The following is a 144,179-nucleotide window of genomic DNA, read 5'->3' as shown; positions in this document are numbered from 1 at the left end:
TTCCCTTGCCTGAAACCCCCCCTCCCTATTCTTGTTGTCTGTCTGTGTTTGTAAGTTGGACGCAGGTTGTGTCCCACTTGAAATGAATCTCCTTCTATGCACTTATTTAATCATTAAAATTCTGCCCGACTGGACAAAGAGCATATAGTCTATCTAGCATATGTTTATTGTTTGCTTCAATTTTGTAACTGTCTAGGGACCAGTATCTTTAAAAATATATTTATGTGCAAGTCCAAATAACACATTTGGTAAATGCAACAGTTAAATATATGAATGTGAATAAAATGCACAAGCAGATAATATTGGACGTCCTGCAAGAAATCAGAAAGACATATAAACTAAATACATCAAATGATTACTTTGGATGTGCACTCTGACTTACTCACACATCACAAAGAAAACACCTCAAATGACCATAGCCAACGGAAACTGAATATGCACGCTCAAACCGCCACCCATCACAATGGCACTAGTCAGAAACAAATCACCTCACCTGACCATTCACTCGACATCCATGCCAACTCAAGCCGGAGAAGCCGGTTGATAGCTAGGCATGGACTTGTGATTAGGACTCAAATCCAGATTCTTCTTGTGATAGTACGTCTATTCCACAAGTGAGCTCCCAAGTACCCGGTCAAGGTTCTCCACCTTTATAGTCTCAAAACATACTAGAAGGGTTGACAGTATTTCCTTCTGCGCCAAGAAAACGTACTGAAATTAGCTACCTTTCTTGCAAGCGTTCCAGGGCAAAAGGAGTTCCCACGTTCCCTCTACATTCTCACATGTTCCAGCCTTCTTGTGCGCACAAAAGAGCTCAAGCAAGACAGAGTCAGAATTCAGAATGACATGAGGCCATGTCAAAGCCAATAGTAAGAACTTCATAATACTTCCCAAGTGTAGTGCTAGATGCACTCTTGTGGTCTGACACCCTGTGACGACCTTTGACTACCATTATTTTAATTGACTTTAGTGTGTTATATTATCCTAGCCTTCTCTTAAAAGTGAAATTCTTGTAATCTTGCTGTCTTTCAGTGGGAGCTGTCACAGAGTAGGACAGCCTTGACAAGAACAGAACATGTGGGATGAGCATTTGAAAGCATCAGAGGGAGAGAGAAGTGTGGAATGTGTTTTGGTCTCAAAGTGCAGTGTTGTGAGTAATGTTCCCTCTAATTTGTTTCCTCTGTGTGCGGCAGTGGAGGGTCTCCGTGTGCTGCAACCATGGCTATGTGCGCCAGGAACCAAACCGCGCGTGTCTGCGGCGCCAAATGGCACTCAAAACGTTTACTTTAAAAAGTGAAAAGATGGTGCATTTTCACACATACAGCTCCACAATAAGGGTTTTAAGGGCAGTTTGCACATTGGATAAGCAGCCCTGACATGAATTGGTTACACTGACAAGTACACTTCAAGTTTAGAAAAGCACAAGACTTCAATGGTGGTACCATCATAAGATGTTAATAAATATTCTTAACTGGAGCACAGTTCATTGGGTGGGGAAATGTTGCGAGCCTATACAATATCACATATAGAGAATAAGGGAGAGGGCTGTTCAGACACGTCAAGTGGCATCACTAGATGAGTGACAGGATTGCTTCTCACAGCGATCCTTGCCATTTTTCCAGTGCTGATAAACTCGGTCTAGGTCAACTTTCCCATTCAGGAGGAAGGCCTTTGTCCTCATCAGCATATCCAAATGCTTCTGCTCTAGTCTATTCCTCAATTTACTCTTGATAGTATTCATAAGGCTGAATCCTCGTTCACAATCTGCACTAGATGCTTGAAACTTTGTACAGGCATCAACAAGCTGAGACACCACACTATACTGAGCAGCATTGCGTACAGTGAATTCACCATGTCTTGAAAGGTGGTAAATAACCCACCCTTTAAATGTTCTGCCACCACATAGTTATAGTCTCTGTATTGTCGAACAACATCTTCTGGTGTTTCACAATCACCCAGGGCCAAGACATTTTTATACTTTTCAACAAGTCTTTGAATATTCTCAGTCCCAAAATCAAAATGTGATTGTGTTGCTATTGCCTGGATTTCAAAACTTGCCCATTCTTTCAGCTCATCTGCAGGGAACCTTTTTTTGCATGTGATCACAAATAAGGGAAACAAAAGACAAAATAGGCCCACTGTCAAACTCTTGCCTTTCCTTGTACAATACCATCAGATCTCTTACATTGCTGCTCCAAAAGACAGTGTCCCCCAAATAATGTTGCTTAATTTGGCCAATCTTTGCTCTTGCATACTGTACAGCTTCAACAGTAGTCAAATATTTTTTGGGGAATAGTTTGCAAGATGCAAATTCACCCAGAATGTCATTAAGTACTGCAAGGGAAATATGGTAGTTGGATCCCGATAGCTTTTTATAACAATATTTAGCAATTGGATCATTCTCCTCAACTTTCTCCTGCTCAAAGTACTTAAGAACAGTCTCGTAATTACGAATTAGTGCACCAACAGCAAAATGCCCTGAAAGCCACCGGACTTCATTCAGTGGTCCAAAAGAGACAACTTCACATTCAGTGACCGAAACAATTTCATCCAGCTTGGACTTCCTTGCAGGAGATCTGGAGAACACAGTGTAGACAGTCATCAATAATGTCTCCATCTCTTTAATCATTGGAACCCTCATCCAGGCATCATCAACTCCCAAATCTTCTGGATGGGCGACACAATGCTGCTCAACTAGATGAGGAATGGATTGTTTAAGGTGAGTAGCAACACCATTATTCTTACCCAGCATCACAGACGCACCATCGGATGTGAACATGACCATTTTCATGAGGTCTAGTTCATTGGCAGTGTAGAATTCTTTCACGGCAGTAGTGATAGCCTCAGCATTACAACTAGTCAGCTTCACTATGCCCCCAAACTGCGTTTTGTGCTCTGTTGATGTTACAGGTCGGAACTTGAAGTACAGCATGAGCATTTTTGTAGCAGAAATATCTGTGCTCTCATCAATTATCAAGGTGTGATACAAAGCTTGCCAAATTTCTGCCATAGCTTCACAGTGTATCACGCTGTTGATGGCCTCAAGGAATTCAAAGACATAGTTCTTGCTCCTCCAGCTGTCTGCTATCTTCACATACAAAGCTAGGTGGTCATGGATGTCTTGTACAGATAACATTGAAGTATTCATCTTGACTGCAAGCAACACATTGTTGATGAGAATCTTTATCTCCTCAGGCATAGATCTTTGGCGTTCAACTACTTCCATTCTACTTGCTTTGTCAGTGGCAGTTTTTGTCAGGATTGCCCGCACTCCAAAACCAAACCTGGCAGCCGCACTTCTGTTTCTCAATATCACCATGGCAGACTTGTGTACTTTGCTAAGTGGATGGCGTTTCATGTAGTCCAGTTTCCACCCATCACTCCATTTCTTCCCTGTGGGAAAGTCCCCAACAATCTTGGCTTCGGCACATGCTTTGCAAATCAATCCCATGTCTGGACTTTATTGAAATAGTTCCCTGAGTTGCATGCGAACCTTGCTTCGTGACTTCTGTGTCTCAGCCTCCACAATTTCCTTCATCCACTCTTCCTTGAATACAAGGCAACATTTCTTCCTTTGTGGTGAAGCACTGCACTCTCCCAAAGTTACAGCTTTGCGCTCGAACATTTCCGTGCCCGCCGGTTTGAACCTGCTTTGCCACAAAGCCTGCAAAATAAGGGAACATGGCTTACGTTGACGCCTAGCTTATGAATGCAATCTGTTATACTACAATGTACAAGATGCAGCACAGTTTAACTCTACCAAATAATTACCTCTTCTGCTTGAACTCACGTACGCCTGTTTAAATGTATGGGGTTCTGGCTGCGAAACCTGCAACAGAAGAAAACATGGGTAAGTATATTATACTACAATGTTCAAGATGCACCACAGTTTAACTCAACCAAACAAATACCTCTTCTGCTTGAACTCACGTACGCCTTTTTAAATGTATGGGGTTCTGGGTGCGAAACCTGCAACAGAAGAAAACATGGGTAAGTATATTATACTACAATGTTCAAGCACCACAGTTTGACGCAACCAAACAATTACCTCTTCTGCGTGTACTCACGTACGCCTGCTTAAATGTGTGGGGTACTGTCTGTGAAACCTGCAACAGAAGATGCACTAATTTTACTCAACCAAACAATAACCTGTTTGTTCTGCCTGTACTCACGTCTGCCTGTGCAATTGTATTCGTAGTATGGTCTCATGAACCAGCAAAAGAAAAAGGGGTGCAGATTGTGAATCTATTTACCCAGCAACCCCCAACCCAACAAGGAACGTAAACAGAATTACCTTGTCTTTGTGGGTAGTTGGGTACTCGCACCGGACCACTCAGATCCAAATACCTTACAAACTGGAAACCTACAATTGAAGACAAGTAAGTCAGAAAACACTCGAAGAATTACAAACTATGCATTGGATCGATCTAGAGGCCCCAATAGGAAAAATGACCAAATAATTACTTGGGATTCCAGCCTAGTACAAACAGGTGTGTGCCCATGTGTTCCATTATTAGCATCAATATCTTAAAGTGGTCTGTAAATCTGAATCCCAGGGAAAATCTGCATCACAGAAGGTGTAACACAAAATACAAACTCTACAAATGGTTGAGGTGTGTGAACAAGGTAATCCACAGGAAAACTGAGAAGCACACAATCCATCAAAAGATCCCATCTGAAGATGATGCAGTGGCGTGCAAAAAAGATGATAACTACGTTCATGCAATTTTCAGGCAACCATAAATATGTCAAGATAACTGAAGAATGATGGACCTGCTGTAGAGAGATCTAAGTTTTGTCTACTGGAAGTTGACTAATTAAGTAGCCGAGGAGGTTAAAATGCCTGATGAAAAGCTGGTGAACCATGAAGATCACAACTTACATGCAATGTAAATAGGTCAGTGCTTTACTGCTTCTGTCAGAAAGCTCATTTTGTTACTTGCAGTTTATAAGTTTAAATCCTAATGTAGAACAGTGAGCTATTAACTACCAAACAGCTGTAACCCAACCCAACATTTTTTAACCACCTACACACATCTACACCACTCACTTCCTTCCCTAGGGCCCTCACACCCCTGGCACCATACGGCAGGAACAAAAGATCTCCAACTCAGCCAGTTCCTTCCGTATGGGAGGATTAGAGAATACATATACGGTGTTGGAATGTATCCTCCGATTAATGTCCTGCTTCATGTGCTACCCACCATGGGGCACTGTCATAGACTAATAATCTGACTTTATAGAGCATTTCGAGAGCATGCGAACATACCTCTGCAGTCCCTGAGGGAGACATGGGAAGTCATCTCAGGGAAGACATTACATGACAAAGAACGACAGAGGGCCTTGGAATATCCCGAAGGGTCACCCGCAATGTGAGATTTCACTCCATACACTTAAATATTTTACATAAGGCCTATCTTGCGCCGACGAAAATAGGTTACCTCTTTCTGGGGGCGCGCACTGACTGCGCTCACAGCCACCATTCCCCAGTGGACTTTCTGCATGCCATGTGAGACTGCCCCATGCTGAGGTAATCTTGGGATACAGTCCAGAGCACAATAACTGGGGGTTACAGAAAAAACACAATTTACAACTTTTGAGGCATGTCTGATAGGCACCTCCCTGAGACCCGCCAGAACTAAGGTAACAATGAGGTTCTCCGACCTCCTGTTTCTCCTGGCTAAGTGGTGCATCACCTTGAGATGGAAATCAGCATACTCACCATTGAGCATGACCTGGCACATGAAAGCCCAGTATTGAAGCCGTGGCTAGAGCATTTTGCAAGAAGGAGAACAGGAGTCTATGGCGTCACCTCATGGCTGATCAAGGAGACGTGCTAGTGTAAGAACTTAAAAAATATGGGGAAGGGAATGGAAGACCTTCACCATCTGTATAATATGGAGAAATGTCACAAGAAAGGAGCTAAGACTGCCCTCACACCCAGCTTTGTACAGTAGAGGAAGACAATTGCCTCATACAAAACTGTCTCACTACTGCGGCAACGCCCTCTGCCCAGGCGCACTCCCCTTACCCCCCACATACAAAGCATGATACATGGACTGGGGGAGGAGTAACTCAGGACATCACAGCATCTTCTTCCAGTTGATTGCTCTAAGTGGTTGGGAGAGGGAGGGAGCGGAGAGTTCTATCGGCTATATCCGTATATACTTGCCAGAGTTATTTGGGTAAACACTGTGCAAATGTAACCTCTAGTCAATGTAAGGCTGGAAGACAATTTATCCTCCTCTCTCATAACATGTATATTATATTTGTGTATAGATCATACATGGAGTTTGTTGATAAAACCAAATAAAGTTTGTTTAGAATTATAGTCTAACATGTTTCTTCAACACGGGATGTTCTTTCTAAGACTGCTAATTGCCAACACAAAGTTACCCAATGATTATTAAGCACTTCTAATAACAAAAACAGACCTTTGGCTTTGCTAATGCTTGTTTTGATTGACACCGAAACATTTTGTTTGGGGAAATGTTAATAATCGGCAAAGCGTATTTGGCTAAGAGTCATACTCTAGGTTAGCATCACACTTTACGCATAAGAATGGTGAGGAAATTGGTAGCCTCAGTTGTAATGCCATTACACTCCTGCACTTTAGGCTGACAATATGCTGTTAGTTGTGTCTTCTCCCCTTAACTCGAGGAACATCCTCCATCTGAAGCCAACATTTAGTTACAAAGTATGAGTTTGTACTACCAAGTGCTGAAAAAGCAAGACAGATTTCCATAGGTAAAACAAATACAGCATGGGAAGACAAGGTAGGCATTGCTCGCTGGGACACCAGCATCCCGAAGACATCATGGTACACAGACACAGGCAGCATTATAAGGGAGAGGTGCAAGGCAAATTATTTCTTGAAGGGTTCAGGCTTGTGGAAGGGCATCAGAGTTTGTGGAGGAGACACATAGGGGTATAGTTACAAGCCCCTATCGCCCCCACATCATCACTTTTAGTGACGTTATGGTGGCGATAGGCGCTTCACCTTATTTACACATATGGCCATGTCTGAACTGGGGTGGCTTGGTGAGCAAAAAAACAATGGATTTAGGCCCGGATCTCTGTACTGGGGTGAATGTATGACATTGTTCTGCATTCTGTCCATCAACTATTGTTTTTGCATTTGTCACCTTATTTACACGGCAGCGTTAATCCATTTCTACCGCAACACCCATTGATTTTGATGCTGCCACCTATTTTTTTATTTTTTATTTATTGATTTTATTAAATAATCCACACCAGTGTAAATAATACAATGCCAACCATGTTATAACAAGGTGAAGCATCATGCAATGTACAGATATAAATGAAAACAAACTAGACATGAATGAAAAGGAAAGGAAAAATCCTTTGTAATGCGGGGGAAACGTCTCAACAAGTAAAAAAAACCTTATCGCCGTGAGTGTAACACAGCTAACATTAATCCAATTATAAAATGAAAAAAGGAGAAGAGGATTTACACCCTCAATGAGCCTATTTACAAGGGAGGCAGAAATAGGAGGCAGCACCAAAATTAAAATCAAGGAAAAGCTGGTCTTAAACAGGCGAAAAAAGGAGAAATGCTTTATTTCTCCTCGTTTTTGCTGTTTCTATGTGTGCTGCATTAAGTAGCACACATAAAAGTTACAAAACACCATTTAAATATTGTTTATGTTTCTTCTAACTCCACCAAGATAGCGGGAGTGGGGATTTTAGTGGCGCAGCGATTCAAGGGAGAGGTATTGCATAAAAGTGCGGAACTTAAGGGGAGACTGCTGACATATCGATTTGCCCTGGGAGGTCTCACGTTTACCATTGGGTTCCTCTACACCCCGAATGACGGACAGGAAAAGTTCCTGCAATCAGCTCTCACTGAGGCCACAGCCACACCAGACAGACGGATGTATGACGTTACAACGCATACTTTTACAACGCCTACCTTTACAACGCATTTTTTACACCGCAACATCCATTACAACGCACACCATTACAACGCATACCATTACAACGAATTCTTTGAAACTACCTTTACAACGCATTCCACTACAATGCATACTACATTTACAACGTATACCATTACAACGCATTACATTACATTGCATGTAAGATAAGTGTTGGATAGTGTAGGGGTAAACATTACTATTCTAACTCTAGGGGGTGCAACAGTAGGGTAAGTGTTGGATAGTGTAGGGGTAAAAATTACTATTCTAACTCCAGGGGGTGCAACAGTAGGGTAAGTGTTGGATGGTAAGTTATGTGTTGTAATGGTATGTGTTGTAATGACTGAGTTGTAATGGCATGCGTTGTAGTGGTGTGCGTTGTAGTGTCATGCGTTGTAATGACTGCGTTGTAAAAACATGCGTTGTAATGGATGTTGCGTTGTAAAAGTTTAGTTGTAATGGTAGTGCGTTGTAAAAGTTGCGTTGTAAAGGTTGTTTCCCCAGACGGACACATTATCTTGGGGGGTGATCTAAACCTAGTGTTAGATAATGTCTTGGATAGATCCATTCAGCGCACCCATCAGGCAGGCGCACTTTCAACTGGCAGCCTAGAACGATAGCGGGACATAGACCTACATGATCTCTGGCGTAGGCTCCATCCTCAGGATAAAGAATATTCCTACTACTCTAACGCACACAAAACATACGCGAGATTATATTATCTCTTAGCCTCGGGCCCGGTCTGCTTGCTCACGACCACAACTGATATAGGGGTTACATCACTATCAGATCACGCACCATTCACTGCCACACTCACTCTCCCGCCTACAGCTTACCCCCCAGAGTATGGCGCCTTAGAGACGCACTAGTGCACAGGGCGGACATTGTGAAGCACAATTAAGACAGAATTAGCGACTACCTTTCTTATAACGCCAACCCAGATACTACACTTACGACACAGTGGGCGGCACTGAAGGCAGTAATTCAAGGGGAGTTTATAGCCCTCTCAACAGCGGACAATAAAGAGCGGCAACACACATGTGAAGAGCTCACGCAACGCGTTCGTGAATTAGAGCAAATGCACCAGAGAACGGGGGCCCCAAGAGTGTGGAGACAACTTAAAGCCATGCAGCACCAATTAACGGCATTGGATCTGTGGATCTGGACGGCACTGAATTTGCGGCACTACGGCTGCGGCATGCTTATTATACTGGGGGGGACAGGTGCGGCCGTCTGTTGGCTAACAGGTTACGGGAAACACGTCAGCAACAGAAGGTCAAGGAGATTGTCCGGCCCGACGGGACTTGTGTCTCGGAGGATGCTGAGATTGCGGAGGCTTTCCGAAACTTTTAAGCCACCCTCTATGCTGGCAGCCAGCTGAATGGCTCGGAGGCCAACTCTTTCTTAAACTCAGTCTTGCTACCATCCTTGACTACTTCTCAAGCGGAATATCTTGGGAGGGACATTGAAAAGGAAGAAGTCATTGCCGCCATTTCCAGGCTTAAATTGGGGAAGGCACCGGGAACGGATGGCTTCCCCGCCATTTTTTATAAGAAATTTCGCACTGAACTCACCCCGATCCTTACACGCCTGTTCAATACGTTTGTAGCACAAGGAGCAATACCGCCTGCCCTTCTACGGGCTTCAATAACAGTCATTCCGAAGCCCGGGAAGGATAGGACAAAATGCAGAGCCTACCGACCAATATCCTTATTAAACGTGGATTTTAAATTGTACACTGGGATCTTGGCATCCCGACTGGCCCCTCACCTACCTGGACTTATAGAAACAGACCAAGCAGGTTTTATCCCCGAACGCCACACAGTAGATAACACCAAACGAATTATTCACCTAATAGAGAAAGCCACCCAAATGCCTGGGGAGAGAATGATGTTAGCAATAGACGCCGAAAAGGCTTTTGACCGTGTCCATTGGCCCTACCTAGAGCAGGTTATGGAGTGAGTGGGGATTGGAAAGAAATTCCGTACCTTTATTTTTAACTGTTATAAATTTCCCACGGAGGTAGTGCGGGTGAATGGCTACAGCTCTGCTGGTTTCCCCATCGAGAGGGGCACGAGGCAAGGGTGCCCACTCTCGCCCCTTTTATTCGCCTTATACATGGAACCGTTAGCCCAGAAAATACGACAAAACCGGACAGTCACAGGGATCAAGTTTGGCGGCTACACCCACACGATCAGTCTCTACGCCGACGATATAATGATCTCACTAGACACCCCAAGGACTGCCTTGCCAGCCTGTTTAGCCAATCTGGACGCCTTCGCTAAGGTGGCCAGGTTCAAAATGAACACAGATAAATCCATAGCCTAAGATCTTTCACTGTCCCCTCCCACAAGATCTCACCTACAAAACCTCTTCCCCATTCAATGGGCATCGGACACGGTCCCGTACCTGGGGATCCAATTGGCCTACTCACTCCCTGCCATGGTCGCAGCCAACTACAATCTACTCTGCGGGAAGATTCGGGGAGAGATAAACCGGTGGAGACACTACCCACTCTCCTGGCTGGGTAGGATTGCAGCGGTCAAGATCACCATCTTGCCCCATATCCTCTATCTTTTTCGGGCTCTTCCGTTACGACCACCCGCTGGATGGATCCGGCAGACACAAGCCGACTTGCCCAATTTATCTGGCAGGGCCAGAAACCTAGAATGCGGAGAACATTGGCCACGCTTGCCCCAGAGATTGGAGGATTGTGGATACCCGACCTCCACAAATACTACCAGGCGGCGCAATTGCGCTACCTGGTGGAATGGAGTAATTGGGAGTCGGAGAAACACTGGCTCTTTCAAGATCAAGCCATGGCCAGTCGTCCACTGCAAGAAATCCCCTTCCTACGCAAGTACCACCGACCCCCTAATCTCTACGCCTCGATCATAACACAAGTTCCTCTGGAAGTGTGGGACGCCACTAACATTGCCCATGACTTTACAACCTTCCCCTCTCCCCTCACCCCGTTGGTGGCCAATCCAGACTTCGGCCCAGGCACAGTAGGGACGACTTTTGCCCATTGGCGTTCTGCAGGATGAAGATTCTTATATCACATCTATGGAGCAGAGGGCATCATTCCTTTCCCCCAATCCAAACAAGAACATGGCTTCCAAGAGATAGAACGGTTACGCTAACTACAAGTGAGACACTGGGCAATGCAACCACAAGTACGTGCAAGCGCAGACAGACGGCTTCTCCCGAATGAACGGTGGCTCATCTCTCGCACATCAGACACTAAACTCATATCTGATATTTATAAGATGCTGCAGGCCACACAGACACATATACACTAAGTATGGGCAAAATTCGCGAATTCGCGTTCCGCGAATTTGCGCAAAATCAAATTCGCAATCCGCAAAATCCGCAAATTTGTGCGAATTTGCAGATTTTTGTTTTTTTGCGTGTTCGCGGGGATTTTTGCGTGTTCGCGGGGCTTTTTGCGTGTTCGCGGGCCGCTTGCACGGCAAAGTTACCCATGCAGTCGTGTATGGGCACAGCACCCTCTGGTTCACCACTGCCATCCTCTGGTTCAGTACTGTCACCCTCTGGTTCACCACTGCCACTCTCTGGTTCACCACTGCCACCCTCTGGTTCACCACTGCCACCCTCTGGTTCATCACTGACACCCTCTGGTTCATCACTGCCACCCTCTGGTTCATCACAGCACCCTCTGGTTCACCACTGCCACCCTCTGGTTCACCCCTGCCACCCTCTGGTTCAGCACTGTCATCCTCTGGTTCAGCACTTTCACCCTCTGGTTCAGCACTGTCACCCTCTGGTTCACCCCTGTCACCCTCTGGTTCACCACTGCCACCCTCTGGTTCACCACTGCCATCCTCAGATTCACCACTGCCACCCTCTGGTTCATCACTGCCACCCTCTGGTTCATCACAGCACCCTCTGGTTCACCACTGCCATCCTCTGGTGTACCCCTGCCACCCCCTAGTTCAGCACTGTCCCCCACTGGTTTACCACTGCCACCCTCTGGTTCACCACTGCCATCCTCTGGTTTACCCCTGCCACCCTCTGGTTCAGCACTGTCACCCACTGGTTTACCACTGCCACCCTCTGGTTCAGCACTGCCACCCTCTGGTTCACCACTGCCACCCTCTGGTTCACCACTGTCACCATCTGGTTCATCACAGCACCCTCTGGTTCAGCAGTGCCACCCTCTGGTTCACCACTGCCACCCTCTGGTTCACCCATGCCACCCTCTGGTTCACCACTGCCACCCTCTGGATCAGCACTGTCACCCTCTGGTTCAGCACTGTCACCCTCTGGTTCACCCCTGTCACCCTCTGGTTCAGCACTGTCACCCTCTGGTTCACCACTGCCACCCTCTGGTACACCACTGCCACTCTCTGGTTCACCACTGCCACCCCCTGGATCATCACTGCCACCCTCTGGTTCACCACTGCCACCCTCTGGTTTACCCCTGCCACCCTCTGGTTCAGCACTGTCACCCTCTGGTTTACCACTGCCACCCTCTGGTTCACCACTGCCACTCTCTGGTTCACCACTGTCACCCTCTGGTTCATCACAGCACCCTCTGGTTCAGCACTGACACCCTCTGGTTCACCACTGCCACCCTCTGGTTTACCACTGCCACTCTCTGGTTCATCACAGCACCCTCTGGTTCACCACTGCCACCCTCTGGTTCAGCACTGTCACCCTCTGGTTCAGCACTGTCACCCTCTGGTTCACCACTGCCACAATCTGGTTCATCACAGCACCCTCTGGTTCACCACTGCCACCCTCTGGTTCAGCACTGTCACCCTCTGGTTCACCACTGCCACTCTCTGGTTCACCACTGTCACCCTCTGGTTCATCACAGCACCCTCTGGTTCAGCACTGACACCCTCTGGTTCACCACTGCCACCCTCTGGTTCATCACAGCACCCTCTGGTTCACCACTGTCACCCTCTGGTTCAGCACTGTCACCCTCTGGTTCAGCACTGTCACCCTCTGGTTCACCACTGCCACAATCTGGTTCATCACAGCACCCTCTGGTTCACCACTGCCACCCTCTGGTTCAGCACTGTCACCCTCTAGTTCAGCACTGTCACCCTCTGGTTCACCCCTGTCACCCTCTGGTTCAGCACTGTCACCCTCTGGTTCACCACTTCCACGCTCTGGTTCACCACTGCCACTCTCTGGTTCACCACTGCCACCCTCTGGTTCATCACATCACCCTCTGGTTCACCACTGCCACCCTCTGGTTCATCACTGCCACCCTGTGGTTCATCACTGCCACCCTCTGGTTCAGCACTGCCACCCTCTAGTTCATCACAGCACACTCTGGCTCACCACTGTAGATTATGGGGGGAAAGCAAGCATACCTGCCCAGCCTCAACTGAGATGAAATAATTTGGGGCTGGTTAATGTGTCACTGAATTTGAGCTTCAAGTCTGGCACCTGCTTCCTTAGCTGTAAGTGCTTCCTGTTGCAGTTTAATTTTTTTTACAGGAGCATTGTGCCATACTTGTAACTATTCTCTGACCCTGCTTTGAGGGTCAGAGCAGGGTCAGAGAATAGTTGCAAGTAGGCAACTGAACTCTGGAGGGGCCCCTCAGGAAGCACTACAGGGAATGGTTACAAATTAGCTTGAATATTTGCACCTGCTAAGTGCTTTCAGTTTTGCAAAATTAGTTTTTCTGTGATTTTGCGAGATTCGCGGGGCGCGAATTCGCTCGAAATCGAACTTGCAATCCGTGAATTCGTGTGAATTTTTTCTTTTTTCGCGGACCGCTTGCAGCGCACCGACCGCAAGGTTGCCCATGCGGTCGTACATGGGCGCGGCCATCTTGTGCGCGTTGCGTATTTCCGTTTCCGGGCGCTATTGGCAATGTCGCGTTGTGTGCGGCGCGCTATTAAGAGTTTGCGCGTGTTTTTGCATACCCGCGGGGGAAAAATTGCGCGAACTTACCCACGCGGTTCTCAATGGGCGCGGCCATCTTGTTTTTTATTCATTGCTATGGTTCTGTGCATGCTTTCTAATCCTCCTTTCATCTGTGCAATCCTTTGTTTCTTTGGACTTTTTTTAATCTTTTCTACTCTATATCTATCCCTCTTTTTTTCTAGATCTATATTTTGTGTTTTTTTCAACTTTTCGTTACTTTTAAAGCTACTTTTTAAAAAAAATGTACTTTACTTTTTCCCTATTCTTTCCTTTTTTTTTCTTTCTGCTGTACAGGACCATGGCAAAGGGAGCCGGGAAGGAGAAGGGGAAGGGCCCCGCACCCCGTACCCGGCTCCCATGCGGGCGATTGCGGGGGGAGCACGTCACAGTCCGGGAGATCTTCAGCGCGGAGGAGGTGGCCGCACTGGTTTACTATGTGCAGCGCTGCCTCCCCAAGACCCTTGCGGCAGGCGGCAGGATCGCTAGCGGGTACGGGCTCCGGGAGCATCGGAAGCTGTGGGAGAAGGTGTGCCGGGCCATGTACAAACACTCTCCGGTCCGGCTCACCTACAACCAGGCCACGCACCGGTGGTCTGACCTCCTGGACCGTGAACACGACCTGCTCGACCTGCTAGGCGTCGAGATCCCCGGGCTTGGTGAGTAGTAGTAGCTATTTAATCACTACTCTGTTTTCTCCTGCTCTATGTGTTATCATAGTGCAATTTTTTTTTCCGAAGAGCAATAATGCTGCCGATTACATTGTAGGTAAATTATGTTTCAAAATGTTCTGTGATTGCATTTCAGGTGCACTGCTCTCCTGCTCAGTGGCGGTGCTACTATGCCTATTTGTTTTCGATTTTTGGTGCTCATTTCATTGGCTGAGTAATTATGTATGAGTGTACTTTACAGAACTGCATAATGCTAGACACTAAGGGGCAGATTTACAATTACTGGCGCATCCCTGCAAATTAGCAGGGATGCGCCAGTAATTGTGCGCCACGCCTCCACCACCCATGGTGCGCCGCATTTACAATGTGGCACACCATGGGGCGAAAACGACACAGAAGCGTCACGCATCTGTGCCCTAAAGGCAGCGCATTGCTGGAGTTGCGACGCAACCACAACGCAGCTCCAGCAATGCTCTGGGGTGCCTTATCTCCCCAAAGCAGCGTCAAGCCGTACGTCTGCTTCAAGCAGCCGCAGGGTTTTGAGTGACGCAGCATTGGCCTAAAAGTGACTGAGTGAAATCCTGTAGATTTCACTCAGCCACTTTTAGGATGCGTTCCTGCGCAGGAACGCCCTCCCTTGCGCCGGAACGCCCCCTGATGGCGCAGGGCTTCACAACGTGATGCATCTCCTAGATGCGTCACGTTGTTAATACACCCCGCACCATGGCGCCTCTTTTGCGCTGGCGCTGCGTCACAAAAGTCACGCAACGACAGAGCAAAAGAGCCGCAAGGGACTTGTAAATCTGCCCCTAGAGACTCGAGTCCAGTCCTTCCTCTGTACACCTGCCACTAAGAAGAGATAGTGGTGGTGGATTGATAGTTTGAGTATTGACTGGTTATGTAGTAGGAAACTTACTTTTTAGTGTTCTCACTGGTCTGCAATCACAATGGACTTTGTCTGTCACTTCGCGTGCTGCAGAGTGCTGCCTGCCAGTCCTAGTCGAACCTTTTTGTAGTTGGTTTAGTGAGTTACATAACTTTCCAAGTCGACGGTCCGTGAATCCAGCAATACTAATATCCTAGTAGACCACAGCACATAGGTCAATAAATGTAGTGCAATTGTTGTCTATTTGCTATTTCCCCGAAATAATTTGTCATTGTTCTTTTGAAATGTTTGATTTGGTTGACAACAATCATCCATGTTTGGGTCTTTCTTTCATGTTGTACATCAGCTCCCCCCAGGGGCAAGAGGACAGAGGAGGAGGTACAGGCACCGGCGGAGGAGGAACAGGAAGGCCAGGATCGGTCCGGCGAGGGCTCCTCTGCTGGCCCCAGTAAGTTTTCATGTTAATATTAATAATTATACTTCCCTATCTTTTAGAGTACCTATTTTTTACTAACGTTCCTCATTTGATTTTTTCTAAATCATCTTTGATCTTCTTGTAGACTGTTTCTAAATTCTTATCCTGCCTCTACTATGTCTCCCTGTAGTACTACTAGATTATTATTATTAGTCTGTCTGTGTAGCTAACTAAGCTTGTACAGTTGACAAAAGGTGTTAAACGAAACTCCCATTCTATTCAGCAATAGCTCTATGCACTGAGTGTAGTCCTCTGGGTTGTGCATAATGTCTTTTGAAGTCTTCTAAATGTTTATGCATTGACAATTCCCAACAAAAAACTGTCAAGGACCACCAAGAAAGAATAAGATACTAGTTTACTTTTTGATTGGATAGGGGGACAATCCATACTACTATTGTTGCAGGGACAATTCTGCACAAACAGAACTATGGACACTAAATAGTGCATTGTTTATCAATTATAATATGCGCAGTTAGACCTTCCACATACCTCAGTCATAACAGAATTTGAACCCCCAATCTCCTTACTGACTAGCTAGTGTGACAGAGTCATTTAGCTCCCTAATTCATCGATGATTGATCCCCAATGATGATTATCCAACGCAGGACATAAGACTACGGAGTCAGAGTCCAGAACTGTCAGAGCCACGGGCTCATGCTTGCAAATTGCAAACCCTTTCGCTCACTCACTCATGACTAAAAACCAAAGAGTCTATGTAGGTTTTAAAGCTTTATTAAAAGTAAAAACATTTATTAAAATCAAGTTCATCATACAACATAAACGGTGGATTGCAAATGGAAAAGTGCTTAGTGATTTCACACATTAATTGTGGGCGAGCCCTCACCTTGTTGGAACTTCAAATCTTCTTTGTGGTGCTGAATCGTTGCTGACTCCGTCCTAGTGATGATGATCTGATCTTGCTCTTGTTCTTAGAAGGGAAGCTTCTGTCTGTTATGAGAAAAACAGTGCGTGTTAAAAAGCAAGCATTCATCAGTTGTGTCAAAAAGTGTAGCAAGACAACACCCTCCCCTGAAAAAAGTGAAATTTTTAGTATTGACTAGACAGTCACAAATTATTAAATTTGTTTGTGTAGTCATAGTGAAATTTTTTCATTCCTAGACAAAATACTAGGGAGTGGTGTATATGGCATCTAAGAATCTGAAATTTATTTTCGAGGCGGAACATCGGCACAACCATCCACCGGTGCCGGGGCCAGCGCGGAGGTGGACACTCCTGAGGCGGTGCAACAGCCAGCGGAAGCTGCTGTGGGGGATGCCATGGTAGTGGCGGACAGTGGTAAGCTATTATATTTCTTACTTATTGAGATTGCATGCAGACTGCAGAGTGTGCTCTCTGCATGGGTGCATATGTTGTACAGTACAAGTATACTATACTGTTAAGAAGACTTACAAATTTAGAACTCAGTTTTTATCAACCAGGTAGTAGCCTCCTCTAAATTGACTTCAACTCAGCTGTGAAAGTTTTTTCGAGAATCCAAGTCAGATCAGAGATGAACTTAATGGATGGGATGAACGAAAAGGGAAAGATGGGTTTAAGTAAGTGTGGAAGGACGAGCGAATTAAAAGTAATGATGACTGACAAAGAATGATACGTGTTTTTGAATGCTGCCCGAGGTGGCTGGGAATATAATGCATGGCCGGTTGAAGGATGAAGCAAGGATGGGTGGAAGGAGAAAGGGAAGAGGACTGCCTGGGTGGGTGAAACAGAAACTGTATGTGTGCGCAATATATCCTTTGGTTGAAATTCAAATGCAAGTCAAGCACGGATGCATGGCTTGCAGTTTCCAAAATAAAATGAAAATGTTGTTTTCCCGTGAGAAAAAGTAAGGTTTGTCCAGTTGAGACATTAAGAAGAATGATTGACATTTACTTTGAATGGATGGATGCCTGGATCATGGTACTATCTGACTCATAGATAGTATATGTGTATGTAGGGAGAGTAGACGGTCACTGGATTAACTAAGTGTTACTTTGAAGAGCATGTAACACCGCACCCGCACTTCCGTTCCAGTGTATGAAAGCCAAGGAAAAGAAGTTGAAATTTTTCCGAATACTAACCACGAATAGTAGCAGTAGTTTGTATTGCAAGCACAGCATATATCCAGCGATTACGGGGGCCACTCACTACCTCTGTTAATAATTTTAGTACAATTCTGTCATTCATGTGTGGCCTATCAGTGTTCACTCAATAAAAAAACAAAGCACCTAAAGTCATCCCATATGTAATCAAATACATATCCTGTGAAGGGATAGATAATCATATTATTTATCTTCTTCATTTTCCTTTTCTAGTAGTCATTGGCACTGTAGGGTGAAAGTTAAATTAATTAAGCAGTAGCCCTTGTAACAGAGTATTCTCAGTGCCACCTATAATAGAAAAGTAAGAGATTCACCACCTGCATGTACTGGACTGGTACAGTAACGCAAGCCTGTGTCATCATGGTGTGCGTCTGTTTTTCTCGGGTGCAAGTTGACTGCGCTGGCATTATGCCTGCTTCCAGAAGTTTACGTACCAATTTCGCTAAACAAGAGAGCAGAAGAAGAATAAGACTGGTGTACTGTCATAGTCGACTCTAATGTAGTGAGTCCATAGTGCTTGTAGAATTGATTCCTGAAACTCCCACTAATGTTGGAGCAAGGCTGAAGAAGTGGGAGGTTAGATAGATACAGGCCACAAATGTTATGTACTGTGCTTGCAAGTTGCTAGTTCTACTGTGACACAACTTTCTGCTGAATTATTTTGTGTTAATCTTAAAGAGCATTGGTTACTGGAGGCAACTGTCACCGAATATCGGCGGCTGGTGGCCCAGGAGGACGACGACACTCAGTCGCAGACCACCACAACATCCACAGCGACAGCTGCATCCTCCTCCGCGCTCCCTGGGTCAGCCAGTCAGCGCAGGCCTCCAGCGGTACGGAGCCACCCGCCACCGCCAAGCAGCCAAAAAATCAGCTGCCCCCCACAGCAGGTGCAAGGCACGCGTGCGCCGCCTAACCCTCAGGTTGTCCTACCTTGAGCAGGAGCAGAAGAAAATGAGAATCCTGCTCAAGAACCTCCGCAAGGAGCATGACCACCTGGCCCGAAAAGTACACCGCCGGCGGCATTAGAGGAGGAGAGACTGTCCCTTGCCCCTTTTTTAAAGACTTTTGGGGGTGGGAACTGGGAGTTGGGTTTTTTGGACTTTGGGGACTTTTTATTTCACGGACATTCTTTAGTGTTAGGTAGGGGGGTGGGTCGGGTGTTGCTGGATAGTTTATTTTTGTTAGGGATATAAATAATTATTACTTTCAACTTAAACATAGCATACGTGTTTTTTACTGCAGTTGAGGCTGGAGGGGGGTTAACTGTAAGCTTGTTTCCTGAAACTTAAGTGGCTTCTTGATTCAAATTGTGTAAGTAATTGCCCAAATGTTTACAAAAGTAAGTGCCTCTCACAGAGTTAGTGAATTCAATTGTCCTAGGACTTTACTAGTACTACCGCCAGTCTCTCGTCTCTCCTACTACTCCATTATTCTTCCTCCCCCCAAATGCTTATCTTACCTGTAATTCGTGTTTGAAAATAGGGCTAGGCACAGGGCTGGCTGCATGGCAAATGGCGATTAAGGTTGGCCATCCTGAGCGGTTAAAATTGCATCATTGTGGTGGTTCTAGTGGTGGTACACAGTGGCAGTTGCAGCATATGAAAAAAAAGAAATTGAAACATTGATTGGCCTGAGCGGAGCATTAGAACGGTACGATAGATACTATAGCATGTGACAGTACACTAGAACAGTGTCATAATGTAGCCTTACAAATGCTAAAGTATTGAAAGTATAACTACCACTTGCGTGGAATTCGACATTGGCTACTACTACAAGAAATACTAATGTAGGTGAAGGACACAGCAGCGTAATCATTTGCCACGTGTAGGAGGAGGATGTTCTTCATGATCAATCCAGTTGATGGCGCCCATGAAAATCTGCTTTGATTTGCCAATAGTCATGGGTCTGTGTCAAGCTGAGTAAGAATATATCCTCAGATTCCTTCACCAGCCTTGAAATGTAATACATTTTCAGTTGCTATGACCTTATCCTCCCCAGCAAGTGTGTGGAATTATTGCTGTCATTTACTCACACATCAATGAAAACCACACAGCCCGGGGGAAGAGGGTTAGGGTTTGGAAATGGGATGGGAATGGTTTTTTTTGGGAAAGTTTTGTTGAGAGAGGAAAAAAAACACAGCATGGACGAACAACAAATGAAGATAAACAAATCTTTGGATACGAAGATAACCATAAATATTTTAAGGGACATAAAGGAAGTGCATGCCCTACTGCAGGCATGAAGTTGATTGCTAAATGGATGGTTAGGTTACTTAAACTAAGTAGTACTTTCTAATGAATGAAAGAATGCGACAGTACAGGGCTGCAGTAATTATGCGTTTTCACTTGCCTATCTCTGCACTCAGAGAAACACTTTGTTCATTAAATTAGTTTGAAAAATAGCAAAGTAAAACTATACAATGCTGGAGGGATGAATTTAGAAGCAGAGAGCAAAGAAATGCAGAGTCACACTCATAGAAGTTCACAGCAATAACATTACTTAAAAGATAAGTAGAAATGGATGGATACTGTTACTGTATGTTGTTGTACTTGTCCTGTTGAATTTGGGAAGTTGCATGCATCCAGCCATTCCTCTTATTGGCGGTACTCCTCCGTTCCATCTGACGCTCCGTCGATCAATGTTGGTGACCAAAAGACACCCTGTCCACTGCCTGCCTGGCGGATGCGGAATTGCGGGTCGCTAATGTGAAGCCTGACTTCATCCTTTTTTCCATTGCACAGGGTGAAAGCCACCCAGTAAATGTTGATGGAAAAACAGGAAGTGATATTAAAACACCACTGAGAAAAAATATAAGGTACGTTCGCTGTGTAGTGCAAAAAGTCACACTTTCAGTTTCAGAATCAACAGTACTATAGTTTCTAAAGGGCGTACTCTATGTCTCCTTTTGAAGGATAAATAAGTATGGGCGAATTTTGCGGATCTTTCCCCTCAAGCTAGGTGTACTGTAAACCACGATTTTAGAACAAAATTAGACCTTCCCAGCAGTGCTCCCAGACCCTTCAACACAGACGCTAAAATGACCCCAAAAAACATGCGATACTGCTACCTGTCTGAGGCCTGGTGGACAATGGTGACAAAACGTACTTTGAAAGTAAAGTAGAACCAAATCCCCCCTTTCCCACCATGGATTTTCTTCAAACTACTTGCAACCAAAATTAGACATTTCTCGACAAGAGTAGACCCCAGACCTCCGTTGCCAAAATCTCAAACACCCCCAAACACATGCAATACTGCTAAACCTAACGAGCCCTAATTTAAAAATAGTGTCAAACGCTTTCTTCAACTAGGCCCTAACTCCCCTTTGCCACCGTGTATTTTCTCCAAACCACTTGCAATCAAAAGTATCCATATCCAGCGTTGCTCCAAAACTCCCCAAACACCAGGAACCCCCCAAGCAGCCCCCCCGAAAACGCTAAGGTGAGCGAAATGTCTGAAAAGTGAAAAACGTTTTCACCATGGATTTTCTCCAAAACACTTTTATCCAGTATTAGACCTTCCTAGCAATGCCCCCAGACCCGTCAACCCAGGCGGAAACAAGTTTAACACCCCCAAACAGCCAAAAAGCGAAACCGCAAAAAGTGAGACAGAATTATTTAGCCCTCAATCCCAAATCACTCCGTGTGCGCTCTGCACCTAGGCCCTAACTCGCCTTTGCCACCATGGATTTTCTCCAAACCACTTGCAATCAAAAGTATCCATACCCAGCGTGCTCCAAGACCCCAAAACCCCCCCACAAACACCAGTAACCCCCCAAACAGCCCCTCGAAAATGCTAAAGTGAGCGAAATGCCTGAAAATTGAAAACCTTTTTCACCTCCGATTTTCTCCAAACCACTTTTATCCGGTATTAGACCGTCCCAGCAATGCCCCCAGACCCGTCAACCCAGGCGGAAACAAGTTTAACACCCCCAAACAGCCAAAAAGCAAAACCGCAAAAAGTGAGACAGAATTATTTAGCCCTCAATCCCAAATCACTCCGTGTGCGCTCTGCACCTAGGCCCTAACTCGCCTTTGCCACCATGGATTTTCTCCAAACCACTTGCAATCAAAAGTATCCATACCCAGCGTTGCTCCAAGACCCCAAACCCCCCCAAACACCAGTAACCCCCCCAAACAGCCCCCCGAAAACGGTAAAGTGAGCGAAATGCCTGAAAATGGAAAAACCTTTTCACCTCCGATTTTCTCCAAACCACTTTTATCCGGTATTAGACCTTCCCAGCAATGCCCCCAGACCCGTCAACCCGGCCGAAAACAAGTTTAACACCCTCAAACAGCCAAAAAGCAAAACCGCAAAAAGTGAGACAGCAAATGTTGGGCCTAGCTGGAATTCAGTCCAAATGCGCTGTGCAGCTAGGCCCTAACTCCCCTTTTCCACCATGGATTTCCTAAAAAACAAATGCAATCAACATTAGACTCTGCCAGCAGTGCTCCCATACCCCAAAACCCACCCCCAATAACCTAGAAGCCCCCCAAACAGCACCCCAAAAACAGGCAAGTGAGCAAAAACGGAAAAACTTTTTCACCATGGATTTGGTCCAAAACACTTGATTCCGATATTAGACCTTCCGAGCTATGCCCCAGACCCCTGCACTCACCCGCCAAAAAGCAGAACACCCCCAAACAGGCAAAAAGCAAAAATGGGCCTACCTTCAATTCAGTCCAAATATGCTGTGCAGCTAGGCCATAACTCCCCTTTTCCACCATGGATTTTCTGAACAAAAAAATGCAATCAAAATTAGACTGTGCCAGCAGTGTTCCCAGACCCCAAACCCACCTCCAATAACCTAGAAGCTCCCCAAACAGCACCCCAAAAACAGGCAAGTGAGCAAAAACGGAAAAACTTTTTCACCATGGATTTGGTCCAAAACACTTGATTCCGATATTAGACCTTCCGAGCTATGCCCCCAGACCCCTGCAGCCACCCGCCAAAAAGCAGAACACCCCCAAACAGGCAAAAAGCAAAAATGGGCCTACCTTCAATTCAGTCCAAATACGCTGTGCAGCTAGGCCCTAACTCCCCTTTTCCACTATGGATTTTCTGAAAAAAAAATGCAATCAAAATTAGACTGTGCCAGCAGTGCTCCCAGACCCCAAACCCCACCCCCAATAACCTAAAAGCCCCCCAAAAAGCACTCTAAAAACAGGCAAGTGAACAAAATCTGAAAAACTTTTTCACCATGGATTTGGTCCAAAACACTTGATTCCGATATTAGACCTTCCGAGCTATGCCCCCAGACCCCTGCAGCCACCCGCCAAAAAGCAGAACACCCCCAAACAGGCAAAAAGTAAAAATGCAAAAACTCAAGCTTAGAACATTTCCAGCCAACCAGTCAACATCGGTCCAAACGCCCTCTGCAGCTAGGCCCTAACTCCTCTTTCCCACCATGGATTTTTTTTAAATCACTTCCAATCAAAATTATGCTATCCCAGCAGTGCTCCCAGACCCCCACACCCTCCCCCACAAATCTAGAACACCCCCAAACAGCCCCCCAAAAACATGCAATACTGGTATATTCAAAACATGGCAAATTGCGCTGTTCACAAAACATTGCTGTTTTCAGCACTTCCACTCCTTCGATCCTCTTGAAACTTACCTGGACAGTCACTTGTTCCAGCGATTCACAAGAATATTCGCAAGGCAGAACAAAATCGAACCACTGCGCTCTTTGAAGAAGAAGAAGAAGAAGGTCTACGACTAGTTTTCACTTAGTTTTCACCCAAACACACGCGCCCGCAAACACCCAAAAAGGCCAAAATTCTGCCAGTTCCGGACCAAAGAACACCAAACCCCCATAAAACATTGCCAACATCATTATGAACGAGCCTGCATTGGGCCCTGAGTCCTCGAATCAGCGTGAACCATACCAACTTAAACTCAAAAACCCTAGTAAATCGCACTGAACCCTAAACCGTAGATATGGTTTGTCTGTCTGTGTCAAAGAGCCTAGGTATGCTACATCAGGAGGATGCTTCAATCAGTGGTGCCTGTCTTGACCGTCTGCATTGCCCTGCCGCAAGAATGGGCCAAAAATCCGTTCCGCTCAAGATTTTGCGATTTTTCGGTACGTTTGCGAGATTTGCGAAATACCGAAAAACAGCAACTTTTGCAAACATAACGTATGTTTGGCCCAAGCTTGAGGCAGTGCCATGCAGAGGGTCAAGGCAGGCACCAGTGAGTGAAGCAACCTGATGTAGCATACCTAGGCTCTTTGTCAGACAGACAAAGCATATCTAATTGTATGCAGCAAGCCACATAGCCCCAATTTAGTGGCCCCTGAATTTGAAGTACAATTTTAATTAAACAAGGTAAAAAAAAACAGAGTTACAATTACTGTGTTAAAGATTAAATAATAATTAAGACAAGACATATGAATCATCATTTCATGCACAAAAAACAAACAGCATTTGGTTTCATCAGAGCTAGACAGCCATTGCTGTCCACTGCATGCCATCTTCTCAATTATTCATTACCTGTTCTACTTTTTGTCCGCATCTTCTTCGGAAAGTGAGGACCTACAGGTCAGCCTCTCCTGTCAATATCAGAAGTAACTCTGTCAGCAATCAGCAAGCATGTAGTCAGTCAGTAATTTCAGTCCCACTTGAAGGGACTCGTCGTAATCCATCCATCTGCCTTGAGGGAAATGGATAGGAGGAGTCTGGAGGAGGAGTATAAAGGTGCATGTTTGAGTTGTGAACTTGTGAACCTCAGGAATGCAGACTGCGGCACCTTCAAATCAATAAGGAATATAAGATGAAGACAGTGCTGCTGATGGACTTGTTGTGATTAAGTGATTAGAGTTTTGTTGTGGTAAAAGTTGCAAAACAAAGAAAGACACACAGGAATAAAAGTAAATAAGGACAAAAAAAAGGAAGTCATTTTCAGGGCTCGGTGTCAGGGAAGTAGAGCTTGTCCTCAAACTCCATCAATTGAGACGGAAATAGGTCAGTAACAGGGAAGAACTTCCGTCACCTAAGTCGGTGTCCTCTTCTTCCTGCGTGCATTCACATACTTTGCAATCGGGTGCTATCAAGTGCTGATTCATCTTGATCAGTGTTAACCTCTCCACATTTTTGGCCGAGAGGCGGGTCCTTTTTGAAGTTACAATGGCACCAGCAGCACTGAAAACACGTTCAGAAGACACGCTTGCGAGTCGGCAAGACAAATAATTTATAGCCAGGTTGGTGATCAGTGGCCATAGAGCCATTTTCCTGTAACAATACGGCAATGGGTTCGTATTAACAAAGACCTCTGTTGGGTCATCCAGATAGGCCTGCACCATCAACTCAAGGTTCTCCACGGTTGCTCCACTTGCGTACTGTCTGTGGCCTTCGCAGCACTGGAACGAGCAAACCCTTGCTGAGTTAGCCAATCCACTTCTGACAATATTATGGCTGGGCCTGGTGCAGGTGAGGATGATGATACGGTTGCTGCTGGTGTCGTTAACGGCTGTGAGGGAAAGTGACTCCCTTCGCCCACAGATTCAGAAGTGGAACTTGACGCTGGATGGCCTGGTAATTCAGTTGGACTTCTGCCACCTCCTTGAATTTTCTGCCGCTCTTTTTGGAACCGACTGGCTGACACAGCTAGCTAATGTTTGTACTTTGAAACATCTGCTTCATCAAAAGGAATGAACGCTTTGCTGGCCACTGCCTTTTTGTACCGTGGATCCAGAATAGTGGCACAAATGCAATGTTGTTCTGTATGTATGTTTTTAAGCCTTTCATTGGCAACTAGGCGGCTTAAAAAGCTCTCCACCAACTGATACGCGTCTTGCTTTTTTTCACCAGCATCTCTGAACGTTGAAGACACCGCCTTCAGTTGGTGCTCTAGCATCACCAACAATGGGATAGCTTTGCCCAAAGAACAGTTCTACCTACTGACTTCACGCGTGAAGACCTCAAAAGGACGAAGCATGTCTATCAGGCTTTTAACTAGCTTCCATTCCTCCAACTCTAGCCTCTTGTTTTTATGATCAGAACCTAGTTGAAAGACATAGTCATTGATTACCATGCACTGCTCAGACAGACGCTCAAGCATGTAAAAGGTTGAGTTCCAACGTGTTGCCACCTCCTTTGACTGGCACTTTACGTTCATGTTGAATGCTCCTCAGCTCCTTCCGGGCCTTAAAAGAATGGCTGAAATGTTTGCAGATTCTTCGGCAGGTGGTCAGTAACTTCTTGGCTGTGTTTTCAGTTTTCAAGAAATCTTGCACAACAAGGTTTATACAGTGTGCCAAACACGGCACTCTGAAATATTCACCTTGACGCATGGCCTTAACTATATTACTGCCATTATCCGTGGAAACATAACCAACTATGCGATTTCTTGGTTGCAGCCATTCAGAGACCTTACTGTTAAACTCCTCCAAAATGTTTTTTGCAGTATGAGTTTTCTCCATGGCAAACATGGTTAATGTTGCATGTTTCCGAGTAGCTTGAAAAACTGTGTCCAGGTCAACAACTGCACTTGACTTGTCTCTAACCCCTGCAAAAGAGACCCAGTGTGCAGTGATGCACATGTAATCAAGGGCTTGGCAACTGGTCCACATGTCTGTTGTCAAGTGGATAGTGTGAACAGCACTCTTCTGCAAAGCTGCCCCAATCACCTCCAGCACATCTTGATGTAGTGCTGGAACCGCAACTCTGGCAAAATAGGACCGGCTAGGAACCTTCCATTTAGGGCAGACTGTTGCCACTAATTCTAGAAACCCCACCCCTTCCACGAAATAAAAAGGGAGAAGGTCTAGTGCTAGCATTTTAGCCAGCTTTGCGTTATACAGACGTACCGTTGGGTGGTTGCGTTCAAATGGCGCCTCCGACCAAAACATTCAGCGAATGGTGGGATTGATCATTTTACGTGATGATGATGATGACGTCTTCAAACCAGTTAGAGCCAGTGATGTAGTTTTTTGCATTGGTGTCTCTCCCACACTCTTAGTGTGCCTCATAGATGTTGCACGGGTAGAGAGTGTGGGCGATACCACTGCACTGCTGGTGCCAGCAGAACTGGGTGTACCAGAAAAAATGTCTGTCGCTTCTTCACTTACCCCCTGCACGATCAGCCTCTCGTCATCATCAGATGCAATATCTAGGGATACATTTGGATTTGTTTTTCATTTTCCTTCCTCGATCTTCCTCATGTGTGCTTCCCAAATGATAGTGTGGTGCAGCTTGAGATGACCTCTCTGGCCTCCGGTACCATAGTTGGTACCAAGCTTACCCCGACTAACTAATGTTTTACAAATCAAACAAACAACCATGTTTTACGCCCTTTGGCTAACAGTAAAGAAGTCCCAAACTGGGGACTGGTGATGTCTGCTGAAGGTGGAGGTGCCACTTTGACTTTCAATGCCAGATGAAGTGGAGGATGGGCGTGGCTGAATTCATTTCTGTTGTTCACTTACAGCACCACTACTTGAGGTCGAGCTGGATGGAGGTCCATGCCGGCCCTTCTGACTAAAAAAGATGGAAGCTGTAGGTCGTGTCGGTGTTGTAGTTAACGGTGGTGGTACCAGTGCCACGCCGCCCATATCCTGCTCAGCAGCCATTCGGGATAGGGTCAAAACGTGTGTCTGCTGCATGCCCGCTGGGGCTGGAGTGACGACTGTGATGACTGGGTCGTCATCAGACTGTTCATCAGCAGCAGAAGACACCACTTCTTGTTCGTCGTCATCATCCATAGGTCGAAGCTTTGCGGGAGCCTTCCTTTTAGGATTAGCTACCTTTGTTGGCTCATGGCGTGACTCACTCTCAGACTGCATGGCTGGGTTCCAATCACGATCAAGGTCATCAGAATGAAGGGGGCTTGAAGAAGAACTTGTAGTAGTAGTAGTATCCCTCCTTGACCTTTTTCTTGCTGGGGATCTGGAAGACAATGGATAATCATCATCAGGAGGACTTGCTTCCTCGGATGATTCCTCCTCTTGAATATCAATTTCCTGATGTGCCCCTACTTCTGGAGGAACAAGCGTTGTAGGCAGTTGTGCCGCTCCATGAACCTCTAGTTGCACCTCTCCATGCACTGTCCATGCGCCTCTCCTTGCGCCTCTACTTGCGCCTCTGCTTGCGGCTCTACTTGCGCCTCTCCTTGCGGCTCTACTTGCGCCTCTCCTTGTGGCTCTACTTGCGCCTCTCCTTGCGGCTCTACTTGCGCCTCTCCTTGCGCCTCTCCATGCCCATGTACTTGCGCTTGTACTAGTTGCACGTGTGGTTGCCGTTGCGGCTGTGGTTGTTGAACACTCGTCAGCTGAGTTACACCTGGCGTTAATTGGATGGTACTTTCTTGTGATGAGCCAACATTACTGGTCGATGGTGATTGAACAACCAAAGTGGCTGCCGCAGCAGCACTCATGGTCTTGGACCTAACTTGGCGTGGTGGCACTGAGCCCAATGAAGCGGAGGTGCTGCTTCCAGCTTGGTCCCCGGCGGACACCGCTGCTGTTGCAGGCGTAGTTTTTTTTCCCCAAAAAGGTGTCCGTGGGCCCACCAGTCTCCTTGGTAGGTGGTGCCACTTGCTTCTTCTGCTACTTCTTACTGGCAGTGGCACTGGCAACTTTTTTTGCTGAGGCGCTATGGCCACCTTTCTTTGGGCCCATCTTCTTCAGATGTCAGAACAGCAGGCCGCAGTTGCACGAGTTGCAGAGTTGTCTTGTCTGTGGCCACACGTGACGTCGCGTGACGTTGTGCTGCACAGTGATTCTCTTGTGCACCTAAAAGCAATGGAAGCCAGAGGAACATCAGTTAAACACCCCAAAAAGTCGAAAAACACTCAAAAATCACCACAATCCCATGCCATCCATGCCCTGAATGATGTTTAAATTCAAGACACCCCACAGAAAGACTAGGCCCATGCACTACTGAGTACCCCTGGGCAAAATGGTTGAAAGCAAGGGAAACTGGGTGCAGGCCTGAGCACACTGCTGGCTTCAAAATGGCCCCTTGACCCCCCACCACATGGCCAGGCCCTGCTTGTACCAGGGCTCAAAATGGCCCCCACCCATATGGTCAGGCCCCAACAACACCCCAAAAAGTCAAAAAACACTCAAATATCACCAGAATCCCATGCCATCCATGACCTCAATGATGTTTAAATTCAAGACACCCCACAGAAAGACTAGGCCCATGCACCACTGAGTACCCCTGGGCATAATGGTTGAAAGCAAGGCAAACTGGGTGCAGGCCTGAGCACACTGCCTGGCTTCAAAATGGACCCTTGACCCCCACCATATGGCCAGGCCCTGCCTGTACCAGGGCTCAAAATGGCCCCCACCCACTTGGCCAGGCCCCAACAACACCCCAAAAAGTCATAAAACACATACAAATCACCACAATCGAATGCCATCCATGTCCTCAATGATGTTTAAATTCAAGACACCCCACAGAAAGACTTGGTCCATGCACCACTGAGTACACCTGGGCATAATGGATGAAAGCAAGGCAAAATGGGTGCAGACCTGAGCACAGTGTCTGGCTTCAAAATGGGCCCTTGGCCCCCACCCACATGGACAGGCCCCAACAGCACCCAAAAAGTCGAAAAACACACAACAATCACCACAATCCAATGCCATCCAAGCCCTCAATGATATTTAAATTCAAGACACCCCACAGAAAGACTTGGTCCATGCACCACTGAGTACCCCTGGGCACAATGGATGAAAGCAAGGCAAACTGGGTGTAGGCCTGAGCACACTCCCTGCCTTCAAAATGGCCCCTTGACCCCCACCACATGGCCAGGCCCTGCCTGTACCAGGGCTCAAAATGGCCCCCACCCACATGGCCAGGCCCCATCAACACCCCAAAAAGTCGAAACACACTTATAAATGACCACAATCCAATGCCATCCATGCCCTCAATGATGTTTAAATTCAAGACACCCCACAGAAAGGCTTGGTCCATGCACCACTGAGTACCCCTGGTCATAATGGATGAAAGCAAGGCAAAATGGGTGCAGGCCTGAGCACACTGCCCGGCTTCAAAATGAGCCCTTGACCCCCAGCCACATGGCCAGGCCCTGCCTGGACCAGCCCTCAAAATGGCCCCCACCCACATGGCCAGGCCCCAACAGCACCCAAAAAGTCAAAAACACACACAAATCACCACAATCCAATGCAATCCATGCCCTCAATGATGTTTAAATTCAAGATACCCCACAGAAAGACTTGGTCCATGCACTACTGAGTACCCTTGGGCACAATGGATGAAAGCAATGCAAAATGGGTGCAGGCCTGAGCACACTGCCGGGCTTCAAAATGAGCCCTTGACCCCCAGCCACATGGCCAGGCCCTGCCTGGACCAGCCCTCAAAATGGCCCCCACCCACATGGCCAGGCCCCAACAGCACCCAAAAAGTCGAAAAACACACAGAAATCACCACAATCCAATGCCATCCATGCCCTCAATGATGTTTAAATTCAAGACACCCCACAGAAAGACTTGGTCCATACACCACTGAGTACCCCTGGGCATAATGGATGAAAGCAAGGCAAAATGGGTGCAGGCCTGAGCACACTGCCTGGCTTCAAAATGGCCCCTTGACCCCCACCACATGGCCAGGCCCTGCCTGTACCAGGCCTCAAAATGGCCCCCACCCACATGGACAGGCCCCAACAACACCCCAAAAAGTCAAAAACCACTCAAAAATCACCACAATCCCATGCCATCCATGCCCTCAATGTTTAAATTCAAGACACCCCACAGAAAGACTTGGTCCATGCACCAGGCTTTACAGGCACCCTGAAGTTAAAAAAAAAATCAACATATAACAGTGAGCTAAAATTCCATGACATAAATGAGAATTAAGTTAAAAAAAATCACAGAAACAGTTGTATCATGCACCCATGACTAACCCTGGGCCTACTGGATACTGTGGCTACGCACCACAATATATATTTTGTTAAAGTTGTGAAAAAAGTTTTAGAACTGGAGTTGCCTCAACTGCAATGCCCCAAACAACTTACTTGTAAAATCTCAAGTCCAAAAGTGATCCAAACTCCAAAGTCCAAAAAGTCCTCAAATACAAATATCCAGCAGCAGCCACAAAAATTAATCCTTCCAGCTCCACAGCCAAATGAAAAGTGACCAGTACATGGACAAAGCACTGGGAGGAGCCTGCTGGACAGGAACAGGAAGTTGGAGACTCTGGGGCACTTCCTTCCTCCAACCCCACCCCAAAAAATTGACTCCTGCACCAAAAAGTGCAGCCATCATTTTCACAAGATTTATGCTTCCTGCGGTGGATTTCTTGTGCAGAATTGCAATTTTTGCAATTTCGGGAACGCGAGCTGTTCAAATCTCACGCCGGAAGTCAGCTGCGCGCCGCATCTACGTGTTCGGCATTGTTTACTCCCGCAATGCGTGATCGCAGGCCTGTATGACGTACTCGTGTTGTCAAACTCTCGCTGTGCAAGATGGAAAGCCGCGATAACGTAATTGCGTTCGAAAAACTCTCGCGCGATCAAGCAGCAAGATCGAAAATGGGGCAGCACACGCAAAACTCGGAGAAAAACAACTCGGCGGACTCAGAGTCATCGCTGTGCGCGCGATATTGTATTTTTCAAGCTCGACCAAGCAAAATAATTTGTAGCTTGCGAATTTGCGGATTATTGGGCACATTTGAGCGATTCACGGATTGCGAAATCGTCAAAAATCCGCAAATTCGCCCGCGAAATGGATTTTACGCCCACGATTAATATACACAACCCAGCCAGAGAGCGATGGGAAAGAGAGCTGGGTAGGGTCCTTAGTCATAAGGAATGGCAGAAGATGCTGCACTGTATTTACTAGAATACGGTGCAGTCTTGCTTTTTCACCAGTGCTGGTGCTAATTTAGCTGCCTAGCGTCAATGCAGGCACTCTTGCACCATTGTGCAATGGTGCCTGCATTGAGGAGAATGATTGTTTATGTGTAGGAAGTTGTCTCTTCCTGCACATAAACAATCTGAAATGGCGCTTTGAAACTTCAATGTGTGCTGCTTAATGCAGCACGCATAGAAGTTGCAAAAAGTCATGTTTTAATGATTGTTTATGTGCAAGAATGGACACCTTCCGGCACATAAACAATCAATCGTGTTTGCTATTTCTCTATGTGCTGCCCAACGCAGCACGACCGGAAACAGCAAAAACAAGGAGAAATTAAACATTTCTCCTTGTTACCACAGGGTGAGACCAGGTTCTCCATGGTCATAATTTTGGCACTGCCCCACATTTACGCTACACTTGTAAATATGGGGTAGCGTCAAAATCAATGGGTGGTGCGGTAGAACACCCACCACAACTCCCACTGCCTTACCCCTTTCAAACTAAGTATAGCGTGAAAGGATGCCTTATTCACAAGGCGGTGTTGAGCCACTTTAAGTGGCTTAACACCACCTTGTGATTAAGGCAAAGCCCCGGTCGCCACCAAAACTTTGTGAAAAGTGATGTTGTAGTGGCAATAGGGGCTTATAAATAAGCACCTTCGTATTTTAATTTATGTGAGAGTATGAGAGTAATGCAAATATTCCACCCAACACTTTAGTCCCCTTTGTGCAATACACTTAATGGGATGGGTATGTCCAGACATTAGTCCTTTGCTCATAGAACCAAAACAATCAAGCTGCATTCTACTGAGAAGGGACAAATAGTCCTAAACTGGTCTGTAATTGCTTCTTTTTCCTATTGCAGGGGACCTGGTCTGGCAGTTTAGGGGCCGATTTTTATATGGAGGGTTCCTGTGTGAGGTAGCATGGTGGGCAAAAAAATAATGGGTTGGGATGAGACCCCCATTAATTACCAGTGACTATGATTTTTTTTTTCTGCAGTCCAGATTTCACAAAAAACAACATTGTTGTAAGAACCAACAATACACGAGATACACAAATATCTATAATAAGGATTATAGCAGGATTACGTTTATTAAAAAATAAATTTTTCATTCTTTGGAAACAACGAAATGGCTGAAAACAACACAGATCATGCCATTTAGTTGTCAGCAGTATTTTGAAATTATACAAACATTCCTTTGTATTGTTGATTTCCACCAAATATAGAAAGGCAATAGTATTTTCCTAAACATATGTCTGTGTGTCTCCTTGGAATTAATGTATTGTTTCCCTGGAAGGCTAACAAAGACGCAAAGATTTCCTTCAAGTATCTCTTTTTACACTTTATCAAGACTCAGTTGTGTCAACTTCTTGTTGAATTAAGTTTTCTCTGTGGATGCTTGTAGTTTTCCAAATGCCATGGTAGGGAAAACAATCACAAGTAGAAGTTCTATTTTCCATTTACCAGGTTCTTGTATCTGATCCCAAAAGTGAGTGTGGTCAAAACATTTATGCCTGACTGATCCACACAAATTCTTACCTGATCGAAAAAGCAAGGGGCATATAACAATGCTAGTGGGACTACCACCGGCAGGCCGTTGGTGGTGGTTCCACTGACAGCCAGTCTTTCGGCCAACCGCTGCATTACAATGCAGGCAGTCTGAACCTTGACTGTGGGGGAATGGACAACCACCTCTGACAAAGTCTACTGATCCGATTAGGGGCAGCGGTCAAAATCGTGATCTTAAATCGACACCGCCATCAGGATCACAATGTCTCTTTCCGACTGCCTGTTCATGGTGGTCCCACCGCCATGGAAAGGCAGCATAAAAGGGATTTTGGGGTCCCCAAACAGGCCCCTTGTCCTCCTTGGTACTGCTAAGTGGACAGGGGGGCACATATGGTGGCCCCCTCACATGGTGCCTGGCACACAGTGCATGGATGTTTGGGAAATGTATTTTTCTTCTGCGGCTTGTGCTGCAGACCTTTTGCAGGCCGCAGCACAAGCTGCAGTAGAAAAAGGCAGTTTGCAACTGCCTACATGACAGTCTTATCAAAATATTGTGGGTGGGACAGCCAACTCTGTGTTGAGTGTTCTAAATCCCATTACAATGGCGGTCAGGCGCTCATCTGACTGCCATCGTAATGAGCAGCACCTGTTGGGCATGCATTTGCTATTTGGCCACCTATTTTTGACCCGGTTTTTGTTGGTTTTAGGACACTGGGCAGTTCACTACTGCTATTCAGTGGTAAAGTGCATGTGGTCTCCATGTAAATTGTGTTTATGGATTGGTGCTTGCTTAATTGGATTATATGATTTACTGCTAAGTACCTAGTACAGTGCACTGTGTGTGCCCAGGTACTGCTAGTGGACCTGCAGTACTGATTGTGCCACCCACAGAAGGATTCTCAGACCTGCCACTGCAGTGTCTACGCACATTTTTTTACAGAGTTTTATATAGCACAAACTTGACCCAAATCGGGTATCAGAGCGCTTTACATAGCACCAGTTGCATTACAGGAGGACACATTCATTTTTGTTAGGCACGGGGTGATTAAGTTATTTGCCCAGAATCACAGGATGTTCATAGTCATTGCCGAGACGCTAACCCAGTACCCCAGATTCAAGGTTGACAGCCCTAGCCGTTTGGACAACTCCTCTCCCCAAACTGCTATGTTAGCCTAGTAGGAGCATCCACTTGCTAGGCCCTACTCTTCCCTTTTCTTATGTGTAAGACACCCCTCAGGTAGACCCAAGGTACCACCATGGGCTGGGTACAGTGTATGTGAAAGGTAGGACATGCACTGGTGTGTGTGACATGTCTTGATAGTGAAATACAATGTGTTTTGTTTTCACTATTGAAAGGATATCTGTCCCACAGGATAGAATGGGCGAAATATCATAACAGCTTACAAGTATAACTTCCCATTGGGACAAGATGGAGAAATGGAGTTTGGGCTCTCTGAACTTAGAATTTAATCACACATCTTTTACAAAAGATGTTTTTTAGATTGTGTTTGAAAATGCCATTTTAGAAGGTAGGCATTTTCTTACCTAACCATCATGTGTGTCTGTGCTGGGTTGTGGATTGACTGGATTTTGGAGTGAAAGGGGATGAGGATGTGTATTCACTGTGAACAGCCACTGGGGGTGTCCTGTTTCTCTTGGAAGAGACATGGCTCGGCTGACTAGACCTTAGCTGCATTTAGAGTTGTGGGAGGAGATTTCCTTGTACCTCAAAAAGCCCTGTCTGTCTTACACAATGCTGTCACCACCTCCTGCCAGTAAACTGGGCCAGAGAAGACAGAACTGGTGTGGACTGAGCCAAGAGACTCTGTGCCACAGGAGAACAAAGGAAAATGTGGTATAAATATTGGGGCTCAGACCCTAGAACTTTTGATTACTTCTGGACTCAAGAGGAATATCTGACAAGGAGAAGAACTGGGAAAACTGAAGGAGAAGTAAGGCCCCTTGCTATGTTCTGTGTGGGATTGGCCCGCAGTGGCTGTTTCTGCCAAGGAGAGGACCAAGACTTTGCTGTGTTTTGTGTATCCTGCTTGAAGAAGATATTCAAGGGCTTGGTGTAGAGCTTGCCTCCTGTTCTGCAGTCACAGGGACACAAAGCCTTAATTTCCTCTGTCCTTCTGCACCTGGAACAGCTGTTTCAGCTGCCACCGAGGGAAATAACAACACCAGCCAGTGATGGCATCATGTACAATGAAGCCGTGGGCACTGCTTGTGAAGTGCACAATGCACTGCCCGACGTACACTGCAGCCTGATGCCTGCCAGCACTGCACTGTACTGACTCTGACGCCAGTACCAAGGCTGCAGCGTGCACCGGAGCCGAGGGCACTGCTCATGATGCTCATGACGCACCACTCTGACTCACTCCACAGCCCTGAAGTCAGTGCTCCATCATTGTGAAGCTGATACCTGATGTGGGTGACCTCCCGAAACCATCAACAGCGTATCAGCGTAAGGAACTAACGCCTCAACTCCACCACAATGTGACCTCACCAGAAACAGTAAGGAATCAATGCCTCACCTCCCCAGCATCGCAGGAAGGAACCAATGCCTCACCTCCCCTGTGGTTGTAAGGAACCAACGTCACCCGGTGCCAATGAAACATCACCTCCCCAACACAGTGCACCGTCTTTATTTTTAATATTTGCCAAGGTACTGTCCATGTGCATCTGGGCCCGACACCGCGCATGTCGAGGTCGGTAGCGTACTTTGGGATTTTCTGCTGTTACGACGTCGTAATAGCCCCAGGTTGAGCTATTTGTTGCTACAAGGTTCATTTTGTGAATACCTTATTTTTGGTGATATCTTGATATATCGCTAATGGACTTTGGTTGTGATGGTCTTCTTTTCTTTAGATAAAGATTTCCTATTGCTCTAAACTGGTGAGGTGTCCATTTGTTGTGTTTTCACTGTGTTACTGTATGTGTGCACAAATGATTTACATGCTGTGTCTGAGATAAGCCTGTCTGCTAGTTCCAAGCTACCAAGGGGGTGAGTAGGGGATGTCTAAGGATGAAAGTCCCGTACCCTGACTAGAAGCAAGCATCCCTACTTCGAAAAAGGTGCAAACACTTGCCAACTAGAAACCTTAATTTCTAACAGCAACATAGTAAGTATATCCATAGATTTACTAACCATTACAACAATAAAAATGCAATTTTTTACTATAATATGAGGTGATAAGTAATGTGGAAATATACCACTATAGAAAAATAATAAAAATATATGCGGTAGTACCTTAAAACATTAGCAATTCATAATTTTTCCATTTTTTGTGAATAATAAGAAGGAGAGAAGAAAGAAGGAAAAGAACAGGAAACTGAGTAATAGGGTAGAAAGAAAGAGAGCAAAAGGAAGAGGTAAGGATTATTAAAATTGTGTACAACTACTTGGAACTAAGTATTACATGGCTATCAAATAAATAATTCTAATGTATATTGACACATTTCTGAATAAAGTAACTCAGGGAGGTTTAAATGTGATAGCCGTGTCCAATGTCTGGCAAGTGTATTGTACCAAATATGTGGTGAGAGGTAACCAGAATAAATCCTTTCTAATGAGTCATTGCATGGAGGCAGCATATCCTCTATCAAGTCTGTGATGATGACATCTTAAGTTCCACCGTGTAGTAAAAGTTACCGCTGTAGCATCTTTCATGTTGAATATAATCATTTTTAAAGCAATGGCTATAAGCTAGTCCGCAAACCTAGCTTGCGATTGCCAACCTAAATGTGAGAAGAACTACCCAATAAAATGATGAATTTCCAAAGGAGAACAAATAGACAACCTATTTTTGAAAATGTATTCCAAACTTCACCCTAAAAAGTAGTAATGGGAGGACAATGGAAGAACATGTGCATATAAGGGCAAGGAGTTGTTTCACAGGTCCAACATGCATTGTCAATGTTGTGATTGTATAAGTGAAAAGAAACTGGGATGAGAAATAACCTATTATAAAAATAGTAAAGTGTTTGTGTAGTGCTGGCTGAGTGGGAAGTGTGATGAATTTTGGGCTGGATTAGATTCCAGGGTTGTTATGAAACGAAGAGCTGTAAGTCTGATTCCCATAACACCTAAACTTTAGATTTAGAATGAGTGGGAGGCATGTATTCAAGATCTTTGTATATACAAGAAGTCTTAAAAGCTAGGGAAAACTTAAGTGACTTGGGGAAGAAATTTGGAGTGGAGAAATGCAATTGAATAAGAGTGGATACATATTGCAATATAACTAACCTCAAAGGTTTATATTGGAGAGTGGAAGTAAAAGTGAGACCATACTCGCATTGTATTTCAGAAAGAGAAAGAAATACTCTTCGCAGAAACAACTATGCAACCTGAAAGATATCTTTCTTCACCCTATCCTTCCAGTAAATTTTGTGATGACAGTTTAAAGGGTGGTTGTGCTACATGAAGGAATCTAGAAACTCCTGTTTTGGTGATAGCGACGTGTAAGAATGGCGTATGCAAGAGATATTGAGTGACTTATTTACAAGTATGCAAGAGATATTGAGGGGGTTATTTACAAGCTCCTTGCACTACCAGTACATCAGTTTTCCCATTTAAAAAGTGATGCACCTGCAAATACGCCCCTATGTTTTTAATAATTGTAGAAGAAAAGGACCACAGAAGTTGTGAGAAATAAGCCACTGAGCGAAATGAAGAAGGGAAATTCATTTAGTCTTCCAATTTAAGCGATACAGTGCAAGGAGTAGCCCCATCTCCATCCAAATGGGGCAACATTTGTTTCAAGACAAAAAAGGAGTGATAGTGATGGAAATTAGGAAAAATACCCCTCGCTGCTCCTTAGGTTTATAAAATGAAAGCAATGAGATACCTGCCTTCTGTCCATTAAGCAAGAATTTACGGAGCAAACTGTTAAGAGATTTTTAAAACTTCAGTGAGAGCTTAAAGGGCAGCATAAATAGGTTAAAAGTTATGTCAGGTAACATCATTACTTTTATTGTGTCTAATCTGTCCTCCAAGACAAATAAAGAAGTGACCACTTCTCTGACATATCAAGTATTCTTTGATGGGCATCTGCTGAATTAATCTGAATGGTGTCAATATTGGAGGTGAACTATTTAATCCCAAGACACCTAACCCTATTGGAGGTCCATTTTCTTTTTTTTTTTTTTTTTAAAACCTTTATTAATGTATCAACCAAATACAAGTATGGGCCTACAACCCTCGGGCCGGCCGCTAAGCAGATAGAGTAACAGAGAGCAATGATATTCACGTGCAGCACCTCGAGGAGCAGAATCTCCATGCTAGCATACTTTCGATCACTGAACAGCCCATTTAGGAACCAGGATATGAATGGTTTTCATTTTATATTACAAGATAAAAGGATCAGGTGCCAATCAATGTCCCATTAGCGAAAAATGGCAAGCAGAATTGCAAACGTAGCAATAATAAACGGTAATCAATAAAATCAATGGCGCTAAAACAGGAGGTTCAGGATATGAAGAAAAACTACGATCAATTCGCGCCTACAGACACTTGCCCTAAAACCCAGGGAACACCACGAAAATTGAGGCAACAGGATATTAGCCTTCAATAAAGATACAATTGGGAAACGGAGGACACGGAGCAACAATAACTAAGTACTAGCACTCAGCGTCCTACTCATGGAAGCAATAAACAGTAAAAATTACATAAGTACACATCACAATAGCCTTCCCAATGAAAACGAGACCTAGTCCCCATCTTGCGAGCAAGTATACCAAAAGAAAGAAGAAAACAGAAGAAGAAAAAAGAGGCCATAGAAACAAAGAAAACACGTCTCATCCCCCAACCCCCCACCCCGCATACCAGCAGAAGGCTACAGCCCACCCCCCCTATAGGCATGCCTGTCGCCCCAGAAAAGAAACCCCGCATATAAGAAAAACGGAGGAGGGCCCTAGCACCGGCCCCATTCACGCCCCCCTCACCCCCCCTTCATATATCAGAAAGCATGTAAGCCCACCAAGATGGAAAGTAAGCGTCAATTTATGTCCATCGCAACCCCCCAAAGTCACAAATACAAGCCAAAGTCCACTTCGTCCCCAAGATCACCAATGAAGTACCGTAAACAGTCAGCGTTCATCCCTGGCCGGTCCGAACGGATACAGTCAGACTCCCCATTCCACGAGCAAACAAAGCCGATGATCCAACCGTCCCAGTAGAAGCCACCCAGGCGTTCAGCAAAAGCAGTGGCACAGAATTACCATCACTTCTCCAGGTTACACTCCCTGTCGTCGAGAGAACACAGAGCATTCGTTCGGGAGGTGGGTCAACAGGCAGGAAAGCAGAAAAATCAGCAAATACGTAACTTCGGCCACCGTGCTCACTAATCTCACAAACCAACACTGCACACCCCAGGGAGTCCGTGGCATCAACAGATTGGGCAAAGCCGGGCACCAGATCCACTTTGTAGCTATCCGCCCATACCGATCCCGTGTCAGGAGCAATGATCGCCTGTGAGCCATTGATGGCCAACCACCGATGTTTCAGAGCTGAGTGCAAGTCTGTAATGGCCTGAAAAACATCCCTCACCGTGAGCTCCATTCCACCTCCGTCGATACACACAAAGCTGTCTTTCTTTAGGGACCCTCCGGACGGGAGAAGGCACACGCGTATCAGGCCGCCGGGGTTTCAATAACAGCTCGCAGCATGTGAACAGGTTATGGCGGAGCACACTCAAACCCCAACACTCGTGTAATGCCACCACCGCTCACTAGTCGTTTCTAGGAAGGTAATCTCCTCCCGACTCCCGCCTCGGAAGGTGCATGATCACCCACCAACAGCCCCCGGAGAAGGTACGATACTGGCCGTTAACTCCGTCTTGCTCCTCGGGACGGTCACATCCACAGAGTCTGCAAAAATACGTGCCACAAGGCTCGGGGGTCCGGCGCCATGTCCAGCTCGTGCACCCACGGCGATTCAGCGAATTATAAAGTCCCGGCCCGGTTCACCGGTCCGTCACGGCCGACCAAGGCCGATGTTGTTCGCTTCCCAATCGGCCACAGCACCACTCGAGGTCCCGGCTTATCCACAAGAAAGGCCCGCGACTTTTACGACGACGTTTCTCGGCCGTCCGGGGCGTTCGTCATTCCGCGATTGCACGACTGGGCATCGCATCCGCTCATCTACGCGGGGCCACGGTTGAAGATGCAGGATCAGTATCAGGATGATGCGGGAGGCGAGGGCGAGCAGCGGAGCTGGGCGTCTACGCGGCCATTTTGGTCGCCGTCTTGGCTCCTCCCCCTGGAGGTCCATTTTCAACTAGTGCCGGCAAAAATATCTTTTAGACAATATTTATTTAAGGAGAAAGATCTTTTGATTGATCAATGTTTAGTTTGTAACCACATAAAATAAAATAATTAGCTAACAGATCAATGAAGGCAGGTATGGAATTGCATGGTATTCTCGATTCAATATAAAAAAGAGTGACATCATAGGCATGAGCGGTGAACTTAACTTCTGTATCTTTATGTTTGAAGACATGAAAGGAGGATGAATGGTGAAAAGTCTGAAGAAATAGCTCCAGAGACAATATGAACAATAAAGGTGACAATGAGGAACCTTGTTGTGTATCCTATAATAAAGGGAAGTAAGGGGATTGGATGCAATTTTCGTAACTAAATGTTTGGGTGAGGAATAAAGCAGGCCAATGTATTTGAGAATTCTTGGACGAACACCATGCCACTGTAGCATCATAAAATTCCAATTAACACGATCAAAGATCTTATCTGCATCTAATGAAATGGCAGCTACAGGTTTAGTACCCTTTGATGCGAGATGTAAAATATCCAAAATAGCTCTGGAGTTATCTGCCATATATCTGCTCTTCACAAATATTCTAACACAGACAAGTACAGGCTACATTTGTTAATTCCTAGGGCAAAACTCTTTGCAAAAATCTTTCAATCTAAATAATGAGAACAATGGGTATGCACATGGCCCAGGATGATTGATCCTTGTGTTTTTGGGGGCTTAAACAGAGCATAGCTACTAGAAAAGTTCCACAAACCTAATTATGAGAGATAAAATAAAATGATTAATGTGGTAACAGAATATGAGAAAATTGTGACAGGAAAATGATCTGGACTATGGACTTTATCTTTTGGTAGTGTAGCGAGGACTGTCTTTATCTCAGGAATAGAGAAATCATTATCCAGTCTAGAAAGATCAGGTACCTGTGATTGTTGTTTTGGAAGAGAGTCAAAGAAAGTGCTTAGGGCATCTTTGGATGGGGAGTGTTCTGGTGTATATAGAGTATGGTAAAAATCTGGAAAGCATTTTACTTTGTCAGCATCCCAACTTTGTTTCATACCATTTTTATCAATAATGTCTATTTTGGATTTTTGTCATTTAACTTTCAAATAATTTTCTAGCACTTTTCCTGCTTTATTGTGACCACCATAGTATATAGCGTTTATTGTTAATAGTACACCCGATGCCTCTTCAGACAATTTTCTATTGAATTCTAACTTAGCCTGAAAAAGACGCTTGATCATTTTGACTGAATTGGATGTGTAATATCCTTGCTGAAGTTGTTAATGGAGGTGAGTAAGAGTGCTGACTCTTAATAGGCTTTTTTCTTTTAATTGCAACATAGTCAATATTATATCCTCAAGCTGTTGTATAAAGACATCTCAAACAAAATCAAAAGGAGTGTTGGGATTGATGGAAGCAAAGAAATCCTTAAGGAAGAGTTCAAACTGTTTTACAAATACATTGTCTTTCAATAAACTATTATTACAATGCCATCTGTTAGACCAAAAAGTGTTTTGCTCAGCAGCTCTAGGTCAACTATAACTGGTGCCCGGTTTGAAATTGAAAAACAGCCGATTTCTGCATCAGTTAATAGGGTAAGTAAATTGTGTGTTAGTTCCTTTATCTAGATTGATGTGCAGGAGAAGACAAAAGCATATTTCACTGTATCTGTGGTATAAGTCCTCCAATAATCCTCGAGTCCCCTAGTTTGAATAGAATTTTTAGATTCATTTTGCATTTTGTTGGGGACAAACTTAATTGAGGAATGTATATCAATAATGGGATCCATGAGTTGATTACAGTCCCCTCCAATGACATCATCTTATTTTAGCAAGACCATATCATGCTGGACAGGGGATCCCAAAATTGAATATCTATATCTGTGGGGCCACAGATATCAAGAAGAAATATTGGAGTATGGTGTTCAGTAAGGTGTAGAAGAAGCCATCAACCCTCTTTATCCATTTCCTCCCTTCCAATAACCAAAAGCAACGATTTACGGAGCAATAGGACAACCCCATTCTTATTATGATTAGCAGAGGCACAACATATGTAACCTACCCAACTCATTCAAAGAGAATTGATGTCTGTTTCTGAAAGGTAGGTTTCTTGAAAAATAGCAATTTACATTTTAGTCTGAATAAATGGGTGAGCACCCTTTGCTTCTTGCAAACAATATATTCAACAGCAACATTCTAACTATAGAAAGGCAACCATTCTGAACCAGTAACACGATCATGAAAATAATGACAGAAAAGACAAACAAGAGAATATAGAAAGAGATTTTAATATAAGATAAATATAAAAGGATAGAGATGGGGGAAAGGAAGAAACAGAACTGGATTGAAATGGTAAGAAGCCATAAAGGCTTTAACCATATTGAACAATGAAACAAAAGTTACGTTGGCAATAAAATGATGGGGGGATAAAACACAAAAAAAACCCAGACAGCAGAAAAAGAAGAATACACATGAAAACGACAAGGAGGTTCCCGAAATAACTCTTAAGATGACATCTGTAGTGTGAGAAACCTGTTTGCAGTGTCTCCCCACTTGTGTCTTCATTTTGAGTACTAAATGTTGCTTTTCCAACTCTGTTTTTGCACTGGGCTCTGCTAACCAGATCCAGGGCCTGTGCACTGTGCAAAAGGTACAGGGTAGTTAGTTATATTTACAATTGGTACTGACAACCTATCTGTAAGTCAAAAGTATATCGTAGGAAAAGTGGGGTTAGAGAACCAGTAGATGTAATGCACTTAAGTGTGCGCTGCTGTGTTGCCTGCTTTAATTTTAAAAGCCTTCCCTGGTTCCTTTTAAAATAAAACTATATCCATATTTTACTTTGGATTCAAAGGAAATTCCAAAGATTTTAACTACCTTACTCTTACATATAAGTAACCCCAAGGCCTACCCTAGGAGCACTAAGGGTAAGGTTCCATATTAAAGTAAGCAGGGACACTATAACATATATTTCATAAGCCCTGGTATGGAAATACTGCCAATTTTGTTTTCCCCATAGTAGTGCATTACCTCTGTAGGCTAACATAGGAAGGATCTATTAAACTTTAATAAAGTTTAACTATTGACAGGAGTGAGCTAAAATGATACTTCAAAGTGTATAATTCATAGTTAGAATAAAGCCAACAACTTGTCAAGGTTAGATTTATTATAACTACGACAGAAAAAAAGTTATTGTACTTGCTTTTTTGATGTTCCTGATTCCAGCTGCAGAGCAGTCTTTTCTGATTGACCAGCCTTTAACAGGCTGAGCAAAGCACTCTTGATTAGGTGAGGAGTGTCATGGTCTGAGACAAAGAAGACATCTGGTGGGAGGAGAAAAAGGCAGCAAGGAGGCTGGGTAGCCAAAATGGCCTTCAAAATGAGAAAGACAGAGAGGACAAGAACCAGGCTGACTCCCACTTCCTGCACCCCCTGCCAGATGGGAATCCCTGTAACTGAATTAGCAGAGGGGCTGAAAGTGGACTGTTAATGAAAGTTAGCCACACCTGTAGTTTGGGTTAGTGAGACCTGAAGCTCCAGGAGAGATTTTGTCTTTTTTTGGGTTTTATGAAACTTTGCTTTCTGGGACAAGAACTTGCCACACTACAGAGGAAGTGGTCATCCTTGAGTGTGGCACCCTGCACCCCATTGGTCAGGGGTGTAGCCCTGCTTGCCAGCCCAGAAGCCTGGATAAATATGGGAGAGCTGACCAACAACTCTGATCCCTACCTGGGAGAAAAAATAAGAAGAACTGCCCTGTGGAACTCCTGGCCTGCACCAAGAGTACTGCACTCATAAGGACTGCACCTGCTGTACACAATGGGTTTCAGTGAAATACTTTTTTTGCCTGACTTTAAACATTTAGGGAGTGTACTCCCTGAAATAAAAAACTCAAAAGAGCTCCACCTGCATCATCTCCATCAAGAAGAACCCAGCTGGGCAGCATTCAGTGGACTTTTATGGATTTGGCAAGGTGCGCTGTGGATCTTGTGGCCTCAACTTCCCAAGGAGGAGCTCAGAGCTTCTGGAACCTTTAAATGGCATTGTGGACACTGCAGGAGCCCTAAAGTACCATCTGGAACAAGATCCAGAAGTGTGGAATGTTTTGGAGAAATTTCGTCAAACATCCCCATAAGTTGACCGACCCGTCATTGAGAGTCAAGCTGGCAATGTCAAACTGTGACTCGGTATGAGATACAGGTCTTCCCAGCTGAAGCTCCTGAGCTTTTTATCGTTGACAAGACTTGCGGAGTTGACCAAGGCATTGTGCTGAGGCAAGCTGCAGTCATTAAACTGCAAGTAGGCCTGAAGGTAAAAACTTGACCGTACAGCTCATTGTATTCAATCTGCACTCCATTGCGGTCTGCTTAAAACTTAGAATCTGTCCTGATCAAGTGTGATCAGAAGTCCCAAGTTGGCACTTTCGGTTTTTAAGCACTAGAAAGTATATAATCTTTAAAAATTCATATCTCCTGTTTCCTATATTGGATTTTTGTGGTTTTGGTGTCATTGTATTCATAAAAATATTTCCTATTTCTATAAATTGGTGTTGAATTTTTATTATGTTGTGTATTATCTATTTAATGCGTTACACACCTGTCTCCCAAGTTAAACATGTCAGCTAGGCTACCACGGGTTGTGCAAGGATTCATTTATTGGGAACTTGACTGGAACTTATTTGTGATTGTGGTAATATTACTAGTTGCACATACCTACCTGCAATGACGAAAAAAACACTTTCCAACAATTAAGAAACTAGGATCACTTATCAACATGAAGAGAACAAAGTCTAGACATTGGATCAAAGGGAGTGTACATTGAATATGAGAAACATCTGGGAAGGGTGCTCAAATATAAGAAGGAAGACTCCTGTAAAAACAAGAATTTGTTATGCAATAGGTCACGCATTTACCCAAGTTTGAGCTATTGACACTGCAAATACGAATGCATTTTATTTTTGTTTTTCAAACACAAATAAAACGCATTGTCATTTACAATGCCAGTAGCTCAAACTCGCGTAAATGCGAGACCTATTGTATTGAAAATTCTTGTTTTTTTGTGGTGGTTTTATAGTGCGAACTCGCTTTACATGACACCTTCTGTCTGCGCACTAGGACCTGGATCCCCTGTAGTCTCTGTCCAGGACTCTGGGGTTCTGCTCCTCCTGCGCACACCCATCAGAAGAGTGGGTAATTTGCTAGGCCTGGCTGCTCATGCTACAACAGTTATTTAGATATTTTAAAGCAAACACGCTGTATATAATAATTACGAAGCAGCTAACATGAATAATACCACTAGATGGCGCAGGCAGCTAGATCTGCTCTGTTCCCGTTCCTTGACAGACTTTATTTAAAAAAAAAAAACATTTCTGGGGCCCACAAAGTTTACTGACATACCCCAACATGCCTAGTATGGGGAACTCCGTGTCCCTGGTGGTCTTTAATCCTACCCACTCGGTTTTCACTGTTTCAAGGCACTGTTCCCGTGCTCAGTGGCCGCTGTTTAGCGCTCAGTGTCTGGCAGGGGCTCCACTCTCTAATGTTAAGTGTTGTCTGGTCACCCCTTGTCCTCAATGGGGTTCAGTGTTCTCAGACCTCCCCAGTATGGGAAGGTCTGCGCCACCTATGTTCTAGGACTAGAGATTTCACCCTCAGAGCTTGCTATTTGGGTTTCTGCCTGCTCCCGTGCTTGGCATTCGGAGTGCCGTGAGCTTAGTGTGTAGGGCCATTCACCCCTGTGCATGCAGCGCAGGGGTCCGCCGTCCACGCACTCTGCGCCCACTGTGCTCGGTGTATGTGGAGTATTTATATATGCCAAAATGCCATTTTATAAATTCCTCTATGTGGAGCCCCAAGCGCGTCCTGTAACAATGCTGCAATAAGCCGAGTGTTCCCCAAAATGGCAACGAGGCAGCCCGGCATGTAGGAGCGGTCACGGGTCAGATAATTAAGTGAATAGGCAGGTGCAAAAAGTACAAAAGGCAGCTACCAACTCCCTGCATCCTCCATTGTCTCCACAGCTCACCACTACATCTGAGAAGGGCTAAACCTGGTGTGACTCCTACAAATATCTCAAGTGCTGGTGGCCATCTTGCTGGCTGTCCAGCCACTTCCTTAGAATGTTTCATTTAATTTAGAAACAGTTAAGGGTTTTGTTACAAATTGGGTTTCTGGTTGGCTAGGGTATAGGCCTAAGCCAGGCAGAACTCAGCATTTTAGTCAGAGTAGTTGAGTTACTCACCCAAGATACCCCTTGCTCACCCCTTGGTAGCTTGGCAGAGCAGTCAGGCTTATCCCAGAGGCAATGTGTATAGCGTTTGTGCAAAACACATACACACCAGTGACACACTAGGCACACCACAAAAAGAGACTCCACATAAAGTTATATCGAAAATACCCTTTCTATTGTACATAAAAACATATTAGTAAATAACTCCATAGAATGTAAAGCAAATTAGACCACATCACATACATCACTGTGCCATTAGGCACTTCTCATAAAGATGCACATAAATCACATAAGATTGCAATTACATGAATTACTGTGCCACTAGGCACTGGTCATAAGAATGCATAAATCACAAACCATCATCACATTGCCATAAGGCAATTGTCATAATACATGTAGTCCCTGAAATCAACTTACCGTCTGGACCTCCGTGGAGGATTCACTCTGATGTGCCAGAGCATGAATACGTGCCCCCAGGTAGGTGTGTTAAAGTGCAGAGGCACACTCACCCAGTGACATACGTGGTGAAATGGCCAAGGGCAGCCTGCGATGGAAGGCTGACGGGCCACTGGCCTGCATACTGCCTTGGGCATGACTGCGCTGGGGAAAAGGTGGCCGAGCAGGACCTCCGTCGAGGTTTCCTTTCCTTGCTCGGCTCACTGGACTTGATGTTCCTAACAAGGGGCAAACGTCTGCAGGACATGTGGCAGTTTACCCAGGCACCTTTGCGACTCTCTTGGCCCTGGTGAAGCTCTGTGCAGGACGTCTGGCAGGCCTTTGCAGTGAGGCCCACTTATCCTTGGCTGTTTTTAGGATGGACGCCCTGCTCTGGTAATTCAAGGGTGGGATGCGCAGCCCTAGCAACTCGATCATTGATACCGCAACCAGCTGGGGGCCGGGGTCAGGTTCCTTGCACTGCTGCAGCTCCTGGATACGGTGCTCTGTGCCTGCCGCATTGGAATTGAGGCCTAGGGCTCCGAATACAATAACTCAAAAACTCTCACCATGCTGTTTTACAGGGCATTTCTGTGTGTGCACACACCGGCTGCCAGATGGGACGAGGAGAGCGCATCCTCAACCAGCGGTCCCCTCTGATTTCTCCACACAAAATGGGCTACCAGTGTTCTCAAATAGATTTCAGAAAAGTAAAGCGCTCATCACGTGCAGCTTAATTTCTTCAGCACTCTCTCAGCTGGGGATTATGGATCCAGCGGTTCTACAAGCTTTAATTGGAGGAAAGCAAGTTGCAGAACAGTTCAGTCCTTGTGTATCCATGAGACATTTAACAGGAGGCCAGAAAGTCTAAACCTTATTTTCCTATATTGTCCCTAGTGCAAGTTACACATGTAAACATGTTACAGTGCCACCCCAATGATAAGCTTATGGTACAGAGAGCCTGTCAACAGTGAAAAACTAAACACACAGTATTTGACTATCAGGACATGTCACACACACAGTGCATGTCCAACTGTTAGACCTGACATCATTGGCGTGAGTCTCCCTTCCATTTTTGACGGATTGCCTCCTCTGTTTTGATATGTTTTTGCTGGATTTATGCTTTGGGCACTGTGCCACTGCTAATCAGTGCCACAGGGCAAGTGCTCCCTATGTTAAATTGATGTACTGATTGGTTATTCCACAATTGGGTTATTTGATTTACTGTCTGCCCCTAGTACAGTGCACCCTGTGTGCGCAGGGCTTATAGATCAAATGCTGCTGGTGAGCTTGCAGCACTGGCTGTGCCACCCACAGAAGCAGCTTGTAAAGTATGTCTCAGGCCTGCCATTGCAAGGCCTGTGTGCAGTCTAGCACTGCCATGTCGACTTGGCCAAGTGCACCCACTTGCCAGTCCCTAAACCTTCCCTTTGCTTCATATTAGACACCCCTATGGTAGGCCCAAGGGCAGGGTGCATTGTAAGTATAAGGCAGGACATGCTCTGATGTGTGTAGCATGTTCTAATAGTGAATTACAGCCATTTTTGTTTTTCACTATTGAAGGCTACCTGTTCTCATAGGCCAGAATGGGCAGTGAAGATTATTACTTTCTTATAATCCTAACTGACTCAGGGAACATGGTAGAAATTCGAGTTTAGTATGCCTGAACTCAGAATAATAAAATACATCTTTTAGTAAAGTTTATTTTATTATTCTGTGTTTGCAAATACCACTTTTAGAAAGTAGGTAATTGCTTGCCTAACCATTTGAGCCCGCCTCTGCTGAGTTGTGTATTCCTTGCCTGGGTTTGTGTGTGACAGGTCTGGGGAAATTCCAGGAGACAGTCTGGGACAGCCCAGTGGTGAATAGGGAGATTTACATCCAGATGGGAGGGGGAGAGTGCACCTGGGACCTGAATATGGCTGGGCCTTCCCTCCACAATGCTGGCTCCACCCCCTGTGGCTTGTCTGATGTCTCTGCCCTGCACAGTGAAAGGAGAAGAGGAATCCTGTCAACAGAGTGCTCCAGAGCTGTATCTTCCCTCCCTTGTGCTGGCTCCACCTCCTGTGGGGCGAGTGATGTCTCTACCCTAGACAGTGAAAGGAAGAGGAGAGTCATGTCAACAAAGTGCTTAGGAACTGGTTTGAAGTAGACAGAGGCCTCAACAAAGGATTTTGGGGTATACATATTGGGACCCAGTCCAACAGACTTTAGATCACTTCTGGAACAAGAAACCTTTCTGCCAAGGAGAAGAACCAAGGAAGCTGCAGGATTTTGGACTGCCCCTCTGCCAGTGTGCTGTTTGCTGGGTTGGCTTGCAGTGGTTGCTTTATTGCCAAGGGAAAGGAGAAGGACTTTCATCTACAGAATATTCTCCAAGGGCTTGAACTGTGCTTGCCTCCTGCTGAAGTCTCAGGGCCAAAAGACTTCACCTCCAGCTCCCTCCTGACTTTCCTTGCTCGGAATTCTGACTCCAGTCACTTGCGTGCCACTGGGAGCTGGAAGCGAGACGCATCGAGAAGAAGCGTGTCGCCGCTGCAGCTGAAATCGTCGCAACGCCGGAGAAGCGAGCCTTCGTCGCATCTCCCTGGAAGCGTGTGTTCATCGAAGCTGCCTGCTGTCGCATCACCGGAGAAGCGTGACACCATCGAGAGAGTCACCATTGCATCGCCGGAGAAGCGCATCGCAGGGCCTGTCGGGGCTCCAAAGTACAGAGTCATCGCAAGGCTGCCAGGGCGTCATCGTCATCGCATCGCCGCATCAAGGGCGCCATCTTCTCGCATCGCAACTGGATCATCGCATCGTCATCGCATCGCATCAATGCGCCATCGTGCGCACCGCAACAGGTCGAGAATCTACGCATTTCCTCTGCACCGGTAAGGCTCACGACGAGTCCCCTACTCTGTGCAAGCATTGAGGAAGGACGCAACCGTTCCCCCGGGTCACGGAACCAACGCATCTCCCCTTCTGCGAGTCCTTTTGCTTACTTTGCGTTACGCATCCAGGTACTATGTTGAGAACTTTGGCGCATCTACCATCAACTTGAACCAAGAGACTTTAATCATCTTTTAAGTAATTTTAAGTGTAATATTGTGGATTTTTGTCGTTTGTGGTCTTGTGTTTAAGTCTATATAAAGAATACTTATTTTTATAAAACCTGCGTTGTGTCCATCTGTAGTTTTATCACTGTATTACTGTGTATATTCGCAAATGCTTAACACACTACCTCAGAGATCAGCCTGTCTGCTCGTGCCAAGCTACCAAGGGGGTGAGCAGGGGTTATTAAGGAGTCTAATCCCCTTATCCTGACTTAGAAGTAAGGGTCCCTATTTGGACTAGGGTGATAACCATTGCCAACTAGAGACCCCCAGATCTAACACGAACCTTTCTCATACACTGCACCAAGCCCATGGCGGTACCTTCGGCCTTCCTTAGGGGAGCCTAACATGTACAAGTGGGTGCACTACAGTGAGCAACAAGGTAGTTTGCAACTGCAAGCACAGGCACTACAGTGGTAGGTCTGAGATACATTTACAGGCCTACTCATGTGGGTGGCACAACCAGTGCTGCAAGCCCACTAGTAGCATTTAATTTACAGGCTCTGTGACACACCGTGCACTTTGCTAGGGACTTGCCAGTAAATCAAATATGCCAATCATGGATATCCAATCATTATCACAATCAAAAAAATTTGAGGCAAAAGGCAAACGTTTTTGGGATAAACCTGTCAAAAGGGCCCGGTCTAACAGGTTCAGTTTATTAAACATACCTACACAATGTGTTCATCACAAATAATGTGCACTCATTGTTACTGAAGTACCAGCAGGATGACTCAAAAGATGTTTGCTTACCTGAGTACCACTTTAATTGACAAACTGCTTCATCAGTGAGCAAACAGGGTAGATTCTGCCTTGTATAATTAGGATCTGTAAACATCGGCACTCGCAAATGGAATTTAAGAGCATAGAAAATGTGGAAGATGTCTGCATTATCCTCAGTCATACATTCAGGCTGAAAATACTGGAATAGGTTTGCAAATTTGATGCAAAATATTATGTGCTCCCTCCTGTGTTCAGGAGTTGCAGGGGGGGGAGATTCTTCAAATGGAAAATGGTTTCCTTGTGTAGTAAAAAGAGATAGGGTACATTTGCACTTGAACCCTAACAGTGAACTGCCTCATACTCTGGGTTGACATCTGCCAGTCTTGGGTTGGACATGCACAGTGAAATGAGCAATGTACTTTAATATAGTGTTGCAAGGATTCTGCTCGTACACAGAACTGTGCAGTGCACAGAACCCCGGACATCAGTGAATTGTGGTGGACCAAAAAAACTCACCTTAGTACTTAGAACCCCTAACTGACTAGCATCAGTGTCACATTAGCTCTTCGTCCTATAGCAAAGGTACAAATGATTAGACAACCCAGAACATGTGAGTTAGGTTACTCTCAGGAATGGTGGGAATCAAGAATACTCTTTCGTTATATTCTCATACCAGTCCACAACATGGGTAAAGAAAGAGACACGATAAAGTTTAAAATATTTATTTTAACGAGCGCTCTAAGATGCAGTATTTTTACGAGCATAAGCAGCAATATGATTAAAAATAATACGATCCGCATTGTTACAATTCCATAAAACACAAAAGGAGAAATCATATTATAATGATGGTGGGACAGCTTATAAAGCACCTTGTATGCCACCCTCCCTAGCTAGGAACTATGTTTTATAAACTATGGAAGGTCTCTTAGGCTTGAATGGGGAACCCCATACCTCCAAGATCAGCAGAAGTGAATCACATCTGGATCTGCAATAACTCTCTGTCTCTCTGGAAAGGGGCTTCCTTCAGAGTGTCTAAATCATGCATGCAGTGTGATATCAAAGACGGCAGAATTTCAGCTAGCTGCAGCTGCGTGCATGTTATGTCTAGTGCATGAGTCGATCAACCCGAACTACACCTAACATTGTTTTGGTTTCCTTGGAGGCTTCAGCACTCACTGTGCAGACTAAGGTCGAGCTGTAAGTCTAGGGACGTTGAAAAGAAGCCATTCTCATGTGAAGCAATTCACACAGCCTAACCTACAACAACAGTTACATATAGTGTTGTGTACAAAAGCAGCAAAAAGGTAAAATGGCGTTTAGATGTCTAATAAGCCTATGCTAACATAACAACGTGTGCAAGTAAGGCCCTGCCTTCACTACAATAGGAGCATAACGTGTTGCTAAAATGAACAATAATAACCTGACAAAAACTGAAAGCGTGAGCATGTGAATAGGAAAATGACCACTTCTTTATTAATGAGGCACCTGAACATTTACCCTTTTCCCAGTTATGGCTCCTTCTCTCTGTTGGGTTTTTGTAATGCCAACTTTTAAAATGTAATAACAATAATGATAATAATAATACGTACGTATAATAATCTGCAATATTTGACAGAGTTCATCAACGCTCGATGGACATCAGTAGCCATCAAGCGCAACCAGAGCAGGTCACAAAAATACTCCAGATGCTTCAAAATAACTCGATGAATTATACATTGTTCTTTTAAAGCCATCAAATGAGGTGAGTTGACTAGGCGTGGAGGCCAGACTCACAGCCTAAAGCTATTAAGCCAAGAGCTGCGACTGAAACGGCAGCATGGCTCATGTCTTTGCATGAGATCACTTTCTATGATGGGATGTGATTTGTTTGGGCAAAACAAGGAGACACTTTCCAAGTTTACCTGAAGGCATTTTGTTATTTTTAGCAATTACTGCTGGTGCTTTTCCCAAAACATGCGTCACACTAGAAGTGGGGCAGTGGCAGTCCTCTGCATATGCAGCCTGCGGCAAACAGAGTGAATCCTGCAGCTGGATTATCTGTCTCCAGACTCTCATTAAAGTGTCTTTTTTTTGCCCTAGAAAGCTTAGTGATATTTGGGTGTTCCAACACTCATAATCCATACAATGCAGGCATGCATTAAAGAGCTGTGAGATTGTGCGTGATTCTCTCCATGGTCTGCCCTTGTTAACTGCTCCCCTTGCTAAGTCACATAGCAACTGAAAAAGCTCCCTAGCAACCACTGAAGCAAGAACTCCATAACTGCACAGGCGGTGACATGTCACCTGGTTATTTTTAAACTGATGTGTGTGTAACTGAAAGAATACTTGTGCGATATGTATAGGAAGGCATTGAAAAAAAAGAGATGATAGACAAGATAATTATAGCATCACATGGTTGTTTGAAAATGCTTTCCTTGCACCGCTTTATGCCATGGCTCTATATGGACATATTACAGATTTTCTAATGAGAAAGTGTTGCCGCTGTCTAAAGCAAAAACAACACACAGACGTAGAGAGGGTTACAAACAACCTTTACTCACGACATTCACACATATTGAATCATAACTCCTTCTTACATGTCTGCTTATTGTAGTATAAATAAAACACCGAACATGTGAAATCTATGAACTAGGAACAATTAATATTGCTCCCAGTAAAGGTGTAACTAATCATAAGTTAGCAGGTGGTAAATAATATTTGGATGAGAGAGACCTCTTCAGGTGACATACAGTAGGGAAACAGAGTACAACATGAAAGCGGATACTCACTAGTAGTCTGGTTAGTCAACACATTTCCTTGGCTATTGAATTCCTAAAATGTTCAGCATATTAGATTTGTAGACATCCTCGATGATGAATGCTCATAGCAGTGGTGTATTTGTATCTACTCATCTGTAATGTATTTATTGAAGCTTTGAGGTTGGAAGCCTGTAGTTTTGTTATGTGCCGATTGTGCTTTTCCTTTTAATTGAATACCAAAATAAATATTCTATTATCAACATGTAATGTAGCCTTAAAGCCCACCATAACAGCCTATACCTTCGATTAAAGACCCACTCCACTATGATAGACCTGATCCAAAGGCAAGGGCCCACGACAAAGGTGGTTAAGGCGTGCCTAAAATCCTTAGAACATTCCAAGCCATTAAGGCAATAAGAGGTAAAGACACACCTTAAGTAATAAGCACAATCCTTGTTAGGGTAAACCACTAAAGTCACTAAAATAATCTATGGCTTAGACTAAGCAGGCTTAATTTAGGGCACTGTAGTAGCAAATCAGTCATAACACAAAACAAGAAAAATCTCAAACGAATTTAGAAAAAAGAGAACTTTAAAAAAAATTAAATGGCACCAAAGTGACAAAAATCCACAAAGGGGTACGGGAGATATGTTTTTTTCAAAGCTTTTAATGAAAATAGCCCCAAAAAAGCATTAAGCACCAACCGCTGTTCTGTAGTCACAGTACACCTAGACATGATTTAGGGTCAACCGCAATGGAGTGCAGACTTAACCTGCTTGGAAGTTTTATTTTGGCACTTAGCCTAAATAATAGATAATGGATGTCCAAAATATTTAGAGGGGCAAGGCAGTAGGTTGCAGATGAGAAGGGCTCCACAAGCTTGAATAGCTGCCAGACCAGGTCTAATTGAAGCCGTTGTTTATATATGATAAAGTTTTGAGCAGGAGCAATTCAAATTTCATGCGCAGAGAAGGTTCTTCACTGGCTGGATACTTTGGCACCTTTGTCTGGTTAAAATTCTTCATTGCCACTTAGTCACATTTTTGTAGATTCCTCCAGTGGGATCAGGCTACAGGGTGTGATCAAAGGGGGTTCCACAAGGCCGGATCCCTTCTCCACAAGGTCCCACTGAATTGAATTAGCTTCTGTGGAGAAGTTGAGTGAGAGAAACCTGGATCGCTAGCCCATGTCCCATGAAGACGACACATCGTTTTCCAAGTGTTCAGTACTGTTCTATTAATTCTATAATGTAGCAACACCCAACACAGGATGTATATGTCATTTTTCCGCTTGGCGTGGATGGCACTGTGCTAATCCTTTGCTTAAAGGCTGATGCAGGAATAACAAAGGACGTTGTCCCTTTCTAGCTCTGCATGTATGGCACTGTGCTAATCCGATGCTTAAAAACTTTGACAGAAATGCAGATATTTGAGGTGAGTACATTATGAGTGTCACTGGTGTAGGGTGCTCTAAGCAGAAGCTGATCTCCACCTAAACCTGGGAACTACACAGCGTTCTCTACTTCTTTTTTGCATAATTTATATGGCACTCTATACCAGAAAGGGTATTGTTTTTACTTACATTGGGTGCTCCTTTGTGTCTGGACAAAGCTAAACCTCTCTGAAGAGCTATAATGGTAATGAAGCACATGTCAGGGGTTGCTTTTATTCAGTCCATGTTGGCTTGGATAGAATTTTACCAATCCAAAGCTGTAATACAATGCGTGGATTGGTAAATGGGTTTCACATTTTATAGCTCGGAATGGATGGCAATGTGCTAAAGCTATGATTAAAAACGTTGCTGTAGTAATGGCAAAATACATGTTATCCCTTTTTATCTTGGCATACTTTGATAGACAAGCAGACATTTGAGGGGAGCAAATGCAGTGTGTTGCTTGTGTTGTAGCGTGCTCTATACATGAACTGCCCTCCTTTTAAACATGGGAACTATCCAGAGTTCTATGCTTTTTGTTTTGTGTATAAATATACATAGTTTTCATAGGAAACTCATTTTTGTTTTTTCAATAACTTTGGCGCCGGTTGACGAATCTTCGCGTAATTTTCAAAACGTATGGCCTGCTCCGGTCAGCTCCTACCTTAAAAGTTTCTAGGTGATTCGGCAAGCGGGGGCGAGAAAAAAGGGGTGTTCCAAAACATGTTTTCTCCATGTTAAATTCCCATAGGAAACTTTAGACACGGCTACAGCCCGAACTGCTGAACGGAATTACACCAAATATGGCAAAAAGGTAGCCCTTGTTTCAGAAATAACTCTTTTTGTTAAATGGTGTAAATCCTTTCAGTGGTTCCTGAGAAATTTAAAAAAAAAGTGGTCTGGCACTGCTGAACGTAATAACACCAAATTTGGCAACAAGGTAGTGCTTGCTTCAGAAAAGATACTTCTTTTAAATGGTGAAAATCCGTTCACTAGTTGGTGAGAAAATCAAAAAATAAAAGTTTTGATATTTAGAGGCTCAGTGGCACCGGTCACGAACTTTATTCTAATTGACTGTCAACACGCCATCTTGTGCCTCAGTAACCAAGGCACAAGAAAACAGGGAAATAAACGCAAAAAAACAAGAAAAGGGGGCAGGGTAGAAACAGGGCAGGGTGTCTTATAAGGACCCCGTGCCCAAAAAAGCAATAAAAAAAAAAAAATCAGCCGAATTCGCGCTGGGTGCGCAAATCCAGCCAAAAATAAAAAAAACAAAGTGAGGGCTCCCCGCTTCATTTAATTAAGCCCCCGGGTGGGCCCGGTCCGCCACCCCCTGGGGCTTTGATCAAATATTTGCAGGGGTGTCCACCACTCTGCAAACACGACTAATAGTTAAAGTAGCATATTTCTGCACCTCTGACTTAGAGGTAGTTTTAATCCTCCTGCCTTATTATGTAATAGGGCCTTACAGAGGAGGTCATGCTAATCACAGGGATACCCCAACGCATAGTATTCCCTAGTGTATTTAGGTGTATTCACTGTATTCTAATTGTCTTTTAGCATGGCACTGGCTCTAGGCCTGGTAAGTCAAAGTCAGTTACCACCAGTACCCATTTGAAAAAGTTATGGGCACAGGATGATTTTGCAACAAGCCTCTTTCAGCTCCCTTGTTGGTCTTTCTGCACGTCTTGCTTCTTGATGCACTTTTCTTCTTCTTTGTGGACTTCTGTTGCCTCTTTCTGCAGTTCTTTTACTTCTTTCTGTGTGTTCTTTCTTCTTTCTTATCATGTCCTACCTCTGTAGGCATAATTAGAAACGAGCCTTTAAAAAACCTTTGAAATTCACTTACAAAACTATGGGTTTCAGGCTCATTATAGTTAGAAATTAGCATTTAAAAAACCTTTGAAATTCACTGAAAATATTGAAGAATGAGTGGGTGTTTTAAGTGTCTGAATGGATGATTTAGTAGGTGCGTGACATTTGAGATGCCATCAGTGATGTCATCAGTGATGCCACTGACCACGTCATGAGTGATATAATATGTAATGTCATCAGCAGTGTATTGCAGGGCGCGAGTTATAGTTAGCTGAACTAACTATAATGGGGGAATTTCTATGGTTTTGTATGAGTGAAAATGTCCAACTAGAAATAACTTTCCCTAAAACCTATGCTTTTTTTCAGTGAATATGTATATATATATATATATTACAGATTCCAAAATGCGGAGCACTCCTGGGAGGTATTCAAAAGTTCTTTATTAGAGCATCATTCATAGAGCAAATGCATTTCAGCGTTTAGCCTTCCTCAGTGCTCATCAACACAGCTCTTTACACATAGCATATTTAAATGCAACCACGAATGATTTCATTGAAGGAACACTTAATAACGGCCAGTGACGAAGGACTCATTAAGTTCATGGTATAGTGCTAAACCTTATCGCTGAAATGCATTTGCTCTATGAATGATGCTCTAATAAAGAACTTTTGAATACCTCCCAGGAGTGCTCCGCATTTTGGAAGCTGTAGTATTTTACGTGATTTCATCCTCACGCTGGCGGAGAAAAGCACCCGTTGAATAAGTGTTTAGCAGCTGGGTGTTACTGGGAGCATGATATATATATATATATATATATATATATAAATATATATATATATATATATATATATTACCTACTGGCGGTCGCCAGTAGGTAGTTATAGTTAGGACCTAGTTTCCATAGGAAATCCTCAACATTCTATTTGGATTAACTTTGGCCCTGGTGGATGAATCTTTGCAAATTTCTCAAAGAAGATGGCTCGGTCCGCTGCGCTCCTTCCCGGAAAGTTTGGGGGGATAGGTGAAGCGGGGGCTGAGATAAAAGGGGGTCCCAAAACGTGTTTTCTCCATGTTATTTTCCATAGAACGTTTAGACACGGCTACAGGTCGAACGGCTGAATGGGTTTATAAGAAATTTGGCAAAACTGTAGAGTCCGGCTCGCAGATTACGCTTTTTTTGGAATGGTGTAAATCCGTTCAGTAGTTGCTGAGAAAATTAAAGTTAAAGTCAATTATATATCTGTAAGCGCGCACGGGTGCGCGTACTCAAGCGGCTGCGCGCGAGCGGAATTTTTTTTTTTGCTCCGTGACGTGTGTTAACGTTCGATTCGAAGGAAATCAGGAAGTGTTGACCGCCATTTTGTCACTGCGAGTAAATATATTGTTCATTTGAAAGCGTTGGAACATGGAAAGGGGAGAAGGTAGAGATTGTTTTGCTGCGTAGGTTTTCTCAGGGTGTGCAGTAAGGCCCTTAAAGGCGAAAATATATATATTTTTTTTTTGAAAAAAGTTGCGGGGTGCGCGCACTCGGGCGCGCACACTTATTTAGAAGAGTGTGAAAATGGAGATAAATCAGAAGTTTGAGTGCTTTGATATAAGGTGGCTCTGAAAAGAGCCCTTGTGTTAATTGAGTTTTTTCTGCATTTATAAGTAAGTAGCGATGCAGAGCCGGATGTTGCAGAGGAAGATTCTGTTTCTGTCTTCCTTCTTACTTAGTTATGGTTTTTTCACTCTCACTGCAGGCTTTTAGTCTGTGGATGGAAATCCATGAACCTAGACTCACCTATGAAAATCATACTATTGATGCTTGACTGAGGCCAAGGAGATCAGAGTGCATGTGTGTGTAAGGTGATGTACCTCTGGGGAGATGATGTTACGTTTAAACGTAGCCCCTGAGTGCTTAGTTCGGTTCTGTTCTCTCACTGTTGTTGATTTAGAGCCCCAAATACAAAGGCTTGTTGTTGCTTGTGAATCCCCAAGTGTATATTTGCTCATACTGATCCATAACGCCCCGGCGTATCCATGTCGTAGGCTGCACGAGTGGGCGAAACTCAGCTGGCCGAGCAAGACTTGGGGAGGGGGCAGGAGCCAAGAGGAAACAAGGAGGGGTTTTCATCATTTGGGACAAAAAATATTTCTAAACCAATGAAAAGTTTTATTAACAAGTCACATGACCTGTTATGCTTACGTTACGCGCTCCGCACCGCGCCCCGGATTGCTTCCGGGAAGCTGCGCTTCGCGCCTCGCGCACCGGAGCACTTCCGGGTGCGCTAACGCAGCATGTCATATGACGCATTATGCAACAACGCGATACGTCGTTGGGGCTCCACCGGAACTGATTGAATTGGTAGTCTACAGTGTTTCTGGAAGTTTCAGACTGAAGCTGGCGTCAGCATGAGAGCACCCCGTGGCTACGTCGTGGCCATTCTGCGAGCAATCATGGCAGAAGCTCCCCACCGGAACTCTGCGGGAGTCGGGGGCCCCGGTGACTCTTGTAGAATCTTCAAGGCTGATGGGACGCTTTTGGGAATGGGGCCCATGCCGTAGCAGTCAAGCGTCCGAGTTCCAGGGTTGTCCAGAGCCATCCTTGCAGGCCAGGCCCAAGTCTGTGGAGCCGACCGCCATTTCCTGAGCTCCGTGGCAGCCGCCTGTCGCTGTACCGCAAGAGTGGGTGTAATTCAGCCGGATGGCGGGTGAGACGCTGTATAGCAAGAGCAGGCGTAATTCAGCTGGCCGAGCGAGGCACTGTGCCGCAGGAGCGGGCGCAACTCAGCTTGTCAAGTGAAGCGCTGGGGTGTAGCTGAGAAACCTCCACCTGGGGAGGTGGGGGAGGCTCGTTCGCGCCGCCTCTCCCTTCCAGTGCACCCCACGCCGTCTCCTGGCGCAGGTATATGTGATGGTTGGACCAGGGCACCGCAGGACGTGTCTTTAGGTCAAACCCTCAACTATGGCACCCAACTTCCAGGACTTATGACATTTGTGGAAGGCTGTGACATCGAAGCATCTCAGGGACCAAGCATATGCAGAGTCCTTCCTACAGCCTCTGCGTTCCTTCTTACCTAGTTATGGTTTTTTCACTGCCACTCCAGGCTTTTAGTCTGTGGATGGCAAACTATGAACCTACACTCACCTATGAAAATCTTACTATTGATGCTTGACTGAGGACAAGGAGATCAGTGAAGCGCTGGGGTGTAGCTGAGAAACCTCCACCTGGGGAGGTGGGGGAGGCTCGTTCGCGCCGCCTCTCCCTTCCAGTGCACCTCACGCCGACTCCTGGCGGAGATGTTGCAGCAGGCTGCCATGTAAATAGTTATTTAATTAAACGTTTTACCCTGTTACTTTGTTGGTGTGTTGTATATATTTATAATATTTGCATAGGGTTTCTCGTTATTTTGGGCGGGGTGGGCGGCGGAGGAATTTCACTGAAAAAACCATGCATTTGGATCGATGTTGCAGCAGGCTGCCATGTAAATAGTTATTTAATTAAATGTTTTACCCTGTTACTTTGTTGGTGTGTTGTATATATTTATAATATTTGCATAGGGTTTCTCGTTATTTTGGGCGGGGTGGGCGGCGGAGCAAATTCACTGAAAAAACCATAGGTTATAGACCATATATAGTTAAATATCTCAAGTCCATCTCTGCACTCGATGAAGATACAGGTCGTCGATCAAAAAATGTGCTGGCCACCTCTAATGGTAATAGCGTGGCCAGGGCTTTTGTCGATGCCTCTGCAAATTGCACAGGGTGCACTTGTTTGACATGCCGCACCATGGTATGTATGGAAAAGGAATATTTTTTTGTTGGATTTCCTCTTGAGAGAAACGAGTCACATATCGTGCAGGTTACTTTTGGTGCATTTACTTTCTTTTGATGTTCAGGATAAGTGAAAAATTGCCAGATGAAAGATTCTTTTTTTCTTCTTAAAGGTAGTCGATCATTTTGTTCAGATTCGAAAGATGAATGAGATACGGTAGCCATTTCACCAAAGTCTTCCGAAAAATGTAGGACGTTGTTCTCTCTTGAGAGTAGAAAAGATAGTGAGAGAAGTGGGTGGAGTGCTGCGTGTAAATTCCAGAATAGAAACTAGTAAGAACCAATTGGAAGTGTTGTTTTCATGTTGCAGCAGGCTGCCATGTAAATAGTTATTTAATAAAACGTTTTACCCTGTTACTTTGCTGGTGTGTTGTATTTATTTATAATATTTGTATAGGGTTTGTCGTTATTTTGGGCGGGGTGGGCGGCGGAGCCGAGCTATCTTGCAGCCATCATGGCGTCGAGCTCGGTTTCTCTCAAAAGTTTCGTATTTCTCATGAGGGGTTGTTCCTAATGTTTCTATTTTAGCGAGGTGAAAAAGAGATCCTATCAGTGGCCTACTGATTTTGCTCGATTCCTTTTGTTTTTTCTAACGATTTTTAAGTTAAAGTTTGCTAGCACGATACAGCGGCTAGTCCGCATTTTATATATATGTCTTTTTTATTAGGGGTCTCCTCCGGTGGAGTCGGACGATCTACCTCTAATAACCGGTAAGTGTTCCTCTGAAGGAATGCGTCTTGAAAGTGGCTGACTGTAATGTATGATATTTCACTCAGTGACTTTCAGGCCCATGCTGTTTCAAAACTGTGCATGTGCTTGAAGCAGGCGTAGGTATTGACGCAGCATTGTGAATATAGTGCATTGGTGAGCCTTGCTGGAGCTGCATCACAGTTGCAATGCAACTCTAGCAATGTATTAGTTTTTGAGCACAGATGTGTTACGCATGTATGGTGTTTTTGTACCATGGTGCGCCACATTTCAAATGTGGCACACCATGGGTAACGGAGCACTACCATACTGTGGTGCACATTAACTGGTGCATATCTGGGTATGAAGTAGTTAACATAAATCTGCCCCATAGGTTACAAATCCGCGTTTAGTAGACTGTTTGGCCTTTGTAGTGTTATGTTTTTTCTGTTATTCTATGTAGGTATGTAATATTGCAAGATTTTTGTCACGAAAAAGAAGCCATGAGTATTGGGTTTGTGAAAGATTGCAAGATTTTTCAAATTAAAAAGGAAAAATCATGGCATTGTTTAATATAGTATTGTAAATACTTATCTTTAACAATGATGAGAGAGTAAAAAAAGGTTAACCTGATGTTCGAAAGTTATTCACAGGCTTCTTTAGAGGAAGTATTCTATATGATTGTAGCGTCGGTGTTTCACTTTTTTATAGGTAATAGAATGCATTCTGCAAGCATGTAGTACTCCTCCTGCTACAGCATAAATATTCTTCAGTGCTTATTTTCATTTCGTAAGTGGTATTGAGACCGACACAGAACTTCAATGGATCGGAGGGGCTGTTCCTGTGCATCTGGAGGACTGCTAAGCCGTTGCAGCAGTGGGAGTGAGGCCTCTTACAGGGGCGTAGCGCAGCTCCTTTTAATGTTCACAATTGCAGATAACAGGGTAGAGATGTGAGAGAAGTGGGTGGAGTGCTTCGTGTAAATTGCAGAATAGAAACTACTAAGAACCAATTGGAAGTGTTGTTTTGAAGTCACATGACTTCACATGCGCGTCTCAGGACGTGTACGCGGTGATAGTATCTGGTCAAGTACGCCATTTGGAAGTAGCGGTCTAATTCAGCGAAGTTTCAAAACGTGAAAAGGAGTAAATCCAAATATATCCGGATTTAATATATCTTCTGAGCTCGAATCAAGCATACAATTGTTAAAGTGTAAAACCTTTTATATTTTTTTTTAAAATACCAAGGTGTGTACATTCGGTCACACACGAAAGTTTAAAAAGACATTTGGCTCCATTTAATGAAAATGTTCATAATAATAAAAAAGAAGCCTAGGTTTACTGTCTTTGACATAGTATAAGTTCTTTGATGGGTCAATGAAGAAATTTAATAAGTTGCAATCGCGAAGTTTTCCCGAAATATATAGGCGGGTGCGCGCACACCGTCGCAAACGAACGAAAGCAAAAAAATGGGAGATAAACCCCCTTTATAATATGCTCCTGGAGCTGTTGTTGGTACAATGAGTTAGTTCTGAAAATAACTTTTTTTTTTTTTTTAAAACAAGTGTTATGTTGTTTTTGATTTTGGACCAGGGCACCGCAGGACGTGTCTTTAGGTCAAACCCTCAAGTATGGCACCGAACATCCAGGACTTATGCCATTTGTGGAAGGCAGTGACATCGAAGAATCTCAGGGACCAAGCATATCCAGAGTCCTCCCCGGGGTATTTGCACAACGGTCCTCCACCCCTAGGCCGCCAGCTATGCTACCTTGACAGGAACAGTGTCATGCAGTTTTTGATTTTTTTAACTTGCAATAACATTTTCATGTGTGACACAGGATCAAAATGAAATGAAGAAATGTATCTTTTCTCGGGGCATTTATGACTCTCAATTTTTAGTTTAGTAAGAATGAGGCTCTGCTCTCCGTACAGAAGAATTTCTCCACACTCGTTGCATTTCATGTGCACCGTTGCAAGATATGGTCTCAAGTCCATCACAGCACTCGATGGAGATACAGGTCGTCCACCAGAAGATGTGCTGGCCACCTCTGATGGTAATAGCGTGGCCAGGGCTCTTGTCGATGCCTGTGCAAATTCCACAGGGTGCACTTGTTTGACATGCCGCACCATGGTATGTATGGAAAAGGAATATTTTTTTCTTGGATTTCCTCTTGAGAGAACCAAATTGCATATCGTGCAGGTAACTTTTGGCGCATTCACTTTCTTTTGTTCTTCAGGATAAGTGAAAAATTGTCAAATAAAAGATTCCTTTTTTCTTTTTAAAGGTAGTCGCTCATTTCCTTCAGATTCGGAAGATGAATGCGGGGCGGCAGCCATTTCAGCAAAGTCTTCCGAAGGGTGTTGAACGTTGTTCTCTTTTGAGAGTAGAAAAGATAGTGAGAGAAGTGGGTGGAGTGCTCCGTGTAAATTGCAGAATAGAAACTACTAAGAACCAATTGGAAGTGTTGTTTTCAAGTCACATGACTTCACATGCGCGTCTCAGGACGTGTACGCGGTGATAGTATCTGGTCACGTACGCCATTTGGAAGTAGCGGTCTAATTCAGCGAAGTTTCAAAACGTGAAAAGGAGTAAATCCAAACATATCCGGATTTAATATATCTTCTGAGCTCGATTCAAGCATACAATTGTTAAAGTATAAAACCTTTTATATATTTTTTTAAAATACCAAGGTGTGTACATTCGGTCACACACGAAAGTTTAAAAAGACTTTCGGCTCCATTTAATGAACATTTTCATAATATTAAAAAAGAAGCCTAGGTTTAGTCTCTTTGACGTATTATAAGTTCTTTGATGGGTCTATGAAGAAATTCAATAAGTTCAGATTGCAAAGTTTTCACGAAATATATAGGCGGGTGCGCGCAGTCAGTCGCGCACGAAAGCCTGGAAATGCGCTATCCATTTTATTGAGAACTGTTGCCGAGAGTGCGCACACCGGGTCGTGCACGAAAGTTTAGAAAGGCTATTTTTATTTACAGGCAAATTTTAATGCGTTGAAAAAAAGGCAAGGTACAGACTTTCTAATTCTGTATCGCTTTACAAGGAGTCTCTATGCAACTTGAACAGTGAAGAAAACGGCTTGTTTCTGAAAAAAAATATTGCCAGAACTTTATTGACAAAAGTATAGGTTGTATACACGAGATATTTCTGAATTAGCATTTTAAAAACCAATGAAATTCACTGAAAAAACCATAGGTTTTACACACGTTATAGTTAGGAAGTAGCATTTACAAAACCTATGAAATTCACTGAAAAAACCATAGGTTTGACACCAGTTATAGTTAGCTGGAAATTTTACTGATATAAAACCAATGAAATTCCACGTTATAGTTAGTTGGACTCACTATAACTTGCGCGTGTAATGCACTGCTGATGACGTCACATATTACATCACTCATGACATCACTGATGACACCATCCAGTGAATGTGTGTCTTTCTGAAAAATAAATATGTGTTATATATGTATATATTATTGAATATCTTAGTGAATACATATATTAGTGAGTAATGCTTAAATATTTAAATATGTGTATTAGTGTTTCACTTTGTGTATAAGTGGCTGCATGGGTTGATGAGTAGGTACATGTGTATGTATATAGGTTATTAGATGTTTTTCTTAGTATCAGTATGAGTGTTTGCATGCTTTGGTGGGAGTATTACTTAGTACATAGATGCAAGAATGACTGAGTCTCTGTTTGTATGTGTTTTGAAGACAGCATATGTGCAGGACTGTATGGGTGGATGAGTGTGTATATGTCTGTGTTAGTGAGTGAATGACTGTCTTATTAGTGTCTTTATCAGTAACTACATATGTTTTAATCTAGTATATGTGAATATTGATGTATATAAGTGAGTATATGTGAGAGTGAGGGATTGTAAGAGTTCCTGTTTAAATTAGTATGTGTTTCTATAAGTGATTTTTTAAGAGAGTAAGTATGTGGAAGTTTCCTTAGAAGTAAAGTGGTAGTGTGTGTATAGCTGTTTATGCAAATACATGGATGTTCAATAGTTTATTTGCATGTGTGAGTATGTGTGTGAATAACTTTTGGATGACTGTCGGTGTGTAACAGGATGTGTAGGTGTATCACTACATATGATTAGTGAATATATGTATGAGTGACTATATAGAACTGTTGGTGAATTAGTGCATGTGTATATAGATGGTGGAATTATTGAATTGGTTGTTGTAACTGGTATGGGTATCTCCATTTTTTTGAAAATTTTAGTTTCTATTTTTGAATAAGTGTTTCAAGGGTTAGATTACAGTGAAATGAGGTCTGTCACTGTGTCACAAGGATGGTGTCATCAGTGATGTCATGAGTGATGTAATATGTGACGTCATCAGCAGTGCATTACACGCGCAGGTTATAGTGAGTCCAACTAACTATAACGTGGAATTTCATTTGTTTTATATCAGTAAAATTTCCAGCTAACTATAACTGGTGTCAAACCTATGGTTTTTTCAGTGAATTTCATAGGTTTTGTAAATGCTACTTCCTAACTATAACTTGTGTAAAACCTATGGTTCTTTCAGTGAAAATATATATATATATATATTACCTACTGGCGGTCGCCAGTAGGTATATATAGTTAGGATTTTTTCTCTATGGGTTTTTTGAAAATTCTATGTCTAATAACTTTGGCGTTTGTGGACGGAATTGGCTGAAATTTTCAGGAAAATGGCACATTTTGTTTCTGAGCAGCCCTTGAAAATTTGGGGGGGGTTCGTCCAGTGGGGGCCGAGAAAAAAGGGGGGTCCCAAAACGTGTTTTTAACATTGAGTTTTCCATAGGGCGGTTGGCCTCACTTTTAGCCCGAACGGCTGAATGGATTTGCACGAAACTTGGCAAAATTGTAGGGACTGGTAGCCCGATGTGCCTTTTGTAGGTCTCAATATATGTGCTCCAGTGGATTTTGAGAAATTAACGTTTAAAAAAAGATATATATCTGTAACAGCGGACCGGGCAGCGGCCCAGGACGCGTACTTTTCGCGCAACGGAGCTTTGTGAAGCGAAGCTGATTGGTTCTCTGGCGTCTGTCAACATTCCAAACAGTCCGTAGCGGCCGCCATCTTGTCTCTCGGTAGGATCGAGAGACAAGAGGAGGCCAAAGCGAAGGGGCAAATGACCATAAGGGGGAATAGTAGATCCTCGCTGACCCCCTAGGTTTGATGTGGAGGTTTTAAAAGGGCCCCGCGGGGCAAAAAAAAAAAATAATAATAATAATCGAACGGCTGAATGGATTTGCACGAAACTTGGCAAAATTGTAGGGACTGGTAGCCCGATGTGCCTTTGCTAGGTCTCAATATATGTGCTCCAGTGGATTTTGAGAAATTAACGTTCAAAAAAAGATATATATCTGTAACAGCGCTCCGCTTCGCGTAACGGAGGTTTGCGAAGCGGATTGGTCATTCTGTCACTGGGCTATAGTTGGGCTACATCTGGCTGATATTTGGGCTACATTTGTTTTTTTGTGTGTCTGGCGGCCATCTTTGGGCTACATTGGGCTACATTGGGCTTCATTGGGCTACATTGGGCTACATTTGGGCTCCAACATATATATAGGCCAATGTAGCCCAATATATATTTTTCAAAGTTAATTTTCGTAAAAACCACTGGAGCATATATCTTGAGACATAGCAAAGGCACATCGGGCTACCAGTCCCTACAATTTTGCCAAGTTTCGTGCAAATCCATTCAGCCGTTCGAGCTAAAAGTGAGTCCAACCGCCCTATGGAAATGAAGGAAATGAATGGGTAATTTGTAATTAGCAAATAGCTAATCGCAAACTAGGAATGGTAAAGAATCGCTATTTATTCCTTAAAGTTCGCTATTTAGGAAATGCAAAAAACTTTGATGATACATATGGCGGTTCATCTCTAACAAGATAAGAAGCATAGGGATACATTTATGATGACTGGCGCATCACCAGGGATGTGTTAGTCATTCTGTGCCGCTGTTCCGTCACCTATGGTGTGCTGCATTTACAATGCGGCGCATCATGGGGCAAAAACAGCACAGATGCGTGATGTATCTGTGCCGTAAAGGTGGCGCATTGCTGGAGTTGTATCGCAAGTGTGATGAAGCTCCAGCAAGGGTCGGGGGTGCCCCTGTCGCAGGGTTTCTGTTCTCACACAGAACTGTGGACAGAGGATTGGAACCTCGGCGAATTAGGGTGTCCCAAAACTCACGTTAGTAATCAAAAACTCCTTAGCAAGCTAGGTACAGTGTCACATTGGATATAACAAACTCTCAATGTTTAGACAATCCAGAATATGAACTTATAGTACCTCAGGATACGTGGAACTCATGAACAGTCGGTCGTTATATATTTCTTAGAAACCAGAACATGGAGTTAAGAAGAACACATGTGTATTTGAAATGTTTATTTACTAATGCCGTCTTCTGAGGCGTAGTATCTTAGATTATACAAGTACACATATTATCAGTAGCAAAATTACCAGCATAGTCAGTAGTACATAAAAAGCGAATGGTGACAGTATGTTAACATGCTGTGAATGAATAAGAGTTAGCAACACTTATAAGCAGCCGCGGGCCGTGGAGGGAGTTACGGTGAGGCAGGGAGGCGGGGAGGGGGAGAAGCAGGGTGGAGAATACAAGTACACATATTATCAGTAGCAAAATTACCAGCATAGTTACTAGTACATAAAAAGCGAATGGTGACAGTATGTTAACATGCTGTAAATGAATAAGAGTTAGCAACACTTATAAGCAGCCGCGGGCCGTGGAGGGAGTTACGGTGGGGCAGGGAGGCGGGGAGGGGGAGGGGCAAGGTAGAGAGGGCTCCACCCTGCTTCTCCCCCTCCCCGCCTCCCTGCCTCACCGTAACTCCCTCCACGGCCCGCGGCTGCTTATATCTCACCCTCCCTAATACACATATTATATTATTTGCTAAGAAGGTCTCTTTGTGTTGGTTTAGGGCGTGCCCATACTTTAGTGTCTTAGATTTGAAGGAATCACATCAGCATACACCAGCTCTCTCTTCATGTGAACCGCATCAACTGTTGTGTATGTGTGTTCGGCAAAGCAATATAAAACCCGCCTCATGCCCAGAATTGGCAGAAGTTGCACTTATGTTATGAGTATGAAGTCGTGGAGATCAGACCTCATAACAATTCTGTATCGTGTTGTTCTTGAAACTTTAGCACTCGCTGTACAGATATAGTTTAACAAGCAAAGCAGATAGTAGAGCAATAACATATTATTCTCATGTAAACCACGATGAACTACTAGGTGGAAAGCTAAAGCAACAACTAAGTGTCGTGTGCAGAAGTTGCAAAAAAGGAAAAATGGCGTTTAAACCGGTAATGAGCCCATGCTAACTTAACACGGTGTAAAGATATCCAGGACCTAGATGACACCTCCCCATGATCCGGAAACGAACTGAATAAGATAATAGAAGTGCCATCTCATGAGAGTAGATTGCAAGTTTATATGTGGACGGTCCGCAAGGTAAAGCATTACAAACTAGGAAAATTTAATGCTAAAGAAAAATAAAACAGCCAAGTACTTTATCGAGTCTTAAGCCAATAGGCAAGGTAAATAATAAAAACTTGACAAATAAGTCAATGAATTGTCAATGAAATGCTAGTACTCAGCATATCAAACATGAAAAAGGTCTATGACATAACTGTGTATGCAAAATAAGCTGCAACAGCCTCCAATAGGAAGTCACCGTCTTCATCCGAAAACAGTTCAGCCATCCAATTTAAAAGCGGAAAAGAACATACGTGCTCTCCCAGCACCGGATCCTCTATCACCATCAGAGGACAGCTCGGTGGGTTTTCAAGAAAGCTCTGTTCCAAGAAAGACTGTGCTGCCGCCAGTAAATTCCAGGGACCAAGTAGTCCATGCATCAATGCCACAGCCATAATCCTTTCGCCAGGACAAACCAACTCGTGAGTAATGATAGGAGTCATCAGCTGATTAAAGTCGACGTCAGGAGAAACCGGTCCGCAGAGACACAAATCAATGGCCCAATCGAAATCACAGGTCAGGCAGTGAAATACAGGCTGGACACAGGTGAAGTAGGAGAATCGAAAAGATAATCCATATGCCGTGCTTAATATCGCCAACGGCATTGTGCCATAATATTCTAGCATGCGATTGCGGAACAGTGTCAGCATCTGCAGGGTGGGAGGTTGCATAGGAGGGACATCCATATTTAAAAATGTAAAAAAGCACAAGAGCGTCCGCTGGTAATGCAAGTAAAAATGCCAATCCACGAAGCAGAGTGGAGAAAATATAATGAAAGGAAGCAGGGATGACTCCAAAGATTTTCTCAAATGAAGTCACGAGACCACTGGTAACAACTTTAAAAAAGTGCGCCAGGGCCTTTGTGGAGGATGCGTTAAAGATAGTCGGAACCATCTTGCTGAAATTGAAAGGCAAATCTTAATTGAAAAGGGTCTGCACCTCTGTACGGGTGTTCGCTATGTGAAGCACGAAAGTTTCACGGGCCGAACTCAAGGCCACCTCTCTCTGAGACAAAAGAGCTCTTATTCTTGCCATGCCGTTGAAATCTGTCCCAAGGTTGGTATTTGTGGCCAGATTGAAAACTCCCTATGTTCATGTGTGGGAGGAAATAGAACATTTCTGCAGCAAATAACCCGTTCACTTACTGTTACGATAAAAGGAATACTTTTAATTAACTCAGAACAATCTTCATTATTGAGCATCAAATAACTACCATTTTCCAACAACTTGAACGTGGGGATGATAGCAGGAACTGGCGTGCCTTGCAACACGCAAGCCATATTTGGTCGGTGTTTGTTGCATGAACCGTGTAACTGTATGTGCCTACACATTAGTGAATGATCTGGCGTCTCAGTGCATTCCTCTCCATTCAGATAAACTTCTTGATCATCTTTGAAACATCTGTATGTGTATGGAAGCGACCAGACCTCATGAAGAAAAGCACTACCTAAAGGTTCATAACGACCTATTGGTATATATTTCATACAATTTGAAAACTTATATAAAGCAAAAGGCAGCGTTATTAAACCGTGGATAAGGCACGTTGCCAAAAAACCCGCAATCCTCTGCTGATGATGTCACTGAGCATGTCATGAATGATGTAATATGTGACATCATCAGCAGTGGATTACGGGTAATAGTATCTCTAGTTTACTCCCCTATAGCTGTCTTTCTTTTAACATAAGTGTCTGTTTCCTTCCCTTATACTTACTGTTTTTGGTTCGCTTCCGGTTCGCGTACCGGCGAGCGAACTGGGAAGCGAACTAAGAGAAATAGAGGTTGGCACAGTTCCAAATATTGTACCAATTTTTTAATAACGGGGAGGTAGTTCTGAAAAGAACTTTTTTTTTTATTGTTTTTGTTGTTTTATATTTTTTTTATTATTTTTCGGAATTTTTTTTTACTTTTTTTGAATTTTTCTGAACAGTTTTATATTTTTTTGGGTTTTTCTTGGAGGGGGCAATGAAAACGATTCATTGTAAAGGGCTCAACAGGAGCAACAAAACAAAAAAAGAAGTATTTATTATTTTGGGCGTTTCGTACAAACTTGCATATGATAGTCAATAGCTCTGTTGATCAGAGTGATGCTTCTTTCTCCGTAGGAAATGAATCCATCGCAAAATACGCAGATGTGTTTTACTTCACCAAATTTAATTTGTATATTTGGCACCATCTCCCTGCCCTCTGGTCCCGTTACTTCCGGTACAACAGATCTTCTGGCCATAATAGGGAGATTATCTAGGTCGTTCCGAAACTGTGCAGCACTGTAGTTGTTAGGATGCCACCTAGTCATATGGCGATGCATTGTGTAGTTTCCGAAACTGTATTTTTTCTCGGTTCCTCTGGACAGTCTATCTTGACATATAAGGCAAGTTACGTATCTTGCATTTACTTTTTTCTGACCTTTGGGAATTTTAAAAAATTGCCAAATGAAGTTTTCTTTCCGGTGAGACGTCTTGGGCTGCTCAGGCAAAAACTGCCTCTCTTCGTGCTCGTCGTCCTGTTCCTCTTCTTCCTCTTCTTGTTGAATTATAACTTGAGCAGGTGGTCCACTCTTCCTTGGATGTGGTGGAGGTGGTGGGGAAGCACCAGCTGAAGCTACTAAAGAAGCCATTGCTCAGTGATCACAAAGGGTCTTTCTCTCACAATGATGAAAGTCAGAGTGAGGAAAGAAGGAGGGATTTTCATCATTTGGGAAAAACAAGAGTTCTCAACCAATCAAAAGTGTTCATTTTAGATTATATGACCTAGTCTTACATCATTAGGAAACCAAAAGTGAAATGAACCAATGAAAAGTGTTATTACCAAGTCACATGACTTGCTGTGTTTACGTTAAGCGCTTTGCAGGGCCTCACGGTTTGCTTCCAGAAACCTGCGCTTTGCGACTCGCTTCGCGTACCAGTTCGCTAACGTAGCACGTCATATGACGTATCACGCGACAACGTGGAACGTCATGCGGACGGGAGGCGTCACGATGTTGTTTTCTAACGCGGCACTTGCGGTAAAGAAACGTTTACCGGCTCGCGGTCTATTTCGCGGCATCAAGGTCAGCTAACGGGAAGCTTCCCGATTCGCGAAGCGGGAACGTAGAAAAAAAAATATTAAAAAAAAAAATTATTCATAAACATATAAAATATATTTTTGGATTTAAAGAAGAATACATTTTACAGCTACAGATATTAGCTGTTAAAAAACCAATGAAATTCACAGAAAAAACCATAGGTTATAGACCATATATAGTTAGGAATTAGCATTTACAAAACCTTGAAAATTCACTGAAAAAACCATAGGTTATAGACCATATATAGTTAGGAATTAGCATTTAGAAAACCTTATTTTACTCACACAAAACCATTGAAATTCCATATATAGTTAGTTGCACTAACTATATATCGCGCACCCGCAATCCACTGCTGATGATGTCACATATTACATCATTCATGACATGGTCAGTGACATCACTGATGACATCACTGATGACATCACTGATGACATCTCAAATGACATCACTGATGATATCTCATTTGACATCAATGGTCACATCAATGATGATATCATTAATGTGACAATACAATGCATCTCCTCACACTTTAATATAACCTCTGTTACACCCAGTGTTAAATACAGAGTATAATTTTTGAAACCATTGACACACCAATACTAGTTACTACATACGCACTCACTGATTCCTACGTCTACACACACATTCACTCATTCACCCATACAATCATTCATACATACAATCACTCATCTTTACAACACTATCATATGCACTCATACACCTATACAGACACTCACACTCTGCCACTCATCCATGGAGTTACTCACACACCTAGTCAGTCCTGTAAAGAATCAATCACAGTTCCATTTTCTAATCTACACAGTTAAACATAGAGTACCTTACATTTTCAAACATATACTAACACATACTTACTCTCTTATAGAATCACTGATACAAGTACACATTGATCTGCACAGAGTCACACACCTCCCAGCCAGCCATACACACACTCAGTCTCCCATACAAATACTTGTGCAACCAATCAATAACCCATATAGCTACTTATATAGCTACTGATCAACACATGCAGCAGCTTGCACAACAACAGACATGCTGATGCACACTTTCAGACAGTTTAGTCACTAACCCGTGCATTTAGTAAGACGCATTTAATCACTCACTCATACAGTCAATCACGCACCTACTAAAACCTTCATTCAGACACTTATACATCCACTCATTCTTCAATATGTAAAACATATTTAAACTTTACAGAAACACATAATCACTGGATGTTGTCATCAGTGATGTCATTTGAGATGTCATCAGTGATGTCATCAGTGATGTCATCAGTGATGTCACTGACCATGTCATGAATGATGTAATATGTGACATCATCAGCAGTGGATTGCGGGTGCGCGATATATAGTTAGTGCAACTAACTATATATGGAATTTCAATGGTTTTGTGTGAGTAAAATAAGGTTTTCTAAATGCTAATTCCTAACTATATATGGTCTATAACCTATGGTTTTTTCAGTGAATTTTCAAGGTTTTGTAAATGCTAATTCCTAACTATATATGGTCTATAACCTATGGTTTTTTCTGTGAATATATATATATATATATCCCAAGCGCCGCTTAGAAAACTCGGATGCCAAAAGCTCTTCCTCGGCAATTCTCGAAAAGCAGACACGAACCCAGAGTAAGTGCAAAGTAGCGTTTTTATTCCCCGCTAGTCAGCCATAACGCGTTTCACCACAAACGTGGCTTGATCACATGACAACGTTCAAGACTTGAACGGACCATTAAGACAGCTAGCACCCAAAGCACGTGACTGTGATAACAATGAACATAAAAGAAATAAACGTGAAGTACATTTGGAAATTTACCTTTGAATCAAAAGTAAGTATATACAATATATATATACACCTAAATTCACAAAAGTCCAAGGGTAATAATGGGAAGGTGAGATTCAGTTACTGTAAAATACATATACATTTATTGCAACTATTTCGGAAAATGACTCAGCATCACAATTTGTTTGAAATTAATCATTGCTATTGACCAACATCATTATTGAATGATAATAATAAATTTGTACAAGGGCAACTTGGATTAAAACGAAAGCGCACATCACATTTGTGTGCAATGTTGATGATTGTTGTATTGTGAAAAAAGTGCAAAGTGCTTGTAAACATAAGTTGGTACGTTAAAAAATACAACGATGTTATTTAGAAGAAGGCTTTTTCTTTCATACAAAATATAATTCCATATAAAAAAATATATAAGAAAACCTCTGATATTTCATATATATACACAAATATACAAAGATGTTGCCCAAGGTGATATTGGGTTGGTCATAACTTGATTTCAGGCATAATGCTTGCATAATAGTCCGTCTGAGTGCAACCATAATTGCAAAGAAAGAAAGGTCTCCCTTTTCCCCCATTGATGAAGATTTAATTCAAAAACCCCAAAATGATGTAACTGGAAGGTTAATATCCCAAAAAGAAACCGTCACTAAGTGCATAAAGTGAATGTGTGCATAATAATTAAAAAACCTCAGTGTGAGGATTTTGTGAATACAACGAGAGAAATGAGGCAGCCAAGGGGGCATAGTCCAAAAACCCGTGTGTGGTTTACAAAACCCATGTTGTAAAACCACTTGGAATGACAATACGACTAAAGGAGTTTCAGAATTTAGTCGATAAAACAATAAGTTGACATGAAAACGAAAAGGAGAAGGACACAGGGGACAGGTTTCATTATACAGGTTTGGGATTGGAACAAAAAGGTCAAAAAATAACCAGAAGTTCAATTGCATACAAACAGATCTAATGCGAATGATCACTTATGGGGGTTCTCTTACCAATAAGTCTTATGTTTAGAGGCATGTGTGTAAATCTTCAGTATTATTTAGTCCACCCGGGCTCTTACTATTAAAGTTCAAAATATACCTCGTCTCCAGTCTACGCATGCAATGTTCCCGGTCACCTCCTTGCTTAGTTTTCGGAATGGTGTCAATAACATAATATTTGAGATCCACTAGATTGTTATTGTGGACCTCACGAAAATGTCTTGCAACAGGGTAGGTGGGATCAGAGTTAGTAATAGCCCTGATGTGCTGTAATATCCTAACATTGGCAGGTAACTTGGTACTTCCCACATACCGTAGGGGACATGTACACTCTAGAATGTAAATGGCATACTCAGTTTTGCAATGAAGAGACTTGGTTATTTTGAACTCTTTGCTACTGAAGGCAGTACGGTAACTGGTTTTGTTAATACCGTAAGTGCAAGCCTTGCACGAATGACATTTGGTAAAACCTCTTGAACTTTTCAACCAGTCCTTAGAAGGAGTAACCTCAGGACAATTGGATACAAGACTATTGTGAAGGGAAATAGCCCTTTTGTATGTAACACTAGGCTTGATAGGCATGACTTGACCTATGATTTTGTCTGAAAGAATTAAGGCCCAATTTTGGTTAATGATTTTGTTTATAGCGCCTTTTTGGGCACTATAAGGCACAATGAGTCTAACCGTACCAGTATTAGATGTTACTTGGGATTCTGATGTGGGCAAGTTGTTAATCTTGGGGACTAGGAGAGAGTTTCTATCCAGTTCAGCAGTTTTGTTGATGGCAGTTTGAATGATATGAATGGGATAATCTCTGGCGAGGAATCTGTCCCTACATTCGTTTTGTGCCATCTTCAAATCAGTTGGATTACTGCAGATGCGTTTTATCCGCAGCATTTCCCCGTAAGGGATGCTGCGAATAAGATGTTTAGGATGGAAGCTGGTGTAATGTAAAATCGAATTCCCCGCTGTCTCCTTTCTATACAACTTGGTTTCTAGTATGTTATCATGGATGTATATCTCTATGTCTAGGAAGTGAATGTTGGTATTGCTCATGGTACAGGTAAATTTCAGGTTGATATCATTGATATTCAAAAGGTTGACCCACTCCTGGGCCTCCTCCCTAGTACCCTTCCAGACAAAAATAAGATCATCAATATACCTGTAATACATTTTAACGTGTTTATCATAAAATGCGCCTAGAGTGCCCTTTAGAACCAGCTCCTCCCACCAGCCCATGAAAATACAGGCGTAACTGGGGGAGAAGCTGGCACCCATTGCCACCCCCCTCATTTGCTGATAATAGACTTGGTTAAAGGTGAACATATTATGATGTAAACAAAAGGTCACCATGTCTAATAGCATTTGATTGTGCTCGGGGGAGGTTGGTCGATTTTTGGAAAGAAAGTAACTTAAGGCTCTTAAACCATCCTTATGGTCTATACAGGTATAAAGAGATGAAACATCCAGAGTAAGGAGTAGATATTCAGGGTCCCACAACAAGTCCTTGATTTTGTCAAGAAAATCACTAGTGTCTCTTAAGTAAGAGGCTAATCCAATGACATAGACCTGCAAAAAAAAGTCAATATAATTTGAAGTATGTTCCAACAAACTGTTCCTCCCGGAAATGATGGGCCTTCCGGGGGGGTTCACAACATCCTTGTGAACTTTAGGAATAAAGTAAATATTTGGGATGATAGGATAGTCTTTTTTCATGTATAAGTGTTCATCTTTTGTGATTAGGCCAGCACTTTTCCAAGCCAGAAGTTTAGAATGAAATAAATTAAATGTCTCTTTAATTGCTGACGCACTGCTGAATTTGTAACAATTGCGATCATTTAATTGTAACATTGCCTCACTCATGTATTTGTTTCTGTCCCATAATACCACGTTGCCTCCCTTGTCTGAGTTTCTGATGACAATTTGGTTATTCTGTTGTAGTTTGGCTACAAGATTGTCATACATTCTGTTTTGTCTAGATATTTTGTTTTTCATTGCACACGTTTTGAAATTCAATTTTTTCAATTCATTAATTACATGTTCATTGTAAATGTCAATTCCATCTCGTGGCATGATCGGATTAAATTTAGATCTGTTTTTGAAGGGGGTCGTGATTTTCTTTTCGGGAACTGGTTGGCTGTCTGGCCACTGTTGCGAAAATTCAGTGCGATTTTCAATGTGCAGGTCTGTTAACACAGTTAGTAGAGTTGAAGATGGCTCAGTGCATGAAATAGTTCCCATGGGCATTTGGCTGTTCATTTGAGAATCATTATCAGTGTTGACTTGATTTGATTGCTTGATGGTATGGAATTTACACAGCTTCAGTTTTCTAATGAATTGGTACACATCCATCCGAGTGGTGGCATAATCGAAGCTTGATTCTTTACAGGAAGATAGTCCCAAGGATAGAATTTGTGTCTCTGCTTGGGTTAGCACTGTTTCTGTTAAGTTGATAACTGTTTTTTCTAGAGATTTTTTAGAGTTTGTATTTTTTGTGTAATTTGTATTTTCGTCAGACTTGCGGTCTGTGAGGGAAATCGGAGTGCAGTTTTGGTTTGCCGTTGCTAATTGTTCCACCGGCCCTTTCCCTTGCCCCTGTAGTTGCTGTTTGTTGGCGCGTTTCCTTGCTTTCCGCCTTTTACCGCGTTTGCGGTTTCTTCGTTTGCAGCTTGATTCTGCCGGTTCCTTGGTCGCAGGGTTGATAGCCGATCCATGGCTAAAAAAATGATTTCCTCCCCTGGTGACGGAATCGCTTTGGGGTCTGCAGGTACTTTCCTAATTGCATTGCCTTCATTCTCACTTTCGGCGGCAGAGCTGAAATCCGATAGAGTGGATTCATTTGAAACATTTGAAGCATTGGATGTACCCGCTTGCATTCTATTTTTGTTTCTCCCAGTGTTCTTACCGCTTTTGATGGAATCGAATTTACGTGCAAAAGTGAAAATGCGCCCACTTTCATAGTCTATGAGATCACGCTGGAATTTGTAGGCTTTGCGAGCCTTAATTTTTTCTTCTTCTTTTTTGAGACGTTTAGTCATTTCCGCATTTAGATTATTTATTTATATATATATATTCCATCAATTGCCCAAAAGCACAACAGTTCACCATCCATCCAATTTCTCTGTGTCACTTGTTCCAGCTCCTGGTACTTCTTTAACTTTGCCGATGCGTTCAAGTCTCTCGGACTCTTCTTCCTGGGCAGTAAACACCTGCAGTACCAACTCGGTTTTCACACAACATAGCTCCTTTATTGAGTATGTGGCCCCCTAGTAGGCCTTGCTCATGCACATTTTGGCACTTTGCATCCTGGGATATGTAGTCCCTGAAAAACGAGTACACATTCTCCCTAAGTGGGTGCACTTGCAAGTGGGTGTACTTGCACATGTCTTTTTAAAACAATTATATTCCTTTTATTAAGGTCCAGTTACTAAGAACGAGTGTATTTAAGACTTGGCTTGCTGTGCTGTACTTGACCAGGGATCAGTTCCCTATCGCAGCCTCCCATTTCCATTAACTCGGATAGAGCTCCTCCCCGCGTCTCAGGCGGCCGCGTATTAATGTGTTCCATCAATTGCCCGAAAGCTTAGGAGGGCACACAACAGCTCACCATCCATCTGGATTTCTCGGTGTCACTCGTTCCAGCTTCTGGTACTTCTTTAACTTTGCCAAACGCGTTCAAGTCTCCCGGACTCTTCTTCCTGGGCAGTAAACACTTGCAGTCCCAACTCAGTTTTTACACAACATGGTTCTTTTATTGAGTATGTGGCTCCCTAGTGGGCCTTGCTAACGCATACAAAGCCCCAGGGGGTGGTGGTCCCCGGGCCTGAAGGGTCCGTCACAGACCCCCCCCAATTTAAATATTTAGAGCCCCCGGGAGGTGGCGGTCCCCGGGGCATGTGGGGGGGCTGGAGCCCCCCCCCCCACACAGGTTTTTTTTAAAGCCCTTGGGGGTGGCAGTCCCCGGGATTGCGGGGGCGTTTGAGCCCACCCACCCATATATTTACAAGCACCTGGGTGTGGTTGTCCCCGGGGATCGGGGGGCCTGAGATCCCCCTGGACATAATTGAAAAAAACACCGGGGTGGCGGTCCCTGAGGCTGGGGGGAGCTGAGAGCCCCCCGCACATAATTGAAAAAAGCCCTGGGACTGGGGCAGTATTGCCCACGGGATTTGGCCCCCCCGGGGGCTAATTACCAAGGAAGCACCCTGCGTGGATTTTCCTGATAATTTGTTTTTATTTTTGGGCCCTGGGGGTCCTAAGCATGCCTAGCGGGTCAGGGTGTTTCTAACCTGCCCCCTTTTTGGGGGGGGGTTCCGTGTTTTTTTCTGCTTTCTTGTGCCTCGGTACTACCGCCTCCGCCTCCCAGGGAACTTCATCCTTCAACCAATGGTGTACCAGGAGGCATGTTTACAAAGTGATGGAGAAAGAGGAGCAGCCTAAATTGAGTATTCCATTCTAGATAACTTTTGTATTTTTAAACTTTATAAGGGGAGGTGGGTTGCTTTGCCCCCTTCCCCAGGATGATTTCAGCCCTGGGAAACACATCTCCGGGGCCATGACTTTTGTTAATGGTGGATGGGGTGGGCAGCCCTCATCCCTGGGCCCACTTCAGACCCGGGACCAAATCCCCGGAGCATGGTCTTTTTTAATTGTTTTTTGTAAAAACAATGTTGCCCACAACCCCGCTCTCCTACTTGACTTTTTGGAGGCTCTTGAATTCTGCAACAGAGACTACACTTAATCAACTGCCTGCTGCCTCGCTGCCCCAGCTACTCAATAGCACAACCAGTTGCTAGGCAACCGGCTGGCCACCATCACGCTTATTTAATATGCAAGTGTGTCGCATGCCTTGCCCCCAGTCTCACCCACCCTCTGGCTACTTATTACCACCTGCCGCGCAGCCCTAATGAGCCTGTGTCACCCCGACCTCCTGCACACAGTTACTCTTTAATGCAAAGATTTATAATGTTTTCAATATATCTACACACCTTTGATGCATTTCAGAGCACATGCTTTTTGTAACTACCTACACTTAACGTGGAAGGTCAAATAGGTGGAGCCTGTAGGTTACTTGGCACCTTGGCATACTCAGCAGCAATTAAAAAGGGGAACGGTGGGCTCTGCCCTCTAGCAAGGAGATGACAAGATAGAACTGTTAGACCTGGCACCTTTAGCATGGTTTCCTCTAACCTTGTGCCTTCTGACCACCTGTTTTTGACTTTTTGTTGCTGAGATCATTTTTGCTGGCTATAAGAATCTGGGCACTTTGCAACTGCTATCCAGTGTTAAAGTGCATGTCCCCTTCACTTAACACAGGGTAACATTGACTTATCCAAAATTGGCATTTTTGATTTGCTTATAAGTCCCTAGTAAAGTGCACTACATGGGCCCAGCGCCTCTAAACTAATTTCCACAAGTGGGCTTGCAGCAGTGATTGTGCCACCCAATTCAGTAGCCATTTCAACATGTCTCAGGCCTGCCATTGCACAGCCTGTGTGTGCAGTTTTAAACTGCTATATAGACCTGGCAAGTTAACCTATTTGCCAGGCTCTGGACAGCCTGTGGGCAGGGTACAGTGTAATCCTCAACTATGGCACTAATACCCAGTTGCAAAAACCACTCTTTTCGTTTAGACGAAATAAAACCATCAGAAACCCACTTTCGAGAACTTACAAAACAACCGTTGAAAGGCAAAACCCCTTAACGGGTGAAAGAGCCAAAGGTAACAACAAATGTGGGACATGTTCGATGTGTCCACAATGTTTAGAAGGAAAAAGTATCATTTTTGCCGGAAAAAACTTGACAGCGACAACCCTAAATAACTGTCACAGTAAAAACGTTGTGTACCTCCTGGTCTGTCCATGCGGTTTGGGGTATGTGGGGGAAACAAGCAGAGAACTCTGTATACGCCTTCTGGAGCACAAATCTGCAATCAGAACCAACAAAGAAAATGCCCCACTGACAGACCACTTTCAAAGAAAGAACCACGACTGTAGCGATTTCAAATGGTTCATCCTTGAAAAAATAGATAGAAGAGGAGGGGATCTGGACCAAAGAAGGAAAAAAGGAGAACAATGGTTTATGTGTCCCCTTAACACAGTCGAAGGAGGTCTAAACTCAAGGGAGGATTGGATGAAAATTATATTGATATAAACTAGCAGAACAGTACATAACTATCGCATTGAGGGTATTTTAGAATTGGGGTCACCTACATGCCGGTAGTTAGACCAGTGCTTGTCAGAAAGTAGAATTAAGTACTCCCACTGACAGTTAGATTATAACAAGACAAAGATCGATCTATTGGGCAGAGTCAGCACAAGTCCGCCATGATAATGTGGTAAAAAATGAACGTGGTATTTTAGTTTCCATATCTTTAGCGTGTTTTCAGCCTACACGCGAGGGAAATGTCGAAACAAAACTTACAATGATCATTAGAATGAAGGTAGGGGCGAAGGGAGATCAGGAGTCCCTAGGAGCTGCAATATTGTTAGTAGGTTGCCATGGGGAGTGGTAACAATAAAGTTACACAAAATAAGCTTAACCAGGTTACTTGATTAACCAATCACAATGGGGCACGGAGAAACGGCAGGAAGACCGAGTCAATTAATAAGTGAGACCAATTAGGAAGTAGGAGACATAAGCTAAATAGAGGCAGTCGGGGTCCGGGGATAGTGATCGACATACATCATTGAACCCGACACTCTTACTCGCGGTGAAATACCGTTGAACTATAGGTAAGGCGGGAAATGCTAGCCAGCTGGGTGGGGGCTAGGTCATAGAACTCTAAGATAAAACAACCGTGGTGTCATTTTTATTTAAATATCTTTTTGTTTTTTATTCCATTTTGAACTGCACGTGAAAGAAGAGGAATAGAAGCCTCGCGGTGCTGCGGTATATAAAAACAACTTGCACAAATTAGAAATGGGGGCTATAACCAAAAACTGAAATAAGGTAAAAAAATAGGAGAGAATATTTGTCGCTATATAAGAAAAGTGATATGTAGCACCATCTCAAAACAAGGCAGACCATAAGATAGTGTGTATCTCTTTTAGACCCGCGATGGGCAGAGCTTTTTAAGCGAAAGGAAAGTCGAACCCACGTACTGTCAGAGATACTACTCTGTAAATGCACAACATTAGAGTTACGAGCAACACCTTGAATTAATCATAAATCAAGGTGAGAAAGTGTAATGCTTGCCCATAAGATGGGGGACTCGTGTTAAATCTAGAAGTAGGCATGGAACTTAAAAACAGTCAAATAAAAATGATCCCCACTGATAAAGATTTTTTCTGTGTTCTATTTGTCTCTGAATAGGAACGGTTGAACATAGTAGGAGAAAAACGAGTGATAAACTTTTAAATGAATAAAGTCCCACGAATTAAGGTACCTTTTACAACTGGTAGGCCTTGGGGGGCTTAGAGGGGACTGTATGTTCCAGCACAAATAGAGAGTAAGAGGTGGGCTATTTCAAACAATGAGAATATGATAAATCGGGCATTGAAACGCTGAGGGAGGGTTAGACCCACATACCCTTAACTACTGGAGGGGGGACCCTCACGTGTATGCCAAACCAAAAAAAGGGGGGCACTGCTGTATTAAGAGGTCCGGGAGGTTGCCAATATATTACGAGATTGAGTATGTTACAAAATTGTTGAAATAAGACAAGGGATGTATCATTCTGATCAATGATTGCATATCTTTGTTTCATGTAGGGGAGAGGAAATAGGAGTGTCATAAGAGAGAGACAAAACCATTGTGTCTTGATAAAGATGGTGTGCTTAGCTTGAAGCCATCGAAACGCATCAACGCTTTTGAAGGCACAATCCAAGGACCAACATAGACGGGTTAAATACTGTTTGAATCAATGTATTACCAGCCGTGTTCTTGAGTCCAATGTGATGTGCATTTGTAAATGAAAAAGGCTGTGTCTTACGTATGTATTTGTCTCTAATATGCTGGCCATAATTGTAATAATAATAATAATAATACAGAAGCTTATAGAGCGCGAACAGCTACCTCAGGGGAGGTGTCCCGGCGCTAGCGAGTCCTACAACAAGAGTGAAAAGTCAGGAGAAAGAATCGAGTTATTGCATAAAAAGCCAAGTTTTTAGGAGTTTCCTAAAGCTGGCTTCTGACATGGCGGATTGGATGGCAGTTGGCAGGGAATTCCAAAGTTTCGCCGTGCCGGCCGAAAAGGACCTGCCTCCAAGTCTAGCTTTCCTCACGCGAGGAACAGTAAGCTTGAGCAAGGAGTTTGAGCGTAGCTCTCGTTTTTGGTGGTAGCGCGGGAGTCGGAGTTTTAAATAATTGGGACACGTGCCTTTTAGCGCTCTGAAAGCCAGGGTCAGCACTTTGAACTTAATTCTGCTTGCCACAGGCAGCCAATGCAGCTCGTGCAGATGCGGAGAGATGTGATGCCTGAAAGGGACACGTTTTATCAGTCTCGCAGCCGCATTCTGCACGATCTGTAAGCGTTGCACCGCATATTTGGGTAGACCAAGATAGAGGCCATTAGAATAATCGAGTCGAGATGTGATTGTTGCGTGAACAACCGTTTTTCGACATTCGACTGGTAGCAGGGGCAGAAGTTTCCGCAGATTTCTGAGTTTATGCAGGCAGCCAGCAGTGAGCTGTTGAATATGCGGCAGGAAAGATAGGTTCTCATCCCATTTTACTCCGAGATTTTTTGCATGGGTTCCGGGAGATGGGGCAGGGCCCATTTCAGTTGGCCACCACACGGGGGGGGATGTTTAAGATTACCGAAGAATAGCACCTCCGTTTTGCTCGCATTCATTTTGAGCTTGTTAGTGTTCATCCATTTGGCTATGTCTTGAAGACAGCCCCTGATTTTACTGAAGGCTGCCTCACACGTGTCTGAATATGGGAAGACTAATTGAGTGTCGTCCGCATAGGATATTGCCTTGACCCCCCATTTGGCAATCAGGGTGAAAAGCGGGCCAAATAGACATTGAACAGCAGGGGGCTGAGTGCCGACCCCTGTGGGACGCCACACCAAAGGTTTTTTGGTCCAGAAGAGAAGGGACCCAGGGCCACTTTCTGGGAGCGATTGGTGAGGTAGGAGAATATCCAGTTCAGTGCTTTGTCTCCAAGGCCAATGTTCTTAAGTCGGGTCAACAGTCTGCTGTGATCTACAGTATCGAAAGCAGCTGATAGATCCAGGAGCACCAGCATAGCTGATGCCCCTGAATCTAAGGACCACCTGATAGACTCGGCAACCTCGATGAGGGCCGTCTCAGTGCTGAAACCGGCCCTAAAGCCCGATTGAGTTTCATGTAGGGCACCGCTTTCTTCAATAAAATTATTTAACTGTCGTTGGATCAGTTTTTCAAGCATTTTGCCGGGGGCTGCAAGGAGAGAAATGGGTCGGAGATTGCTCAGGTCACCCGGTGCACCTTGAGGTTTTTTTTTCAGCGGAAGAAGCGTGGCTTGTTTCCAGCAGTCCGGAAACGTGCCCGTTGCAATGGACATGTTCCATATGTGTAAGAGGGGAACTGCGATTGCTTCAGACATTAATTTCCATAGTTTAGGTGGGCAAGGATCATCAGGAGCTCCAGATTTACATTTTTGTATTTCTTTTACTGCCTCAGAGAGGGTAATGGGCTGAAATTGGTTTAAGGGGGTAGTGGGAAACTCAGAAACTCCCAACTCATCCAATAATGTCGGCTGGGGATCTGTAAAAGTGTCATACACTTTTAGAATTTTAGTGTCAAAAAAGTCTGATATGGATTCACAGAGTCTGACCGATGGGATAATATCCGTCTCGATGGCTCTGGGCTTAAAGAAAGATTGAACAATCTTGAAAACTTCTTTGCTCGATTGTTCCGCCTGCAGAATAGAGGCCTCAAAGATGTTTTTTTTGGCTTTTTTGATGGATAGATGTAGAGCATGAAGAGCTTTTTTATAGCGGGTTTTGGCTGAGTCACAATAATTTGCTCGCCAAAGGCGCTCCAGTTTTTTGCATTTACTTTTTTCGGCCATGAGTTCAGGGGAGAACCAAGGAGCAGAGGGTGATTCTCTGCGTGACATAGCAATACTGGCCGGCGCTGTAGAGTCCACTACTTTCCTTATCCACAAGTTCAGAGATGCAGCATCGGAGTTTACATCAGAGGTAAGGGGTATGGGGTTTGTACGAAGTGCTGGACACAGTATGTCTGCTGTTAGATTGTCCCATTTTCTCCGTACATAGGATCGTTTTCCTATGACCTTAGATAGGGAGGGGATTGAGATGGTCATGGTGATTAAGTAGTGGTCCGTCCAGAGCAGTGGTAGCGGAGAGATGGCTGTTGTGTTCAATATGTTGGAAAAGAACAGATCCAACAAATGCCCCGCCCGATGCGTGGGGCCGGCAATAACTTGAGTTAGATTGGCCGAGTGCAGGGTAGAGATAAGATGAGTGGCCTGTGGACAGTTAGGGCTGTCGGCGTGCAGATTAAAATCGCCGGCTACAATATAGTAGGAGTGGTCTAGCGAATTTAGGACTATGTAGTCCATAAGCTCGCATAAGGCTGATGTCGGACAGTCCGGGGGTCTGTAAATGACTAGGCCTGTAAGAGACAATTGGGGGGTAATTTGAAGGCAAAAGTGTAACCCCTCAATGCTTGTGAATGTGGTAGGAGTGGAGGACAACAAAGTATATTTCTCGTTGTAGATGAAAGCCACTCCACCACCTCTTCGGCCTTCCTTTCTATTAGAAAAACTCATTTTAAAGCCTGGCAGGATCGCTAGCGAAGTGGATGCCATATTGTCATCATTGAGCCATGTCTCTGTAAGGCACAAGGCATCCCATTGTGAGTCCGTTATAAGCAAGCATAGATCATCAGCATGCTTGGGGAGGGATCTGCAGTTAAGTAGACCGATCCTGAGCTGGATGGGAAAGGTGTTACGGGAAGGTTTATTAGCTATTTTGAGAAGTGAGGTTGTATGAGAAGGGACGATGCCTGGAGACTTTTGGCAGCGGAGGCAGTGGGGAGGGAGATCCAGGGTCGTCAGGTTGAGCTCAGGCGACTGACAGGTAGTGGCACCATTCAGTGACCGGAGCTCCGCACCAGACCAGACTATCCTTTGTTTGTGTGCAGAGGCACAGGCAAATTGGCTGGCGCTGGTCGCGATCCGGCCGCGGACGGGCGCAGACAGGCTTGCCTTAGGCGCGCCTTCGGCGCGCAAACGGCGCTCCCGCTGCGCTCATCCGCTGCGCTTCCTCCAGTTACACATTATATAGTGTGAGGGGGTGGGGGGGCGTGGCCAGAGAGGGGGCGTGGCCTCGTTGCACGCCGTCAATGGCGGCGGCCAGAGGGCGTTTTGGCTAAGTGAGGGAGGCGCTGCTCGTAGTCAGCAGGCTCCCAGGACCATGTAAAGAGGGTCTGCCGGTCAGATAGTCATAAAACAAAACACAGTAATATAGCAACACTCAAAAGGTTAAAAATTATTAAAAGTGATCAGGAAGTGCAGCTCCCGGCTTTCCGCCTCAGGAGTAGGAGTCTTTGCAAATGCGCTCGTTTTCAGCGCTTTTAACTCGGCGGGGGGCGTGGCCAGAGAGGGGGCGTGGCCTCGTTGCACGCCGTCAATGGCGGCGGCCAGAGGGCGTTTTGGCTAAGTGAGGGAGGCGCTGCTCGTAGTCAGCAGGCTCCCAGGACCATGTAAAGAGGGTCTGCCGGTCAGATAGTCATAAAACAAAACACAGTAATATAGCAACACTCAAAAGGTTAAAAATTATTAAAAGTGATCAGGAAGTGCATCTCCCGGCTTTCCGCCTCAGGAGTAGGAGTCTTTGCAAATGCGCTCGTTTTCAGCGCTTTTAACTCGGCGGGGGGCGTGGCCAGAGAGGGGGCGTGGCCTCGTTGCACGCCGTCAATGGCGGCGGCCAGAGGGCGTTTTGGCTAAGTGAGGGAGGCGCTGCTCGTAGTCAGCAGGCTCCCAGGACCATGTAAAGAGGGTCTGCCGGTCAGATAGTCATAAAACAAAACACAGTAATATAGCAACACTCAAAAGGTTAAAAATTATTAAAAGTGATCAGGAAGTGCAGCTCCCGGCCTTCCGCCTCAGGAGTAGGAGTCCTCATGATATTGTTGGTTTTTAAATTGCAATTCTGAAAATGCCACTTTTAGAAAGTTGACTGGCATAAGCAGAAATCCTCCCCGGACGCGTTTTTTATTCTTCTATATTGTTGGGATTGAGCATCAGATTGCTTACACATAAAGTTTTGTTAAACACGCGCATAAAAACCTTTTAGGAAAGAGACCGGATGTTATCACCGGAAACACTAGAGGTTGAAGGGGGTGGCAACAGAGGCGACGCGGTTGCGGTTATCGAGGTACGCTTATCGTGTAACAGACATCAAGCGTTTGAATCATTGATATCAGAAAGCGCTGAATTCACGGAAGATTTTTCCATGTCGCTTAATTTTTTGCAGTACACACGTTACACATGGTCGGCAGGAATTTAAGCTGGACTTCCAAAGCTAATGCAGTAAAATTTGAATTTCAGCCGTGTAATTAATTCCTGTCGAATAAGGGTAAGCGCACGTCAGTTTATTTATATTGGCAAGGTTTAGCGTCTCAGCATGCAACAGTAACATTTGGTTACCGTTAATTTTGTTTTTAAGCTGAAACACACCTACTTAGTAAACTCGGATTTCAGCCGTGTACTAGATTCATGTTCAACACGGGTAAGCGAACGTCGGTTTATTCACATCAGCAGAGTTTGAGCGTTTCTTAATATAAAAGTAACATTCGGTTACCATTACTTGTGTTTTTTAGCTGTAAAACGCCCACTTTAATCCCCATCGAGTAAGAGGCAGCAGTATAGTTATTGATATATGTGACAAAGTTAAAACGGAATGCTTGAACTATTCACACTTTTTATACCCCTACAGTGGTCACGCCTTCGGGCAGTGGGTATGTTGATTTCATATCAGTTTATATCTTACTATTGGCAAGCACAGAAAGGGGTCAAATTCACTGAACTTTGGGCACATGTGTCCATTTAGCATGTTACACGGGAACCTTCTCACCAGTTTTTACAACAGAGATTTTTTATCTTTTTATTATTCATTTACCACACTTTTTTCAATTCCTAATTCCTTTGACACATGTGCTGATCCTATCCCAAATTAATCTTGTAAATCTCATCATGGAAATGTCAATGTTTAACTTTGGGATTCAAATGCTTGTGTTGTAGTGTCCCACCACGGAACTTAAAGTCAAGAAGAAAACGTTTTGAAAGTCTAAGTATATTTTGTAACCCTGAAGAAGGGTTCCACAGAATCCGAAATGCATTGGGTTATTTTATGTTATAAACTTAATTTTTGTCATTAATAACATTGTATGCGAATATCAAATAATATTGTTTTCCATACGCTTTGAATGTTATGAGTAAATTAATCAATACATTGGTTCAGAAAATATGAACATAATATCTTTGGTTTAAGAGTGTTTTTGGGAAAAGTGATTGTCAGGAAATTAATTCAATTAACTAATTGGTACTAATTTAATAGCAATAAAAGAAACCTTAGGGACGTGTGGTAGAGCACCCTGCAGACCTAGATGTTCCTTGGTCTGGACAGTGCACTTTTAGAAAGTTGCCATTTTATTACTGTAACCAATTGGTGCCTTCTGCCTGTCTCTGGAATACACCTCTGGGTGGGGGACAGCTGGCTTCCTGCATTCCCTCTAAACAGCCATACACAAAGGAAGGATAGGTGTGACGGAGTGGCCATCTGCATGCTGATGGGTCATTCTGAGCAGGATGGGAGGGAGGAGCTGAGACACCTGAAAGGGCAGTGTCCTGTTAATATTAATAATATTAATATTAATATATCCACATTTGTAAAGCGCACAATCACCCGTTAGGGTCTTTAGGCGCTGGGGGCCGTCGGGAAGATTAAGCAAGCTATTGCCCAGAGTCACATGGTGCTGGGCTAATCTGCCGCCGGTGCCGGGGATCGAACCGTGATCCCCAGATTCCGGAGTCAGTCGCCCTGGCCGCGGCGCCACACCTCTTCCTCTTGTTCCGATACAAAGGATTGCATAACCCCCTGTAGTCAGTCTGGACCCAGGACAGGAAAGGCAGGGTATTTTGCTCTTTAAAGGCATCTCTTTGAAGTCTCCTTACTTCAAAGGCCCGTCTAGGCACAAGTACTGGACCTCTAATACTACCAAATCTTCTGGAACTGAGGACATTTAACCAGGAAAAAGGTCTGATGTGCTGTCAAGATAGACTGCCACTTTGCTGAACTACTCTGTTGGCCTGCTGCCTTCTACCTTTTGCCTGTGAGTGAGAACATGCATCACTACATCCCAGAACCACAGTATCTCCTCTTCTTGCCTCTTGTTTCTGAAGTTTCAGGGATATCAATGACTTCACCCTGCAACCAGCACCTGGACTCTATCTGCGCTGCCAAGTGGTACCAATCCAGTCCTGGGCCCTTGGAAGTGAGTTTTCAATGCTGCAGCCCCCTGAAAATCAACAGATCAATGACGTTGCGCCAATCAGAACCAATGAAAATGCATCGCCATGGCTCCGCAGACTGCTGACTCTGCATCTCCGACAGCGTGACGCATCGCCCTCTGTTTCCAACGCATCTACGAGTTTGCGCAGCTCAGTGTCAATGCATCGCTTTGAGCTACACGCTTTGCCTACATCCCAGCGGTTCGATGATGACACATCACTTCGATGTTCATCTCATATTGACTCTTGGTGCATCGACTTAAAAAAAAAAAAAGTGTAATATCAATACAACATTGGCCTAAGGTTTAACAATGTAGAGGATAACTTGTAAGCAAAGTAGAGTAGGCAACAAAATCATAGCAGAACGCTTTTCACATTTTAGGGATAATATGGGAAAGAAGAAGGGAATGAGGAAGAAGGGTAGAAAATATATATTTTGCAAGCAGTAAACAAATAGAAATAGTATGCCACAAAAAAGTAAGGTATAATGAACAAGTTAACTACTGAATAATACTCCGCCAAATATTAAAAGAAGAAAAAAGAGAATAAAGTGGAAGAAATTCATGGGGGTTGGACATTTTCAGAACAATGGTGAGAAACAGTATTGATTGAAAGCTTATTTAAATAAGTAGTTAATGCAACCAAAATACATCTCTAGGTGCATGTTATTGCATTAGGAGGCATAAGCAACATCTAATCTGTGATATTAGCACATAGTATTCCACCATGACTTAGTTGAGAGTTTGGTCAAACATTTTAAGATCATCGTAATTTGTTGAAATGCTAACGCTAACATCAGATCAAACAACCCTTTTTCATGGGAGGGTAAAGTGATGGATTCTGATAAACTTCCCATAAAGAGAAGAAGATTAGATATGGGAGTATGGATCTTAAAAATGTTGGAAAGACAAGACCAAATTTGTATCCAAAAAGAAGCTACTGAGGGGCATGAGAATAGGAGATGTGAGAGGTCTGCTGAGGAAAAATCACAGGACCAACATTTCTTATCATTTGTGAGTGTGAAATTAGCTACAGTGATGGGAATGAAATATAATCTATGATATAGAAAAAATTGAGTGGTGGAAGCAGATCTCAAAATTTTCAGTGATCAAGCCCAAATCTTATTCCATATATCAGTGCTCCGCTGACAATCTAAGTGTGATTCCCAAGCGAGCTCCACCTTAGTCTTAACGCGTTCTGAGACCGTGGAATAGAATAATTTATAAATTAAGGAAGCCTTTGGAAGTGATACCAATATTTTAAGAAATTAGTACTGTGTAATTGAAGCTTTGTCAGAAGGTAGGGAATAGAAAGCACTTAGAATTGCCTCCATAAGTATAGAAAGTTTACATAAAAATGGTCGAGGACAGTTGAATGTAGCTTGAAAAGAAGGAAAGGAACAGGGAGAAGTACCATCAAACAAGTCCTTGACCCTCATTCTCCATGAGGGGCCTAATACAGAGGTCTTGTATTAATGGTGATAAGACAAATATGCCAAAGAGGAGAATGTATAAAAGCATTTCTGGAGATTATTTTTGGTTGAAAATGGGGTCTTAACAGTGAGCAGGTGTGTTTAAATAGTGGAAGGGGTGTGAGGGCAATCTTGGCAGTAAAAGAGAGAATTTCATTAGTCGAAAAAAGGGTAAAAAGACAGATATTGACCAATAACGGAGTAAAGGGAGAAGGTTCCATAAGGTAAATAGAGTCATTTATGCAAAATTTTGATAGGGGCGCTGGATCAAAGCCAATGAGAAGCTTGTTTTAAGCAGAAAGCCTTATGATATAACCAAAAATCTGGAAGATTTACCCCACCAATAAGTCTCGGTTTTCTGAGATGAAATAAAGAAATTCTGGACTTTTTGTTTTTTCATTGAAATTTGGAAAGAAAATAGTCTATTCTTTTAAAAAAGGTGAAGGGAATGCGGACTGGAATCATTGAAAAGTAAGATTGGAGTAATCATCATCTTAATGGAGTCAAGACGACACCACCATGAGAGAAAAAGGGGGTTCCAGGAAGAGAAAAGTTTGGAAATAAGATCTAGAGCAACAGCCATGTTTATTTTAACTGATTTTGTAATAGAGTTGGAAATCCAAATACCAAGATATTTGGTTTTAGAACTGTTCCAATGAAAGCCATTGGAATCAAATTGTTGTATAAGGTAAAATTTGGTAATCGGTAAAACCGCTGAGAAATCAGAGATTTCTTGTAATAATAGAGGGATAGAGGATTCTGGATTGGAAATGACAAGTAAAATATCATCGGCATAAGCGGATATTTTCCCGTGATGATCTCCATATGGGAATCCCGAAATAGAGAAGTTATGTCGAATACAAGAAAGAAAAGGATCAAGAGATAGAAAAAATAAAATGGGAGATAATGGAAAACCCTGTCTAACACCTTGATGAAGTGAAAAATGCTGTGAGATTTGACCATTAATGATGGTGGAAGCGGAGGGAGCAGAATAAAAATGAATTTTGGACCTAAACAATGCCATCGGAGAGATTTAAACAGAAAGTCCACTCTATCATAGGCTTTATCTGCGTCAATCGAGATCACTGCAAGAGGGTAAGGTAGAGTAGAAGCCTCATTAAAAATAATCGAGAGTTATCTGAGGTTAGCCTACCTTTGACAAAGCCACATTGTTGTAGGCCTATTAAATGAGAAAGAAATGATTCAAGCCGTGATGCTAATAATTTGGCAAAGATCGTATAATCAACATTTATCAAGGATATGGGGCAGTAACTCTTGCAAAATTTAGGATCTTTGCCGTCTTTATAAAATACTAGCTTACCCGTCGCCCGTTGCTGCGATCTCTGAAGAAAGGAAATTCAAGGAAACTCGTTATGATAACATTCAATTTACATTGTCATTTTTATTGAAACTTATTCATTTTAATATGGAAAACATTTCAAAGTGTCGTTTTAATTCTATTTATTTATTCGACTGCTTGTGGATACACAATTTTTTGTTTTTCCGTTTGGTGCGTACATCAGTATTCAAAAGATTATGGGGGGCCGATATTTTGAAAATTCTTATGCCAGAAACCTTCGCAGGAGTGTACTCAACAACTTCCCAAAGTTTGATGGCGATCGGATGAATGGTGTTTTAATTCTATTTATTTATTCGAGTGCTTGTGGATACACGATTTTTTGTTTTTCCGTCTGGTGCGCACATCAGTATTCGAAAGATTATGAGGGCCCTGGGGGCCGATTTAAAAAAAAAATGTATGCCATAAACCTTGGCGGGAGTGTACTTAACAACTTTCCAAAGTTTCATGGCGATCGGATGAATGGTGTAGTAATGCATAAAGGACAAACAGACAGACAGACAGACATACTTTCGTTTTTATATATATATAGAAGACAAATAGAAGCCTTTAGAAAAGTACCACTTGCTGCACCTGTGGAATAAAAGTGTTGAAAAATTTTGAAGAGTTTTGGTAACAACAGATTGGAGAAATTATGACAAAATTCTACTGAAAAACCGTCAGGGCCAAGGGATTTATTTTTCTTTAAAGTGTTCAGTGAGGAGAAGATTTCCTGGAGTGAAATATCTATGTCTAAAGAGGCGAAATCCAGGTCCAAGGGGAAGGAGGAGGAATAGTGCTAAGATAATCATCAATGAGTGAGGCAGATGGAGGTGACTCAGGAGTGTATAAATCACTATAAAAGTTTGTAAATTTGTCTAATATATCCAGATCCTTGAAAAGGTGTTTACCTTCTATTGATCAAATAGAATCGATTAGTACTCTCTCCTTTCTAGATTTTAGATAATTAGCAAGGAGTGAGACAACTCTAGTTCGACCCTCATAATATCTGGCACTACTACGGAGTAAAGTGAAAGAGGCATTGTCAGTAGAAATTTGATTAAACTCCATCTTTGCACGTATACGTTTCTGCAAATTGGAATCCGATGAGGAAGTGCAAAACTGATGTTCTAAGTGTTTGATGGAGGATAATAAAAACGTAAGTTTATTGGAGGTTTGTTTCTTTTTCTTAGAGACAAAATCTATAATAAAACCTTAAGCAGTGGCTTTAAAACTATCTCACACCGAAACAGGGGAAAGAGATGGGTCTTCAATAATAGAAAATCATTATGCAGCAAAAGAGGTAAAGGAAGACGAAAATATTGGATACTGTAAGAGCTATTTATTAAATCTCCATCTGGAGGATTTAGAGCGGAAAGGGAGTAGGTCAAACTGAACAACCACCCGATCATGATCCAAAATCAAAATGGGCTCGATCAAGGAGGAAATTAGGATCTGGGCCAAGGATTTAGAAAGGAATAGATAATCAATCCGGGACAGGGATCCATGTGGAGGGGAAAAAAGAAAATTCTGATTGGTCTGGGTTGCAAAGTTTCCAGGCATCAACAAGATTAGGCTGCATGATAGTGCTGAAAAATTGTTTGTGAGTTTTATCGGGTATAAAATGTACCTGGGATTTGCGATCAATAAAGGGGTCCATAACTTGATTGCAATCACCTTCAAGTATAACAAATTCATCTTTATATTGAAAAAACTTAACTGTAATTGTAGGCCAAGAAGTTGGATCGGGTTGAGTTGGGCCATAAACATTAAATACAGTAAGAGGGATATTATTAACTAGTAGTTTGACCAAAATACACCTACCATCAGAATCTATATCTTGTGTTACAACAGAGCATTTCAATTTTTTATGGCATAACTGTTGTAAATGAAAAGCAGGCTGCACACAGAGGTCGCTTGGGTTAGGTGCTTTATTAAGAGCAGACGTAGAAAACCCAACCAGCAATACCGGGACCAAACGGGCATCTAACTGCCGTTGGACAGAACGCTCAACCCGTGAACAGAGGACATGTCACGAGCTCAGCGCGAGACACAAGCTGAGGTAAATAAAGGCATAGCATGAATATAACACATCTCTTTTCCTTAAATAATAGACAATAAGAAACTAACAAAAATTAAATTAGGCAAGAACTTACTCCTACAAACTGTAAAAGTCAAATGATGCATAAAGATTACAATACTAAATTTAACTCTCAGTTTTTCCCTTGAGATTACATTGGACCATGTAACCCCACACCCTCCCTTAAACAAGCCATATCACACAAAGTCTTTTAAATAAGCAGGTGCAACCCTTTTACGAAGTGGTCTGCAAATCTTTTCCCCAACAACCTTCCTAATGGCCGGCACTGAAATTGTTGGCTTGACTTTCTTTTGGTAAAGTGCTACCCTGCGGAGATTCCAAGTTTGGCCATTCTGTAACTTTATGTAGTTACCAACAACCGATTTAACTTGGTAAGGCCCTCTAAACTTGTTAAACATTTTCTGATTTCCACCAGGTTTCACTTTAACCAAATCTCCTTCTGCTATATTAGTTGAAGTACTGTGATTTTTTGGCATGTTGCAATCCACCTTTACCACTTTCTCATGTAGCCAAGTGGGAATCAGTTTCGTACCCGCTGATCTCCCCCTCATGAGTTCAAAAGGCGTCATGGACATGTTGCTATGTATAGTTGTGCGGTATGCCCACAGCATTTCTTTTATTTCTTTCTGTACTGAACGATTTGAGGCTAAAGCAAGCTGCATAGTGCCCTTAACAAGCCTGTTCACCCTCTCGCACAGTCCGTTACCCTGTGGGTTGTAAAGCGAAGTACGTAAATGCTTTAAACCCAAAAAACTAAAATAATCTTCCATAACACCAGAAGTAAGCTGTGTGCCATTATCCGTCAAAATCATGGAAGGGATTCCTTCACGTCTAAAGATCTCATCAAGGACCTTGACAGTGGATTCGGCAGTGATAGTTTTCATAAAGGCAACCTCTACCCACCTAGAGGCCGAATCCACTAACACCAAAGCAAATTTCTCAGTATCCAATAAGTCATGAAAGGGACCTATGAAGTCGATGCAAACCTTCTGCCACGCACCATCCTCAGAAACAACCTGTCACATAGAATCCTTACTTGAGCGAACTTGTAACCTCTTCTCAGATTCTTTGCAAGGTTGACATTGCTCAACCCAACTCTTGACCTGTGCATCTATTCCCGGCCACCAAAAATCAGCTTTAATGCGCTTACCAGTGAGGGTTTGGCCTAGATGGCCCTCATGCGCCAAAGCAATGATACGGGGTCTAAGAGATGCAGGTGGTATATATTTCTCACCCCGCACTAGAATGAACTCACCCTGCAAAGAAATTTCATCTTGTAACTGTACATAAGGCCTAGGAGTAGGTGAGACCGTACTCTGCCTGGATACACCTTCTCTACACATCTTAATTAAACTTTCCATGACAAGATCCTTTTTCATTTCATCCATCCACTCCTGCTTAGATATAGAACTGGGTAAATCACTCTCCAAGTCATCTAAAAATGCGACCACACTCTCAGTCACCATCTCTTTAGGCTCTATCTTAGTGTCTGGCAATCTTGATAAACAGTCCGCAACACTGTTGCACCAACCAGGTAAATACTCCACATTGCATGTAAACTCCTGTACGCTAACTGCAAGTCTTGCCAACCTTCCTGAGCAATTTCTAATTCCCCCCGGAGCTAGAACCTTTAACAGGGGCTTGTGGTCAGTTCTAAGTGTAAATGAAATTCCCCATAAATACACTCGGAAATAGCGCCTTGCCCATGCAGCCGCTAATGCTTCACGCTCTATGACCGAGTAATTTCTCTCGGTCTCAGTCAGAGAACGCGAAGCAAATGCCACTGTGTTCTGTTTACCATGACCCTTTTGTGTCAGAACCGCTCCGATCCCAACAGAGCTTGCATCTACAGTGAGAATGGTGTGCAGTGACTGTACAAAACTAGAAAGTATATTGGCATCCAAAATATTCTGTTTGATTAAAAAGAAAGCATTTTTCTGTTCAATTCCCCAAGTAAAACCTTTCCCTTTTCTCAAGATGACTCTCAAAGGTTCCACTTTTTCTGCAATTTTTTTTACGAATTTTGCATAGTACTCCACCATGCCCATAAAAGATCTCAACTTATCTTTATCATCAGGTTCAGACACATTACATATTGCACTGACAAGATCTTGTTTTGGTTGTATCCCACGCCCAGACACATGGTATCCCAAATAATCTACTTCCTCAACAGCAAATACACATTTCTCCCTTCGCAACGTCAAGCCAGCCCTTGAAAGAGTGGTTAGGACTTTATCCAAAATTACATTATGATCATCAATGTCCAAACCATGAATCAAAATATCGTCTTGGAAGAAGACCACCCTTTCAATGTCTTTGAGAACATCAGTAATGATTCTCTGAAATGCACTTGCTGCTGAACACAGACCAAAAGGAAGTCTCTTGAATTGGTAAGTCCCCTCCGGAGTGATGAACGATGTGAATTGCTTGGAGTCCGGATGAAGTTTTATTTGGTGATATGCGCTACGAAGGTCCAATTTAGAAAAGATCTTTCCTCCACCCAAACTTAAGACAATTTCGTTTATATTGGGAAGCGGAAAGTTATCCATTATCACAGCCTTATTAAGACTACGCATGTCCACACAGAAACGCAAAGAGTTGTCCGGTTTCTGAGTGATCACTACTGGACTCAACCACTGTGTGGCCTCTATAGGTTCAATTATATTATCATCCAATAACTGTTTAATTATCTTTCTCACTTCATCCCTAGCAGATAAAGGTATTTTCCTCGCAGTGTGCTTTACAGGTGCAATGCTCTTCTTGGTTTTTATAACATGTTGGTAACCAATGGCCTCTCCCAATTTCTCACTAAAGATGTTCCCATGCCTTTTAAGGATAGTTTCTAAATCCCCTTGGACGCTATTGCATTCATTTTCACCATCTACACACATTACAGGCGGATCTGCCCTCGGATTCACTCTAATGTTTAATTTGTACTGGTGTAACCACCCCAGTATTGCAGGACCATGTGGGGACACATAGACCTTACCTTGAGTAGTCCTCCCCTTAAACTTAATACTAGCTTCAAAGAACCCAAGGACGCCAATGCTCACCCCTTGATAACCTCTCAGTACAATGTCAGATTGGATTAGATTCGAATTAGTGCATGAAGAATCATACAATTTCCTTGGAATGATAGTATATAGCGATCCGGTATCCACCATTAGGTTCAAAATACCCCCATTCACTTCAAAATCTGCCTTAGACCGGGACAGAACAACTCCTTCTGTTATCTCTTGGCTCCCAGCACAAGTAATCATCATTACCTCCGCCTCATCATCTGTGGTTTCACTCTCAACCATAGCAACCTTTCTTGAACTATTGGTTCTACACATACGTGCAAAATGCCGTTTTTTTCCACACTTCAAGCAATCCTTAGACAAAGCTGTACAATTCTTGGAATCAGCTAGGTGAAAAGGACTACCACATCTGTTGCAAGAACGTGTGGTTTGTCTAAACTTGTTTGTTGTTCCACTTTTATTAAACAAGGTTGTGGCTTTCCCCCCTTTATTTGCTTGCCTCCCTTGTATCAAACCAATACTTTCTGAAACATCACCTTGCAAAGCTGCAATTTCCTGACTATTTGTGTGCCCTTGTTGTATTCTTTTAAGTTCTTTCATACACCTATCGCTCTCTTCAGCAACTTTAGCAATGGTAATAGCCTCCGTCAGAGTAGGGTTTTTAGCTGCCCACAATTTTTCCTGTGTTTTCTTGCTAAGGCATTGCACAATCAACTGATCACGGATCATTTCATCCTGTATGTTTCCAAACTGACATTTCACTGAAAGTTCTCTCAACCTAGAGACAAAATCATCAATTGTTTCATTTTCCCTTTGAGGAGCAGTGTAAAATTTATGCCTGCGCATTACCACATTTTCTTGCTTAGCAAATCTAGTGTACAACCTAAACAAAGCGTCTTTATAAACATCATCTATGTCTAAAGGCGGACTTGGTAAATATTTGAAGATTCTTTGTCCCTCCTTCCCCAAGGCACCTAGTAGCAAAGCCTTCTTCCTGATAGCAGAGAACTTTGTGCCATCCAACGCTACAATATAATTTTCAAACGCTTCACACCAATCATCCCATTCCATGGATGGTTCACCCGGGACACTTAGGAAAGGGGCAGGGGCTTGTATGGTATTGTTTACATTCATTATGAATCCTAAAGCAATGACTAACCCCTTATAGTAATGTGGCGAGTTTAAGCAATAATATAAAGACAAGATATAAATTAGGATGTTAGTCTTCCAAAGGTGAGTGTATCACTGTTGTAGATCTATAATGTTCCTGATACACCAATTTCAAGTGTGTGTGTCACTGTTGCCGCACTGTAGTTGTAATTGTGTGACACACCGTGTACAAAAAATTATTTTAAAGTGTGTGTGTCACTGTAGTCCAAGTTTAACTCCAATTATGACTGTTTTCCTCAATAGACGCTAGTGTTTATGTTAGTGGCACAGGTTTTACTGCATTTCTTCAATTGGAAGATTTCTCAAAGTGCGTTTCCCTTTTAAAGCATGTTTTCCCAAGAGTGGGGCGTTTCCCCTTTAAGAGTATTTCCCTTTTAACTATAATCTATTAGGGGCGCTGTTGTCTGCGTTGACGGGCTGGGGATTTACAGTCAGAGCTCCGTCACGCTTCAAGCACAGTTAATCTTCTCCCGGTGAGTAATTTTCAACACGTACCTTCCAGCAAGGCTTACGCTACTTGTCTTTAAATAAACAATCTCTCCTTGTGAGATCGCAGGCCGCTTTGCTGTGGTCGGGTTTTCTTTTCCTGTCTTCCGTCAATTTTGACACGTCGTTCGTCTGCCTCTGCCTTCGCTCTCACTCCGATGTCGCCATAAATGTTGTAAATGAAAAGCATAAAAGAAAAAAGTCCCTGAGCTTAAGGATATCATTTTAATCATAATGTATCCAACCTGAGGCGTCTGTGCCTCTTAGTATCAGATCTAAGAAATGACCATACACACTAACACAAACTATAATGTTTTACAAAGTAATGGCTAAACGTCAGTATAGTGACTCTGAAACAATGTCCCAGAAGCAAACAACATAAAAAAACTCTAGTGAGTACCAGAAAATTAAAATCATCAATTTATTTCTTAAAAAGATATATGCATAATACAGTCTACACAATACATGAAATTGCTACAAAGTACAATTAAAAACCAAAAAGTCGACGCGGCGTTTCGGTGTCTTGAGTGGATAGGTACACCTTCTTCAGGACGGTTTTTATTAAAATAAAATTCCCATATCGGTTCAGAGGGTACCTCCCTTTTTGTGTTTTGGTATTAATACAGCTTGTTAGCTGGGGAGCTTCTGTTTAATTGTTGAAATGGAAGGTATTAAGACTTATGGTTTTTCTGATGACCAGTTTAACAAACTGATCAATGGTTCCTCTAGAAATACATCAGCAATAATTATTGATAACAGCAATGAGGAACAATGGAGAGACTTATGGAATTTGAAAAAGAAAATTGTAAGGACAGAACTGCATGCAGATTTTTTAATTGACTACTGTAAAAAAGGTATTATCCCAAAGGGATTGCAGATAACGAATGAACCTGGAGTCTTTGTTAAAGTCAAAAAATTTATAGATAATTGGACTCTAATAGCTAACAGATGCAGCAGAGACTGGATGTTGCTCATAATAGAGACAGCCCAGGAAGTTCTGATTATAGAAAAAGCTGAAATAGACGAGTTGGAAGCAAAATTAAAAAACAGTGATGCCCTTGATGAAGCCAAACGTAAATTAGAAGAGATACAGGCCGATATATCAGGATACCGAGAGTATATGGTAAATAAAAAATCAAATAAATTTAGAAAGGACGTGGCTCAATACGATATAGAAAAGGTTTATCCATATCTCCAGAAAGATTATTATGAAAAACCACAAGATGATTATCATAATAGACGACAATGGGTCCAGCCTGGTCGTAATTTTCAGAAGAAAAAGGTGCGATTCTTCGACACTTCATACACCAGCTCAGAATCAGATAATGAGTCACATCAAGATGCTGGCAATAAAGAAAAATAATCAGCTGCTAATAACATAAGAGAAAGTCTACCTTTTTTAGAACAGCGCCAGAAAACCTTTGGCCCCCAGAGGGGAAGAGGGAGAGGGAGAGGGAGGGGTGGATACACCCCCCAGAACCAATACCAACCACGTCACTACAATACGAGGAGCCAAAAGAATTGGGATTAAAGAAAAAAGCCCCCATCATCAACTTGTCTTCTAGATCAATTTCTAATGAAGACAAAAAAGTATTAGAAAAAGGCTTGGGGTTCGCCATTGCCAACCCCATAGATAAATATAGTCTTGAACGTGACCTTCAAAGTTTTTTTAGGAAGGTACGGCTTAATGCCTACTTTGAAGGCAAACCCAGAGTGCAAAATGAAAACAAGTCAGGTTTGAGGCCTAGATCAAAGTGGACTCCACAGATAAATATGGTTAAAAGGGATATAGAAACCTTTGAACGATGTGTAGAGAAGAGTATTGAAGACCTACTAGATAAGAAAAATTGGGTAGATCAAAACTTTACTAAAATAGAGAAACAGGCATTAAAATCCTTGGAGGATGACATTACCCTCACAATAAAGCCTGCAGACAAGGGAGGCAGTATCGTGCTAATGGACACAGCGGACTATAATGCCCGCATGTATTCCCTTTTAAATAATACTGAACATTACTGCCTGTCCAATAGAGATGAACTTAGGTCCTTGTCTGATAAAATCACTAGAGTCCTACAATTTGCGAAAGAGGATGGTATTATCTGCCAGGATGAATACTCCTTTCTTCATAATGAAAACCCGACCATACCAGCACTATATGGTCTTCCTAAAGTTCACAAACACATCCTTGACCCCCCCATGAGACCAATTGTGTCTAGTATTAACTCATTAACAGAGCCTCTGAGCAAATATACGGATATATTTCTCCAACCACTTGTCAAGAAACAAAAGGCTTACGTAAAAGACACCACATCTATGATTGACAAAGTAGAAAACCTGGATTTCAATCCTGATAATCAATTCCTGGTTTCATTAGACATAGAAGCCTTATATACTAATATCCCACAAGATGATACGATTGATATGATAGCAGATATACTACAAATAGATGATCTCGATCTAAGCCCTCATGCTACATTCATAGTAGAATGTGTTTCCTTGATCTTAAAAAATAATATTTTTTTATTTGAAAAAACTTTATTCAAACAAATTAAGGGCACGAGCATGGGGGCTACCTGTGCCCCCAGCTTAGCTTGTTTGTATGTATCAAGATTTGAGGAAAAACATATTTTTAATCCAATAGCGCCATTTTTTGAAAATATCTCCCAATGGACACGCTATATTGATGATGTTTTTTTTATTTGGACGGGTTTGGAAGAAAATTTAATGGATTTCATCAATTGGCTTAATCTAGGAGATCTCAATCTAAGATTTACCCATTGTATAAGTAATCAGAGATGCGAATTCCTGGATATCACAATAAAACACAGTGAAGGAAAACTTATGGTGGAGTTATTCACGAAACCTACAGATAGGAATACTATGTTACATTTTCATAGCTACCACCCAGCATGCCAAAAAAACAATATACCCTACGGTCAGTTTCTTAGACTTAGGAGAAACTGTACCAAAAATATAGATTATGACAAACATGCCCAAATCCTCACAGAAAATCTTTTAGAAAGAGGATATCCGAAAAAACTATTAAGACACTCTTATAAAAGGGCAAAATACTTCAATAGAGATGACTTCTTTAGAGAAAAGAACAATGATGAGAAGGTCATGCCTTTGATCTTTGTCACTAACCATAGCAGCATCAACAATAAGATCAAAAATATAATAAATCATAATTGGCACCTCGTGGCAAATCAAAACGGTACGATTCTCCCAAAACCTATGTTCTCATACAGACGGAACAAAACTATCAGAAACAGTCTGGTGAAAACATACCGGGAAATCAACCCTGCAACCCAACCTACTGTAGATAAAAATCCATTACCTAAAGGCACTTTCCCTTGCAGTGGATGCGCAAATTGTGAATACATTATTAAAGTTCCTGAACTTAAAATAGATGACAAGATTCATAGGTTCCCCGAGTTTTTTAACTGCAGGTCAAAAAACTTAATCTACATGATTAAATGTCCCTGCAATTTGATATACATAGGAGAGACAGGAAGAGAAATAAGGACAAGACTGAATGAACATAGGTCTGCTATCAGAACTCACAAAAACTCAGCACCGCTAGTGGAACATTGGACCACGGCTAAACATACCAACAAGGATCTGAAGTGGTGTGTACTAGAATGCATCAAAATGAACATGAGAGGAGGTGATATCACCACAAAACGTAAAAAGAGAGAACAATTTTATATGAGTAAATTCAATTCCGTTCGCAAGGGCTTGAATAATAAAGAGGATTGGGAAAAGATATTATAATTGGATTCCTCTATTATATTCAGCATTGGGAGAAATCTCTGAATATTATTGTGGCCCAGATAAATTCCACTGTTCGAAAATCACTGACTCAATCTGTATGACGATAGTGATAATTTGACCACAGGGATAAAATATTAATTAGTACCTAGTAGACATGGTTAGAAACCAACATAGAATCTGGGGCTAGAGTAACAAGCAGTGAAGATTTGCAAATAAATCATTCTCCCTAAATGGTGTTGTGAAATTACCCCGCTACGAGGCATTGATATCCTTTGTTTACAGCAATAGCGAATAGAGTAAATATGTTTCGGAAATCATATTATGTGAAGTGGTGTATGATTTTTGAAACTATTGATTAAAATTTGTGTATACCAGTTTCTGAATCTCGCCCTATGACGGTAAGAACTCGAAGACAGAACCTGTAGTTATAGAACAATATCCGATGTATAAATCACACTATATGAATTTGTGATATTTGATCGAATATTGTTAATTAAAATTCGTATACCGAAACCCATTTCAAGATGGCGCATGAAATCGCCACTTACTGCAAACATGAATCAGTGTGGAAACTACATCTGGATTCAGGCCATTTTTAATGAGATCTTTCGAAAACGCCTATACTGGTAAACCTTACCCAAGAATATTATGATAACGAAATAACCTCCCAAGTGTATTAGGTAAATAAAGGGATTTCTACGAGTAAATATAAACATGCTCCAATATGGCTGACACGTAACACGTGACCGGAATAGACCATGGAGCCCATGACCCTTGACCGCATTGGTGAAATATAAACAGCTGAAGGCGGAACACGGTCGATACGACGAGAAGCTGTACCAGGAACCGGTGACAGGGAGGCCGCTGTTTTTAAATCAGGTACGTGCACGACACTCGCGATGTGTACTGCATCCACGAGAGCCGCTAGAGTAAGAGAGGCTCAGTAGCGATTTTCCGACCTTAAACCATGTACCGAAATAGTGGGAGCCGTTATAACAAGAGAGACCAGGTAGTAAACATGCGGCCCCCATAGAAATGACTCATGGGTAAACAGGGAAACACGCATCAACAGACTAGAGTTTGAGATGTTTGGTAAAAAAATTATCTCCCTAACGTATAGACTATAACTAACCCAATGTGCTTGATATATAAACGCCCAAACAGAGTATCTATATAATGTTTTATGTAAAAACTGACCAATATGGTAAATGTGAAAGCCACAGAATAATGTCTATGTGGGTTGCTTATTAACGAGGGCCATCTCCCTTTGATTTTCTTCAATGAAATGGTAGTAACAACCTATTACCAAGCATCCGCACTTGGAGAAAAAGGCATAATAGAAAGGGATGTGTAAACGTAGTCAAAATTAGTGAAAGAAATATAAAGTCGTTAGATATTTATAATTGACTCTGGGGTCATCTCTTTCAATAGATCATAATAGTGACTACGGACATATCCGTCAAACGGCAGAAGGAAGAATATTTCATGACCCTTCCTATTGGCACATCAACAGCAAGTCTTCCCATACATAAGACGGGACTGCAGTTAGCATTTTATTAAAAAGGTACAGAGGCTTTGAATTTAACAATGAGACTCAAGTTTATTCTTCATTTAAGAGAACGGTTTAGACAAAACATTGTGCATTTCTGTCTATTTCCAGGAAACTTGTACCTGTTTTTAAAAAATATCCCATACGGTGGTCACCCCTGATACAACGTTTATTTACGAGTGTTGCAATATTCGAATTCAGGTATGAACTTATAATATATAGAATAAGTGAATAGATTGTATATAAACAAGAAATTGGAGTTAATTATGGAATGAAATTTACTCTTCAGGTGAAGAAAAAATTGTATAAAAAATTATTTGCCAAATTATGCAAGATATGCTGCTAAAGGAATAAGAAGCCATATCATCAAGGGAATATTTGTTACCTAGAATTCCTCAAACCACGAGGTATGCTGTGATATTATGATTTGTATAAATACAACAGTGCTCATAAATCTTGATTTGAAATATGTGGTGAACAATCATGGACCAAGTGATTATAAGAATCTGAGGCTCTCTCTTGGGGTCCGCCATAAACATTCCTTTAAAATAATGGTTATCACCCTAGGAGGGCGATACAATTGATAGTTTAGTGACTACTAGTAAAGTGTAATGGCATAGATGCAATAAAGTTTAACCATAAATGTGAACGTCAGTACTTATAGGACTCTGCTAGAAGTGAATTTTAATTGTGATTTTTTCTTTTTAGTGAATTTTATTTTAATAAAAACCGTCCTGAAGAAGGTGTACCTATCCACTCAAGACACCGAAACGCCGCGTCGACTTTTTGGTTTTTAATTGTACTTTGTAGCAATTTCATGTATTGTGTAGACTGTATTATGCATATATCTTTTTAAGAAATAAATTGATGATTTTAATTTTCTGGTACTCACTAGAGTTTTTTTATGTTGTTTGCTTCTGGGACATTGTTTCAGAGTCACTATACTGACGTTTAGCCATTACTTTGTAAAACATTACAGTTTGTGTTAGTGTGTATGGTCATTTCTTAGATCTGATACTAAGAGGCACAGACGCCTCAGGTTGGATACATTATGATTAAAATGATATCCTTAAGCTCAGGGACTTTTTTCTTTTAAACTTATCCACCCTGTCCCATATCGGTTCAGAGGGTACCTCCCTTTTTGTGTTTTGGTAAATGAAAAGCAGGCTGCACACAGAGGTCGCTTGGGTTAGGTGCTTTATTAAGAGCAGACGTAGAAAACCCAACCAGCAATACCGGGACCAAACGGGCATCTAACTGCCGTTGGACAGAACGCTCAACCCGTGAACAGAGGACATGTCACGAGCTCAGCGCGAGACACAAGCTGAGGTAAATAAAGGCATAGCATGAATATAACAATAACCCCATTCTTTTTTTGTATTTGTAGGAGGTATATATAAATATATATATATATATATATATATATATATATATATATATATATATATATATATATATATATACACTAAGCCAATCCAATTACACTTAAGCTTAAGTTTAAGAGCTTCAGCCTCAGACGAATTAGTTTCTTGTAATAAAACTAGATAAGGTTTATAGGAGGCCAAATGTGAGAGAATTATCTTCCTCTTTATAGGATTAATAAAACATTTCAATTAACAACTCTGAATGAAAAAGAATAACCTTATATATACAGCAGTACAAGTTGAAATAGAAAGGAGCATAAAACAAGAATGGGCATGTGAAATAGTAAGAAAGAGGAAGGGTAGAAACAAAGCCATTAGATACAGAAAATAGACGAGAAGGAGAACATTTGGAAGAGGGAGGGAAGTGGAGAGAACTGCAGAATCAACAAGCGGTGAAGAAGGGAGAGAGCATGGAGGGGAAAGAGGGAGAGACAAAGGTAAAGGAGAAAGAAGAAGAGATAGTACATGTCAGAAAACTGACGACTGCAATACTTAACAAGGGGATGAAAAATAAAAAGAAACAATGTGGAACAGCAACGGACAGGCGAAGACGGCACACCAAACGAGGGAGGCAATGCACCACACCAGGAAGCCATACAAACATAAAAAGACTCAGGAGCAGAGGGCGGGTATATATGGGAGTCCAGACAATTTGCATAAACAACAGTAAGAAATAAAAAATTAATGAATGAGTATCATGGTAACGAGGAAAATAACATATGTAATACAATATTTAAGGATTCAAGCTTGAGATGTGAAATCAGCGACTTCCATCGATGATGTAGAGTGTGACTGGATGAAGTGTCTGAGAGCCACTGGGTCATCAAAAGAAAAAGTTTTGTTCAGGTAGGTGACTTTAAAGAAGCTATAGTGAGTACCAAGAAAGCAAAGGGCAGGGCAAAGGTACAGGAATTCTTTCCTTCGTTTCACAGGGACTTATGAAACATCCTGGGAGATGAACAAATTGGAGCCAGACTAAAAAAGTTGTTTTTTAAGCTTAGCTGCATTCAGAACTTTTAAAAGGTCAGTAAATTCCAGAAACTAAAAAATTACACCACAGGGCTTTAAAAGAGCAGTGGATGAAGACAAACTCGGGCCAAGGCGATGTGCACGTTGAATGTTCAGTTTGATCGTTGCAGGTAAGTCCAAAAGTTGTGGAAGAATAGAGGTGAAAAAATAAACAGGGTTGTCACCTTCAAGGCTTAAGGAAGGCCATATAGCGGAGGTTATTACGATGAAGATTCATGTTTTCAAGGTCTTCAGAAGCTTTCCTCAGTTGTACCACCTCTTTTTCCAGATGAGTGATTCTGGCTGATGAATCTTGTACCTCACCAATCTGCAGCTCCACCGAGGATAACCGAGAAAGCCAATTGGAAGAAGGGCTTTTGGTACAACTTAATGCTAGTTTACTACTGCCCATTGACCAACACGACAATCTATCCAAAAGAGAGGACTTGCGGGACACCAAGCACTCCAATCACGTGAAAAAAGCACACCAGCCGCAGGAATTGCATAAGAAAATGTCATCCAATCGTGTGGAGAGTTATTCAGTGAGCAACACCACTATTCCATAAAAAAATTAAATTAATTAGGGCGCCTCTGCGGTGAAAGATACAGCGTTCAAAAACAAGACAAAAACATAATGGTGGCCGCTAATAGGAGAGAAACGCATCACCTGTGATAAAACATCTCACTGAGGAAGGAGAGAGACGCTGGAGGCATTTTCTTGCAGGGTATACATTCCAATCACCAAAAATGTCCCCAGAAAGCGGCGAGAAAAGCTTATAATGCTGAAATTACATTGGCGATCCTCAGTGCGCTGCAGAGCTCTGGAGCTAGGTGGCCATCTTAGGTCGCATCCTCAAATTTGTGCAGCTCAAAACTGATGTATCGCCCCCTCTGTGAGATCGACCGCGATGCATTGCCCCTTTGTCCCACCCATCATCCTCGATGTTGATGCATCTAAGATATTGTTCCGATGGTCAAGGCTGGTCCCTGTATCCAACCCACTCTCCATTGTAGCCAATCTGAACTTTTGGATTTGCCTCAGGCAAGCACGACCAACATGCCCCATTGGTGCTATTTGTTTCTAACCACTACAAAAATAGTTTATTCTTTAAAATTTTACACCTTGAATTCTGTTTGTTGGATTATTGTCATTTTGGTCTTGTTTTACTCATACAAATATTCTCTATTTTTCTAAGCTGGTGTATTGTAATTTGATGGTGTTTTCACTGTGTTACTGTGTTTTGAGTGAACAAATATTTTGGACATTGCCTATTAGCTAATTCTGACCACTCTGGCAAGCTACTGGAGGATGAGCACAGGTTAATTTAGAGTGTATTACTGAGTTACTCTGACTATATGTGTGGTTCCTGCCTGGAGAGGGTGCACACCTCTGTAAACCAGAAATCCAATTTCTGACATGAACCTAGTTGTCTTGGACAGTCACTACAGAGGTGATTGCACTCTTATAATTCAACAATGCATTTACCTCCGTTAAGGATTTCAGATTGTTTTTCAACATTCAATTGTAGAGAAAACACACAATCAGCCTAGAAAATGGCAGCAATGTCATTGCATACTACTAACATGGAAAGGACGGGATAAAATACTACTAACATGGAAGGGACGGGATAAAATAGAGGAAGATTGTAGGGGATTTGGTGCCTTTGCATAATCAGCAGCAATTGAAAGGGAGAACAGTGGACACCACCCTCAGACCAGGAGACAACAAAAAATAACCCAATCATCTTGGACAGTCACTACATAAGAGATTGCGCTCCAATGAATCAATGATGCATTCACCTCCATCAATGAGTTCAGATTGTTCTTCATCATGCAATTTTAAATAAAACACACTATCCATTGACCTGCAAAAATAGCCGAAATGCCATTGTATCCTACTAATGCTGATAGGGTGGGGTCAAAAGGGTGGAGCTTTTAAGTGATTTGGCTTCTTTGCATACTCAGCAGCAATTAAAAGGAAGAACCGTGGACTCTGCCCTCACACCAGGAGCCGATAAGAAAGAACACACTCATCTTGGACAGTCACTACAGAAGACATTGCATTCCAATAAATCAATATTACACTCACCTCCATCAAGGATTTCAGATAGTTTTCCAATGTGCAATTGAAGATAAAACACGTTATCAGACTAGGAAATGGCAGGAACACTGTTGCATAAAACTGATGTCGAAGGGGCAGGCCAAACAAATAATTGTTATTTAAGGGGAAAGGGGCTGCATGGCCCCCTCCCCTTTTTTGTAAGTTTATATAATGGCTCAGGGAGGGGTGCCATGTACCCTTTAAATGAACAATGTGGTCTCTTGGATGGGCTCACCAGGGTCTCTAATAGAAGAATGAAGCAGTGGCTGCCATTTTGTTTTTTTTGTTTCTTTTCCGACCCCACAGGAGTCCCCCAGATCCATGGTAAAAATTACCAATTTGTTTTGTATTTTAGCCCCAGGGGGCATCCCTCTGGGTCCTCCCATGGGGATTAGGGGAAAGAGTATCTCTACCCTGTCCCATTATGTCACTTTTTTTTCTAACTTCAGGACAGGGAACTAGGGGGGTCATTTTGATGGTGGCAGGCCCTCCGTCATCGTACTGTGGATTACAATGACGGGCGGAAATGTGTTGGTCAGAAAGACCGACCACCACGGTTCCTACAGGCAGCCATTTTCTGACTGCCTGTTGCTGCCTCCACATTGCCCAGCATTGCAGCGGTGCCTGTTAGGCACCGCCTTTGGGATAATGATATCCCTTCACCGGTCGTTTTGCGGTGGTCTACCCGCCACAATAGGGCAGGCGGAAACAGATTTGGGGGCCCATAGTGGCCCCTCCTTCATCCCTGGGCCTTGGGCAAGGGCACTGGGGGACACCTTTTGGTGCCCTCCTACATATCCCTCCACCATGTGACAGGCTCTGCATGTTGCCTGCCACGTAGTGCAGGGATATGCAAGTGCCATATTTTTTGTATTGCGGATGGCCTGCTAACAGCATTGCTGCCACAATACAGTAGATAGGCAATGCGACCGCTGCGGCGGGAGTAACATCATAATGCGGTTGGTGGGTAGGCCGTCTCATAGGTGGCCGGTCCCAGTACTGCAACGGCTGTGAGTAACATTTTTCTCATGTTGCTGGCAGCAAATCAGAGTGCTTACTCCAGCGTGAGTCAATTGGCCCTAGGGAAGTAAAGCTTCCTGGGCCAATCAGAAAGCTCTATTTTGAAATGGTGCTCGATTGAAAAACTCTTTTGAGCCTCTGGCAGACCCAACCAGCCAGATAAACAAATATTTTTCTCCCTTAATTTCTGAAAAACTATTGAACAAAGTTACACCAAATGTTTTGTAATTCGGTACAGCAGTTTTGCTGTAGACCTTCCTAACTAAGTCCATCGAAAATGCATGGGAAAGTTGCATTTTGAGAGCCCCCTTTTTTCTCGGCTCCTGCTAAATGAACGGAAAGTTTCATGGAGATTGGTCAAAAAGGGCAAAAATTATTAGCAACACAAAAAACTGGAAGAGCTGACCTAACTATTACTACTAAGTGTACTGGAGGAAAAAAAAAAGTTTGAGGTGACATTAAAGTTATGTATGGTAATAATATTTTATGTTACAATAAAAAACCTGAGAAATTCACTGTAAAAATCAAAGGTTAAAGTGATGTTACAAATAGGCGAAAATGTGAAAATGTCAGTTAAAAGTAGGCCTTGGCAGTAAATTCTGTTCCGCTCGCGGAATTTGGGTAATTTTGCGTTCTGCAGAGAACGCGAAATTGCCCAAAATTCCGCGATCCGCGGCTTTACAGAATTTTTTGCTTGTTCACGCTTTCAAAATGCCTGTTTACGAGACATTTCCCCCAAGCACGCAAACAGCGTTTGCAACCAGAAAAAAAGCACCGCGAACGTGAAGAACAAGCAATTCCATGTCTTTGCCAAACTCTGCGTGCTTGCTGAGATTTGTTACCATTTTGCGGAGCTTTGCATAGCGCGACTATACAAATTCCTCCCTCCCCTAGTTATAATTTTAAAATTTTGGTTTGAAGACCTGCCCAGGAGTGTGAGTAGTGCTGGCCTGCTCAGTATGGACAGGGGATAACGATGAAGATGAAGACCAAGAAACCTACAAGAAAATGCAATAGGGAGAGGCAGACAAGAAGAAGTTCATGCAAGAAACGAAAATGGCAAGACTTCAATGGAAATAATAAAAAGGGTACAGTGGAAAGCAAAATGATGGATATTATGGTTATTAACCTACCTGAAAGAACATTGAGTAAGGATGTATTAAATGTGGTCATTCATTTTGTTCAACATTAACCTTTGATTATTCATGGAGTAGGACTGATTTTAAAATAATGTTTATATAAGCTGTAGTGAGGAAATGGTAAAGTACTGAGGAGTGTAATGACATAAAACAAATGTGTGAAATCGTGATGCCATCAAATCTGAACATTAGTGATGTGGATACACTAATGGCCTTGGCTGATTTGCGTGAAGATAATGGTAAAATAAGGTACCCCTATATCAATCTAGATGATTTAGTAGTGGAGGTTGGTATGAGTTGTTGCTCGAGTGCCTTCAAACTAATATCCACCTTTCCACCCAACAGGCCCTATGATCCCAGAGATTACTTTCACAATGTAGTCATCTTTGATCCTAATTGTTAAGTAGGAATAGAAAGTTGGGATGACGTAACCTAAAATGGATCCAGGTGAAAGCTCTTATGAATTTACAAAATGAAAGAGATTTAATGATTGGGCCTTCTGAAACAGCAGAGAACATACTATCATCTCATCTATTGGCAGTCACCTCAAGAATACCTCTGGATATATGGATTTATTTTTATGCTCATTTGTGTACTATATTAAGGATACCTGAGATTGTTTGGCCAATATTGAGGGCACTGTGTGGGAGAAAAAAGCTCTCCTCAGTACTTTGAATATGAGCAGTTTGTATACTAGCATTAGTCATCAGCTGGGTATTGAAGTATATAGGCACTTCCTATGGGTAAGACCACGATCATACCTTCTCCATAATGAAATGTTGTTGGAACATTACAATTTCGTTTCATCATTTTAAAACATGTTGAAATATGAGCTAGATATATCAATGGCACTTTTTTTTTACATAGGAAGGTTCATTTAGTGAAGCACAAGAGATCTTAGAACCCTTGAACAACAATGATTGGAATTTACAATTTAGGGGCCGATTCCTATATCGGACGGACCCGAGTCTGTCCGACATTGGACAGGAATTGGAACCGAACGGCCTATAGTTGTCGGTTCCAGATCTGCAAGTAGGATGTGACCTAACCCTGTTCGGTCGCAATCCCATACTTAACAATGGGAGCATGCATTCCGGAATGTTTGCTCTCATTGTTAACTGCAGAGGTGCAGTTCATCCCTGCACCCGGTGGCAATCAATCATTTTTAAAGCGTACTACATACCCGCGAGGGTCTCAAGGCGCTGGGGGTGGCAGGCACCGGGTGCAGGGATTAACAGGGGGGCAACGTAGGTGCCCCCTAGGCTGCCATATGGCGGCCTCAAACCCATGGTGGCCCTGCTGGGGTCCCCCAAAGACAGTTTACCACTGCCTTATTTGTGCCAGAAAGACAAGCACAAAATGGCAGTGGGAAACTGCCATCGTACTCTGTCGGCCAGAAATAGGCTTCCGGGGAGTACTGAATGGTTTCCGGGTGGTGGACGGGCTCTCTGAGCCTTTCGTAAGCCAACCGGAAAACCGAGTTGACTTACTTTCAAACCGAGCCCATCAGAATGGCTCAGTCGGAAAGGAATCTGAATGGCACAATCTGACCTGGGCAGGAGGGTTCCAACTAATGGTGGGAGCCCTTCCTGCCTGCATCGGAATCAGCCCCTTAGTGGGAAAAATTGGTGATGTCCATGTTGTGTGGTATCTACTATCAACTTCAGCAGCCACCCCACACAGAACACTCATCAATGACCCCTTATAAATACCAGTTTTCCCACAAGACTTAATAAAGGCATACATACACAGATTATTAGAAAAACCTATTCTGGACAAGCATGACCCTTCAACTACCGACCCATAGTAAACAGGCCATTCCTGTGCACACTTATAATAGAACAAGCAGCTTTCACCCAGAAGTCACAATTCCTGAAGACAATTCCCTAATTTCAGACTTCCAAACTGGATTCTTTCCAGGAAGAGGCATTGAATAGGCCCTAATCTCTATCTGGGATGACCTTAAAAACACAGTAGCCAAGAACAGTGTTGCTACCCTTCTTCTATTTGTTCTTTCAGTGCTCTTTGAACCATGAATCCAAAGACTTTGGAGATTGAATAGAGGGCACAATTCTCTTTTGGCTCCATCATACATACACAAATAGAACAAATAGTATACAAGTTCCTCAATTCTTCTCTAAGCAGTACAACATTAAAACAGAGGTCCCTTAAGGATTCACCATCTTACAATCAATATTAGAACAGAAAAGAGGTCAAGTAGAGGAGTTATAAAAGCTACAAATACAGCTCATGCTCTTCAGTTAACCCAACCCGGTGTTCTAATTTAGATTACTATTGTACTGAATGTGAGCACAGATTTGCATTGATTTCATGTAACTCTCAACATCATTTAGTTGCTTTAAAAGATTAAAGAAGTTCCTTAGATTTGCAATTTCCATCCTGCCCCGTGATGATTTTTTGGAGCTAATCACTTTACACCTATGTTTGTGGTTTCTATGTGAAATTGAGGAAAAAGCTTATACCACTGTTGAAACATTAACATTTTACACAATGCGGGTGTCTTTGCTGTTTTTACAGCAGTTGAATTCTTATTTGTTTTTCTGTACCATATTTTTAATATAGTCACAAAGACTAGAAAGCACTTAACCAAGGCCTAAATTGTATTTTGTATTGCTTTATCAGGCTGTCTCATGGTTTAACATGCATATTTTCATTCATACTAGCACATTGTTTTAGTATTGTTATTATATAGTGAAGTGTGTTATGATTTGAAAATGGTATGCATTGTTTGAGTTCTGATTCCACCTGTGTGCATGATATTGCTTCTTATAGAGGTCACGTTGAATTGAAACGAGTAATTACTTTTTATAGGTCACGATTCAGGAGATGTTTTGACTTCAATCATGTTCACTTATGATTTGTACTTGTAGTTGAGTGATTTGCTCAGTATGGCTTTTATGGCTTAAGTTAACTGAATAAACTATTTATTGATTGATAGTAATCCTAGTGCAAAATCAAAAGCAGTTTGATATTTGTTGCAAAAAGATATTAGAATCAGTTTATTACAAGTCATATTCATCAAACGTGGTAGCTCAGAATGTGTAGGTAAAAGCAGAGAAATGATTTCCTGTTGTAACCAAAAGCATGGAAAAATAAAAATGTTTAAATAAATCCCTTCTTTCTGCTTATCACAGTTCATTTATAAAAACAGAGTAGAAGGAGGAAAAGCAAAGTTTAATTTTCATTTTTAAAAGTAAAAATTGTTATGCTCCCTGACCTGCCTTTTCCCTTGGTTGAGGGTTCTAGCGATAGGCCTTATTACCTCAGAACTGAACTGTAATAAGTCATTACAGTTGAGCTGCTGCGTCATTTAAATCTTATAGATGACTAGGTGCAACTCAAGTCTCCTGTAATAAGGAAATTAAAGGCAGGGTTGTATAAAGGGATTGGAGACTCCCAAGTGTGATTGCATACACATACAATATGCACATTTAGGTTTAGAAGACTTAGGGGGATATTCACAAGGACTTATCTATGCTTTATCTCCCCCTTAACACATCAAAATTGGAGATTGATTTAACACGCCATTCACAAACTGCAGACATCACCAATATTCCCACGAAAACTGCCCCAAAGTTTATCTCAACGGTGGACATCACCAACTAACCCTAATGAGATGCAGAGTGGGCTTTCCTGTGCAAAAACACACGAAAAAACCACAACACCACTTTCACAACGAACTGCCAGATCTGCGAAGTGAATCAAAAACAGGTGATAAGCCGCGGTAGCACCAGAGAATTAACACCTGCCTTTTGCTGGTGTTAAGCAGGACCACCACCTGCAGCATAAAAGGGAAGCCAGCCATTAGCCACACCGGAAGACCCACAGATGCCATGGAGACAATGATCATGCAACATGGATACCCATGAGGGCCACAACATGCACCGCAACCACCCCAGACTCTGCACCACCCCCAAGACTTGTCCCCTCTTCCCCCCGGAACACCACAGAGGCAGCGTACACAAAGACAGCGTACCCACCTGAAACGCACCTACCGCCAGACCCAACGCCAAAGGAGGACATTGCCTACTACAGGCCCAAAAGGACAACCATCCCCCTCATCCTGATCAACATTCCCCACCAGCTGACGGTCCCAACCCAGCGGACAACCAACATCCATCTGCAGACAAAGCTGCCGGATGCGCAGCACATGCTGGCTTCTGGTACCATCCAACTCACAACTGCCAGAGTCCGAGGAGTCACACAGCCAGCCCCCACCAAGGTCATCACACCTGTCCTGGATGACAACATCAGCCTGGAACCCCAGCACCCCCATGTGCTGGCAATAGTGGACGGCCCGGGACCCCTTAACAATGTTGTGGCCAACTCCCCAGGCAGAGTGCATGAAACTCACATCTCCCGACAGTCCATCATCACCCAGCGCTCCCAGGATGGCACACATGGAAATGCAGTGCCGATGGTAAGTGCAAAATAAACACTCCATACTCCTCCAACCCACAGTCATGCAACTCACGACGCTGCTAATGGGCACGCAGCACAACTACATTCAACATGACACACAATATGCCAACCGACCAGACACGACAACACGACTCCATTGGGAATCCGGCCTTGCCATGCCCACGACCAAGCCACGGCAATGCACCACAGACACAATAGTAGGATGTGAGGAGAGGCATGGAGCAGGCATGTGCAAGAGTGGCCAATGACTCGGGAATGTGAACCTACCCAATGCCAGGTGTGGTGTGGAGGTGCCGGACAGACCACAGAGTGCAAACCACGGAAACTGCCATGTGGAGATCAAATGCTGGTGGAGTGTAGTGGCCAATGAATGCAGAAATGTTGAATGTTACGGCCGCCTCTGCATGTGCCTGCATAGTGGGTTGGACCTGCGTATGCCAGGCCTGCGTAGGGGTGTGAACAAAAAGCCTGTCGCACTGGTTGAGGTTCTCATTCAGAATGAACAACGCTTCTGCCCGGGCGGGGCCTCCCAGCCCACCACAAGCCTTGCACCAAGCACGGCAGGGCCTGCGTCCCTGTGCACCTGCTGCACCGCAGGCCGCTGGTCCCCATACCTATCATGCCTGCCCCAGCGCACCGACAAGGCTTTGCTCACCTGCTGTTGGACCCGGGCCTTTATGGCTGGTTCACCCCTGAACTTTTTGCTTTTGATGGCGTTCATGATTTCTGGCTTGGCGCACTTTTTCCCTGGGTCCCAGAGTGAAAGTGCGTGCGTGGAGTATGGCTGGCCTGCCCTCCCATAGGAATGCATGCGGAATGTGTGTGTCCCTGGTAGTTCCTGATGCATGGGGAGTGCAGGGTCGAGTTTAGTATGTGTGATCTCGTGAGAGTGAATGCTGCGAGATGGTGTCTGCGGCATGTGTGTGTCTAGTTGGGAAGTGCTACTTCTGGACATTGAGATATGTGTGCAGTGAGGGTGCTGGCGTGTGATTGGCTGGAGCTGGCTGGCATGCCAGGCTCCAGGAAGTCTGGAGGGGTCTGCCCGTTGGTGAGTGTGAGATTAGCATGAGTGATGTGTGGGAGGAGTGTACCTGTGTCCTGGATGGGCTGGGTTTTCCCCACACAATGCTGGCTCCGCCCCCCTGTGGTTTGTCTAACGACCCTAGCCTCCCCAGTGAATGAAAGGGGTGGTTGGGCCATCAAGGGTGCTCCAAAACAAGCTGCGACTTGTTTCTCCCCCACCCTGCACCCTGAAACAAAGGATTTACAGTATAAAAATGGGGCTGTGTCCCCACAAAAACTGTTCTCTTCCAGGATCCTGAGGGGGCTGTTGCTGCTGCTGGGCCAGAGGACCGCCACTTGGGGTGTCTCCCTGCCTGGAGACCCAGTGTGCTGGCTCTGGGCCCAGCCTTGCCCCCCTGCCTTGCTGAAGGACCTTTTGCTGGAGCCTATTTTGCATTATTTTGCCCACTAAGCACCTGGAGGCGCTTAATCTTTTGCTCTAGCGCTGGGAGCGCTTTATCTCTTCTTTAGCGCTAGGGAGCGCTTTATGTGCATAGAGCCGGTGCCCACCCGGCATTTGTCACCCCGTGTTGTGGTCGAGCGGCGCGGGTGCCATCCCGCTCATTTCCGCCTTCATCGGCCGTTTTTATGCCCCCTAGCGCTAGGAGCGCTTACTTTTAATTATTACCAAAAAAGCCGGTGCCCACCCGGCATTGTCCCGAGAAATCGTCCCCGTCGCCGCCCGGCCGAACCGGAAGTCAGGCAGGCCGGGGGGGGGACGTTAGGACAGCCGGAAGCCCAGGCGGGAGCCTACTCCGCGCTGGGCCGTGTTGCAGAGTAAGCAGGAGCAGCGAGAGCCTACCCGTGCTCCTGCGTGGACCAGGGAGAGCCCCGGAGTGCCGCCGGGAGGCTGAAGGAGAAGCCCAGTGAAGCCGAGCTGCCACCGCCTGCAGAGGTCTCGAGGGAGAGCCCCGGTCCGCCTGGAGGTACCCGCGCTGTCTGGGGAGCGAGAGGATCCCCGCCCGCAGCACCAGAGCAGCAACCACTGGAGAGCCGGTGAGTGCAGGAGGGCTGGGGCCTCCCCATTGACAGCAGAGCGGCCCCGATTAATAGCGGGCCGCTCCACCGACAGGAGCAGTGTTTCTGTAGAGCCCTGAGAGGGCTCCAGGGGTATTTTGGCGCCACGCGTCCCCAGAGAGGGGACACCATCGTACCTGGGGCATATTTTGTTGATTGCGAGCCCCAGAGAGGCTCAGGGGCATTGCGTGTTCTGAGCCCAGGGAGGCTCCAACGACGGCCATTCTTGTGTAGAGCCCTGAGAAGGCTCTGGGGGCATTTGTTAATTAGGAGCCCCGAGGCTCCAGGGCCCACATTGTGTTTAAAGCCCCAGAAAGGCTCAAGGAGGGCATTCTGTATCTCGAGCCCAAGAGGCTCACAGCCCACATGGCGTTTTGAGCCTGAGAGGCTCGTGGGGGGCATCAGTTGTTTATGCAGAGCCCAGAGAGGCTCTTGAGTCCCACATTGTTGTTTTAGAGCCCAGAGAGGCTCAGGGGGACATTTTGTTCTGCAGAGCCTGCGAGGCTCCAGCGTTGGCCCATCAGTGATGATTCAGCTGCCCAGCACTTCGTGGGCAGCTGCTACGTTTAGGCCCTGACATTTGGGACACAGGGCGTCCTAGCCCCAACAAGGCCAGAGGGCCTATGGACTGCCACAGGTTGTGGCTCATGTGGGTTTTGCGCAATTGCTTGTGCTTGCACCTCTGAATGTGTTTTTATGCGTCATGTGCCTTGTTTCTACACCGCTGAATGTTGATACATCATGTGTTTTATTTCCCTACACCGCTGAATGTTAATGCATCATGTGTAATGTGCCTATGCTTATACCCCTAAATGATGGTGATTCTTAGGTGGTTGTTTTTCTCCTAGTACAGGTGTTGCTAGTGAGGTTTTGGTTCCCTACGCAATATTCCTAAGGTGGTTAGGGTTGTGTAGGAGGTACTTACCCTATACCAGTAATTACTGGTTGTGTGCTACATTTTCTAATTTGTTCTAAAAAAGTGTTCTATGTGCTAATTACTATTCCTAAAAAGTGATGATTCCTGACAGTGGTCCATGTGGCCCTGTCTTGTACATATCCCTTGTAAATTCTGCCCGTGCCTGTTGGCACAGTGTAACAATATGTGTGTTTTATCTAATGTATGTTTATTATAATACAAAGGCTATTTTTATATAACCTGGTGTGGAGTTTCCTTTGTGGTGGGCTTTTGGGAGTTGTTGCTGGGTGCGCGCGCAAACACTTAACCTACATAGCCTCCAAGTTTAGCCTGGCTGCTCGCGTCACGTTACCTAGAGGGTGAGCAGGGGTTATCTTGGTGTGTGACTCCCTTGCCCTGACGTGGAAGGGGTGGTCTCTGACTGACATTGGCGCAAGCCTTGGCCAGCCAGAGATCCCGTTTCCAACATTGGTGGCAGGCGGTGAGGATCCGGATTTGTGTTTGCGTTGTACCGCAGTGTCAACAGGCCACACTACAAAGCTCTGCATTTTAGATAATTACATGTTGGGGATTATTGTCCTTTAAAGTTCTAGTATTGCTTCTCCTGAAGAGTGTCATTTGATAATTGTGTTCAGTACATTTTTCATCTGCCCTGCTCCCAGAGTTTGGTACCTGTGTCGCTTTGGTCAGGTTGAGATGTCAGGGGTGGTAGAAACTGCCCTACCGATCCGAGGGGAGGGTGTGTGTGGATGAATGGTGTGTTTTTCTGGACGCATGAGTGAGTTCTCTTTGATAAGGAGAGTGTTGAAGTTTTGGAATTGTGTACTCTTACTTCAGATTGCTAGGTCCCTTGTGTTGCATGTGTCTGTGAGCATCCTGTCAAGATGGAATCTCCTTTTAACCTCTGTGGCCTGTTTAAGTACAGTGTGCATGAGTTGGTACGGTTTTGTGAGGAGAGAGACATCCCAGTGAGTGAGTCAGACACCCAGTCCAAGCTTAGGGATAACATGATCCTGTGGCAGAAGAATGACTGGGAACGTGAGCACAGTGTGAGAGAGAGGGCCCGGGCCTCGCACCATGAGAGTGGTGGGTCTGAGGGGAGCCCTGAAGAGTCTGAAGAGGAGAGTGAGGATGACAGTGAATGGGCATCAGCAGATGGTGAGGACCCCATAGATAGGGAGTCCCTTGCTGGGTCCAGTGTCAGATGTAGCACCCCATCCCTTTCCCTGTCCCCAGATGAGTGGTTGGATAGGAGGGAAGAGAGGGAGCACCAGCTGGCTATGGAGAAGCTCAGGTTAGAGCATGCCAGAGAGATAGCGCAGCTAGGTGTGAATGAGCGGATTGCAGAGGCTGAGAGGGCCTTGGCCAGGGAGAAGATAGCCCTAGAGGGTAGGGTATCCCCTGACCGCAGGCCTAGTTTTCTGGATTCCCCAGGGAGGGTTGGATCCAGTGGTGGCAGCAATAGTGAGTTTGGTGCGGGAAGTGCTATGCCCCATTTCCAAAGAGTGGTACCTTGTTCCCGAGAGGACAGGTACAGATTGAAGTTCAGGGGCAGTAGGAGACTGCCTCACCAGGTTTGGACGGACTATGTGGATGATTGTCATGATGCCCTGCTTGATTGGCTAGAGGTTCATGGGGAACCTGATTTTGAGGGTCTGCTCAACCTGGTTATCAGAGAGCAGCTGTTCCATTGTTTTGTGCCAGAGTTGCGCAAACACCTGTCAAGAGGTGACTATGTTAGTCCTTGGAAGCTTGCAGAGGAAGCAGACCGCTGGGAAGGTGCCGGAGGTTCTGACACGTCATGGGTGAGTGAACCCGAGAGTAGTGGGTCAGGTATCTTCCAGACCAGTGTGGTGGAAGAGGCTCAGAGTAGCCCAGCTAGGTCCCAGTGTAGCGAGAGGGGTGTAGGGGCTCACGTCTTGTCTCAGTGGAGTAAGAGTGAGCGGGGGACTGAGCGTTCCCAGGTGCCCGAAACCCAGTCTCAGAACCTGGATGGTTTCTTGAGGGAACACCAGGTTGGGGGCCTAGGCTGTCCTGTTAGGCCTCTTGAGGGGGATCTCCTAGTGTCTAGAGAACCTGGAGTATCTTTAAATAGTGTTCCAGTGGTTCTGGTGTCCGGCAGTGCCGCTCCCGTTGGGGAGGCACAGAAGTCCAAAGTGAGGAGTGAATGGGGATGTGTTCCCCAGTGGGAGACCCAGTGGGTCAGGGACTACCCAGTTGGGCAAAGTTCCCGGTTAGTGACCATGGTGACACCACTTCTGTTCTGGGGGATTTTCCCGTACTGTCAGGTGGACAGGGGACGGGAGATCTGCGCCAGACAGACAGTCACACAGCACATGAGTCATGTGTTAGTCTCAGGGGGATGGTGAGTGAGTCCCCAGAAGTCCTGGAGTGCCAGGAAATTATCCCACCTATCGGTTTAGACCGAAGGTTGGGAGGCCAGGTTCAGGATCGGCCTGACCTGAAGGGTGGGACGTCTGTAACCAGAGTCCTAGCCAGTGCTTCTTCCAGGGGTACCTCTCCAGTTGGGGGGGTGCAGAACTCTGGAAGGGGGTGCAGAGGGTGGGAGAGCCCACCTCTGACCCCGGTGCAACCTGAGGGGTTAAACCCTGGGTTGGAATGGCGTTCTAGGTGTCCCCCTCGCAGGAGGAGGAACCCTAAAAGAAGAGGTAAGGGGAGGAGAGCCTTCCCTGAGACTCCTGGTCCGCCTGAGGGTGTAGACCCTAGGCTGGAGAACCAGTGGCAGTCTAGCCCTGTCTTGCAAACAGGAAGAGTGGAGAATGGACACTATGTGCCAGGGGTTACTACCCCCCACTCTGTGGATAGGCAAGGACCGGTGGCACCTGGGTGGCCCAGGGCCTGGTCCTGGCCGCGGACAGCTTGGGAGTACCAGTGGGGTAGCCCAGCTGTTCCAGATGGTGGTTTGAGAAGGAATCCCAGGGGTTCACAGTGGCGTGGAACCGGACGGTGTCCCAGCAGTGGCGGGCCCGTGTCCGTGTTCTATCGCCCAAAGCAGGGAAGCCCATCACGGTGGTGATCGGTCTACCCTGCGTTTTGGCTGGAAGGGGGTTGTGTTGGACCCGGGCCTTTATGGCTGGTTCACCCCTGAACTTTTTGCTTTTGATGGCGTTCATGATTTCTGGCTTGGCGCACTTTTTCCCTGGGTCCCAGAGTGAAAGTGCGTGCGTGGAGTATGGCTGGCCCGCCCTCCCATAGGAAGGCATGGGGAATGTGTGTGTCCCTGGTAGTTCCTGATGCGTGGGGAGTGCAGGCTCGAGTTTAGTATGTGTGAACTCGTGAGAGTGAATGCTGCGAGATGGTGTCTGCGGCATGTGTGTGTCTAGTTGGGAAGTGCTACTTCTGGACATTGAGATATGTGTGCAGTGAGGGTGCTGGCGTGTGATTGGCTGGAGCTGGCTGGCATGCCAGGCTCCAGGAAGTCTGGAGGGGTCTGCCCGGTGGTGAGTGTGAGATTAGCATGAGTGATGTGTGGGAGGAGTGTACCTGTGTCCTGGATGGGCTGGGTTTTCCCCACACAATGCTGGCTCCGCCCCCCCTGTGGTTTGTCTAACGACCCTAGCCTCCCCAGTGAATGAAAGGGGTGGTTGGGCCATCAAGGGTGCTCCAAAACCAGCTGCGACTGGTTTCTCCCCCACCCTGCACCCTGAAACAAAGGATTTACAGTATAAAAATGGGGCTGTGTCCCCACAGAAACTGTTCTCTTCCAGGATTCTGAGGTGGCTGTTGCTGCTGCTGGGCCAGAGGACCGCCACTTGGGGTGTCTCCCTGCCTGGAGACCCAGTGTGCTGGCTCTGGGCCCAGCCTTGCCCCCCTGCCTTGCTGAAGGACCTTTTGCTGGAGCCTATTTTGCATTATTTTGCCCACTAAGCACCTGGAGGCGCTTTATCTTTTGCTCTAGCGCTGGGAGCGCTTTATCTCTTCTTTGGCGCTAGGGAGCGCTTTATGTGCATAGAGCCGGTGCCCACCCGGCATTTGTCACCCCGTGTTGTGGTCGAGCGGCGCGGGTGCCATCCCGCTCATTTCCGCCTTCATCGGCCGTTTTTATGCCCCCTAGCGCTAGGAGCGCTTACTTTTAATTATTACCAAAAAAGCCGGTGCCCACCCGGCATTGTCCCGAGAAATCGTCCCCGTCCCCGCTCGGCCGAACCGGAAGTCAGGCAGGCCGGGGGCGGGACGTTAGGACAGCCGGAAGCCCAGGCGGGAGCCTACTCCGCGCTGGGCCGTGTTGCAGAGTAAGCAGGAGCAGCGAGAGCCTACCCCGTGCTCCTGCGTGGACCAGGGAGAGCCCCGGAGTGCCGCCGGGAGGCTGAAGGAGAAGCCCAGTGAAGCCGAGCTGCCACCGCCTGCAGAGGTCTCGAGGGAGAGCCCCGGTCCGCCTGGAGGTGCCCGCGCTGTCTGGAGAGCGAGAGGATCCCCGCCCGCAGCACCAGAGCAGCCGCCGCTGGAGAGCCGGTGAGTGCAGGAGGGCTGGGGCCTCCCCATTGACAGCAGAGCGGCCCTGATTGATAGCGGGCCGCTCCACCGACAGGAGCAGTGTTTCTGTAGAGCCCTGAGAGGGCTCCAGGGGTATTTTGGCGCCACGAGTCCCCAGAGAGGGGACACCATCGTACCTGGGGCATATTTTGTTGATTGCGAGCCCCAGAGAGGCTCAGGGGCATTGCGTGTTCTGAGCCCAGGGAGGCTCCAACGACGGCCATTCTTGTGTAGAGCCCTGAGAAGGCTCTGGGGGCATTTGTTAATTAGGAGCCCCGAGGCTCCAGGGCCCACATTGTGTTTAGAGCCCCAGAAAGGCTCAAGGAGGGCATTCTGTATCTCGAGCCCAAGAGGCTCACAGCCCACATGGCGTTTTGAGCCTGAGAGGCTCGTGGGGGGCATCAGTTGTTTATGCAGAGCCCAGAGAGGCTCTTGAGTCCCACATTGTTGTTTTAGAGCCCAGAGAGGCTCAGGGGGACATTTTGTTCCGCAGAGCCTGCGAGGCTCCAGCGTTGGCCCATCAGTGATGATTCAGCTGCCCAGCACTTCGTGGGTAGCTGCTACGTTTAGGCCCTGACATTTGGGACACAGGGCGTCCTAGCCCCAACAAGGCCAGAGGGCCTAGGGACTGCCACAGGTTGTGGCTCATGTGGGTTTTACGCAATTGCTTGTGCTTGCACCTCTGAATGTGTTTTTATGCGTCATGTGCCTTGTTTCTACACCGCTGAATGTTGATACATCATGTGTTTTATTTCGATACACCGCTGAATGTTAATGCATCATGTGTAATGTGCCTATGCTTATACCCCTAAATGATGGTGATTCTTAGGTGGTTGTTTTTCTCCTAGTACAGGTGTTGCTAGTGAGGTTTTGGTTCCCTACACAATATTCCTAAGGTGGTTAGGGTTGTGTAGGAGGTACTTACCCTATACCAGTAATTACTGTTTGTGTGCTACATTTTCTAATTTGTTCTAAAAAAGTGTTCTATGTGCTAATTACTATTCCTAAAAAGTGATGATTCCTGACAGTGGTCCATGTGGCCCTGTCTTGTACATATCCCTTGTAAATTCTGCCCGTGCCTGTTGGCACAGTGTAACAATATGTGTGTTTTATCTAATGTATGTTTATTATAATACAAAGGCTATTTTTATATAACCTTGTGTGGATTTTCCTTTGTGGTGGGCTTTTGGGAGTTGTTGCTGGGTGCGCGCGCAAACACTTAACCTACATAGCCTCCAAGTTTAGCCTGGCTGCTCGCGTCACGTTACCTAGAGGGTGAGCAGGGGTTATCTTGGTGTGTGACTCCCTTGCCCTGACGTGGAAGTGGTGGTCTCTGACTGACGTTGGCGCAAGCCTTGGCCAGCCAGAGATCCCGTTTCCAACACCTGCCTACACTGGTGTGTGTCAAAGAGAGCCCACCACGTCCCGGTGCAAGCTCCAAGCACCAGTCCCGCAACCTCTGCATCCTCCACAGACCATCGCTGGCACCCCGATGCTGGCCCACATTACTCCTTGACAAACTCCACCGGCGTCACCTTCGGCCCAGTAGGACCCACATGCGGAACTGTGTCCTGAGTCCTGAACGGCAGTGACCCCAAATCCGTGGCAGCGGCCACAGCACCAGACTCCCTTCGATCAGTGAGGCATAATTCCATATCGTAGGCCTGCGACACGTGGTGCCACTAGCCCTGTTCAACGCAAGGCTGTGACACGTGGTGCCACTAACCCTGTTCAAGGCAAGCCAGCGACACGTGGTGCCACTAACTCTGTTCAACGCAAGCTGGCGACACATGGATGAGGGCTCAGGCCTACCCTGTGGACCAGTAGGCCTCACATCCAGCACATAGTCACGAACCATGAATGGCAGAGTCCAAACCAGTAAACGCATGGAGAGGAGTAAGAGGAAGATGCGGCGCAGTCCGGACAAAAGCCGGATCAGAGTCACAGAGGTGATCAAACACTATCAACAACTGACCTGGTGCCATCAACCCTGTTCACAGCAAGTCTGCGTCCCGTGGCAGTAGGCCCATGCAGGACACTGTGCATCCAGGGTCACTGACTCTGTGCAGCACAAGTCATGAGGCCGTTATGGTTGAATGGTTGTGTCCTTCACAATGCACACTGTTGTCGATTTCTGACTGCTCCAGGCAGTCCTTGCCGGCTGGTGTGCACACACCCCACACACATCCAACATAGGTGTCGCTTGGTATAATAAACAAATAAATAAATAATAATAAATACCAGTATTTGTGAAGTGCACAGCTACCTTCGAAGTAGTGTCCCGGCACTGTGCCCTTGGGAAGATTAAACGAGCTATTGCCCAGAGTCACATGGTGCTGGGCTGACCCGGTGCCGGGTATCGAACCATGAGCCCCAGATTCCAGCATCAGTCCCCAGGCCGCTGCGCCACATGTGTGTCTGCTAAGAAATGTGACAGTGCGCATGTGCCCGTAGTTATTCACACCATCTGTGCAAGTGTGTCTTTGTGGTCATTGTGTCAGCATGATGGGCACGGGCCCTGCAACATCACAGTGTGCTCTCTTCAGCAGACGTTACCATGTCACCTCGGCGTTGGCAGTTACCCTGGGCATGTAGCTTCGCACACATCCCACTGCATGCACAAGCGATCTGGCGTACGTCAGGTCAGCGCATGGATCTGCTGATTCGGCAGGGGGAGCAGGCTGTCCCTTGGACCTGGTCTGGGGCAGGAAGTTCTGTAAGTGTGTCTCTGTGTTGGGGTCTAATCGCCACCAGGGCCACAGTAGTTGATGTTGCAATGTAGCATGCTCCAGGAGGGCAGGCCCGCTCGTACAGGGACATGGAGGAGCACAAGACGACTCAGGGTATTGGCACATACATGCCAAGTCTTATGTATATCAATCCTGCGGATGCATGAGTCAGTTGCCTGGCCTCACTTGCAGTGCGATCACAGCCAGCCATGGGCTGTACACCTGTTTCTGCCCTGTCCAGACCATTAGCCTACACTCAGGTGGCCGCATACCTTCAAAGGTCAGGGTCAGTATGTTCCCAGGGTTGAAGATATCCCACCACACCCACACCAGGCCTCTGTACATCTCCTGTATGCATGCAGATGGTGAAGTTACTGTAGGGATGAAAGGTCCTTTTCTGAACTATCAGGCAGTAGCACATCTGGAGCTCTGAGCAGGAACAGGCATTTGGCCAGCACCCCCTGACAGATACCATAATATTTGCTTGTGAGTCTCACACTACGCACTGCCCTGCCTGACATGAGACCAACTTGTACACAACCCACACGCAGAAGTCCTAGGTCATAGTTAGCGTGCGTGAAATGGCCTTCACACGTACACCCACCCCATTGCACACAGACACTGCTCATTGCACCGAGCTGTGCCATTTCATTCACAGGACTGGCGCAGGGCAAGCCTGTGCCACTTCAAGCAAAGCCACTGACACAATGGCAGACCATCCTGGACACATGCTTGACTCCAGTTTTGTGGACCTGTACTGTGCACGTCTGCTGCATGTAGTGGTGGCACTGCCGTTGGCAGTCCTGCGGATCAGTTACTGGCTGAGCTTCCGCCTTGCCGATGTCACCTGCGTTCAGCCTATGTTGCATTGTTGCTCGTGCATATTTGAGTGGTCCATGGATGTCTGCCTCTCACACGTAATGGTAGCTGACCTGGATTTCAAGGTGTGTGTGCGCCCCCTGTTGGCACACGACCAGGAGTGTCACAGTGATGCCCATTTATGGCATGCATGGATGTTTGGCATGCAGGCTGGAAACTGGACCGGGGAGATTGCATGAGTCCTCGTGTGCAGTGAGCACATTGAGCCACTACCCAATTGGGCTTTGGTACACATTGGGTCCAGTGGTTGCATTCAGCACATCTGGCTGGGTCAGCTGATGGATTACGTTGATGACATGTCATATGTGGTGGACAACGATCGCTCTTTGGAGAGGTTGGCCTACGCTGCTGCACTTGCGTTCATGGACAGGTGACAAGGTAACAGCATCCAGAACTGGATGTGATCCATTGCATGTGTCCCGACGCCTGGTTGCATGTTAGGAATATGGTCACATGTCCCAAAATGACAGTGGACATGGCTGCATTGGCCTGGACTCATGATCCATGCGCGGACAACCAACGCAGGTTGGCACTGACTTGTGTTGGTGATGGACTTCCCCGAGGTGGAAATGGACGCTTTCCATGTCCCTCATTAAGGCATGCTACTGCATTGGTCTGCATATCATCGCACTTCTCTTGGTCGTACTGACACGCACTTGTTGATAAAGTTTCCACACTTTCACTTGTCTCCAACTGTGTTGTGTCTTGATTTGTATGCCGTGGATCATGGCAGCAGTAAAATCAAGGGTGCCTTCTGACCCCGCCACCCCCATGTTTTTTTAATGCAGCATTACATGCATAGCACCTGTGCTTTGTAAAGTGTTTAATTGTTCCTTTAGTAGTAGCCTGTCCCCAAGGCATGGAAACACAACACTATAGTACCTCTTCTTAAGAAACCATTGCTTGAAACAAACAAATCAGGGAATTATAGACCTGTATCACTGCTTCCTTTCACTTCATAAATATCTGAAAAATATGTTAATCTGCAACTCAAATCCTTTATTGCAGCCAATGACATTCTAAATGATGAGCAATCAGGGTTTTGCCCAAAGTATAGCACAGAGTATTCAATCTTATTTGCAGCTGAATCTATACGCCAAGCTGGGGAAAGAGGAGGCACAGCTGTATTGCTCCTCCTGGACCACAGTGTAGCGTTTGATACTGTGTCACACAGCCTTTTTCTAGAACAGTTGCTAAACTATGGGATCGGTGGGAAGGTGCTAAAGTGGCTAGTATTGTTTTTGCAACACTGACCATTCCGGGTGCCACTCATTTATGATAATGAAGAAGGGTTATCATATATGTGTATGGATGATTTGGATGGTCTTTCAAAACTTATGCAGATCAGGGAAGCCCCTGTACTGTTGAATCAATGCAGGCGAGCCCCCCCACACTGACCTAAATCAAACTACACTGGCTACCCCTGAAAGAACTAAACACCTTCAAGGCCCTTTGCTACTGCCACAGAATTCCTAATGGCAAGGGTCCCAGGTACCTCCACCCCGTGATCTCAGTTTATGTCCCAAAAAGTTATCTGAGGCCGGCAAACACCTTGCTAGTTATTATCCCCAGAATAAAAAAAACTTGAATAGGAGTATGCTCATTTAGTTTCCTAGCAAAAAAAGGTAGAATTCACGACCTCTCTAACTCAGTCAGGAGAAGTCGGAAGCTTTTTGCATCCATTTAGCTGGATTCTCTTGATTGGTGCCTGGACATAGAGCACAGGTAACCCTAGCACTGGGGCACATCTTGGTAAGTAACTACGCGCTTTACAAAATACCTTATCATTATTATTATTACTCACCTGTTATGGTGTTATTTGTTGATTTTCTTGGCTTGGACCCTATCTTCCTTCAATTTGAAAGCTGCTGCATCCTGATTTGTCCCCGATTATCTTGCTGTCTGTTCTACCTGCTTCTTTATTCCCATCGATTTGTAAAGCGCTCTGATACCCTCAAGGGCCATGTTCGCCCGACATTAAAAAATTGAAAAATAAAAAAATAATGTGTGTACCCTAATTTAATTATGTCATCTCTCATCTAATCAGTTAAATGTTCTATTCAATTTCCTATTCCAATGTCAAAGGCTAGCTAACCATCAGAATTATTGCTGAAAAAAACCTCAGAGAGAAAATCCAGCACTATGGTTTTCAAAAGAAAATGTTCCCAAGCCTTCTGTGAAAAAGGCGGGGCTCCTAAGGAGTACAGAATGTGCCACATCATTGCAAAGTGAATATATATATAGGTGAACACATAAGAGAAAAGATTAGGGAGAGCTAGGCTAGTATATTTTAAAAATCACATGACCCTGGCATCTTAAAACCTAAAGTGAGTCTTTGAAATCATAATCGAGCTAGTCAATTCACACAATACTATCTTACCCATCATTCTAGGTAGCACTCTGTAATCATTTTGCAGATTTTCTCATCACAGAACAGTGGAGCGCCGCCCCATTGCATCAAAGGAAAAATACAATGATAATAACATACTGTTATTAACATTGTATTTTTCCTATGGAAGTCAGTGGGTCATGGGGCGGAGCTTGGCAGCACAGGGCGAAGAGTGGTTTGCACTACCTAAGTGCTCATGACTCATTGGCCGGCCCAAGCAGACCTGCGCACTTTGCATGTTCCCCACCAGGCTGCATTACACAGTTTGGTGAGAAACATGCAAATCCTCCCTATACCTGTCTGAGCGCTGAACCACGGCGCTCAGACCAATCACAACGCTGCCGTTGTGATTGGCTCAGGAGAGCCTGCTGCCTGGGTTCTTCCTTCTGTTGCTGCCGGCCAGGACTGGGACCCGAAGATGAAGAGGATGGAGGAGAGGTGGCTGTCATCCATTTCAAGTGAGTACATTATTTTTTTTCCATTCCATACTGTAGAGGTCTAGTTGCTCGTCCTGGGACATGAAACCCCGGAAGCACCTTCATACTATGTATCACTCTCTGGCCAGGCTTGGCCAGAGAGCATAAATAAAGGTGCCGGAGTCGCTCGTGACTTCCGGTGAAGACCACTACCACTGAGTGTCTGTTGTATTGTTCCTCAGCGCGTGCTGCCCATGCAGATGTAGCCCCCACCAATTAGCGTGCCGCACATAGCAGAACAAACCCCCACACTGGCGACGAGGGTGGGATGTCTTCATGAGCCAAGCATGAAAAAACAAAACGGAGAGCAAGGGTTTTTGTTCACATAGGTGAACAGGGAGTACTCCTGTACCCCTGGATATGTCACTAGAAACAGAAAAGGAGTACCACCAACGTGGAATCACAGATTCCTAATGGGGTGTGTGGTTGTACAAAAGTGAGAAATTCTCCTTTTGTTAATAAACCCCTCACTCACCACCTAGTGGTGACATGCTTCATCATCGGGGTCCACCCTAATGACCTAGCGTCATCAGGGTGTGCTACAACACCTGTTTACAGTGGAGCAGGTTGTGAGTGAAGGTGCGTGAAAAAATAGGCGTGTTAAAAATTGTCCTGGTTTAACTTGGGAAGAATAACATTTTTATTTGCAAGCAACTGGACAATGTTAAAAATAGTGGCGAGATAAAGTGAGGGTGATTATGAACCCATGTATCTCTATATGTGTCTGGTCTACATGTTTCAACCGTGAGGGTTTTAATTAACCAGGTTTTCTTCAGGACCAAAAAACCAGTAGAATGGATGGTGTGCGTCCCCTAAAAGACGCACCCTGTCCTACTCTCTGGGACCACAAATTGGCTAAAGTGTGCCTGTGGTATAAGCTTGCGCCACAATGGGTAAGCTTAAAAAGTCAAAATACTCTCAATGGGGTAATGATTGACATCATAGGGCAGGGGAGGTTATCCTCGTTCCAAAACGTACTAGTTTTGTTGTGAGGTCTAAGGCCGATAACCTACTTCCATCCCCCGCCCTGCCCTGGCTCATGAGCCAAGCGCCAGCACTGAAAGAACGGCACTCACCTGATGTGAGGAACGGAACCGGCAAGCACGCGAGCCCAGCAGTAAGGAGGCTTCAGAGAAGGGTAGCATCATCAGCAGGCCCGGAGGTGAGTGGCGCACGATCCGGCCGGCGCCCACAAGTGCCTCAACTATAGACGGCGCTGCGCTCATTGATCGCCAGAGTCACGGCGCTGCCAGAGGCTCCTGCACCCCTGTGACCCGGGCGCGCATGCGCAGAAGCACAAACAGCTGACCCCATCGGCCAAACGAGCGTGAGAAAGCACACGCAGGGCCGCGCAGCAAAAGACAAGACTCAAGGGCTCAAACTGCCGACGTCAGTCACGGTGCGAGCAACATGGTGCGTAGCTGCCAGGTCAGCACCTCTCAGGCAAACAAGCAGTGGCAAAGACAACTGTTGGACACATTTAACAAACCAGAATGAAAAGAAAAACCAAGACAACTCGCTTGGGGGCACAAACCTCACACAAAGGGCACTAACAACATCCTCAAACCAGTTGAAACAATAATTAAAGACAAACAAGCACTGGCTAAATCATCAGAATTCAGCACAAGGGCACACAGAGACAGAGACACCGGGCAAGGCGCACGTGCTGCAAATAAGTGAGGGGACACCATGTTGAACCCCAGGGCACAAGCAGCCCAACAACCAGTAGCCCCACAGGCGCTACCACCTCCAGTTCACACCCTGATTACTGCACTCCCACCATTTAGTTAGCTCATTGACCCTGCAACTGCATCACCAAGGGGGAGGGTGTGGGTTGGCCCTCTTGATAATTACTTTGTGGCAACGAGGGAGACAGACGGAGCAGTCAAAAGCTCTTACACTTTGCCGGAAATGAGATATACAAGTTATTTGAGCACCTCCCAAATACTGGCGCACCCACTGACTATGATGCTGCGGTCAAGGCCTTGAACGCCCATTTTGACCTGCAACCCAATCCTCACTACGAACGGTTCAAACTCAGGCAAGCAAGGCAGAGAGAGGGAGAATCAATGGACACATTTCATGCACGCCTCAGAGAGTTAGCGAGCACCTGCACTGAAGATGAAGATGACTTGTGACGGCACAACTCATCCAAGGTTGCCGCAACAAGACTACCGGACGCTCATACTTTGAGAACCCCGCATCTCCTTAGAAGAAATCCTAATTCTCGATCGATCACACAAATTATCAGACGCCCATTCAACTGCGATGGAGACCGCGCTCAATCACCAGACTGATCAACCAAGCAGCATCAAAATAGAGCGAGCTGACGCCATTCGCACACCATCTCGTGGTGGGCGAGGAAGGTGGTCTACCAGGACAACGCGACGGACACAGTGTGGCTACTGTGGGAGAGAAGAGCATCCTCCAGACAGCTGCCCAGCAAGAGGGAAGACGTGGTCCAAGTGTGGCATCCCCAATCATTTTGTGAGCGTATGTCGAGGTGGTTCACGAGGTAGAGGCAACTCAGGGAGGAGGATACTGACAGGAGCCATAAGACATCTCTCACCAGAGGAGCAAGAGCCCACAATGTCACGATCAACAAGGACCTCCACTCGAAACCATCAGCGCCTGGATAACTCCTCCACGGAAGAAGACGAAGAGTGCTACTTCGTGTCATTTGCAAGTGACCACAAAAAGAGACGACGGCCGCAACCCAAGTGCAATATCGAGATTGATGGGTCCCCAGTAACCGGCCTAATTGAAACCGGAGCAACTGTTAACGTAATGTGGTCACAGCATTACAAAAAGTTAAACCCGAGGCCACCACTCACTCCATTCAAAATCAGGATCCTGACATATGGGAGCCAAAAGCCACTTCCCCTGAAAGGAAAAATGACGGTCCAAGGGAAGTCGGAGACCTAAGAGGTAACAGCAACATTCCATGTTGTAGATAGAGAAGCAGACATACTAGTTGGAAGTCACACCGCTGAAGACCTCAACTTAATTGTGTTTGCAAATGCAGTGAAACTCCTCCAGACCGATGACCTTCTGGATTTGTTCCCGCAACTATTCAAAGGGTTAGGGAGTATAAGGAGACCACCAGTACAGTTGCATATAGATAAGGCAGTACAACCTGTGGCACTAAGGCACCGATGAGTCCCTTTTCATCTCCGGCCAATAGTAGAGCAACAACTCCTGAAGCTAGAACAACAAGGTGTAATCGAGAAAGCAACTGGTCCAACTCCATGGGTATCCCCCATGGTGATCGCTGAGAAGCCAAAGCAGCCAGGGAAGATCCGGATCTGCATCGATATGAGGATGCCCAACTAAGCCATAAAACGAGAGAGACATTTAACACCAACGGTTGACGATATCCTAGCCGACCTCAATGGCTCACAGTGGTTCTCCAAGTTAGACCTAAACGCTGGTTATCATTAACTGAAATTAGCAGAGGAAAGCAGATACATAACCACATTTTCGACCCACCTGGGACTTCGTCGGTACAAGAGACTGAACTTTGGAATATCTTCTGCAGCAGAGATATTTCAGAACACTGTGAGGGAGATCCTAGCAGGCCTCCAAGGCGTCCTTAACGTAAGTGACGATATCCTTATTCACTCCAAAACTCTTGAAGACCACCACCAACAGCTCTGAGCCATGCTCCAGCGGCTGGCAGAACATGGCACGACCCTCCACAAAGAAAAGTGCCAATTCTTTCGCAAGACGATTGAGTTCTTTGGATATGTGTTTAGTTTGGATGGGGTCAAAGTAGACCCCAGGAAGTCCCAAGCAATTCAACTCGCTCCCGCTCCCACCAACTCTTCAGAAGTGAGGAGTTTTCTAGGGATGGCAACATACTGCGGGCGATATATCCCAAACCTGGCAACAATTGCAGAGCCACTGCTGAACCTCACGAAGAAAGAAACTCCCTGGAAATGGACCCCCGCGGAAGACAAAGCTTTCAAAGAAATAAAGTCAGCTCTATTAGACAGTACAACCATGGCCTACTTTGACACCACTCGCCCCACGGAGTTGGTAGTAGATGCTAGCCCGATAGGCCTAGGGGCTCTACTCACCCAAGAAACTGAACCGGATACTCACAAATAGAGCGAGAGGCACTAGCCATTAAGTGGGCATGCAACCATTTTCATTTATATGTGAGCAACCACCCTTTTCGAGTAATCACGGACCATCAACCTCTTCTCCCCTTGTTCAAGGGGACTGCGCCTCACCCACCCCCCAGGATCGAAAGGTGTGCCATCCGTTCATAGCATTACCAGATGGACCTAATGTATCGAACAGGCGCGAAGAACCCTGCTAAATTTTTATCACGCCACCCACCACTGGAAGTCGACACAGACGGTGATCAAAGGGCAAAGACGGAGGAGTTCGTCAACATGGTCACCCAGTGGTCGTGTCCGTGAGCTCTCTCAATAGAGGAAGTCAAGACACACATGGACAAAGACACGATCCTCCAACGCGTAGCTGACGCTCTAAAGGAAGGATCTTGGGATGGATTCTTTAAGAACACCCAAGGGTGGAATGAAACTGACAGGACCCGCCTGGGCAAATTTTGGAAAGTTCGTAATGAACTTAGTTCTGCAGAGAACGGAGTTATACTAAGGGGCTCGTGCATCGTTATACTGCAAAGTCTGCAAGAAAGAGCGACAATTCTCGCACATGAGGGCCATCAAGGCATCGGGAGAATGAAGTCAAGGATGAGGGAAAAAGTGTGGTTCCTAGACCTGAAGGACAGCGTAGACACCATCGTACGTAACTGCAGAGCTTGTCAACTCACAAGCAATAGCCAAAGCCCCAGCACCGGTGATCACGGAAGATCCAGCCCCATCGCCATGGTCATGGGTGAGCCTTGATTTCTGAAGTTTCCCTGACGGGAAAGTCACAGCTGTTCTCATCGACAGTTATACTAAATATCCAATTGTCGAAGTCCTGCCATCCACCGCGTTCGCCAATCTACAACCAGTCTTGGAAAAATCATTTGCCCTATGTGGAAATGGAAATGTGAAACGTAAAAAAACAAGTCCACTTTTTTAAATACAGTGCACCATGCCAAGGGCTGTTTAGCTCCTATGTTAGGGGTGACTTTTATATTTTAAAAAGAAAGGTGTAGGCCTGGGAATGGGTTTATTTTACCAGGTTGAATTGTCAGTTTAAAACTGCACTAGGGGTTGCAATGGCAAGCCTGAGACATGTTTTAAACTGCTACTTTAGTGGGTGGCACAATTGGTGCTGCAGGCCCATATGTAACATTCAATTTACAAGGTTCTGGGTACATGTAGTTCCCCTTCACTAGGGTCTTACAGGTAAATTAAAAGTGCAATCAGGCTTAGGCCAATTGTTTCGTGTTTTAGGAAGACAGTATATGCATTTTAGAACTATTTAGAAGTGACAAAGTGCCCAGATGCCAACTAAAATCTGCGACTGTTGCAACTTCCCAGACATACTTTTTTTTAATGAATTCCAGAAAGTTATATATCTACAAACATTTTAGGTAGCAGACCTGTAGGTACAGATTTATGAGTTTCTCTGTTTGTTTCGGTGCCTCACTGATAGGGCCTTTGTGTGAGTAGTTCTGTTTTATTCCAGGTTTAGGCGCACATTAACTCTTATTTCCATCAACAAAAAAGGCTTACTCAAAGAATTACCAAACATTTTTCTATCAAATACCATTTATTGTGCCTAGGAATTCCAGAGAAACCAAAGGCTAAATGAAGATAATTTCGTTTCATTCTCATAGCCAGATCCTGCCATGTGGAAGACCGACTGCCAGACTGGCGCATCTCTAAATATAGCCTTGAAATGAATGCTTCAAGTCCAGCCACTTTTTCTACAGGTGTGTGGATAACAGTTATTAAGATGTCATGTTGCTCTGCAGTTGATTTTTAGACATATTGTAGTGAGAAAAGCAACCTTCAACCAAGGGTGTTTGTAACATCGGTGTTACCCATCAGTTTTGATTTGCCACTTGATGACCTCTGAGCTGAACTCTGCTGTAAGTATTTTGACTCTGTAACAGAGATGCAACAGCACTAACAGAATTTGACCGTGTATCCAGAGAGAGAAAAGTACAACGTAAAATGATTTAACATCAGCACCGATAGATCTAGCAAATTTCGCCTTTATGTTTTTTCCGCTGTCTTTTATTAATAGTAAAGTGAGATTGACCGACTCACATTTCATATCAGTTTGACAAATGAGAACCTGACAAACACTTTTCTTTGCCATGTCTGACCCAATCAATCCATTAGAAATATTGGGGCATATTAACAAGGGGGGCGATAGGCAATTTTTGCCGCTTTAGCGGCCGCTTTTGGCTGCTAAGCGGCAATAATACTATCGCCCTATTAGCAAGCTGTCGCTAACAGCAGTTAGCGACAGCTTGCAGGCGATAGCGAGCGGTTTGGGGCCCGCTTTGCATGTCAGCGATATTTATCGCTAATGACATGCAAAGTGGGCGTACCCAACCTGTAAGCGACTGAAAGCATTCGCTAACATCGCTATCGCCTATTACCAACACAGGCGTATCGATGGGAATATTCGCGCTAAGCGCGAATATCTCCAAAAACTAACACCTGCTCAGACCAGTTCTTAGCCATTATATCCAATGGGAGGTGGATATAATGGCTAAGACCCTGTTAGCGATAATGCGTGAATATCGCTGTATTCTCAGCGATATTCACGGATTTTGCCGCTATTGTGGGAATTTTATCGCTTTTGAGATAAACGTTGCTAATATGACGTTATCTCAGCAATAAAATTCCGTGATGCGTGGCGATAAAAAAATTGCAGCTAAACCTACTTAGCGATAAATATCGCTATTTGTTGATAATATGCCCCTTTGTTTGCTCAACTCCCACATCTGTCTCTTTTCCCTCCCGAAAATTGGCCAGTCAAAAATATTTCCTTCGGGAGAGTGTCCGGAGGATGAAACAGGTGGGAAGGTGGGATGAACAGTGCTAATTTGAGCAGGCTTTTGCGGTAGGGTGGAGGCCACCAACACTTACTTTTGGGGACTGATACTTATTTTTCAGACAACGGCCGAGAGCAAGTGTGGCAAGACAGACATAGAGAAAGAAGGAAAAATGTCACAGGGGAAGAAAGCAGAATCCTGCAAGAGTGAGATAAAGAGGTAGAGAGTGCCTGGTAGCGGATTCAAGAGTCCTGAAGTGGAGTTAAGAAACGGCCTTGGTATTCGGTGAACCAATGCTTAATTACGCCGCACACGAGCTACTCAGCTGAGCTTTGGATACCTGCATTCTTTCTTTCACAAATGAAGCACTGTAGTTGAGGGAGACACTGGCACACAGACAATAACTAAACCTCAAGACCGGCTGGTAAGATTCACAGTGATTTGGTGCAAGGTTGCAAAACTGATCCGATCCCATTATGAAGCCAATCTGGTTTCACCAACCCACAGCCAGCAGACAACGGTCTACATGCTGACCTACCCAACAGCGTCAAAAGGCTACTGAATTGTTGTGCTCCTCTCTCTATAAGATTATCTAGTATAGCCTGGGCTGCAAAATATGAGGTAACATCAGGTAAGAAAACGCATGCTAACACAAAATAAGGTAATATAATGCAACTTAACGTAATATAACATAAGGTAATGTAACATAACACAACATAACGAAGCAAAAGGCCCAATAAACCAGCCAGTAAACGCAATCGTGAGAGGGCAGTTTTATCTTCCTTCCCTCACTGGCTTCATGTATGATGTGTGCTACGCTAATCTTAAATTATCTATCTGCCCCACATATCACCAGTCATCATAAGTTTGTAGGATATGTAAGAACCTGCTGCAAAGCTTGTATTTAATAACTCCACCTCATGAGAGAATTGAAGCAGCAAGAACATCTCCACATTTAGGGGCAGATTTATCATTATTTCATGCAGCACAGCAAGCCACCTTGGGTTACACTGAGTGAAAGTGAAAAGGCAGGAATGCGCCGCCTTTTACATGAAAGGGGGCCTTCCTATCCTTTCTTTGCGCTGGCGCACAATGTGCTGCCTAGCACCAACGCAAAATGCAGCACACATAGAAAGAGAAATAAAGATATTTTCTTCTTGTTATGCTTCACCTGGGGAGGTGTAGTATTTTGTCATATTCCCATGTCTATCACTGTTAATATATCTGGGAATGCATCAAAATCCATGGGGAATGCTTATGAACACCCATGGTCCACCAACAGAACGTCTCCCTCGGGCAGAGTAATGCAACTCAGCGATTTGCCCTGCGTTGAATGACTCTAGATTTATCAAGCCATGCGGGGTAAATATAAAAGGAAAGTGGTCGAACTATGAGGAATCTACTTTTTCCATATGTTTGCTTTCAGATTTTTTATTGGACATAGCTACCTGTTAGTATTTGTTGTCATAGGAAATTTGCCTTTTCTGTGTGGTCACCCCAGATTTTTCACCTTTATCTGGACCTAACTTTTGTTGGACTTCTTCTCTGGGCACTTTACCCGTACTAAACAAGAATAAACAGAAACAGGGTCTGGTCTCCCTCTTTAAATATGGTTGACTTGACTTGTCTTTTTTTTAGTTTAAGATGTTCTTTTGAGAATAAAATTGTACATGCTGTAGTTACAACAATCACACTAGAGAAGATGTATATTAAAATGATCAGATGAATTAACAATAGTAATACAATTATATATGAATCGTGTACAACTTGCATCTAGAAGGCATTTATAACATAGCATGTACGGAGAAAAAGGAAGAGAAGGAAAAAGAAGAGAGAGAGTAATAGGTGAAGAGAAGTAAGGTGATGGAAGAGTAGCCTTCAGATAAGTGTAACACCAAATTTCAAGAAGATGTTGAAAAGTGTGACCAATATGCAAAAACCTAAGTATTATTTCAGTACAAACAACAATTGACTAATTTGAGGAAGTCAAGAGCAAGTGGAATCACAACTATAGAGAGATGGGTAGTGAGAGGGGACCACAAATGATCTCATTTTACAGATGATGGAAAAGAATGTAAATTATATCTATCCAGTCTATGATTATTACATACCAAATTACAACACTGTTGAATGCTGAGATTTTCTGTTGATTTCCAGTTGAACGTAATCACCTGTAAACATATTGACAGTAAATGATCTACTAATATACCCATTAGTCTTTTATCAAACCATATGAAATGTAGTCCACCAAGGAATATTTTATCTAATGAGAATAGTACACACACTCTGGTGGTAACAGCAATTCTTTCCCAAACCTGAATCCAGAAGGTAGACACATTTATACATTGAAAAAACGTAGGAACATATGACCCAGAATGGGAATTACAATGCCAACAATTGTTTTGTTTGATTAAAGTTAGTTTAAACAAGTAAGCTAAAATCTAACATAGTCTATTGTAAAAGTAGTATAATGTTTGTGTTCAATTAATCAGTCAATCAGGTCTTTGTGAGGCGCGCTACTCACCCATGAGGGTCTCAAGTGTGTGGGGGGGTGAGCTACTCTTTTGGGGTCATCCAAAGAGCCAGGTCTTGAGGTCCTCTCTGAACTGCTGCAGTGTCAGGCTTTGTCAGAGGTGTGAAGGGGGAGTTTGTTCCAGGTCTTGGATGTGAGGTAGGAGAAGGATCTTCTACCTGCTCTGGTCCCGTAGAACGATGGACGGTGGCTAGGGAGAAATCAGCTGAGCGGAAGTTTCTCTTGGGGGCATGGACGGCGATGTGGTCGTTAAGGTATTGGGGTCCAGTGTTGTGGGGGTCTTTCTATGTGTGTGTGAGCAGCTTGAAAGCTATTCTTCTTTCAACGGGGAGCCAGTGGAGGTTGCTGAAGGGTTGGGCGATGTTGTCGTGTCATGGGATGTCGTGGATAATTCTGGCTGTGGCGTTTTGGATGGTCTGGAGTTTGCAGAGGAGTTTATTGTTGATTTCAGCATAGTTGCCGTAGTCCAGTGTGCTGGTGATGAGTCCATGGGTGATGGTTTTCCAGGAGTTGGGGGATCCACTTGAATGGCTTGCGCAGTAGGCGGAGGGTCTTGAAGCATGCGGAGGATACCATGTTTATCTGCTGATTCATGGTGAGTGAAGAGTCTAGTATGATGCAGAGGTTGCGTGCACGATCTGTTGGGATTGGAGGGTTTCTGAGTGCCAGAGGCCACCAGGTGCTGTTCCATGCAGAGAGAGTTGACACGAGAATGAGGACTTCTGTTTTCTCTGAGTTTAGCTTCAGGCAGATGTTGCTCATCCAGATCGCGACAGCCTTCATCCCTTCTTGAAAGTAGCGCCTGGTGATGTTGGGTTCCTTGGTGAGGGAGAGGATGAGCTGGGTGTCATTGGCGTAGGAGACAAAGTTGAGCCTGTGGTTTCTGATGATGGTAGCGAGGGGGGCCATGTGCAAGTAGAAGAGTGTGGGGCTGAGGGATGATCCTTGAGGTACTTTGCATCTGATCTCTGTCGGTTCTGAGAGGTAGGTACAAAAGGGGGTGGTGATGGACGGAGAATCTGAACCAATCAATCACTCACACCCAGTCAAAAGATCTGGGTTTGATCCATCACCGTTCTTTAGCCCACTCTGCCACCCCAGTTCAGACATGGCTATATGCAAATCAGTCTGACCCTGTGCCTCATGGGAACAGTCCAGCCCGAACTGCCAAGCCATGCCTTCCCTGGACCGGAAACAAGCTTCCGAGGACTGGTTTCTGGCATTACAGCAGTCTTCAGCCCGGCTTGCTTGAATCCAGTGGCAAAGTGAGCAAGGGACTCACGTCTGAGCATACCCTGCCACACTTATGGCGGTCAAAGCGGTACAAAAGGGGGTGGTGATGAACGGAGCATCTGAACCAATCAAACACTCACACCCAGTCAAAAGATATGGGTTTGATCCATCACCGTTCTTTAGCCCACTCTGCCACTCCAGTTCAGACATGGCTATATGCAAATCAGTCTGACCCTGTGCCTCATGGGAACAGTCCAGCCCGAACTGCCAAGCCATGCCTTCCCTGGACCAGAAACAAGCTTCCGAGGACCGGTTTCTGGCATTACAGCCGTCTTCAGCCCGGCTTGCTTGAATCCAGTGGCAAAGTGAGCAAGGGACTCACGTCTGAGCATACCCTGCCACACTTATGGCGGCCAAAGCGGTACAAAAGGGGGCGGTGATGGACGGAGCATCTGAACCAATCAAACACTCACACCCAGTCAAAAGATGTGGGTTTGATCCATCACCGTTCTTTAGCCCACTCTGCCACTCCAGTTCAGACATGGCTATATGCAAATCAGTCTGACCCTGTGCCTCATGGGAACAGTCCAGCCCGAACTGCCAAGCCATGCCTTCCCTGGATCGGAAACAAGCTTCCGAGGACCGGTTTCTGGCATTACAGCCGTCTTCAGCCCGGCTTGCTTGAATCCAGTGGCAAAGTGAGCAAGGGACTCACGTCTGAGCATACCCTGCCACACTTATGGCGGCCAAAGCGGTACAAAAGGGGGCGGTGATGGACGGAGCATCTGAACCAATCAAAAACACTCACACCCAGTCAAAAGATCTGGGTTTGATCCATCACCGTTCTTTAGCCCACTCTGCCACCCCAGTTCAGACATGGCTATATGCAAATCAGTCTGACCCTGTGCCTCATGGGAACAGTCCAGCCCGAACTGCCAAGCCATGCCTTCCCTGGACCGGAAACAAGCTTCCGAGGACCGGTTTCTGGCATTACACCGTCTTCAGCCCGGCTTGCTTGAATCCAGTGGCAAAGTGAGCAAGGTACTCACGTCTGAGCATACCCTGCCACACTTATGGTGGCCAAAGCGGTACAAAAAGGGGTACTAAAGAATGGTGATGGATTAAACCCAGAACAGTTGACTGGGGGTGAGTGTTTGATTTGTTCAAACGCTCCGTCCATCATCCCCTTTTGTATCGCTTTGTTCGTCCTCAGTGTGGCTGGGTATGCTCAGACGTGAGTCCCTTGATCACTTGGCCACTGGATTCCAGATAGCCTGGCTGATGAGGATTATGAATCCGAAAACGGTCCCAGAATGCTTGTTTCCGGTCCAGGGAAGACATGGCTTGGCAGTTCGGGCTGGACTGTTCCCATGAGGCACAGGGTCAGACTGATTTGCATATAGCCATGTCTGAACTGGGGTGGCTGAGTGAACTAAAGAATGGTGATGGATTAAACCCAGATCAGTTGACTGGGGGTGAGTGTTTGATTTGTTCAAACGCTCTGTCCATCATCCCCTTTTGTATCTCTTTGTTCGCCTTCAGTGTGGCAGGGTATGCTCAGACGTGAGTCCCTTGTTCACTTGTCACTAGATTCAAGATAGCCTGGCTGATGAGGATTATGAATCCGAAACCGGTCCCAGGATGCTTGTTTCCGGTCCAGGGAAGACATGGCTGGGCAGTTTGGGCAGGACTGTTCCCATAAGGCACAGGGTCAGACTCGTTTGCATATAGCCATGTCTGAACTGGGGTGGCTGAGTGAACTAAAGAATGGTGATGGATTAAACCCAGATCAGTTGACTGGGGGTGAGTGTTTGATTTGTTCAAACGCTCCGTCCATCATCCCCTTTTGTATCGCTTTGTTCGCCCTCAGTGTGGCAGGGTATGCTCAGACGTGAGTCCCTTGTTCACTTGGCCACTGGATTCAAGATAGCCTGGCTGATGAGGATTATGAATCCGAAACCGGCCCCAGGATGCTTGGTTCCGGTCCAGGGAAGACATGGCTTGGCAGTTCGGGCTGGACTGTTCTCATGAGGCACAGGGTCAGACTGATTTGCATATAGCCATGTCTGAACTGGGGTGGCTGAGTGAACTAAAGAATGGTGATGGATTAAACCCAGATCAGTTGACTGGGGGTGAGTGTTTGATTTGTTCAAACGCTCTGTCCATCATCCCCTTTTGTATCGCTTTGTTCGCCCTCAGTGTGGCAGGGTAAGCTCAGATGTGAGTCCCTTGTTCACTTGGCCACTGGATTCAAGATAGCCTGGCTGATGAGGATTATGAATCCGAAACCGGTCCCAGGATGCTTGTTTCCGGTCCAGGGAAGACATGGCTTGGCAGTTCGGGCTGGACTGTTCCCATGAGGCACAGGGTCAGACTGATTTGCATATAGCCATGTCTGAACTGGGGTGGCTGAGTGAACTAAAGAATGGTGATGGATTAAACCCAGATCAGTTGACTGGGGGTGAGTGTTTGATTTGTTCAAACGCTCTGTCCATCATCCCCTTTTGTATCGCTTTGTTCGCCCTCAGTGTGGCAGGGTATGCTCAGACGTGAGTCCCTTGTTCACTTGGCTACTGGATTCAAGATAGCCTGGCTGATGAGGATTATGAATCTGAAACCGGTCCCAGGATGCTTGTTTCCGGTCCAGGGAAGACATGGCTTGACAGTTCGGGCTGGACTGTTCCCATGAGGCACAGGGTCAGACTGATTTGCATATAGCCATGTCTGAACTGGGGTGGCTGAGTGAACTAAAGAATGGTGATGGATTAAACCCAGATTAGTTGACTGGGGGTGAGTGTTTTATTTGTTCAAACGCTCCGTCCATCATCCCCTTTTGTATCGCTTTGTTCGCCCTCAGTGTGGCAGGGTATGCTCAGACAGGAGTCCCTTGTTCACTTGGCCACTGGATTCAAGATAGCCTGGCTGATGAGGATTATGAATCCGAAACCGGTCCCAGGATGCTTGTTTCCGGTCCAGGGAAGACATGGCTTGGCAGTTCGGGCTGGACTGTTCCCATGAGGCACAGGGTCAGACTGATTTGCATATAGCCATGTCTGAACTGGGGTGGCTGAGTGAACTAAAGAATGGTGATGGATTAAACCCAGATCAGTTGACTGGGGGTGAGTGTTTGATTTGTTCAAACGCTCTGTCCATCCTCCCCTTTTGTATCGCTTTGTTCGCCCTCAGTGTGGCAGGGTATGCTCAGACGTGAGTCCCTTGTTCACTTGGCCACTGGATTCAAGATAGCCTGGCTGATGAGGATTATGAATCCGAAACCGGTCCCAGGATGCTTGTTTCTGGTCCAGGGAAGACATGGCTTGGCAGTTCGGGCTGGACTGTTCCCATGAGGCACAGGGTCAGACGGATATTATATAGCCAAGTCTGAACTGGGGTGGCTGAGTGAACTAAAAATTGGTGATGGATTAAACCCAGATCAGTTGACTGGGGGTGAGTGTTTGATTTGTTCAAACGCTCCGTCCATCATCCCCTTTTGTATCGCTTTGTTCGCCCTCAGTGTGGCAGGGTATGCTCAGACGTGAGTCCCTTGATCACTTGGCCACTGGATTCAAGATAGCCTGGCTGATGAGGATTATGAATCCGAAACCGTTCCCAGGATGCTTGTTTCCGGTCCAGGGAAGACATGGCTTGGCAGTTCGGGCTGGACTGTTCCCATGAGGCACAGGGTAAGACTGATTTGCATATAGCCATGTCTAAACTGGGGTGGCTGCGTGAACTAAAGAATGGTGATGGATTAAACCCAGATCAGTTGACTGGGGGTGAGTGTTTGATTTGTTCAAACGCTCCGTCCATCATCCCCTTTTGTATCGCTTTGTTCGCCCTCAGTGTGGCAGGGTATGCTCAGACGTGAGTCCCTTGTTCACTTGGCCACTGGATTCAAGATAGCCTGGCTGATGAGGATTATGAATCCAAAACCGGTCCCAGGATGCTTGGTTCCGGTCCAGGGAAGACATGGCTTGGCAGTTCGGCCTGGACTGTTCTCATGAGGCACAGGGTCAGACTGATTTGCATATAGCCATGTCTGAACTGGGGTGGCTGAGTGAACTAAAGAATGGTGATGGATTAAACCCA

Source organism: Lissotriton helveticus, chromosome 4_1, assembly GCF_964261635.1.
Source record: "Lissotriton helveticus chromosome 4_1, aLisHel1.1, whole genome shotgun sequence".
Taxonomy (NCBI): Eukaryota; Metazoa; Chordata; class Amphibia; order Caudata; family Salamandridae; genus Lissotriton; species Lissotriton helveticus.
This window is presented reverse-complemented; position numbering follows the sequence as displayed.